Source organism: Gastrolobium bilobum, unplaced genomic scaffold (genome assembly GCF_033153095.1).
Source record: "Gastrolobium bilobum isolate Gb01-03AN ecotype WA unplaced genomic scaffold, APGP_CSIRO_Gbil_v1 utg20955, whole genome shotgun sequence".
Lineage (NCBI taxonomy): Eukaryota > Viridiplantae > Streptophyta > Magnoliopsida > Fabales > Fabaceae > Gastrolobium > Gastrolobium bilobum.
The window spans coordinates 18,797-147,403 of NW_026896977.1; the positions used below are offsets into that span (position 1 = coordinate 18,797).

Here is a 128,607-nt window from a genome sequence, read left to right on the forward strand (position 1 = left end):
ATCATTTATCATTTCAAAAACAATGCAATGCAGCAGATAATCATGCCATGTGTGTCAATACTGATCTACTGGCCAGAGACAGTGCAGGTATACGTCTATCACCTACACACCGTGCAAGTACCACTTGCATTCACCCCGGTACACCATCTTGTATGGCGCTACATACTCAGGCTTCCCGTCAAGATGAAACAACACATGCATATTAAAAGCCATTACATGTAAAGTTCAATCAACATATCAAATATCCAAAAGCATGTACACAGCATGCATAAACCATACCCCCATGGGACATGGTGGAACCACAACATGGCTAAACCGAGGACACGAAAACTTACCTTGCAAGCTAACTCCAAAAGCCAAGAGTCCACAGCTCAAAGTCCAAACACAGCAGATTCACAATCTGTTATGGACCAATACTATATCAATAATAATGCAACACAAGCATATAACTTAAAGACAACGCCTTTCCTTACGTTTTACGTCTTAAGGCTCCATACCAAGCCATAAGTCCTTAATCACTTAATTCTGACTTAGTTCATTAATTACAGAAGTTCAACTTCATCAATCTAGGGTCCACAAACCCCCCAATTGCCTACTGTACACACAACACAGCTACTGTTCTACGAAATCTCAGAATATCCGGATATTCCTCGGGACCATATCCGGATATGCAATATCCGGATATCTCATTGGACGTATCCGGATATGCAATATCCGGATATCCAGAATCCCAGATCTGGATATCTATTATCCGGATACACAAAACCCATATCCGGATATTCATCGGGCACATATCCGGATATTTCACGACAGAATGCAGAAAATGCATTACGTGAAGATATCCTTCCAAGGTTGGGTTTTTACCGATTTAAAGCACCTAAACATGCATTTCTAGGTGTGTTCAACATTACCCCATAACAAGTTATCATCTTTAAGCCTTAACATGCATCAAGCTTTCATTTTTAAGTTCAAAGACTCAAGACCAAAGGTGACAAGGCTTACCAAAGCTCAAAACAGAGGTTGGAGGTGCTCTTGGAGCTCACCATCAGCTCCCAAAGTGCTGACTTCAAAGGTGTACGAAAATACCACCCAAGCAAGGATCTTTCTTCACAAAGGAAGCTCCTTGAAGCCTCACAAGCCAAGAAAAACACTCAACAACAAGAATGCCACCAAACCAGAAAACAACTCAGCTCCCGCAGCCACCATAACTCAGAAAAGGTGCTCACCTTTCACTCACAAAGATGATTCCCACTCACCCAAGGTGTTTTAGTGAAGAAAAAGGAGAAGAAAGGCTACAAGGGAGGTTACTCAAAGGTGGAGAAGGCCAAGGCAGCAGCCACCAGCTCCAAACTCACGTAGAGAATGTGATATGGCCTAGGGTTTAGTGCCCACTAAGGCTTATATAGCCCAAGCCACTTAAACACACAGTATTAACTTTAATTTCTACGTTTAGCATTTTAATCCCAAATTTGGATTCTGAAACTAGACATTTTTCTAAGAATTATCATATTTTTCTTATAATTTTCTGAGCACTTTTCCGGTACGCGCTTTTACCAGCCAATACCGGTTTCCAGCACCAGTTCTCATTATCTGGACTTGAAACTCGTTTTACAAGTCCTACATATTATTCTAGTAATTATCATGCACCTACATTAATTTTCCGGGATACTTTTTCGGCACGCATTTATACCGACTAGCAGAACCGGTATCTGCACTTTTCTTCCGAAAAGAGACTTTCAGCATTATTACTCACTTACTATAATTATTAAAGCCTCATAATAATTATTAGGGTCAATTATGGAATCATTTCCTAATTTTGCATAATTAATTAATTAAATACCTTAATTAACGGTGCGGGTTCTTACAGATGACGATGAAAATATCGCAATGGAAGATCGTCTTTTTGCCGAGAATGTTATCTATGTATAAAAGGCCTCAGCATACGAACTCAATCATCATCTTTTTTACCTCAAAGAGTGTGATCATGTACATCTTTGAGCTTCCTAGCCTTACGGGGTATCAACTGATCCCTGCCGAACTGTCGTATGCATCTGTCGGGATGGCAATACTCAACAGTGTGAAAACAGATAATCGAAGTCCTCGCCATCCACAAATACCACTCATGATCAGATGCATGTAAGAACTGGTAACCTCCATACGATTGCCAAACCACCTACACACAAAAATAACCACATAGGTAGTACTTTTTTTTACTATATGTAACAACTTTTTCAAATTTTAAAATTATATAACATACATCATCCCTACACAGTGAGTCAAATATGTATCGATAATATAGCTGCGCGTAGTGCCACTCCGGCGGAGTAGGATGAGGAATAAGGGGAGCAATGGGTTGGAATTTGATTCATGCCCAGATCTAAAGCAGAGCATGACACCAACCTAGGTCACCTTTGCCCGGGTCTGTACACTCGCATATCTGTCTAAACAAATGTGCTAGAATCGCAGACCCCCCAACTATGACTGCCAATCTCCTCAAAGCCACCACAGAGCAATGGAATGTATGCAAAGTGCTACCCCCTGATTTGTCGGTCAGGAGCTATGTTCCTAATATACATGCTCGGGATCCACAGCAACCGGATCCCAATGTGCATATAGTCTATCAAAATATTCAAGCTGTAGATTGCCACCTTTGAGCTCAGTGACCTCACGAGAAAAATGACCAAAAACCTGTTCACAGGCGGCCGCCCAATCCAACGAGGTAGAACTGGTAACAACTTGCCTATTAGTAGGCAATCTCAATATAGCTGCCACATACTGCAAGGTGATAGTCATCTCGCCTTGCGTCATGTGAAAAGTATGTGTCTTTGGTTTCCACCTCTTAACCATATCACTGCAAATGGCGACGTCAATCTAGAATACATAAGACAATTATCAATTCAGTTGCTCAAGAATACACTAATTTACAACGACTATAATCACTAAAAATCAAAATATATTACATTATAAAATACATAGTTGAAGATGCCGCATGCGTGCGACATGTATGAATCCCGCCTGAATAAGGTAGTCTGCGACCACATCTAGGATGTATGTATTTTTTTAAGTTTTGCTAAAAGTAAGTAGGAATCTATGGATAGATGCTGAAGTTGTGAATATAAGTATATTGCGTATTGAATATTTCTTGGATGGCGGGTTTCAGGTATACAAATAGTCCAATAAATAGATGTTATGCTATCTGTATTTTACTGAAATGGTAGCTGTAATGTTTTAGTGGTAAGTTGGATGCTATGCAATTATGAGATTGTATAGTGTAGAATCCTAAAAAAATAAGTTATGTAAGACTTTTATATTCTGAACATAAAATTTAAAGAGAACTATTGTGATACTTTTATAAGTCTTTATTCAACTTAATTAAGTGTGCGTCTATACCTTATAAGTGTAACATTTCGTGTGTGGAAATGGGGTGTTACAAGTTTCTTGTCACTGATGCATTCCAAATCACCTTTCAAGCCTTTTCTTAGCTTCAAGCGTAATTTAGCTCATCATTTTAGATGATGAACAGTAGCAGGGAAGAAGCTTTATGGAGGAGAAATAATAGATTCAAGGCTCCAATAGAGAAACTAGATAGGAGGTTATGTTCGCAAGGTCCAAGGCTTGAAGTTTTGTGAAGAAACCTAGCTATAAAAGTGAGTGTTTGATGAACTAGTGAGCTTGGCATGCAACCATAGAAGGTCTCAACCACAAGAGAAGAAAAGAGGAAGGCATGAAGTAGAAGAAGAAAGAAAAAGTATGACCGACTTGCAAGAAAAGAAATGCTTAAGTATCTTAACATGTAAGCTTGTCATCTTTGACTTTTCAAACTTTACCTTGATTTCTATTGGCTATCATTTTATTCACTTTTGACTCATTCTTTCTCTATTTTAAAGGTGCTGGTCGATTGAAGAAAAACAACATACTAACCGCCTTTGGCTATTGAAATATCATAAAGTTGTTAAAACATTGACTTTCAACCAATTTGACCTATAAAGCTTATGATTGGCTAACAACTTAACCATACTTTGACCTAAATAATCAACAATTATAATCATAATTAATATAATCTAAGATCACATTTAACCCATCATTTTCTCCAAACTCTCCAATTATATCATCAAAATCAAGTTTAGGCCAAGTTTTTCCTATTTGCAAAATGGTCCCTAGACTTTACCATATTTATACTTTGACCCACAAACTTTTATAATAATTACATTTGAGTCTTAATTGACTTGTTTGGCGTGAATTGTACCCTTGTTCATGTTATCATGCTAATTACATGATTAACTTGTCATAATTCTCCTTTTTTGCAGAATTGTTGTAGCGATTAACTAAATACAATGTAGCAGGTTCTATTATTTAACTCGATTTCTAGTAAACTTGTTTAATTTCTTGTTTTCATGACTTGATATTTCATTATCATTTGATCATTACTTGTTATAACTTGTTACAATTTCTTTGAACACTTACTTGATCTCTTAAACACTTGCTTGATTTTCTTATTTACATAACCTGGTAGTGTGGGTTGTTATATCCCAGGAACTATCTTATTGCCTATATCTAAATACGTATAATCACGATTTGGGTTGAATTGCAACTCACTGAAATTGTGAATATACGTATTTAGATAAAGGCAAGAAGATAGCTCATAAGTTTACCCATTTAATTTGATCGAGCAATTCTTATTGATTACTAGTGTTCAGCCTATCACCTTGTTCATTTGGACAAAAATGTAAACATTAAGTTGTTATTGAAGAGTATTGAAGTTACCTATGTTTTTAACCTATAATATTAATATATATATATATATATATAAGTCAATAAATAATAATTATTGATATTAAATATGCCAATTACATATAATTAATGTTGATATTGAATACATATATATGTTGGTGGCGAAGCTTTTCTTAAATGTAATACAAATTTCCAAAAGAAAAAAGTGTAATAAAAAAAAGAAAAAGAAAAGGATTACCACTCTATCTTTTTAAAATTACAAACTCAGTCCTAGAAGTCTAAATATTATATATGTTCCTTTTACTGCTCAACTTGTAACTGTATTACTCGCCCTGTATTATTTAAAATAAAAGTTTGTAATTTTAAGAAAGGTATAACATTATTTTCAAAAAAATATAAAAAAAAAAGTGAAATGAACCCGAAAGTGCAATACAGTAAAATTGGATAGCAAACAACCAATATTTTTTATTAAAGTGATATTTACAATAATTACTTACTATTAATATTCACAACAATTGGACTCCGCACATTATGGATCCCATCTGACCATATCAGTGAAGAGGTAAGCACATTTTCACTTGGTAATTTATCACTGGATATGGTGACCACAAAGGACTTCTTTTCATTCAGTGATTTGAAAAACAAAACCTCTGGTGCCACCGTGATGTTGATTTGCGGATTTTGTAAGATAGTTGCCCTATAATTTGAGTTTTCTAACCCAACATTTGTGACTGTTCTATTAAATCTAATATTAAAAGTCACATTCAGCTGAACATCGATTGCAAAAGCAGGATAATTGAGATTTCTTACCAAGGATCTATCTGCAACTCCAAAGCATGTGCTATTTTCACCAGATATCTGCTTAATTTTCTTATTATCATAACCCAAGTTGCAAAGGCATTTGTATATAATCCTCTTTTTCAATGTCATAGATAAGTCCAGGATTAACAGCTCGAACAGGGTTGACATGCCCAGAACCATAAGCATACTCACCAGTATGATCCTCAGGACTCTTCATAGGTTGAGCTGAAGTCATTATAGCAGATTTAATTGCTGCTGGTGACCAATCTAAGTGAAAGGTTTTCAAATATGTAGCTATTCCAGCAACATGTGGGCAAGACATGGATGTTCCAGACAATATGTTAAATGGGACAGGATCCGTTTACAAACTTTTTTTGCAATTACACTAAGTAGGACCGGTCGTACACTGTGTGATTAATGTAGGACCGGTCCTACTTAGTGTAGTTTGTAAGAGTTTATAAACAAAAAAGTTTGTAAATATAACCTGCCCCAAGTTAAATTTCACTGATCTTTTATCATGAGTACTAAGTGAGGGTGGAGCAATTGGTGAATACGCAGCCAAGATATCTAAGCCAAGATATCTACTCCTGGGGCACTAATATCTGGTTTCAAAATTTCTGGAACTATTTTATTTGGCCCACGTGAAGAAAACATAGCCACAACAGGGGCACTATGATCTTCAATTGTCTCACTCTTAAGTATTTTAGCTTGTGGATCTTTTGTTGAATTTGTGTAGGATTCCACAAGAGCATAGTCATGGGAATACAATGTCAATGAAGGTAATATAGTAACATCAGGTGTATAATATTCATATCCAGTATCTACCCTTGAGATTACACCAATAGCCCCATTGTCATAAGCTAAATACCCTCCTCGAAAATTTTCACCACATAAAACAATCTTTCCTTTCACTAAATGACTATCTAAACATAAGCAGTCACTGGCAAATTCTTTCGGGCACTTTTCTGAATCCCCATTTTGCATTGCAATAGGAAATGTTGTTCCATTTGATGTGAAAGTGTTTATTGATTTTCCGACTAGTGTTTTTCCATTCCCAAGAACTACCTTATCAATGAATTGACGATCTATGGTACTAGATGCAACAGTTAGTATCCAAGGTGCTACACTACTTGTTGTGCTTGGATCAAGGCCATGATTTCCTGCAGCATTCACCGTAAGTATCCCTTTTCCCATAGCATGAAAAGAACCAATTGCAATTGCATCTTCAACAAAGTTGATTGCATAATTCGTTCCCAGTGAAATTGAAATGATGTCAACTCCATCTGCTATAGCATCATCAAAAGCAGCCAAGATATTGGCTTCATTGCAACCTTTACTACATACTTTATACATAGCAACTCTTGCTGATGGAACTCCCCCTCTTGCAGTACCTTGTGCAAATCCATAAAAGTTTGCATTATAAATTTTGTTCCCAGCTGCTATTGATGTTATATGGGTTCCATGGCCATCATTGTCTCTTGCAGATTCTTCTACATAAAACCTTGCTCCAATAGTCTTCTTGTTGCAAGTGAAGTTCTTGCCACCTGCACAAGTACCCTTCCACTTTTTGGGAACAGGACCAAAACCATGATCATTGAAACTGTCAGATTCTGGCCAAATGCCAGTGTCAAGAAATCCAATTACGGCATCACCCTCAGAAGTTTGTCTTCTTTGGACTGATTGAGGAAATCCCATAAAATCCCAAGATCTTGTTGTTTGGGTTTGAAGAGTTTTGCTTGGAAAAACTGAGATTACACCTTTCATCTGAGTTAGCTTTTCCCTTTGTTGATTAGTGAGCATGGCAGCAAACCCATTGAAACTTCTCTTGTAACTGTGAATTATGGAATTTGTTGCGTTATAGCCACCAATAACTTGTTTCATCAAGCTAAAGTGGTGAGAGGTTGGAGAATATGGTCTCTTAGGAAGTGAACCCATATACACAACATGAAGTTTTAGATTTTCATCGGCAACCTCACCCAACACGGAGAACATAATTGCCAAAATGAAAGAGACACAAGAGACAATAAAAATAAGTTTGGCCATTGTTTAAGGTTTATCAAACCAAAAGAGGGAACAATGCATTACTTACAGGACTACTTAGATTCTATTTAGTGGTAGTCAATAATATTAAACATTTTATTCTTATTCAACTTCATATTTAATGATAGTCAATAATATTAAATGGAAAAAGTGTTTCTCCTTTTAAAATGAACTTGTGTTATTTCACTCTCACAAAGAGGTGAGACCCACACTTTTATACTTTTTTGTCCATTCTCTTTTTCACTTTATTTATCTCTTTCTCTCACTTAAAATAACACAATTTTATGTCCTTAAAAATGATATACACTTTTTCCATATTAAATATATCATTTACAGATATTTAATGATGATATTAAATAGGTCATTTAATTATAATTAATGAAAATATTGAACAGGAAATTTAATAATATTTAATGATGATATTAAAGGCTATTCAACGATAGTTAATGAGAATATTGAATATTGATGTTATGAAATAAAAAAAATCTTACCAAGCTTATTTTACTTCCAAATATTAATTACACCTTATTCATATACACTTTATTTTTTTTTTAATTTATTGACTGGCTCAATGAAAATCAACAACTTGTGAATCATGCTAAGGTGGGTAATCAGAAGTTGGAGAATATGTTCTTTTAGGAAGGGAGTTTATACACAATATTTACTTCTACATTTTCGTTAATTAGCTAGCAACCTCACATGACACGGAGAATAAGCGATGGAGAATGAAAGAAACGCATAAGAAAATAAAAATATGTTTGGTTATTGTTCATGTTTGTCAAATAAAAAGAGAGAATAATACATTACTTATATGACTACTCATTTTCTATTTTCAATTTTATATAAGGGGAATGTTATATTTACAAACTTTTTGTTTACAAATTCTTATAAACTACACTAAGTATGACCGGTCATACTTCAATCAAGAGTGAGTGTATGACCAGTCATATTTAGTGTAATTTGTAAAAAAAAAATTTGTAAATGGATCCTTCCCCTTTATATAAACATTACACTTTTTCATTAATTTTGTGTGTTTTCCTTAAAAAAAAGATTTCATTCCTATTTTTAATTTCCTATTTATTTAGCAATAGTGGTTCAAAACAATGAATATTTTATTCTTATTTAACCTCATATTTAATGATACTTAATAATATTAAATATATCGTTGAAAGATAATTAATGACCATATTAAATAGGTCATTTCATTTTAATTAGTGGTATCAAATAGGTAAATTTATAGATAATTAATGACGTACGTTTTATTCTTTTGTCTTAATTTTTTTATATGAACTTGGATTTTTTTTGTTGGTAAAGCTCCCTTTGGATCCCTTACAAAAAAAAACACATTTTCCACTTTCGTCCCTTACAAAAAAAAAGTCAACTTTTGATCTCTTTATAATTTCAGTTCTTTGAAAATGTGATCCCTCAAAAATTCAATGAATATCCAATTTAATCCCTAAAAAAGGACTAATATGAGTTTTTTTTGTAAGGGATGAATGTGGAGACCGTATTTTTTATTAGGGACCCAAAAGGTCTTTACTCTTTTTTTTTTTTTTTAAAAAACATATTAAACTAGGTTTTAAAAGGTATCAAATTGATCCTCGCGAGAATGAGACTGATGATCTTAATTATTATTAAAAGATGAAGTGAATGTCTACGCTAAAAAAATAAAAGTAACATTAATTATATATTTTAGGGGACCAAATGAAACATTTACTCGTTATATTGATATCTAATTGGAAAGTTTTTAACACCTTTTCAAATATGTAGTGAAATTTTTTAAAATATTACTCGTTGAAAAAGTTATTTAAATCATGAAATAAAAGAAAATCATACATGCTTATTTTACTTGCAAATATTAATTACACATTATTCATATACAATTTTTTTTTAAAATTTCTTAACCGGTTCATTGAAAATCAAAAACTTTTTGAATAGTGCTATGGTTGTGAGAGGTTGGAGAATACGACCTTTAAGAAAGGGAGTCTATACATAATAATAAATTTTTTATTTTCATTAGCAACCTCACATGACATGGAGAATGAAAGAGACACATGAGACATAAAAGACTTTAAGAATTCAGTTGGCCATTGTTGACGTTTGTCAAATAAAAAAGAGAGAATGATACAATAATCATAAGACTACTCATTTTCTATTTTTCTATTTTATGTAAACATTATACGTTTTCATTAAATTTGAGTTTTTCCCTTTAAATAAATAATGAGTTCATTCCTATTTTTAATTTCCTATTATTATTAAAAATAGTGGTTCATAACAATGATTATTTTATTCGTATTCAACTTCGTTTTTTTTTTTGGTAAATAATTCAACTTCGTATATAATGATACTTAATCATATTAAATATATCATTAAAAGGTAATTAATGATGATATTAAATAGGTCATTTAATTATAATTAATGGTATTGAATAGGTAATTTGATGATAACTAGTGACTTACGTTTCATTCTTTTGTCATTTTTATATGAAATTGGGGTTTTTTATTTTTTTTATTTTTTTACTATACCAACTTGGGTTTTAAAATGTATCAAATTGATCATCAAGAGAATGACATAGATGATCTTAATTATTATTAATATAATTAAATGACCAAGTGAATGTCTGTGCTAAAGGATAAATATGATATTAAAGTATTTTAGGAGACCAAGTTAAACATTTACTCGTTATATTAATATCTAAGGGATAGGTTATTCTACCTATCATTTTTTTCTGCCTACCTTTGTCTACCACTCTCTAATACCGTTAGATCAGAATTTTAAGAAGAGAGAGAAAGATAAATGTTATTTAAGATTTTGATATAACGGTATTGGAGAGTGATAGGCAAAAGTAGACAGAAAAAATGGTAGATAGAATAATCTATCACAATATCTAATTCAAAAGTTTGTAAAACATTTTAAAATTTGAGTGAAAAAAATTTAGAATGTTTATGTTATTGAAAAAGTTACGTAAGTTATGAAATCAACAACAAAAAAACAGTGTTTTAAAATTCGGCTCGATTATTGACTCGGTCGAGGTATTGGGTCATTGGTTCAATTGGTGAGTCACTTATCCAACTGGTTAACTCAGATCTGTTGGGAGTTGCTCCTCCTTCAATGCTTGGCGCAAGTCCCAAGAGGTTGGAACTCTCAATTTTTGGTGCAAGGCTCAAGGGTCAAATCCTTTGAGTGGTTCAATGTCTAGAATTATCTCCCTCCTCTATATAAACTTATAGTGTGTGAGGTTTAGAGATATGATGAGATGAGATGAAAAATACCTCTAGAGAGAAGTTTGAGTGACACCTCTCTAGGGAAGTTTGATTACCACCATTGTAGGTGACGTTTGATTGTACCTCTAGTGAAAGACTAGGGATGTTTGATTGTTGTAACTCATTATTCTTATAGTGAAAGTCTGATTCTGGACTAATGTCTCGTGGGTTTTTACTTCTTCACATTGGAGAAGGTTTTTTCACATTAAACAAATTGACTGTGTTCTTCTCCATCTCTCTCCTCTTGCATTTTTTTGTTTCGCTTCCGCAATTGACTTGAGGGTCCGACTTGACCCAAAAGTGGTATTAGAGCCCGAGTTTGACGAGTTTTGAAGGAGACAAGATGGAGACCAGTGACATAACACATAACGGAGATATGTTCAAGATGACCGCAGACAATTTTACTTATTGGAGACCGATGATGGAAGATCATCTCTACTGCAAAGATTTACATGAGCCTATTATCCTTTAAGAGAGACCGGCAAGCAAAACCGATAAGGAGTGGAAGATCCTGAGTGGTAAGGCGGTAGCTACAATCAGGAAATACATAGACAAAAGCCTCTTTGAGCACGTGTCCGAGTTCACGAACGCGTACGAATTATGGAACAAATTGGAGTACATGATTCAGAAGAAGACTCCCAGGAACAAAGCACACCTGGTTCAACGACTTGTGAAGTTGGAATACAAAGACGACATGAGCATGATTGAACACCTCAACACCTACAAAGGGATTGTGAATCAGCTGTCAAAAGTCGAGATGAAAATTGATGGCGAGATGCAGGCTTTGCTGCTGTTGAGCTCGTTGCTAGAAAGCTGGGATACTCTGGTGGTGACTTTGAGTAATTCGGCTCCAGAAGGAAAATTGAAGATGGATGACGTGACAGACAGCCTCCTGAATGAGGAGTCCAGGAGAAGGGAACGAGGTGTAGCCAACACATCTGAGGCAAACGTGACCGAGAATAGAGGAAGGTCTGACGCCCGGGGTCGTAGCAAGAGCCGGGGTCATGACAGACGAGAAAAGTCCTAAGGCCAGTCTAGGCCAAAATATGAGATGAAGTGCTTATATTGTGGGAAGCCCGGTCACAAGAAGACGAACTGCATGACTCTGTAGAATGACGAGAAGAATGGCTATGTAAAGCCGGATCAAATTATTCCCAAGAAGAAGGAAGACAAGAGCACCACTGCGGTGGCTACCAACTCGAATGCCGAGATATTTCTCCTCGGCGAAGACAATTACTTGAATGTTGCATATAATGACTGCACATGGATTGTTGAATCCGGTGCCTCCTTCCACGTTGCTCCACACAAAGGATTTTTCTCTTCTTACCGAGGTGGTGATTTTGGAGTCGTGAAGATGGGAAATCAAGTGACTAGCAAGATTGTTGGTGTCGGTGTTGTAACTCTGACCACGGATGTCGGATGCCGACTTGTGTTGAAAGATGTAAGGCATGTTCCTGACATGCGACTGAACCTAATCTCGGTAGGTAAGCTTGACGATGTCGGGTTAATGAACTACTTCGGTAGTGGTAGATGGAAGCTGGCCAAGGGAAACTTGGTTGTTTCCCGAGGTAAGAAGGAAGGATCCTTGTATGTGATGCAAGGAAATAGAAATGGTGGAGAAGCCAATTCTGTTTGAGATGGATACAGCTTGGAGCTGTGGCACAAGCGCCTCGGCCACATGAGCGTGAAAGGGCTCCAAATTCTGAACAAGAAAGGATTATTGACCGGGTTGAAAGGCCAAGCTTGGAGAGTTGCACGCACTACCTAGCTTGAAAGCAACACCGGGTTTCATTTGTGAAACCGGACCAACCCAGAAGATGCAGGTATATTCTTGACATCGTCCATACTGATGTTTGCTCTATGTCGGAGAGATCCCTTGGAGGAGCTCAATATTTTGTTTCTTTTATTGATGATCATTCTCGCAAAGTGTGGGTATATTTGTTGAAATCTAAAGACCAGGTACTCCAATCCTTTAAAGAGTTTCATGCTATGGTTGAAAGGGAGACTGACAAGAAATTAAAGGTGGTCCGATCTGACAATGGTGGTGAGTACCGCGGCCCATTTGATGTTTACTGTAGAGCCGTCGGGATCCGACTTGAGAAAAATGCCCCCAAGACTCCGCAACTGAATGAACTTGCTGAAAGAATGAACCGGACAATTGAAGAGAATGTCCGAAGTTTGTTGTCCAATGCCGGATTGCCAAAATCTTTCTGGGGAGAAGTCGTCAGAACTGCTGTTGACTTGATCAACCTCTCACCATCACGACCACTTGAAGGAGAAATTCCAGAACAAGTCTGGACAGGTCGAAAAGCGGCCTATGATCAATTGAAGGTATTTGGATGCCGAGCTTTCGTGCAAAGACAAAGGAATGTATTTATCTCGGTTCACCAAAATTCGAGTTTGGTTTTCGACTTTGGGATCCAATCGACAAGAAGATAGTGAGACGTCAAAATGTGATTTTTCATGAAGATGAGACCATTCATGACATCTCGAAGCCCAAAGTTCAGGTTACTGTCAGACGTGAAGAACCCATCCCTCTTGTCCGAGCTGAGGCAGGGGGAGAAAATATAGAGAATGAAGAAAATGATGACCAACAACAAGCTGATGATGACCAAGATACTGAGGTTCGAGTTGATGATGAGATCCGGGATGAGAATGATGAACCGGGTTCTCAAGCTGAATAACAGCTGAGATATCTAACTCGAGAAAGAAGACCCTCCACAAGATACCCACCTGATGAATACACTATTTTTGCTAAGACGGTGAGCCTCAGAGTTATGATGAGGCAATGACAAGCTCAGATAAGGAAGAATGGGAAAAGGAAATGCAAGACGAGATAAAGTCTTTGCACGAAAATCAAACTTATGAGCTAACCAAGTTACCTAAAGGAAGACGAGCTCTGAAAAATAAATGGGTCTACAAAATTAAGAATGAAGAGAACGACCAGAAGCCGAGAAACAAAGCCAGAATTGTGATGAAAGGCTGCAATCAAAAGAAGGGAGTAGACTTTGAGGAGATCTTTTCTCCTGTTGTGAAAATGACTTTGGTCCGAATCGTGTTAGCCATAACGGCTTCGATGGACCTTGAAGTAGAACAAATGGACGTGAAGACGACATTTCTTCACGGTGATATTTAGAAGGAGAGATATATGAAGCAACCTGAAGGGTTTCAAGCTCCAGGACAAGAAGAGTTAGTATGTTATTTGAAGAAGAGCCTCTATGGCTTAAAGCAAGCACCTCGGTAGTGGTACAAAAAATTTGAATACTTCATGACTGAGCATAAGTTTGTGAAGACTGAGGCAGACCACTGCGTAATTGTGAAGAGGTATGAGGCCAAAGATTTTCTGATTTTGTTGTTATATGTTAACGACATGCTTATTGTAGGGAGAGACAAATCGAGGATAGCCACCCTGAAGAAGGCGTTGAGCTCATCCTTCACAATGAAGGACCTTAGCCCTGCAAAGCAGATTCTCGGAATCAAGATTATCCGAGATAGACAAAAGAAGCTACTATGACTGAGTCAAGAGAAGTATATTGAGAAAATTCTAAAGATATTCAGCATAGACAAAGCCAAAACAGTGGGCATCCCTTTATCCGGACACATAAAGCTGAGTCAGAAGCAATGTCCGAGATCTGATGAAGATAAAGATGAGATGTTGAAGATCCATACCAATCCGCTGTCGGAAGCTTGATGTATGCAATGGTTTGCACTAGACCCGACTTGGCATATACTGTTGGAATGGTGAGCCGGTATCTATCGAACCCCGGCAAAGAGTACTGGGAAGCAGTGAAATGGATCTTCAAGAACCTTCGAGGTACGACCAACTTATGCCTCCGATTTGGAGAAGGTAAAGTTGAGTTACAAGGCTACTCAGATGCTGATTTAGGGGGAGGTTCCGACTCGAGGAAGTCGAGACTGGATATCTGATGACCTTTGCAGGAGGAGCTATCTCCTGGCAATCAAAATTGTAGAAGTATGTGGCACTTTCGACAACTGAGGTCGAGTACATAGCCGCAACTGAGGCTTGCAAAGAAATGTTATGGATGAAGAAGCTTCTCTCTGAATTAGGCCATTATCAAGACAAGTACGAGGTGAAGTGTGACAATCAAAGCACAATTTATCTTGCGAAGAACTCGACCTATCACTCCCGCACTAAGCACATTGACGTGAGGTATCACTGGATCAGGGATGTGGTGGAGGATGGACAACTCGAACTTGGCAAAGTGCACACCGACCTAAATTGGTCTGATATGATGACAAAACCAGTACCAACAAGAAAATTCGAAGACTGCTGTGAAGGTGTCAGACTGATGTTGATCCCGACGCATTGAAGTTGAAAGGGGGAGATTTGTTGGGAGTTGTTCCTCCTTCAATGCTTGGCTCAAGTCCCAAGAGGTTGGAACTCTCCATTTTTGGTGCAAGGCTCAAAGGTCACATCCTTTGAGTGGTTCAATGTCTAGAATCATCTACCTCCTTTACATAAGCTTATAGTGTGTGAGGTTTAGAGATATGATGAGATGAAATGAAAAATACCTCTAGAGAGAAGTTTGAGTGACACCATTGTAGGTGACGTTTGATTGTACCTCTAGTGAAAGACTGGGGATGTTTGATTGTTGTAACCCATTATTCTTATAGTGAAAGTTTGATTCTGGACTAATGTCCTGTGGGTTTTTACTTCTTCACATTGGAGAAGGTTTTCCCACGTTAAACAAATTGACCGTGTTCTTCTCCATCTCTCTCCTCTTGCATTTTTCTGTTTCGCTTCCGCTATTGACTTGAGGGTCCGACTTGACCCAACAAGATCTACATATTAAAAAAATATAAATATATTACATATATTAAAAATTCACAAAAAATCAAATTCTTAATCAAAAGTTCAAAATATTTAACATAACTCAACCAATTTAATGAAACTTATAAGCCAATAATAGTATAATACACAATCTGATAAAAATTACATGCCCATGGCATTAAAGTTATATCAAATTCAGGCCCTCCTCCTAGTCCTTCTCCACCAATCTCATCCAAACTTTGACCAATATTGCTTTCGTTTTGGTTTGCAATGGTCATGTCTTATACATCGTCATCATCATCCTCGTCTAAATTTAATTAATCTACAATAACATCACATTTTATATAAGTTAGTAAGTAATATGAAGTGATCACATCATCAAATTAAACAATAATAGTCATAAATTTGATAAAGAAACATACCAATATCATCTACAATTGGTTAAATGACATTATTGCTTATGTTTTCACGTATAGATATTACCTCTACATTTGTTAATGATGGTGGTGACTCCTCAAAAATCTGACTAGAATAATCCTCCATTGTTTCTATAACAACCCTTGTTATTTTGTTGAGTAAATGAATGGATTGGCATGAAAATTAGTGTGATACAATTCATGTAAAGTAAATAAAATTAGACCCAAATGAGATTATTCATGAAGTTTAGGGGTCAAAGTATAAATATGTGAAAGTGTTGCAAATAGGCAAAATATTGGCTTAAGCGTAACTTTGATAGCTTAATTAAATTCTCTATGTAATTTTAATGTCTTGGATTAATCTAATTATGTATAGATTAAATTATAAAAATAAGTCAAAATTTAGTTAAATATAAGTCAAAACTATGCTAGATTACATGGAAAGTAAAAGTATGTAAGCAAATTGAACTTGTTGACCAATCTAGTGTTATTTTCACTACATAAGTTGAATGTATTCTTTCTTTTGGTTTTGTATGCAGCTGAATATATATATATAATATATATATATATATATATATATATATATATATATATATATATATATATATATATATATATATGGACCAATCATATTTAAATTAAAAGGTTGACAAGTCAAAGTTGAAAGAAAATTTAGTAAATTACTAATTAAGTTAATTTGTTGAATTGTTTTCATGTGTAGTTGATTTTCTCCTTCTTTGGTGTGTTGTGCGCATGCTTTCTCTCTTTGTATATGATGTGGGCTGAATTCAAGTGAATAAAATGGACCAATAAGAATTCATTAAAAGTGTTGAAAAGTCAAAAATTGTATGTTATGTTAGTAAAGTAACTTTGTGATATTTTTAACAACCAAAGTCAATTCTTCTCCTCTCCAAATGGGTGCAGCTGAATACTCAAAGGAAATAGGTGGATTAATTGTATTGGTTATTATGTTGACAAAGTGACAAGCTTGTAGAAAAATCTAGAAAGTTAACTAAGTTAAGTTAACGTAGAAATATTTGTACCAACATAGGCGGTTATCTCTTCTCCTTGGTGTCCCACACATGCTTTCATTTTCTTCTTGTCTTCTTCATGCTTTCCTTGGCTGAACATGTCTCTTGGAAAATAACAAGGCCCATAGCTCACAAACTAAACACTTTTAGGTTAAGATTTCTACATGAAACTATCACAACCAGATCGCGATGTGATGGAAAAAGATATTAAAAGATTAAAAACAATGGAGTCGCCACCAAGATTTATTTAGAAAAATATTAGAAAAACCTTTTATTAAAGAAAGTTGGTCATTGAAAGCGGAAATGGGTTCGAGAGACGATTACGAGTAAGGAAAGTATTAGCACCCTATATCGTCCGTTAAAAAAATGATTACCTTATATCAAGTGTGCAAATTATTAATAAAAAATTTAAATATTTGTTTCACCTCAAAGAATTAAATAACATTGATTCAAGAAAAGAAAACTAATTTTGAAAATTTATTTTTGGGCTTCACGGGAAGGGTCCCGCTCCGACATATCCCTTGGTGCAATAGGGAACTCAAAGTTACGTCGTTCTATAGAAAATATTTGTGTGTTCATTGATTTTAATTTTGGAAATAATTTATTTGGAAGTTTCAGATTTGAAGGTTTCGAATGATCAAGCTATAGTAGCTAAAATAATCTGAAATGATAATTTCGGGATCAACAAGCTGTCTCAACTCAGCTAATCATTTTAAAATAGATTTGATGTAATTATTTTCAATTATTGTAAATTTTGTGATAAATTTAAATGAATTTTAGATCACTAAACCGTCACGGCTAAAATGAATCTAAACAAAATATGTGAGATTAATAAGCTGTCGCAGCTCAATTAATCCTTTTAAAGGAATTATTTTAATGTTATTACGTATTTTTATTAAATTTATGTTAGATTTGAACGAGTTTTTGATCATCAAGTTGTCATAACAAAAATGACCTCAACATTTGCAAGGTCGACAAGCCGTCACGACTCAGTCGCCTCTTATTAATAGTATTATAATCAATATTTTATGTAAAACAGGTTTTGAGTCATCAGACTATCACAATCAAAATGGCTCTAAATATTAGGGGGTCAACAAGTTGTCATAACTCATAATTAACAGCCCTTGGCTGCATTTTGGTCACTTGGGGGCTCATCCTTAACCTCCATATGGTACCTATTTAACGTGGGACTATAGTACATACATGATATAAGCCATACCAAGGCATTATCCAATTTATCTATCAATGGATTTCATTACCAAAGGCTCCATGCCAATGGGTCTACAATTTACATCAACATACATATTCCATCATAAACAACATATAAAACATGATTACATGGGGTGAGATAACAATCTCAATAAACCAAGGGTCCTTGGAGATCACTCCACTCATAAGTTCACTCACTGTGCATATATAATATCAACAATATAATATATCATCCATTATCCTACACAGGATATCCAATGACATTTAAGCCTATTATATACACAGATATATTATCCACTGGGTACTTCCAAGAGCATTCCTTACAAGGCCAATCTCTTAGGTATTCTACCACTTGGCAACCCTTATAAGGCCATTCCAGGGGAAGCCCCACACAATCATGCATTTCCACTGGCCAAAGAATTGTATAACATAGCACACTTTAATATAATATCATTATCCTACGCGGCATTTATACCCGTTTTTACTTACGTTTTGACATGTATGACTTTAATAAAAACATACACACGTGTGTTTCTACATTTTTAGTCTCATTTTTTATAACAGTGGGTGTGGGGATTAACATTTACACCGGTAATGAAAGTAAGAATCCATCTACTGTCATGTTAGAGAGACAAAAAAGATACAAAATAATTAATTAAGTCTCACCCAATGCCTTAAGGTTTTAGGTTGAAGTGGTTCTTATCATTAGGGGTGTGCAAAAAAAATGGTTCACTTGCCCTGCTCTTGATCGACCTTGACCTGACCCGTAAATATCTATTTTTTTAACTAGGTTTAAATACTGACCCACTTTTATTTGGGTCAGTTTTAGAGCTGATTTGTTTTAATAATGACACGTTGACCCAAAATTTGACCCACACCCATTATGTGAAAAAAAAGAAAATCACAATTACGATAAAAGAAAAGTTTTAACGTAAAACAATTACGTCAAAAAAATTTACGAAAAATAATTCCATCAAAATTTTTGACGAAAAATATTTTCATCAAAAATTGTGACTAAAAACATTTATGTAAAAAAATTTGACGAAATTTTTTTTTTGTCAACTTTTTTTACGGAATCTAAATTTCGTCAAAATATTTCACAAAAAAATATATTCATAAAAAATTTCGATGAAACACATTTCCATCGAAATTTTTTGACGAAAAAAAGTTTCATCAAAATTCTTTACAGAATTCAAATTTTGGCGAAAGTTTTTGACAGAAACATTTTCGTTAAACTTTTTGACAAAAAAAAAAATTTCGTCAAAATTTTTAGCGAAACACATTTTCATCGCAAATTTTTGACTAAATATTTTCGTCAAGTTTTTTGATAAAAAATATTTCCATCAAAATTTTCAACGGAACACATTTCTGTCAAAAATTGTCGTAAAATTTTTCGACAAAAAATATTTCCATAAAAAAATTAGATGGGAAAAATATTCTGTCAAAATTCTTTAGAGAATCTAAATTTCGTCGAAAGTTTCGAATAAAACATTTTCCTCAAAACAGTTTTCGTCGAAATTTTTGTCATAACACATTCCCATCGAAATTTTGAACGAAAAACATTCCGTCAAAATTTTTGTCAGAATTCTTTTTTCGTTTAAAACATTTGATGGAGGAAATAATTTTCGTCAAAACTTTTGACGGAAACTAAATTTCGTCGAAAATTTCGATAGAAAATTTACTTTTGTAAAAAATTTCATTAGAGAAAAAATTTCGTCGCTTTTCGTCAAAAAGTATTCTGACGAAAAAATTATTTTGTGACGAAATTTTTGTGGTTTGCTACGTAGAAATTTCATCGAAAATATGATCTTTTTTAGTATTGTTAAAATTAGTGATTTGTCATCTTAAGAAGGGAAGAGCGTTCTCTCATCCTTTACTTTTCCTTAATTTTCACTAATTTTGTTTCACATGTGCAGGGGCTTAAAATTATATTCCTTTATTTATTCAACAAATATCAAATTTATTATAAAAATTATATATTTTAAAACAAATAAATAATTAAATTACATGAGTTTAAAAAAAATCAATTACTATAAAAAAAATTAAATTAAAAACATGTTTTTAAACCAAGTCAAAAACGGGTCAGGTCAGATTTGACCCACTTCAGAAGCCAAGTCAGACCTACTTCAGAAACCAAGTCAGGTTAGATCTAATCCGGTTCTGAACTAGTTCATAAAAATCCAAACCAAGTCAGATCTGACTTGGATCAAATTAAAGCGGGTCGGGTCAAAATACCTGACCTATAAAAACCAAGTTGGGTCAAGTCGGCACAAAAGCCTGACCCGACCTTACCCACATGCACACCCTTACTTATCATGGTATCAAAGCTAGAGTGACTAGAAGGTCATGAATTCGATCACCACCACCCTCACTTTAAGATGGAATTAGGAAAAACACAAGGTAAACCAAAAAGTATACCTATATATGCAACACATGGTAGACTAAAAAATGAGTCTGTATCATATCTACGCTTCAAGTCAAAGGGATCTTGCGTGAAGGGAGTGTGTTAGAGATAAAAGATATAAAATAATTTATTAAGTCTCGTTACCCAATGCCTTAAGGTTTTGGGTTGAAGTTATTTTTATCATCTAACGGTGGAAAAATGGTATGTGGTGGTAAGAATGTAAAATAACGACACAGTCTTTTGTTAATTTCACCAAAAAAGAAGAAAATTTAAGTTGTAAAGGAGGGGCTTTTACCAAGCTTGCTGCTACGTACATTTGACAAATATGTGGCATGAATATGATCACTTTGTTGTAACCCAGCTGACAAACGCTCAAGTGAGATTTTTTTCCCCCAATTAATTAAGGACTTGACTATTGTTTTTAAAACCATGTGGGGTCTAATTTTTGTTGACCTAAGTAAACCCCTTGAATTAAGTATATACACCTCACACTCACTTGTTATATAGAGTTGGATTTTAATCGAATATGTAAGAGCAAATAAATTTTGAGAGTAGATGAGTACATTCAACATTTTAAAATATAACGTAAATTACCTGAATAAGTTACTGAAGGTGAGAGGATAAGGACTAAGGTTTTGTGTTTTTATATGGAATACTTTTTGGATGAACACCATTTATGATTTTGACGTCTTTATGATCAGTACCTAATAAATTTTGGATGGAGTATTTCATGAGATTTCGATGTCTATAAAAAGGATATTGTTTATCATGAGATTTCGATGTCTTTTGCATACAAAAGGGACATTATTTATCTGGAGTGATGACAGTCTCTGTCCTTATGCACAATTGGTATTAGTATTGGATGAGTAATTCCTTTCATGTTTTCAGCATTTTTGCAATCTTATTTAATAATATTTCCATCTTTTGATCATAAAAGGGATATTGTTTATCTTGAAAAAAGGTCCTTATTAATCTTTTCTCAAGTGATAATTTTTTTGGTGTTGAAGTTACATTTTATTTTGAGTAAATTATAACCTTTGTGTTATTTATTTCAAATTATGTATCGCTTGATGCAGGATTATTGATTTATAAATTTCTCCTAGACTTTGTGTTTGTTCATACTCTAGTATCTGTAAGATTATATTCTTTGCAGGGACAGAGAATTTAATGTAAGAGTTTTTTGTGGCAAATTAATGCCAATTCCTTGGGTCGAACATGAGGCTGGTATTCTGAGTCTCCTTAACAAATGTATGGTGAATTTCTGTCAATGAAGACATATTTTAAAGTTTTATGCTAATAAACTAACTGTGTGGTAATATCATTTCTCTGAAACTCTCAATCTGAGCAAAACAATGTTGTTCAATATCATGCTATGCTTGTTTGACCTTTCACTACTCTTTGTGCATAAATTGGATGACTTTAATGTATTCTGCATGTATATCCCTGTTAGTTTTTCATCTCTTGCCAATGCCACTGTCCCAATTAGGAAATACGCATTTCCCAATTCAAGTCCCAAAGTTGTCCTCAAATCAAAACTTTGAAATAAAAAGTTCAGAGTGTAAGGGGGTCTCCAGTTCAAGCTCAAGATCACATCATGGCAAGCGAAGAGAGAAGCGCTCAACCAGAGCCTCATTGTTCTTGAGGAACTTGTTCATGGCATAAATAAAGAATTTATGCCGCAGGCTACTACGCTAGCTCTTAAATTAAGTATTGTTATGAATTGGAAAAAGACAAACAAACCATCAATGCTCCAGCCTTGTTACTCTAGCTTATGAATCATGTGGAAAATATGTTAATGCACACATATGGACAAGGCTTCTGTGTCAATGACATTATCATAGTTGATGAAGTACCTAACTCAGTAGTTGAGTATTTTGACAGTTTTTTCATTTTATTAAAGACAAAACCAGAATGCCACAAATATATGACTTTCACCGTCCCCGAGCATCAAAGTTAAACATATAGTCGTACACATAATAAGTGTTAAACATGGCAACAGTTTCGAAATATTTGTAGTTCATCAAATAAATAACAGAAGGCATGAAAAATATATATGATAATTTGCATCACAAAGATAAAATGTAAGTGAACCAATAACACTAGTAATTCATACAACACAAAATTAAATCAATTTCGAAATTGCGAAAGCAATGTACATGTCTAAGAAAAATCAAATAAACTTTTAAACCTAAAATGATTTTAACCTACGGAGCTGTCCTGGCAAGGAGAGGGGATTACAATTATCTTGTTTACTCAGCAACATGATTTCTCTGATAACCAGAGCCTTGTCCTGATCGAATTGCTGATCTTGGCGACTAGGTTTCAACCCATCCATGAACTGGAGAAGCTTTGTCTTGTTCAACCTTAGGATATCAACAACACCCTTGGGCTTCTCTGAATTCAACACGAACAACTTGAACACATGGAAAGCTTTCAACTGTGTAGTACTCTTGCTTTCTCTCAAAGCATTCATCAGAAGCTTCAAGTTCTCAAAATCACTCACGTAACGCACCATCACACAGCGGTTCTTACCCTCCAATAACATATTTCCCAACAGCATTAGGGCATGAGATTTCGTGAGTTGATTGCTTGACTCAAGTAGCTTTGAATTGAAACCCTCAAAGAACCATTCATAGTTTCTGTTCAAAAAATCAGCAGCAAGTGATTTATGCCTTGTTAACAGAAAACCCAATGTGTCAGCCACGTGCCCTGCGAAGGTATAGTTTTGCAATGGCACGTATTCTAGAAACTTCTTCATGTAGTATTGGGAATCTAACACATGCTTTGTCGCTATTTGGCTCCGTAGCACACACTCCCTCAACATAATCCCATATAACAAAGCCAGGTGGCTGTTATCATCGACGAGATCAAACATGTTGTCGATTAAGAAATCTGGTAGGTCTAAGTTTTCTTCTATGTATTCGGTAGCAAAGATACGAGAGCTGAAAGGAAGGTGTTGTCCCATTAGGTTTACGACGATTTGGCTTGCGATTATCTGCGATTCCCACTCCAAGGATGCGAAGCACTTGAGTAGGAGACGAAACGGGTTGGTGGCGCTGCGCTTGTCTTTGAAGAACTCAAGGGCTGTTTTGGAACACACTTTGGAATCAGGTTCCGCCTCGGAATCGCCATGTAGAACAAAGTGAAGTTCTTGGAGGAGTTTGGAGATCTTTTGGTGATTGAGATCTTTGAGATTGTTTGAGATGTGAAAAGACAATAGATGATCATGGACTCGATGAACAAGATCAGTGGGAACAACTTGATGGTGATGATGATGATGGCGGTGGTGTTGATGGCTTTGTAGGCTGCAGGGATGGAGGAGGTTCTTGAATGGCTTCATTTTGGAAGTCAGAAAGTGTTTCAACGAGAGAGATCTAGGGTTTTCTGACTGTATGACTAGCGGGGTATATATATATTAGGGTAACAAACAATTCGTGTTTATCTCTTCAAGTCCTTTTAAATATCTCTTCTGATCTCTATCTTTTTTTTTTGGTAAAACAATCTCTGTTAAGTCAATCAGTTACGATAATGTATATATTTTTAAGGGAAAAACATTTATTCTAATCTTATGTCATTTTAGATTCTAACCGTTGATTTCCGTCAATCAACGGTTATAATTTATTGAATCAAAATTATTAATTAATTAATTAATAATAAATTTGGCCCATTATGTTTGACCCAATAAATTATAATCGTTAATAGACGGAAATCAACGGTTAGGATCTAAAATGACATATGGTTATATCCTTTAAAAGGATTGAAGTTTTTCTCTATTTTTAAATATTTTATTTTTTCTTTTGCCATAATCCTAATCATATATTTCAAACCGTAGGTCAAGTGAATTATAAACATAATTTCAAAAAATTTCAAAATTTTCAATTAAATTAAATTAATTGTTCACGAGATAATTTTATGGGATATTTATCTTTTAACCTAATTCCAAATTTCAAGCCGTAATTGTTAAAACCGTTATTGAAATGGGATATAAGATAATATAAACTAATTCCAAATTTCAACCCGTAATTGTTAAAATCGTTATTGAAATGGGATATAAGATAATATATGCATGTATTTTTATATTTATTTTTTTAGATACATGTATTTTTATATTTTATCAAACCGTTATACGGGAAGTTGAGATTTTCTTCATCTTACCGAAGAATGTGGACTACGATCCGAAGTTGCAGAAGCTTTCCGAAAGGTTCTATCTCATCGTCGATAGCATCTATCTATACCATCATACAATTCCAAAATCTTTTGTCAAAAAATAAAAATAAAAATTCAAAATGTCTTGAAGGATAGATAAGATTAGGATTAATCACAAAAGTAAGTTCAACTTGTCCCTACATCTTGTAATCCCATTAATGCTGATTTGGTTTGATTGTATGCTAGAGCTATTCTCCCGTATATGATCTCTATGGTTAAACATTGTTTGTTAGATAAAAAATGGGGTTTGAAATTTGAATTTGGATTTACGGATGAAAATTTTATTTTTTCTGTAGTTACGGATGACATTATTATTTTCACGGTTTTGTGTTTCATATCTCTACAACTATATCTATTTCCCTGTTTCTGTTTTTTGTTTTCTTAACTCAAAATCAATTATATATGTTTGCTCTTTCTCTATGAGGTAGTATCTGTGTTTGAGATAAATTTACATCTTTAAATTTTGTTCTATTTTCCTACACATGCCTGAGAAGATTACCGGACCAAAACAAATTGTCAATAGACATTACACCTACAACGGTGTGTAAAATTGATAGCAAATCTGAACAAAAAGCATCTTGAAAGGTCGAGTAATATTATTAGAAGCATCTTTTCCTCTAGCAAGCTTGATAATGGAGAAACCTGACTACTCTATACATGATTGTATAAATGGGGGTAGCGTTTGTTTACTAAATACTAATCCATGTGGCTACATGATTGTGTGCGTCAGTGTTTATTTAGACGTACTGCGTTTTTTTTTTCATTTGTTCCCTGAAATCATATAAATGTTTAAACAGTCCTGGCATTCTTTTTCTTCCAATTTGGTGGGAACCCAATTTTGCCATTATACTAGATTGTATAGATTAATATTAGCCATCTATTCTACTCAACCTCTGCAGCTGGTACACTCTTGTGACGTGAATACGCTTTTTTTTTTTTTACACTCTAAACCTTAGGAGGACATGATGGATTCAATCATGATAAGATAAGAAAAAAAAAAAATGAATATAAGGAATTATTGATGAACGAAATGGGATCCCACTAGACCTTTATATAACTCTCAATTTCTAAAATTACGCGCGTTATAATCATCATGACGATTTTATTAAAGAATATTTGTTGCATTATTTCACAAGGACAAGACTAGGACTATGTTATTTACTAGACTAAACCACAACTACGATACCAACTAAGACATGATACAAACCTGAGTTCAGGGTTTGGTAAAAACGAGCCAACCCGTCGTAATCCGTCAAAAATAAGTCGGATTGAGTTGGTAAATATGAGCTGCCAACTTGAGCCAACCCGACCCGAGCCAACTCGGAAAAAACTAGCCAACCCGCGGGTTAAACGGACCAGCTCGCGGGTTGATTTTTTAAAAAAAAAATATACAAAATGTAATATACAAAAATGGATCAAACCCACACATGTTGTAATTGTCTTTCTTCCTACTCTAAACCTAAGTCCCTAATCTTCTCACATCCGTGCCATTTTTATATTGTTAGCCTGTGATAACTCTGTTTGGTTCAAATATCTTACCCACTTGGTAGCAAGTGGTTCTGATTGTTTCTTGATGTTGGTGCAAATTTGTTGTGAAGAAAATTCGAAACTAGAATATTTTGCTTTTATTTCTCATTTTGTAACCCTTTGTTTAAGCTGATGGAAGTCACATAGCTGATGCATTCATACTATAGGTTCATTTAAATAGGCTGAAAATGAGTCAACCCGCGATCAATTTTCGAGCCAACCTGCGAGCTATTTTTTCAAGCCAACCCACGAGCCAACCTTAACCCGACTCGAGTCGGGTTGGGTTGGGTTTTCTGCCTCATTTTTTTTTCGAGCCAACCCTAACCCGGCTCATTTTTTTCGGGTTGCATGCGGATTGGGCTGGGTCGAGCCGGGTTGGCCCGTTTTGCAAACCCTACCTAAGTCATGACCATCACACAGGTTAAATCTAATCTTACCACCAGCTAGCCCGACAAACCTAATTTTCATCCAAAAACATTTAGATTTATCAAAATTTACAATTAACATACTTGTAAAAATAATGGAGCAATTCTAAAAATAATAACCTATTAGGCTTCTAAACAAATTAAAATATTGTCCGCATTAACAATGTGTCGAGCTCACTAATGATAACCAAACTAACTCATATGATTAAATCAAGGAAAAAGTGTTTATCCTTTTAAATGACACAACTCTCTCACAAAGAGGTGGGATCCACACCTTTATTTTTTTGTCAACTCTCTCTCCTCCTTTATCTATCTCTTTCTCTCTCTTAAAATGACACAACTTTACATCCTTTAAAATGATACACACTTTTCCCTTAAATCAAAGAGCTGGAATCAGAAATTAATTATGTAACTTTACTTACAAAAACACGAAATTGCGATCGAGGTGAGTTATAATGAATTGCAACTCAACGAATAAATAATATAAGCTATAATAAACGTACATAATAATATATATAAAAAATATCAAAACAATCAAATTTCTCTCTTTAATTATTATTTTCTAGCCGATCAACTCACTAACATCAATTAATTGATTTATTCTCGACATATTTCTATTTGATAATTAAGTATATATTCATCAATGAACTTTATATTTTTCATTTGTCCAATCCGACAAACAAAGTACATTTAACAACTGATTATTAAGAGGTGGGAAGTTGTACTTGATGAATTTAATAAACTTGCTAATAAAAACTATACCCAAAAGCAATCATGTGTCATCCACGTATTGGAAAGGATTCAGACGAACACTAAAGCAGCAGCAGTGTGATTACATAAACTTTTCACATTGACAAAACCTCTCTGGAAGATTGACAGAATACGACCTCTCTCATACCTCGTCAACCTTAAAGACTGTTTGATCAACGTTATATGTACGCACATGGTGGCCTGTAGCTAGATGCTCATTGTGCTTCAGCAGTTCAACTACATTTTTGTAATGACGATGCGCAGATTGAAGTTGTAAAACAGCTGCTTGACCCCTAGTAACAAAATAATGAACCAATCTGCTGTATATGTGCTTAACCATAGCAGTTATTGGTATATTTCTTACCCTTTTAACACCCTATTTACAGATTTTGCCAAGTTAGTTGTCATATGCCCATATCTTCGTCCTTCCACATCTTATGCATGCGTCTATTTTTTCTTAGGGATGACATCAATCCACTCTACAACCTGAGGACTAGTTTCACGGAATCGTGCAAAACCTCTTTCAAAATCCACCATTGACGGGGTATAACCTGAACAAAATGATAAATATATAAATTTGAAGTATTTAATGCATAAAAAAATGGAGTTAGAATTGATTAATCATGCCTAAATTATTTAACGTCCTCTTCAACCTCTCATTCCTGAACTTTTGATTAAAATTGCTAGCAATATGACAAAGGAAAAACACGTGAAATGCATTCGGTGGCTACCAATTATGGTTATTCTCCACAGAGATATTATGCTACAATGTCGATCCAAAATGAGGCATATATTTGACATTTGCGTAACACGAGCACAAATATTCACAAAAAAATAGTCTCAGGCTTCCAAGGTCTCACCTTCAACAATGGCAAACGCAAGTGGTAAACATTCATCATTTCCATCTCGAGTTGTGGCAACCAACAATTTTCCTTTGTACTTGCCATATAAATTAGTGCCATCAATTTGTATCACTGGTTTGGAAAAATTGAAAGCCTCGCAATACTATCTAAAAGTCTAGAAGATACGTTGAAATAAGCATTTTCCAGGAACTAGGCCAGGCTTCATATAATAATCATTTGTTTGTATATGATAAAAAAAACTTGATGAAAAGCGAAGCATATATTCACACCACCTGGGCAAAAATGCATATGATTCCTCCCAATCACCATACATAATTGCAATTGCTTTCTGCTTCGCCTACCATGCCTTTCTATACGAAACTTTGAATCCATAGTTTGAGGTGATCCTTTCTTGAACTAGTGCAATTGAGACTGACGGTTCTTCCTTTATCATCCCTAGCAATGAAATTGTGACGTACACATTAAGACTAACATAAATAGCATTAACATGATTTATCATCGCATAATAACCTAAAAATGTACCTAGGATGAGCTCCGCAATGACATCAGCATCAAGTTGTCTATGACCTTGAGAAATATGGTCATTCAAACAATTGTTATCTCCACCCCATCTTGCAACCTTCCAATTTTCACCAAACACTGGTTTTATTACCCTAACCCTCCACGGGCAACCCTTATCATGCGTGCAACATTTCATGCTTAACTTTGTAGGCGTGCTCTCAATTACAATTGCATCTTGATGTTCCCTCATGATGTTGATCTTCAATTCCATTTGAACCTCCTTTTTGGTTGCAAATTCTTGGTTCACAAATAACTTGTCACCCAATTGTCATGGACCCTTTATTGATCCCGAAACCGAACCATCAGTACATGATTCTTGTTCACTCCGATAACTCCAATCAATATGTGTGTAATGTGAAATTCCTTCCCAAAAAGGAATAGCAGCATCATCACCTGCATCTACGAATGTGTAACTATATTGTTTACACTCCCTAAATCACATACGAGTTAAATACTAAAATACCTCCATGATGTTCTGCTAATTATGCGAAGCCCATGTCATTAAGTTGCGGGATTTGAAACTCCACCGGATCATGATATACTGGGATTTGAGATGCGAGCCTATCACAATCGTCATCTCCTTCTAAAGCACTAGCATCCTCGGCCAGAAAATGTTCTTCCATTGCGATATTTTCATCATCATCGTCATAATAGTAGTTATGCATAACCCAAGTTGGGTCATTTTCATTTCCCTCAGAAATGTTAACAACTGGAGCAGTATGAGCTGCAGATGTTGATGCATGACGTGAATAATTTAAAGCAACTGACCTCATAAGTAAAACAACATCCTCTACTGCGGCAATGTCCATATACAACTCCAAAAAATCTTTCCTTGACTAATTGAAAAATTCTTCCATTATCATCTCGACGTCTTCATCATCCTCCACGTGCAAACTAATATATTGTTCAGATTGCCAAAACCTTGTGGTGACCTGAGTGATAGATTGGTTACCTTGAAGAGTTAACTTTTGATGAATTCTCTGATGCAGTTCATCAATTGTTAAGTTATGTTTGATACATGTTGGCCTTTTTCACCTTCAAAAAATACACATCATCGGCCTTCCACCTTCCTACCATTGTAATATAACACAACACGAACAGAATCAGAATGTGAACTCATTTTTAAATAGAATAACAAATAAAATAAAAGACTATGAATAAGCTAATAATTTTGTATGTAAAAGTAAGAATTGATGGTGGAGAAGAGTTGTGAAGAGTGTGTAGAGTGATAAGGGTTTAAATATATATATTTGTATCATTCACGCCCCAGATGGGCATCAATATTTGATGTATCACGCCCAAATTGGGCATCACAGGTCACGCCCCATTTAGGCATGACCCATGTGGAGGTGACGCCCAATTTGGGTGTGACATTCTGCAATATATGCGTAAATAATTTCAAAACAGCAATAAATTCGTAATTTTTTATTTAAATTGCAAGAATTAATTTTTTTGCCCTGAAAGATCTACTCCATCTTCTTCTTTATCTTCATTTCCTTGATAATGTCTGGGATGTTGAGGCTATTGGAGAAATGCCTAGTTGGATAATCAATGACATAAGGGTACGAATCAGCACAGGCCGTGGGTATTGGGTAGTTATTATTGCCATTATCAACAAGCAAATCGCCAAAAACAAAATATGCTCGAGCCTCAGCTTCTGGAACAACAATGCTCAAAATGATCAAGATAAGCAAACATCAAAATATAGAAGAAATAAAAACTCTGTTGTTTTCGTCCATGGGATAGTGTCTCCAAAGGTACGCAAGAAATGGAAAATATTTATCCTTTACTTAGGATCCTCCTGAGAACAAAGTAATGGGTTAGGGTTGCCTTTAAACAGAACAAGTTTGAACCTTTTCGAGGTTTTGGTACCTAGGTTGGTGGAAAAAATGGATCTTTTTGAGAGGAATATGGTGTTGGTGTTGGGTTTTGTTTTAGAATGAATTTTTGCTATGAAATGGAATGTTGGGTTTTGGATTTAGGTTCATTGCATCCAACCATTGTCATCGAATGCCGATACCAGTTGCAATCAGTTTTGGATTTAGCTCTATATTTTTTATCATGCTTGAAAGTGGGTTTCATAAAGTTAGTTTTGTAAAATAATCTCACATTCTCATCAATATTTGACAATCAATCAAACATAGAATTAGTAATCTTGAGTCAATATTCCCCGTAATATTTTAGTCTATCAAACAACTTTTTGTAATATTCTCGAAAAATTCATTTTCTACCATATTCCTTGGCAAAAAAAAAAATTCTCATAACTGCAATACAATCTCTCACTAAGGTCAATAAATTTTCTAGCTAATGGGAATTGAAGCTTCCAATTTTATTGTTGCATGTTCTCAACTAATTTATGAGTCAAGAATTTTCTGCAGCAGTCTCTTAGAAGAGCATAATTACATCCTTAAAGAGGGCATTTTGGCACCATTCCACGAAGCAACTTCACCTCCACATGTTGTTTCATGCATGAAAACCAATACCAGTGTTGACACCCATCAATTGAAAATATTTGATTCATACCAGTATCCTCCAAACATATGACAAGGGTTTCATTCATATTCTTAAATTTGCATCTTTTGAGCTTAAATGCAAACTTGATCATGACTTGGACTATAATGTGTAAATTTTCATTGAAGCAGATTCTCCTCATTAATTGACATAGTAATACAATATTTTTAGCATTCTCCAATATCCATATATATATATATATTATATATATATATATATATATATATATATATATATATATATAAGGTTAAATGAATAATCAGTCATTGAATATAGCATTTGGTCCAGTCACACAAAAAGCTGCGTTGTTTTGTGTTAGAGGAAAAAAATAGAATCGTTCTCGTTCTCGTTCTCTTACTGTTTCCCTTTCACCCATATGTTTTCCATCCTCCTTGTCAAGACTTCGTAGACGGTGAGCAGGTCATCCTTGCCAGAACTTTGTGTTTCTCAGTTCTTATTTTGATTCCTAATTTGTCTTGTATTTTAGTTCGTTTTTTATTCTTTTGACTTTGTTTTATCTAGGGTTTTTTTCCAATTATTTTTACCTTACATTTACGGACAAAGATTTTCCCTTTTCCATATGGTAAGCTTTCCTCTTAATGGTTTTAATTTTATTTATTTGTGTTCTTTGTGACAAGTTATCCCTGCTAACTTTGTTTTCTCTATTTTTTTCAGCTGTTCTTATTTTTTACTAATGAAATGAGGTTGCTCTTTTTCATTTAAACAATTTTTCTCTTTGAGGTACTGGTACTTTCAATTGGGGAAAGCTCGAATTCTATTTATGGGATTCATATAACTATAAATTACTAAGTTTGAGTATTATGGAATCATCAATATTATCTTCTAGTTTATCTTGGATTCCATTATTGTTATCTTTGGAAAGGGGCATGGTTTCCTCTTCTTGTGATTGTACCATGTCTAAATCTAGAATTTTAATGTATTACACTTGCTTGGTTAGTAATTATAGAATGCTTGTTTTGTCTGAATCCTCATGTTTACTGGGATTTAGAAATTTGTCTCAAGGGGACCGAGAAATAAATCGTTTTAATAATTACTATAGGTTGTATTTTGCAAGGTTGTAAATATAGGTTTAGATAAATCAAATAAAATGTTTTATTTTTAGGCATCCTTGACCATCTAGTAGATGGCTTGTGCGGGATCAATATGTCCATTTAACTGGAAGGACTATTCTATTTCTCTATTTTGGTTGCTTTATAGCTTGTAGCAACACGTTCTTCATCCAACACTGGTGAATGTAATGGTTTGCTTTGTTAATTTATCGTGCTATTTTTTTTTTGCAGCTTGGAAGCTTTTGTGAAGTGACAAATGGTGAATGAAATTGAGGATAAAGGTGTTGGGTTTTGTGCTTCCTCATGCAACCTACAAAACATTAAATATTGTGGAGATTTTCTTCTTATTATAGATGCAGGAATTGTGAAAATTGGATTTGAAACCTGGGAATAGGGGTTGTATTATGTTTAGACTTTAATTTATCCATGTTAAATATGTCCAAATTCGAATCAAATTCCATTGAAGTGTAATAGAATCTTACGCATATTTTTTTACCACTTCATTGCTTATATCTCATCTATCCTCTTGTCATCATTATCTTCCGGTGAAAGTAGGATGCAGAACCCAAAAAGCAAAGAAAAATAAAAGAAAGGTTACAAAAATAGAACTTTATTTATTTATTTATTTTAATGAAGTCACAAAAAACACATGTTTTACTGCTACTGCATATTATCATCTGTGTGCATTTGAGCTAGAATTCAGCCTCCTAATAAATCGTCCTTGCCACAACACAAACAAGGTAGATATGATACCTCAAGCATGACAAACATAACGAAGCCATACTTTATTTGCTTAGAAGAAAACAAATAATTTATCTTCTTGATTGTAATTTCCATCTTTTTCACCTTCCTTGTTTCGTGTTTTTAAGTTGGATAAAAGCTTAATATGAAATTTGTTGTGATACAATGTCAAATTTGATAATGATAAGGACAAGATTTTCTGATGTAGGATTATATAGTTTATTGAGCTATACATGAATATAGACAAAACAACATGTTTTTAAAAAAATTTAAAGAGCAATATAATTAGGAAAGAATCTCAAGAAAATATATTGATAATGATAAAAAAAAATCCAGAACATGCGTTAACACTTGCCCAAACACTCCAACATTGACATAAAAGGACAATATCAGCCATGGAATAACAACTTGAAAAACGAAAAAAAAAGAACTCCTTCCAATATGCACAGAAAAAATAAAACTTACAATAATCATTCAGCCACAAGCCATTTATAACTTGCAGTCCATCATAACTTGCTCTAACCAAACTTGAACAATGATTGCTTTTAACTGAATTAAGCACCCTAATTCTGATTAAAAAGACAGACCTTACTAGATTAGCAAAAATGTGAGTCATAGAAAGATCCTCACAAAGATACATAAACCTCAAAAACACTATAAAAAACACTAGATACTAAGTCTTCAATTCTTCTTTGCTTAATGAGATTTGAGCTTTAATCCTTTTAAATTTCTAGGCAATGTACAACACAACTAACGCCTCTAACAAGATTGGCCTACAAGCACAATACAAAACCTCCAGCAAAAAAAAATATTATATTTAAAAATAAATAAATAATTAATTAATTAATTAAATGAATCAGTGCTTACCAAAATGAAACCATGAAAATATGAACAATAATTGTTACTCCTTTTGCTTATCTTTTGCAATATCCATCTGCAAATAAAACTTACAAACTTTTCATCACGGTTAAAGAGTCAAACACAAACATAATTAGTAATTACATACCTTTTGCTTTGGACAACCAGTTTTATAGTGACCTTTTCCTTGACAATAACTGCAAGTTCTTTGTTGTTTTGTCGACATTTCTAAACTTGATTTTATATGTGAAGCAACCCTTGGACGCCCCTTAGCTCTTATTACATGGGTGGGATCACGCACATCACTAATGAGTGAAACTTGAGAAACAATACTAGGAATTTGTGAAGGAACAATTTGGGGAGTTGGTTCGTCATCAGTTCTGTTTCTCTTTATTTCCACTTGTCGTTGCAGAAATTCAGTAATCATAGTGTCAAGCATTCTAATCTCTAAAATAGAATCTGAGGCTTCAGAAATAGCAATGTTGACTTTGGAGTGAACCGACCACAAAGACAATGCACTAACTTCATTAGTAGTTGTTTCTGCATGAAAACCTACAAGATTATCAGCCTTATAGCTTGCATTCATTGTCCATCTAGACATAATATATTTTTCAGGTAAGTTCATTATTTGTTTCTTCTTCATGATGTATAAAATATGTTTGCACAAAATTCCCATAGTCTCAAATTTTCCACACGAACAATGAGCTGTGAATATTTCAGTCAAATGGTAGTCGACAATTGCACACCACTTTTTATCAACTTCAGGAGACCCTACCCGATACTTGATCACATTTTTGTGTGTTGAAATCTTTTCATGAAAGTAATCACGTATAGCAGCCTTCCACTCTCTTTTAAAAATCTCAAATAATTTTCTTGTGTAACGCTCTCCAGCCATTGCTTCAATTAGATGATTAGTCTCCAAAATTGCTTTTGTATTTCTAGTTTTGAAATCCTCTTCTTCTTCTATATCCCTCCTAGACTTGATTGTTTTGTCGTATTGAGTAACAAAGTCATTTAACATTGTGTTAGAGTTGACTATCCATCAAAAAATGCATTAATGCTCTCACTTCGGCCACTTGTGGTTATTCCAGCAAAAAAAGTATATTTCAAGTATGCCTTTGCCCAGTGATGACGTGAATCGTACAAGTTAGCAAACCAACTACCTGCTTTAATATCATATTTAGTCCTCAATGATTTCCACTTGCCTTCAAACTCATCAATGTCTCGACTTTTATACCACTCACGGAAGTCAATATCAAAACTATCTTTAAATTGTGCACATAATGCTTGACTATGCTCCATAATATGTTTTTTGATGTGCCATGCACGAAAATGGTGTCGTGCTTTTGGAAATATATTTGCAATTGCTTTTCCCATAGCTTTGTCTTGATCAGTGATAATAGCAGTAGGAGACTTGTCAAACATACATCTGAAACTGTTCAAATAGCCATGTAAATATTGCCTCTGTTTCATGCTCTAACAAAGCGACAGTAGATAAAATTGACTGTCCATGGTGATTAACACCCACAAAAGAGGCAAAAGGAAACTTGAACTTGTTCGTTTTATAAGTCACGTCAAACACAAGGACTTCGCCAAATTGAGCATATGCAGCTCTCGACCTACCATCCGCCCAAAAAACACTTCTTAGTGTACCATCCTCTACCAAATGCATATCAAAATAAAAAGATCCATCAAGAGCGGACTTCCTTTGAAAGTGCTTGATGATGCCTTGACATTCTCGTCCTACATTATTCTTTCTTTGTTCTAATATAATATGGATGACATGAACAGGAGTAATATTAACTTCTTTGTTCATGGCATTCACCACCTCTTTGAAATTTTTGACGACGTTAAACCCTCCTCAAAAAGCTTAGAAACAAGTGATTTAGTGAAATTTGAGCGTAGTAAATCACTATGAGAATGAAACTTCCTCACCTTTGAAGGAGTCAACATCAACGGATGATTATGCGCATCATTAAACTTCTCCACGATCCATAATTCATCCACTAACTTTTCTTGTAACATCGCTGAACAATTTGTCCTTGAATCCCTTCGCCTTTTGACATTTTCAACATCAACTCTTTTATGGTTTTGTTTCTTGACACCTTGCTTTGAGCACACATAATTCCACCTATATATTTCTTGCGTTTTGAACTTTCTGCTAGTGTATTGCTTACGTATTCCAAATCCCTTACATTGTGCATAGTCATTATTGAAACCATAAGCTTCTTCTGCTGTCTTAAAGACTCTCCCTAAAATTGGGGCCTCACTCAACCCACTGTCATCATCTCCAACAATTTCATGTACATTATCTTCACCACATTCACCATTTTCATCGTCAAAGATTTTACACTGTTCATCTTCTCTGAATTCATCATTGTCTTTCTCCAAATCAACAACGTCATCAGCATATACTAAGCTTCCACTTATGTCAATGTCTTCAATAGTTGTTATGTGGGAGTGATCCATTACATAGATGTGAAAAAAACTGAACAATATTCTGTACAATATTTACACCATTAAAGTTAGATACAACAATAAAATTAGATATATGCGCTGCACGATTAAAAAAAATGGTATGACTAATAAACAAGTAAGAACCAATGGAATTATAACTTGGATGAATAAAAAAAATGCAAGCAAATACTATATCTTCTTGCATGTAACTTTTTTTTGTGGTACTTTTATGGGTCAAATGCTTGAATTTTAAGTGAAATTCTATTAGTGATTATGCAATGTTAACCAAAATCCCAATTTCAACTAATCCTAAAAAGGAGTTTCTGGGTCAACGTAATCATAGCTCTAGTCATGGCAGCTTAGTTTATAGTTGCAACTTAGTTATGCTCTCATTTTGTTGTTAAACTTATCAGGTCAAGGAAGCATGTTAATTATTATCTAAAAGAGAAAATACAAAGCTAAACGACAATAGGGAATAATTGAAAATCGATAAAGCTAGTGACCTTACAACTGTGAAAAGTAAAAAAGTTGGTGTCAATAGTTGATAGAAGCTTATAGATCATAGTATTGGTGAACACTGATAGAGACCTAACAATAAAAAAAGATGACGGTCAAGAGAAAATAGGAAAGTATCGGTACCTCAAAGAGAAAAGTTATCCAATTGGAAAATAGCAACCTCATTTCATTAGTAAAAAGTAAGAACAACTGAAAAAAAAAACAAAGTTAACAGGGATAACTTGTCACAAAGAACACAAATAAATTAAAATTAAAATTAAAATTAGGAACACTACCACTCAGAGGAAAGCTTTCCATATGGAAAAGGGAAAACCTTTGTCAGTAAATGTAAGGTAAAATAACTAGAAGAAAAAATAGAGATAAAACAAAGTCAAAGAGAATAACTTGTCAGAGAAAAAACAAAAAGAAAATACAACACAAATTAGGAATCAAAATGAGAACTGAGAAAAACAAAATTTTGACAAGAATAACCTGAAGCCCTGTTGGCTTCTTTCTCACCGTCTTCAAAGTCTTGACAATGAGGATGGAAAGCATATGGGTGAAAGGGAAACAGTAAGTGAACGAGAACAATTCTATTTTTTTCCCTCCAACACAAAACGATGCAGTTTTTTGTGTGACTGGACCAAATGCTATGATCAGTGATTGAATATTCATTTAACCCATATATATATATATATATATATATATATATATATATATATATATAGATCACTACAAGAAATGCGGCGTTGCGCCACATTTTTTTAGCGACATTAAACGAAATCAAGTGTAATGTACCAAAATACCCCAACTTTTACTGGGTTGTTTAAAAATATAGCAAAATTATTTTAAAAACCATTAATAATTAGTCAAAATCAGAAGAAGAAAAAAAAACAAATGCTTTACTCATCAGAAAAACCCAAGCTTTAGCTTCGTACCTCTCAGCTGAAACTTTTGTTTGCTTTAGGCCTTCAAATCCTCCAATCCTTCAACTCTTTAGGATCATAACTTCTTCAAATCCTTCTTCCTCGTTCTGTTCTGTAGATTCGACGCACCCTAGGGCATGAAGCTTTTTCTCCATAGCAAGTTTGATTTCCAAAAATGCCAAACTCTCTAGCGGTGATTCTTCTATCTTAATATTTTTGTGTCTCTAGTAACTTTGTGAATGTGTTAATCTTTGTGTTGCGATTTAAGGTTGTTGCATGTCACTTATTTGATTAAATATCTCTGTTTGAGTCTAATATATAATTAGTGCATGTAACATGTTTGATTAATGTCTCTGTGTGAGTAACATATGTGTTGAATCATGTTTTGGTATTTGATTTATTTTTAACCTTTGAGTAGGGTTATGCTGTTGTTTTGAAATTCCTTGATATTAGAGTTATTGGATTCGATTAGCACAGCATGCAATGATTCACTTACCAAAAGATGATTATGGGGGTGATCATTCTTTTTGGTTAAATCATAAATTGCTTGAAAGACATTATTTAATGGTGCACTATGTATTGCTGATGGAACATAAAGATGATTATGGGGCGATCATTCCTTTTGGTACTGGAATTTGGAGTATATATATAATTCTTTCCATTTTAATATTCAATAACTCTTATGAATGACTAAAACAAAAACTTGACGTGATATAAAATGATTTGGAAAATTTTCAAAAGAAGTCACGTTAGCAAATAATATAACATGGTAGTATAAAGTTGTAGCGAGCATTTTAATATAGTGCATATAAATTATCTGTATTTAGGTGGAGCTTATTTTAATATAGCGCATGTAAATAAACTGTATTTAGGTTAAAGTTACCAACTTAAATCTAAAATAATCAGAACTAGTTATAATTTAAATTTTAAAATTATAACCGGTTAAAATTAATTTAAGAAAAAGTCAATAATATTGTATATTGCTTTGTTAAGAAGTTATATTAAAGATAAAGTCTAAATCCAAGCTCAGTTTACTACGCTAGCCTCTAAGGCACATTGAAGAGGTTACAATTACAATCATACATCTTTAAAGTCTTTAAAGTGAGACAAATGTCAGCTTATTATACTGAATCTCACCCTCTTCCCTGCATACGTGTTTCATGCACTAGATGAGAATACTTGCATCACACTTAATGGGGCCACAAGGACATAAATCATTATGGTTCACTCTCACTAATTATTGTAGAATTTCTCCACCTATAAATGCCTCTTAGAATCCTCTTAGAACCATATTAAAATGCTCACTACAACTATATACCACAAGGACAGATAATTTACTTTTAAATGTAAATTATTGTTTAAATATAATGTTTTAAACAATCTTAAAATGTTCTTATACTCCCCAAAACATAAAACGCTCAGCTTAAATTTCTATAGTGCTTTATAATTTATTACCTCCACCTATATACTACCATGTTTAAATAACATGATTGTATATAGTTGTAGCGATCATTTTAATATGGTGCATATAAATTATCTGTATTTAGGTGGAGCTTATTTTAAGGGGAAAGTGTGTATCATTTTAAAGGACATAAAGTTGTGTCATTTTAAGTGAGAGAAAGAGATAAATCATGGGAGAGAGAGTGGAGGGAAATTTTTTTAAAAGTGTGGATCCCACCTCTTTGTGAGAGTGAAAAGATGTAAGGTGTGTCATTTAAAATGACACACCTTTTTCCCTTATTTTAATATAGCGCATGTAAATAAACTGTATTTAGGTTAAAGTTATCCAACTTAAATTTAAAATAATCAGAACTAGTTATAATTTAAAATTTTAAATGCAATTGGGCATTTAGTAATAAAAAAATAGTAAACTGTTAGATTAAATTTTAAAGATTATTTAATAAATTTAAAATTAATTTTTAGTCATTAAAAAACATTACTCCTAAAACATATTATAACTTCCCTCCTATTTTTTTTTGTCACTGTCATTTGTTGGAATTGATTTGGTTCATTATGGATGATGACAATTGTTCTTTCTTGTATCCAAAAAAAAATAAAAAATTTGTTCTTGTGACGTCAAAACCTTTGTTCACATGCTTAATAAGTTTTGGGGGATCCTCTGCTTTTTCAAAAGGAGAGGATGAATTTACTTAAATTTCATTGCATTTGTAGGTTGAAGTTCTTCCCTTGGAATATGATATTCCTACTTGTATATAATATGGATATGATATTCCTACTTTCCTCCTTATTTGTGCCCTGTTGTTTGTGTCGAGCAACACTCTTTTCCTATCATTTGTCCTTATTTGAATTATTGAAGCTTCAATTGAGGTTTAACCTTGCAAATAGATAGTGAGATAAGTAACAGTATTGCGTAATTTCAGATATTTAACCAAGAGTTTAATTTTGACCATAAATTAGTACCACAAAAGGTTTCTCACTTGCAGCACAGGTTCTTAAATAATAGGCACCATGTGGTTCATTGATAATTTAAAACTCTTTACACCACTAGTAGATCAAAATTAAATCCTTTTAACAAATAATTGGTTTTTTGTTTGCTTATTATTATATAAGGCAATGAGTTATGGATATGGACTACTTTGCGTTAAAGAATGTTATGATATGATATTGATGTGTATATTTTGTATAACGCAGGGTTTTCTAGTAAAAGCCCTCGCTTTCCTTTGAAGCTTGATGAGAAAAATACCTATGATGCTAGTACAAGGTATAATTATGTTCCTTTCCTCTTTCAAGTGCTTCATGTACTATATGGTTGTTTGTTAGCATGCCGTTGAATACGTATTTTTGTCCATTTTGTATTGTTAAAGGCCTGACTTGTCTGTAATTCTTTACTGGACAAGTAAGTGTATCTGTATAGAGGTGAATTAGGTTATAAAGCAGTGCATCGTGAAACACTACCGTAGCATTCAGTTGATAGACTATGGCATGTGGCTCAGAGAGTTATATCGCAGCTTGTGACTCTAGCTACTATTGATGCAGATATACTGGTTTGTTGTGTCTTGACATTGTTATTTTACTTTCGTCAAGTCATAAAGTGGGATTTATATTGAGCTTGTAAGAACCTGCACCGTCAATTAAGGAATTTAATTAATAAATTATGAGAAAATAGGAAATGATTCCATAATTGACACTAATAATTATTATGAGGCTTTAATAATTATAGTAAGTGAGTAATAATGCTGAAAATCTCTTTTCGGAAGAAAAGTGCAGATACCGGTTCTGCTAGTCAGTATAAATGCGCACCGAAAAAGTATCCCGGAAAATTAATGTAAGTGCATGATAATTACTAGAATGATATGTAGGACTTGTAAAACGAGTTTCAAGTCCAAATAATGAGAAATGGTGCTAGAAACCGGTACTGGCTTTGAAAAGCGCGTACCAGAAAGGTGCTCAGAAAATTATAAGAAAAATATGACAATTCTTGGAAAAATATGTAGTTTCAGATTCCAAAGTTTGGGATTAAAATGCTAAGCGTCGCAATTAAAGTTAATACTGTGTGTTAATTGAGTAAGTGGCTATAAATACCCTTGTTAAGGGCACAAAACCCTAGGTTTTTTTGTTGCTACGTGAATGCTGGAGTGGCTGGTCAGTTGCTACTGTTCCATTGAGCTTTCTTCACCATTTTGGAGATCAAGTGTCACTTTTGCTTGGTTTCTTCACCTCCAAACACTTGAGCCTTGTGTGAGTGGCCTTTGTGAGTGTGTAGAGAGTTTTGGTTCTGAGTTGAGGGACTGTTTGAAGTCAGTTTGTGGGCTGAGTGGCCTTGTGTGAGGGTGAGAGCTTCCTACTTGGCTTGTGAAGCTTCAAGAAGCTTCTTTGTGAAGAAAGGACCAACCTTTGTGTTGCATTTTCGTACACCTTATTTCCAGAACCTGTAGAGGCAGTGTGGTGAGCTTCATGAGCCATTGATCCTCTGTTTTGAGCTTTGGTGAGTTGTACCTACCTTGAGCTTGTGTTTTAATGGGTTAAAGGTGTGATCTTTGCATGTTTAATGGGTTAATCAAGTAACCAACTGGGGTGTGGACCTTAATCAGTATAAAGATGCATGCTTTAACGTAATTAAGTGTTCAAAATGGAACCTTGGAAGGATATCTTCACGAAATGCATTTTCTGCATTCTGTCGTGAAATATCTGGATATGTGCCCGAGGAATATCCGGATATGTGATATCCGGATATGGGTTTTGAGTATCCGGATATTAGATATGCGGATATGGGATTCTGGATATCCGGATATTGCATATCCGGATATGTCCATTGAGATATCCGGATATTGAATATCCGGATATGGTCCCGAGAAATATCCGGATATTCTGAGATTTCGTAGAACAGTAGTTGTGTTGTGTGTATAATAGGCTATTGGGGGTTTGTGGACCCTAGATTGATGAAGTTGAACTCCTGTAATGAATGAACTAAGTCAGAATCATAGTGATTAAGGGCTTATGGCTTGGTATGGAGCCTTAAGACGTAAAACGTAAGGAAAGGCGTTGTCTTTAAGTTATATGCTTGTGTTGCATTATTATTAATATAGTATTGGTCCATAATAGATTGTGAATCTGCTGTGTTTGGACTTTGAGCTGTGGACTCTTGGCTTTGGGAGTTAGCTTGCAAGGTAAGCTTTCGTGTCCTCGATTTAGCCATGTTGTGGTTCCACCATGTCCCATGGGGGTATGGTTGTATGCATGATGTGTTACATGCTTTGAATATTTGAAATGCTGTTGAGCTTTATGTGTAATGGCTTTTAATATGCATGTGTTGTTTTATCTTGACGGTAAACCTGAGTATGTGGCGTCATACGAGATGGTGATCCGGGGTGAATGCAAGTAACGTCTTGTACTAGTGTGGGTATTTAGCGTATGTAAATCCTGCATTTCTCTGGCCAGTAGAATAGAATTGACACACATGACATGATTATCTGCTGCATTGCACTATTTTAGAATTGATGATGATAACTGCTTTTAAACTTATATTGCACATGTAAGTGAGCTTGGGGTGGAAGATCCTTGAGGACCCCTTGTCTTACTGAGATTTCTTGTTTAGAGATCTCACCCCACGTTTGGGGAATGCTTATTTCAGGTTCCGGTAGTTTGGTGACTGATGCCTCTGGCGGCAGGAGGCCAGAGCTTAGTTGATGATATTATGTTGTTTGCTGCCATGACTGGATATGGATGTTGTTTATGTTTTCCGCTATTTATGTTTATGTTGTTATTGAGACTGGTGTTGGGCGTGTTGCCTTATTTGAGTGAGCATGGGGATTGTCCATGACACTTTATGTTAGTGCTTTTGATTTGGAGTTGTATAAACTGTTAGATGGTCCGGTCTATGTTGTTGTAGTTCCGTGACTAGAGCCACACTTTATTTATCTATGTTATGAGGTATTTTCAGATAGCTGTTTTATTGCAATTACCTACAGGCGATGTTTTATTAATTGATTAATAAGCAAGTTGGTAATGATAATGACATCATAATTGAAAAGAAAAAGATATTCCGCATTTTTAATTAAGCGCTGCTTAATACGATAATATGATAACATTACCGGATATATACGGGGTGTTACAGGATTTATATTGAGCTGCTTCTATTAGCAGGTGTATATAAATTGCCCTGGTGGAAGCACATATTCAGTGTTGGCAATTTATGATTGTATGTCTTGGGTAAGATTTATATTTCTAAAGGAAGAATTTGTTTACATTATTGATATTGTGTTCTTTTAATAAAATTAAGATGACAAGCCTGAATATGCATATGTTCAAGCAATTCTTTATGGTCCGAAACTCTGAGTTTTCCATTCAACACTTTAATTGGGGTTTGTGAACTCAATCGATGCTGATGGTGCCTTCACTTTAATTGCTTGTCCTTGTTTGCTTCAGTTTAACATGTTTTCTACATGACCTATCTCGCAAGATGGCCTGATTATTTGAATCTGTTGGAAGACTTCAGTGACAATATGTGAGACATGCTTGCGTTTGATTTTTTTAATCTTTAGTTTCTGAAACATTCCCCTGTCCTCTTTACATGATCTTATTTGAATTTTCTTTTCATAGTAGTTTTCTGGTAAATAATGTATTATGTACTATAAGTGCAAGGAACTGTGAAAGCAATGATTCTTACTAAGTCAGTTAGCTAATTTTGCATAACTGTTTAGTACTTAACACAGTTACTGATTTGTTTGATTGAATTCTGTTTTGTTGAATTCATTTATTTTTTAAATTGCAGGATGTTGCTGTCAAGTTTAATCATATCAACTTGGTGATGTTATAGTTCTCTTCCAATATAACTAATGAATATTCATCTTCTTTTTCTTTTGGTGTAACACTTTCAAGTTTGAAATAGAGTTCAATACTTGAACTAGTAAGCTATTTGTGGGTGCATCTTGATTCATGGGACAAAAAATTGTGCTTAAATTTTTAAAGTAATCTTCATTTACATCTAAGAATAGAGTTATTATTTAATAGACTACTGTTAATAGTTTGCACCTTTTGGTTGTCATCAAATGCAATTTTGTACCCTTCTTTTGGTGATACTTGATCCAATAATTGAGCATCAATTTGTTATCGTGCTATATTATGGTCATTTTTTAAATAAAAAAAAATTAATTTAGCCACGGTTTAACCGTGCCAAAGTTAGTTATAATCGTAGCTAAATCACTACTACCACACTCAAACAGAATGTGGCAAAACTAACCAACAAGTGTGGCAGAAATATTGCAACGCCATTATTAGCCACATTCATGCAAAGTGTGGTTTTTTTAGTTAGCCACGTTTTTTGTTTAGTTTAGCCACATTTGTTAATGTGGCTAATTTCAGATTTTTTTGTAGTGGATAGAGGTAGGATCTTTTGACACCTCATCTGAGAGGCGTTATATCAAAAAAGATCAACGACTCTGATTTGTAAACATATGATACCATTGATCTTTTTTGATTTAACGGCTCTCAAATAAGATGTCAAACTCCAAATTTAACACTGATATCAAAGGATCATGTCTCATATATATATATATATATATATATATATATAAAACTTAGTAGATTCACTTTCATTGAAAATTACATTTTTAATTCTGAAAAAAGTATTTTAATTACTTGTTTTTTCTAAAAGTTAAATCCAAACATTTATTTAACGCGAATTTTTTTATTTTTTTGAATAAAAAAATTAAGGAGAACAAAACGTTGTAAGTGACTAAAATAAAAATTCAGTGTGTCATACCAAAAAAAAAAAAATCAGTGTGTTTTTTTTTCTTCTAGAAAAACTATTTAAAAAAAAATTCTGTTGAGTAAATTTATGCATTTAGATAAGAACTTAAAAAAAAACAGCATTTAAAAAAATTAGAACGGTACCTTTTTTATAATTTAGGATTTCTTATTTCTATTAAGTTAGAAGCTACAAGTTAAATATTATTTTTAAAAATTTTATTTTATTACAAGTTTACAACCCCATTGTAACCACTCCACCCCATTATCACCGCTATATTCATATATTAATTTACTATAACTATATATAAAAAACACTTATTAATTATAACATCTAAAAAACTTTTTGTATTTTTTATATATTTTATTTATGGGTTTGGTATTTGTCAATTAAATGATAAGTTATGTTATTTTAGGAGAGAGATAGACACAAAAAATAAAAATCATGAAGGAGAAATTGCGTGGTTTTTTTTTTAATTTAATTTTAAATAAAAAATATTATTTTATGTCTATCTCTTTCTTAAAATGACATAACTTTATATCATTTAAAATAACAAATATTGTTATCAAAAAAAAAAAATAACAAATATTTTTCCTTTTATATAAATATAAAATAGCTTTACTTTTTTAAAGAATTATTTAAAAAAAATCATAAAATAATTTTATTTTTTTAAAATGGCCATCCAAAGAAGGCCTAAATCAAACTATAAAAATAAGAAGTAATTGTTGTTATTTTGTTAACGGAAGTTACGTGAGTGACAACATGGACTTAACCGAAGACTTGCAGTGCTCGTTAACGGAGCAACGCCGAGAGCTCGCGGCGGCGGAATCCATGGAATCCGACCTCGACTTCGCCTTCCGTCTCCAGATGGAGGAAGCCCTCGCCGCCTCCCAGGAAGGCCACCCCTCTTCTTCCTCCGCCGCCGCTGCCGTCGTCGAAGAAGAGCCCGTCGTTTTGAAAGCCACCACTCTCCAATTCGAGGAGCTGACGAGGTTGGAGCGCGAAATCAAGGACCGCGAGCAGAGCGAGATCGAGATGCGCAAGATTAGGGAGGATCTCAGCCGTCGGATTCACGACCAGAAGGTGGCGAACGAGATTCTCAGGATCCCCGAGGCCGATTGGGAGCAATGGGGCGATAATTTCGAGAAGCCGTTCGGCGAGGGTTGTTCATCCGGTTCGAAGAAGGGTGTGATCGACGAGGGTTCGGTTTTTAGGGTTTACTTCAAGGGTTTAGTGAGCGATGAGAGTTTGAAGGGTGAGAAGCTCGTGTTGGCTGGGATTGGTGTTGCAATTTGTGACCCTAGTGATAATTTGATACTCGAGATTTCGAAGCCACTGGTTGGTAATGGAACCAACAAGGTTGCTGCAGAGGCTAAGGCTTTGATTGAAGCCTTTAATGCTGCAATTTTTTTGGACTTGAAACGTGTTACATATTGTTGTGATTCTTATCCCCTGTTTCAATTTGTGAGTCCCTTTTTTCTATGGCTTATTGAGAAGAATTTTACTATTTTTTGTTTTTATTTTATTTTTTAATATCTTGTTTTTGCTGATTAGCTAAATGGGAAATGGCCTGCGAAACGGAGGAAGATTGCTATACTTGTTAATCAGGTGAATTTGCTTCAAAGAAATTTTACTCATTGCAGTCCAAGGCTTTTGGCTAGAAATGATGTTAAGTTTGCATTTAAGCTTGCAAAAGATGCAATTGTTTCTCAGTCCACAAAGCCTGTGGAATCTGGCTGTAGTAGAAAGAATCTGAATGAAACTTGTGTCATATGTTTGGAGGATACTGATATGAATCAAATGTTCTCAGTTGATGGCTGTAAACACCGTTATTGCTTTTCTTGCATGAAACAACATGTCGAGGTGAAGTTGCTTCAAGGAATGGTGCCAAAATGCCCTCATGAAGGATGCAATCATGAGCTTCTAGTTGACAGCTGCAGGAAATTCTTGACTCATAGATTTGTTGAGACCATGCAGCAACGAAAATTGGAAGCTTCAATTCCTGCTACTGAGAAAATTTATTGTCCTTATCCGAGATGCTCTGCTTTAATGTCGAAAACTGAGGTTTTAGAGTACTCCAATAATCTTATTGGTCACTCTGAACAATCAGGACCCAAGAAATGCATAAAATGTCATGGTCTTTTCTGTTTCAGCTGCAAGGTCCCTTGGCATAGTGGTATGACATGTTCTACTTACAAAAGGTTGAATCCTAATCCTCCTGCGGAAGATGTGAAGCTGAAGTTTCTGGCAACAACAAGTCTATGGCGGCAGTGCTTGAAGTGTAACCATATGATTGAACTTGCTGAAGGTTGTTATCACATGACTTGCAGGTACTCTAATAATATTTGCTTAGTTTTAAACCATGTCTCAATCATCCTCCTAGAATCTTTGTCTCTCATTTTTTTCCAAGCAATTAAAAAGTCAATGAGCATACATAATTCTCAATAGACATAATTGTTAACTAGTGCAGCAATGAGTCATGTGGAATTTTTAGTTTACTAACTGAAGTTAAAAAGAACATAAGAATACTGAAATATTAAAGGTTTTTATAGAACTAACATTTAATATGATAATGTTCAGAAAAATCTTGTCTTGAAATTTATGCATTGCGAGCCCAATGGAGCTTGGTATTATTACATGATGAAAGTTGAAGTAGAAAGTTTTATTAGACGACAAAAATGATTCTCACTGCCAGCCCCAGAAGAGTTGACACGAACTAATGTTCTTAGTTCTTAATATTCTATTCAAGTAGTTTAATATTCGTAATATTCTCCATGTGAGGAGTGTAAGTCATCAGTGTTGAATCACAACATCTTTGATGGGAAGCAACGATATGTTAGCCCATTTTACTTTCACTTCTGGTCCATGTTATCATTGTATAATGTTTACTTGTAATTTCAGATGTGGGTACGAATTTTGCTATAACTGCGGAGCTGAGTGGAAGAACAAAAAAGCAACATGTTCTTGCCCACTTTGGGCCGAGGACAATATTTGGTTACAGGATCGTGAGAGGGAGTGGGAAGAAGATGATGATGATGACGACGACTATTATGACTCTGATTCTGATGAATTTTATTAAGTAGCTGGCCGATCCGGTCCGTTTTACATCTAGTAGATATTAGGAAAATGTGACTGTCTTTTGTTTTCTTTCTCCTGATTTTCCCGGTGATTTCTCTCTCTTTCTCCCAAAACCCAGTACAGAGTAGCTGGATGTACCCTAAGTTCGGATTTTTTGAGGAACATATTGAGAGAGAATTGGATTTGGTTAGAAAATGTGTCCTTGGTAAACAAGGATCGATTTTTTAACAAGGTACCAAATGTATCTTCAAATATTCAATATAATTTTATGAGATCTAGTTTCATTCAATTAAGGGATTGTAGCCAATTGAAAGGATCTTGTGATCAATCCATGGATCATTTCGATTCGACTAGGAATGAAGATTCGAAATATCACACATTGATCAATCAAAAAGGATTCTTTAACAACTAAAAGAATCCTCTTTCTAAAATCTAATGCATTTTTAAAAGAAATTTGTTTTTCTTTTCTCCACTTATCCTTTTGTTTTACTTTGGATTACAGTAACGAGTAAAGACTTTAATCCAGTGTACCGTGCTCACAGCTCTACTTTTCTAACTTCTTGTTTGCCATGATGTTAACTCTTAGGATTATATGATCATATGATGAAGTAATTCAAATGACAGTACTTTTGAAATCTAGTTAGAACTTGTTTGGATTAGTTTATTACATGTAAAAAAAAAATGTTAGGGTATATTTGTTTAAACTTGCAAAAAAATAAAAACACTTTTGTGATTTTTTTTAAGGAAAAAAATGTTTGTCTTTTTAAAGAATACTAGTGTATTACCCGTGTAACGTACGGAGGGAAAAAAAATTGATTTGTTTGTCTCGTAAAAACTAACGCAACATATATAAGTATATTGTTGCATTTTACATTGTCATGTGGTCATTCAAAAATTATGAAGTGTGACTCAACTTTTGTAAGTATTTTTCGGAGATGATCAGAACATTTAACAGCATTTCTGTATGATATATCTGTAATAGAGTAAATCATAATAAACATAATAACATAACATGTGAACAAAAAATATTTAAATGATGTGCTTGACTTGAAGGTAATAAGAAAGATGCCGAACCTACATTTGTGATCCTTCATCATCTTAGAAATCAATAAGTAATAATCTACAAATGAAAGTATGAAAAAAAAACACATAAATATGTGAGTACAAATAAAAAGTGTTATAACAATACATCAATATATTGATGACCATGGAATACTGTTTGTTCAAAAATAGCAGTTAATAATATATCATGTGTGCATGAAATACTATTCCTGCATGAGAGAAAAAAGTAGCAGTTAAAAAAATCAAACGGCAACGTAGATAAGTAAAAAAGCACTCCATTGTCATTTTTTTTTTGTCTTTACCTGTACCAAGCAGCGATGTTATCTCCTTGTAGACAGAAGGAAATTTATTAATTAATCTTTGAAATACTTCCTTGTAAACTATATTAAGGGTACTATTTATAACACAACCGTTTTCATTAAGTATCAATATCTTCAATCTATGCTTGCTCTTTACTCTAGACAGTGCCACATATAATTGCCCATGAGTGAAGACAGGCTTAGGGAGATAAATTGCAACATGAGAAAGAGATTGTCCTTGGCTCTTATTGATAGTCATGGCAAATGAAACAATCAGGGGGAATTAATTGTCTTCTTTGGAAATTTATAGGAAATGTGTGACTTGATGGGCTCATCGTCATTCTAGGGATTAACACAATTTCACCTATATTGCTTCCTGTAAGAACAATTGCCTCAACAACATGATTCTCCAATTTTGTAATGAGCAGCCTTGTGCCATTGCATAAACCTCTGGACTAATCAATATTTCTCAAAAGCATTACTGAAACTTTAACCTTCAAGGTTAATTTATGATCAGGAATCCCCGAACACGATAATGTATTTAAGATCTCAGGTGTGAATTCATCATCCTCAACGGAGGAAGCCACATCTTGCTTTAGAATTTTATCTGAACTCAAAAATGTCCTTTCTTCACCAGGAATCATAGACATCAGGTGCTCGTTCAACATAGCAACATCGGACAATTTAGGAGTTAGAATAACACGTTCTTTGAAAAATGTTGGGTCTAAAATATTATCCAAGAGATTCGGATAAACAAAATTAACCATATCTGAAAGGGGATCTTCTGATTCTGTAATCAATAATTCATCTGGAATTCTTATCATAGATTCTCCGTCTTCATCATCTCCAAGATCATCATCTCCAACTTTAAGTAGCCACTCCGAAAATTCTTTTATTTCCTTCACATCATGAGTGGTATTTGCAGATGTTGAAAGACGCATGTTCTTGGTCAAAGTTAATAAATGACAATGGGACCATAGATGAGAAGAATTTATGGTTGCATTTACTATCTCCTGTCTGCTGCCATGAGGAATGACAAGTAATATTTGCCGAAAGTCACCTCCTAGAACAACAATTTTTCCACCAAATGGCATATCAACGCAGCTCGTGTCAGAAAATCTAAGAACATCTCTAAGTGTTCTATCCAGAGTCTCAAAACAAAATCTATGCACCATTGATGCTTCATCCCAAATGATTAACTTCGTTTTTTACAGCAACTCTGCTATAGGAGTATTTGGCTTTATATTACACGTTGAATCTTCATTTATCTGAATAGGAATACGAAATCTAGAATGTGTTGTTCGTCCTCCAGGAAGCAGAAGGGAAGCAATTCCGCTAGAAGCAACATTAAGTACTATTTCAGCTTTTGATCTAACAGATGCTGAAAGAGTATTCCAAATAAATGTTTTTCCTGTACCACCAAATCCGTATAGGAAGAATAACCCTCATTTACCTGCTGTAACTGCTGAGATGATTTTGTCATAAACAACTCTCTGCTCATCAGTGAGGGAATTCAATAGTCTTTCATGCTCTTCTCCCAATGAAAATCTTTCATACATTAATTCATCAACCACTAATCGATTCTGCATATCAAGCAACGATTCACTGGTGACCATGCCCATTAACGTTACACATCAGCTCCGTCAATGACGCCGTGTGTTTTGGATAAACAGAAGGACTAACGTGGGACCTATTTGTGTTTGTTGGGACTTTTCAGCTAATTTATTTTTGTTAGGGATCTAAATGGGTACCGAGTTTATTGTCAGGGACCAAATAGACCAATTTGGGTATTTACTCTTCATTTCATTAGGCGAGGAGCAAGATTTTACTTTGTTTTACTTTATTTTTTAAGAATGTATGGTAATTTATAAGTGTTTTATTTTTCTGCAATTATGCCAAAAAGATTTATTTGCTACATACACATATTTATCAGGATTCGTTGGCAAATTCTAATAAAAATATGTATGTGGCAGATAAAATATTTCTACCGCAAAAGGAAAAATACTTTTGTCAATTTATAATAAGAAAGGTTACAACCTATTTTCGTTTATAACCTCTTACAACCATATATTAACTGTTGATTTCTGTCAATCCACAGTTCTCATTTATTGCGAATTAATAATTAATTAATGAGTTTAATTTGCAAAAATAATAACCGTTGATTGACGAAAATCAACGGTTAAGATATGAGATATGATTGTAAGAGGTTGTAAATGAAAATAGGTTGTAAATGAAAATAGGTTGTAACTATAACCTTCCTTTATAATTAGAGTTTAATACATAAAAGTAAGAGTGAGGATATTCTAACTACCAAAAACTCTCATTACTAACTTACTACCCATCACATCACCATTGGATCAGAAAGAATGTTAAAAAGTTTTTGAAGAGAGATAAAATATTAGTCTAATGGTGATTAAATAGATAATAAGTTGATAGTGAAAAATTTTGGTAGTTAGAATATCTCTCCTCTAAAAGTAAATGGTTCCATTATATTTCATTAATTACTTTATCTCTTTTCTCGTTAATGGAATCCACTTAATTTGATATGAACGGGGGGATTTACACTTAAAGCAAAAAAACATTCCTTTATAATAATTATTCCATTCATGTGTCGGTTGTTATAATTTGAGTTGTTTGAAAAAAAAAATACAATTTGCAACTTAACAGAAAAAATGCGTAAAAAATTTGTATTCATTGATAAATGAGCAATCTCAATTGAAAAATAAAAGGAATGGATTCACTTATCACCAAAAAAATTTACCACTCTTACAATCAATTTAATCACTATTGATTTCTGTCAATCTAAGGGTTATAATTTATTCAGAATCAATAATATTTATTATATCACACTTATTAATTAATTATTAATTTCTAATAATTAGATTGACAATGTCATAATAAGAATGTTATAATAACAATTAATTTTGAATAATCTTCACCCTCTTAATTATTTGCATCAAAATTATCCATCATCTCACGTGCTCATTCTAGAGAGAAAATGACAATGTCATAATAACAAGTATGGGACCACTGACTTTAACATAAGGAAAGAAATATATATGGGTTCATTTAATCTCATGTTACATGAGAAATGATTTCTCATATTGTAGACACACATGTGATGGGCCCAATTATTTATAGAAAAAAAAAAAGAATGTCACGGTTTTCGATGGATCTACAAGAGATAAAACTATCTTATGTTGCATAACAATAATTTTTTCCAATATATATATATATATATATATATATATATATATATATATATATAATGGGTCAGGATCATTTTACACTAGTGTAAGTTACACTCTTAATCTTATTCGTTGATCTCATTTATTTCTAAGGCTCAAATTTTTTAGTAACGTGAGCTATTGGATACAAATGGATCAATGGTTAAGATTGAGTGTAAGGCTTCTAACTCTTACACTGGTATAAGAATATCCTGCCCCTATATATATATATATATATGAGATAGAATTCTTTGACAACGGTGTTAAATTTGAAGTTTTTCACCTCATCTAAGAGCCTAACGATCAAGAAAGATCAATGGTATCACATGCTTACAAATCAGAGTCGTTGATCTTTTTTTATCTAACAACTCTTAGATGAAGTGTCATTTTTCAAATTTGACACTGGTATCAAAAGATCTTACCCTCTCTCTTTATATATATATATATATATATATATATATATATATATATATATATATATATAGAGAGGTAGGATCTTTTGACACCTCATCTGAGGGCTGTTAGATAAAAAAAGATCAATGGTGTCACTTGCTTACAAATTAGAGTCGTTGATCTTTTTTGATCTAACGGCTCTCAGATGAGGTGTCAAATTTAAAAATTTGACACCTCATCTTATAGCCGTTAGATCAAAAAAGATCAATGATGTCACATGCTTACAAATCAGAGTCGTGGATCTTTTTTGATCTAACGACTCTCAGATGTCAAATTTCAAATTTAATACTGGTGTCAAAGGATCCTACCTCTATGTATATATATATATATATATATATATATATATATATATATATATAATCATTGACGCAATCAGAAGTGTCGGCAGTTGCTGTGCACTCAAACTTGCACTGTTGAAACAGTTCCGGTTTATAGTTAATTTATATCTATCTCTGTATTACTATGGATCCAAATGATGGTGATGATATCTGGGAAATACATCTGTTTTACTATCATGTTTAAATCTTTCTCTTCTAAGCTCTCTTTCAAATCATCTCAGCCATCTTCTTCTTCCATCCATAAAGATCAAGTTAAAAATCAAACAAAAAATATTTTTAAAGAAGAAATCTCCTTTGAAGATATTAATCAAGATCTGGATAACTGGGAAATTCCCAGAATTCCAACTAATGAACTGTACAAACCCGAAGGAAACTTCTTTCGGAAATCTGATTATATCATCAGAACAGTTGAAAGAAATATCCCTTTAAATAAGGAATTTGAAGAATTTCAACTCCTTTCAAAATCATCTATACAAACTCATAAACAAAGTTATAACTATCTGCACATCGGATGTGTCCAAGTGGCTATTAAACCTCTTGGAATTGAAGGTCTAAATGCTTCTGTTCTTCTATGTCTTCGTGATACAAGGCATAACAAATTTACAGATTCTATACTTGGAACTGTTGAAACAAGCCTAAGCAATGGACCAATCTTTTTCAATTGTTATCCTGATCGTATGGTTAGTCTTCAAGATAAAAATATCTTGGATGTCTTAACTTTGAACATTGAGACAAGTGGTCTGGACATGAAATCCGGATCTATTCCAGCAACTTTGCTTTTTAGGATTCAATATAAAGTATTGAATTCTTCCATCTCTAGGGTTCTTAAACCCAAGAAAACTGGGGAAACTACTTTGTTCCTTACTGACATGTCTAGAGCAAATGTCACTGTTCCCAAAACCATCCGTTGGACTGACATAGTCCTACCAGATAAATGGAGACTTGAGAAGGCAACACCTGCTCAACCTAGAGATACTCCAAACTTTAGAGAAATCAAGCGGTTCCCAAGTGGTGCTGTTGAAATAGTCTTCGATAGAAGAAACTCTTTCAGTTCTGCAAGTTCTTCCAAGGAGATCTTTCTCTACAATCTCTGAACCTAGTAGATTCAATCTCCATCTCCAAGGTTTGGACACTTCTTCTTCTATTCCTAAACCTTCATATACCCAAAAAGAAGAAGAAAATGAACAAAGTATCATCCAATCCCCAAAATCTATTCAATCTCCAACCTATTCCTCTATGCATAATTCTTATGATGTTATATAAGTTCATTATAGATAAGGAAACCCTTAGGAAAGACTTTAATTCTGAGGAACGGTCTCCTCAAAAAGAATGGTTTTTCCAAAATTATAAGGGAATTAAAAGACAACTAATTCAAGAAGAATTTTATAACTTTCTTGACAAGGTAGAGTTAAATATTCCTTTCTTTGATTGGTTTCAAGCTTATTCTGTCCAACAGGACATTGATTATCCATTCAAGACTCCTCAATCTGCTAATGTCATCACTGATTGGCACCTGAAAGAAGGAGAGATTATCAAGTCCAAATTTCCTCCCACAACTTCTTTCTATCTCCCAAAAGTTTGTGATAACAAAAGTAGGTCTGTTCTTGCTTCACCTTTTAAATTAAAAGATGAAAATGAACAAGTCTCTCCAATGGATTTTAAAAATCTTATTGAGCAATCTAATTACACCAACAAATATCTTCAAGTTTTGGGTGAAAAACTCATCAAAACTATTGAACCTTCATCCTCTGCATCTTCTTCTAAAAACTTAGAAAAACCTTTGTTCAAACCTTTCAAAATGAATGATCAACTTAGAAAAGAGTTTGCAAAGTTAAAACCTGCTCAATCTCAGTCTCAGGATGAATTTCTTAAAAAAATTGATGAGAAGTTAAGTACATTAACCATTCCTGATACCCCACAACATTCTGATCAAGAGACTCAACAGTCTCATAAACATAACACTCGGTCAAAAACTATCAATACTCTGAATCATTATGATGAATCTCCTGAGTCAGATAACAAATCTGAAATTAAAATTAATCCTATAACTGGTATTAATAATTGGAGAAACCCTTCCAAACTTTATTACCAAAAAGCAACTGCTCCTGATCTTCTACTTGAAGAAAAGAATACAAGTTTCAAAAGTTTTAATGGTAACAACGTCTATGAATGGAACATAGATGGTCAATCAGAGTATAACATACTCAATATAATGCACCATATGACTATGGTTGCAACTGCCTATCAAACTTCTCATAATTGTTCTGAAGCAATTATAGTCAATATTATTGTCTCTGGCTTCTCTGGTCAACTCAAAGGTTGGTGGGATAATTATCTTTCTGAAGATGAAAAAAATTCTGTTCTTAATGCCATTAAAGTTGATCCTGATGGCATTCCTATAGTCTCTGATGGAAAAACTATTCCAGATGCTGTTAATCAATTAATCTTCACCATTATCCAACATTTCATTGGTGATCCATCCTTATGGAAAGATCGTTCTGCTGAACTCCTATCCAATCTTAAATGTAGAACCTTAGGTGACTTTCGCTGGTATAAAGATACCTTCCTAACTAGGGTTTACACTCGTGATGATAGTCAACAACCTTTCTGGAAAGAAAAATTCTTAGCTGGTCCTTGTCTTTATCTTCCCAATCCTCAGGCTTTCAAAATTGTTGAAACTGATGCCTCAGACATAGGTTATGGTGGCATTCTTAAACAGAGAGTCTCAGACAAAGAACATATCATTGCATACACTTCAAAGCATTGGAATTCAGCACAACAAAAATATTCCACTGTCAAAAAAGAAGTTTTAGCAATTGTTTTATGCATTTCAAAATTTCAATCTGATTTACTAAATCAAAAGTTTTTAATCCGTGTTGATTGCAAATCTGCAAAGGACATTTTACAAAAAGATGTAAAGAATTTAGCATCTAAACAAATTTTTGCTAGATGGCAAGCAATCTTAAGTGTTTTTGATTTTGAAATTGAATATCTCAAAGGCACCTCAAACTCTCTCCCTGATTATCTCACTCGTGAATTTCTGCAGGGAAGGTAAACAGTGTCCTGAAATGCCGAAATCGGTAAAATCAACCTCTTCTAAAGAGAGGAAAGGAAAGCTAATCCTTGCTGGGTTAGGGAAGTGTGAGAGAGGGAACCTCGAGTTTATAACTCACTCAACTATCCAGATTCTGAAAGTAATTACTCCATCAGAATATGGAAACCCAAATAAAGTTACTAAATTTTCCCAACCTATAAATATATATATATATATATATAAGAAAATATTACTCTCATTTTACATAAGATAGTTATCTCATTTTCTCTCACTTCGAAAATCGCACACCCTTTTTTTTCGCTTTTTAATGGTGGGTCCCACTTGTATTCTCTCTATAGCATGAGAGAACTAATTCCATATAACATGAGACTAATATTTCCCATATATATATATGGTAAAATGATTTTTGCAGCCGCTGCATCTGCAGCTAGCCAGGATCCGCGTCCGGATCCTTGTTTTTTTTTTTTAAAACGCCGTGGGGCCACTTTTCTGTGTCAGCTGTAGAGAGTGTTATCTACGGCAGCTGCAGAAATGATAAGCCTTATATATATGTATATATATATATATATGGGGTTTGTGTTTGTCATTTAACATGACACAATAAACTTTCTACACACATAATATTTTGTGGGGTCCACACTTTTTGAAGAAAAAAGAAAAAAGAAATTATGGCATATAAAATAAATCTCTATAACATTACACAATCACTTTTCTTACAACATAATATTTATAAAATATTATATATATATATATATATATAAATATATATATATCCCTAAATATATTTTTTTGAGAAAAGAAACATTGCAATAGGTTGTGTCACATGTGGCTCGCTGTCCTCACCTGTCAAAAGGTTTATAACACTGTCCGCGTTTACTTTTCTTGCGTTACGTGGGTATAGGTGCGATCTATGGCCACCAACCGAATAAGAAACTTTTAACCTACCTAATAAAACAAAAAGTAACCACCAAAATAATAATAATAGCGAAAAGCATACTGAAGATAAAGTTATCTCAAATGAGCTCAAAATGATATTGTTTTGAAATTAAAAATTAAAAAATTATAAGGATAAAGACTAATATAATCCTATAATATATTAGAATTACAAAAACAATATTCATCTCCATCCTAAAACAACGTTGTTTTAAGCTCATCGGAGATAACCTATCTCCATTACCTGAATAAATCCTTTATCCATAATAATAATAATAAAAAAAACAAAAACTACTTGTGTGAAAAAAACGTAAATATTCATTCCCTTGTAACTAATAAAACGTTTTATATGGATTATTGATAATTAAGTAACCATGAACAAAAGATAAATCACCTCGGAGATGGATGGTAACAAATTATTAATTTTTGACACCTAAACCTAAAATGTATAGCAATTAGCAAGTATAAATTTAATTTCAATTCTACTTTTTTTAAGCAATAGAATTAGTTTATAATATTAAATGTTATGTTTCGAATTGTCAAAAAATTAAGGCATAAAAAGTTATTTGTAAATTAATTCTAATTTTATAATTTAAATGTATTATATAGAATTTAAACAAAATTGTTTAACAATAATAAAAACAATATGAAAATAATAAATTTTGTAATATGACAGTCAATATTTTTTATTACAAGAATTCTTATAAAAAATATATATATAAATTAAAAAAAGAAGTGTAAGCAATTTTTTACATTGAAATATTAAATTTAAGAACATGGTTTACTCGCAATTAAGTGATAGTAATAGAAAGTTAAAGCAATAAGTATAAATAAAAAATATCAAGATATAATATTTAAATTTTTATTATATGTTTTACTTTTAAGAAATAAAACTATTTAAATATTATCTAAATATCAAAGTTCTACTATTATTTAAAATATTTATGTATTTATTTTATATAAAAGAAAAATTTTAAGATTATAAAAAATACTGATGCAATAATAATTTTGTAATATAATTATAACATTTTCTAAATCACTTTTATCTTGAGGTAAATTATATGAAATTTACTTTTATAAAGAGAAAGGGGCTTCAATTTTAAATTTTAGAATTGTTAATTTTTAATGTATAGGATAAAAATTAAGAATGACTTTTTACTATTTTTCTTTTCAATTTTATAGAATTGGTTTATAGCATTACCATTTCAATCCAAATATAATTCTAAAAAGAATTATAATTAAAAGTTCAAACTCCATTCCTCAATTTTAGATGCCAAAAGACTTTACATAAAATGAAATAAATAATAAATATATAAAAATTGATAACAACTTCAGAGAAGGATTTTTCTAAAATCTAGTTTGTCACTCATGTTTGGTACATAGTATAGGATAAGGTCTGATAGTATAAGATTTGATTAAATTTTAATACTATCTATCATTTGGTATGATATTGTATAAGATAATATCCTCCGGTGTTTGGTAATTTACTATATAATATTATTGAATAAAGAATTTATATAATTCTTCTAAATATGTCATATGGTATTAATTTTTATAAAAATCTATTGATCAGTCATGTGTCCAAAAAATATATTAGCTTTTATAAAAATAAAAATTTCCAACATTTTAAAAATTAATACATTAAAAAATTAATTTTTATTTTAATATATTAATATTAGAATGATATATTAATTCTTGAGAATTATACTTGTAAGCAATATTAATAAATTAACCCCCTATCAGGCTTAATCTCACCCTCTTAGGTCTGACTAAGTTATACATCATTTTGATGTATTAAGAGGTTCTACTGTATAAGATTACACTATACGATATTCACATCAACCAATTAAAATATTATAACATATAATATAAACTTATACTATCAAGTCTTATACACCACACCAAATCGCGGGATTATAAATTTGTAGCTTTTGCCAATTCACAAATGTCAGCATAGATCAATAGGCTAGTCCTAGTTATGTTTTCATTCTGAGAGACACAATTTATTAGTTGTACCTAAATGATGTACATAATACATCTCAAAGGCAACGAATTTTTTTTTTCAATTGTACCACAATATTAGTTGGTTAAATTCTCACCTGTTCATGTTTTGGTTTCGTTTTTTTTTTTTTGGTAAATGGTTTCGTTTTTAAAATATACGGATTAATGTTTCTCATTTGTATAAGATAATTTTATCTCTTATACATATAAAAGTAGATGAAACTAATATTGTCAAAATCGAGTTTCAAGAGAAAATAGTAGAAACATAAATCGTAGAAATAACACGAAATGTAAAGTTTCTATTACTTAAGGTCAAGAAACAAAATTATATATATATATATATATATATATATATATATATATATATATTATATGGGAAAAATATGTGTCATTTTAAAGGATGTGAAGTTGTGTCATTTTAAGAGAGAAAAATAAATAGATAAAGGAGGAAAGAGAGTTGACAAAAAAAATAAAGACGTGAGTCTCACCTCTTTGTGATAGTGAAAGGATATGAGTTATGTCATTTAAAAGGATAAACATTTTTTCCATATTAGTGATTAAAAACACATTAATGGGCTAGGATGTGAACACGTAGACACACGCGCGCGATTTTTTTTCTCTGTGCTAGGGTTTTTTTACAATTTGCTTTTATTCTATGGAGATCGCTGATGGAGATCAAGGATCTAATCAGGAGGATGATAGTTTGAAGATCGTGAGAGGTAGGAGCTTGCTAGAAGAGGAGAACTCTTCCCCGACGGGGAAGAAACTGAAAGGGGAAACACCGGATGACACTACAATGGATGAGGAGATGCATGAGGATCTCGCTGAGGTTGTTGTGGGTCAAAGCCCTAAACTCGGGTCCACAGAGGAGAAGATGATGGACGCAATTGGGAACCCTCGTGTGAAAGTTGTATCCTATAAGGATAAGCTTCTGCGCTTGAACGGGATCAGAGGCCTACCAGATGAGGAGGATGATAATTGGGTCTCGTTACAGAAGAAGGAAGATGAGGAAGCCTTACTGTTGGAAGGCATGGGACAGGCTGGGGAAGATGATCCCCTGTGCCCGAGACTTATTCTCTCAGCTGAAGAGCATAAAAGGGATTGTGAGCAGTGGCGTAAGGCTCTGATCATCAAGTTGTTGGGGAAGCGAATTAGCACGCGGTTCCTGTTGACCAGGTTGAGGAAGAGTTGGAATCTGGTAAGTTCTTTCGAAGCTATTGATCTCGATAATGGCTTCCTGTTACTGAGATTTCAGGAGGATGGTGATTACCGTCATGTTTTGGAAGAAGGGCCCTGGATTGTTAATGACCACTATGTGGTTGTCCAAAGGTGGAGGCCCTTCTTCGATCCGTATGATGAAAGTGTCACGAAATTGGCAGTTTGGATCAGAGTTCCAGGACTCCCAATTGGATTGTACAAGCTTCGCACCTTGTGGCGCATTGGGAATTTTTTTGGCCGTACTCTCAAAGTTGATAGGAACTCTCTTAGAAAGAGCGAATTGGGGGAGGATCTTATTACTGAGCGGGCCAGATTCGCTAGAATCTGTGTTGAAGTGGACCTGAGGAAGAGCTTTCTATCTAAGTTTGTGGTAGGAAGCAAGGTTTATCCGGTTGGATACGAAGGGTTGCACCTTATATGTTTCAAGTGTGGTATGTATGGTCATAGAAAGGACCAGTGTCCTGCTGACCAGGTGGCATGTCCCCATCAGATGGATGGCAACTCAGATCAGGAGAAGGCTTTGGCTGGTGACCATACAATAGAACAAAAGGAGGTAAAAATGGAAGAAACTTTTGGGAGCTGGATGGTTGTCCAGAGACAGCCTAAAAGTAGGAAGTTGAAGGCTATTCCAGTCCCTTCAGGAAAGGTGGTGCAGGTTCAGAATCCTACTCTTGTTGATCCTGGGTCTAAGGATTTGGCTAATTCTCATATGGTAGGGGGTGAGAGTAGTGGTTTGGAGGATCAGAAGGAGGCTGCTCTTGTAAGTATGGAGGCTGACGGTATTGGAGGAGATGTGGGTAGTGGAATTCCCCTTCTTAGTCCTGCGAAAGAGCTGGCTGGCAAGACTACTATGAAAGGGGTTAGTGTGGAATCTTCTGTCCTTAGTCCTCAGAAGAAAGGCAGAACCCTTGAGGCTGGAACTAAGAAGAATGTGCTTAAAGAAGGTAAAGGTAGAACTAAACCTGGGATCAAGTAAGCTTCTAAGAAGAATGGGATTGAAAATGTTCCCCCTGTCCCTGTGGCTGATGGGTTGTGCAAAGGTACAGCTAGGAGTAAGCTTAAGAACGTGGCTGACTTGGAGGTTTCCAATACATTGGGTTTTTCTAGCTCTAACAGTGTTAAAAAGGACCCTGGTGGTGGTTGCTGTGGTGAGTATGATTCCAGAACATCTGTTCCAGGTTCAAGAACTGTGGAGAGCTTCACTAATTTGGTGGGTGGCTCACCTTCCCACTAGGTAAATAGATAGCCTTTGGGGCTGTTTGTTTTCTTTTTGTACAGATTCTATTTTTTACATTCATGTCTGTCTTGTCTTGGAATTGCAGGGGGGTAGGTAAGTCTAGCTTTCCTATCCTTATTAGGGATTTAAAATTTAGATTTAAAGTTAGTATTATGGCTTTACTGGAGACCTGTGTGGGGGTTTTGAAAGGAGATGATATTATCAGGAAGTGTGGGTGGCTGGAATTGGAGGATATCAGTTATGACATGACTGATCCTTGGTTGGTGCTGGGAGATTTTAATGCCATCCTTCATGCTTCTGAGAAGATTGGGAGTCAGGAGCTTTGTTGGAAGGGTATGGATGAGTTTAATCAGTGTCTGATTAATTGCAATGTCAGTGATATGGGGTTCAAAGGCCCTGATTTTACTTGGAAAAGGGGTAGACTCCATGAGAGGCTGGATAGAGCCTGTTCCAGTGAGGCTTGGAACATTGCTTGGCCTAATAGGTTTGTGTCCCATCTTCCTTTCTACAACTCGGATCACAGGCCTATCCTCTTATATGATGAGAGAATCTCTGTTCCTAGGGAACACATTAGAAGTTTTAAATTCATGGCAGCTTGGTTAACTGACTCTAGATTTGGGGATTTGGTTAGGAGTTGTTGGGAGAATGGGGATTGGCTGACTGCTAGGAGGAAATTTGAGGTTGATGCTACTTTTTGGCACCATAATGTCTTCAAGGAGGTTTTTAAACAGAAAAATAGACTTTATTCTCGGCTGAATGGTCTGGACTCTTACAAGTATGGGAGGTATGATCATAATACTGAACTGCTACAGAAGGATCTATGGAGGGAACTTCAGTCTATTCTGGTTAAGGAAGAACTCATATGGTTTCAAAGATCTCGTAACCATTGGCTGAAATTTGGTGACAAAAATACCAGATTTTTCCATGCATCAACAGTAGCTAGGAGAAGGCATAACAGAATTGTGACTCTGAAAGATGAGGGTGGTAACTGGATAGCTGATTCTGAGAGTCTGGTCCAGTTGGCTGTTTCTTTCTATCAAGGTCTCTTCACCAGTGAGGGTGTGAGGGAAGATATTTTCCCTATTCAGAAGATGTTTCCTAGGTTGGCTGAGCATGATATGAGGAGGCTGGCTTTCATAAAAAGGATTGTTTTATGATGGGAAAATTTAAAGCCCCTGGCCCTGATGGTTTGAGTGCCATTTTTTTCCAGAATCAGTGGAACACTGTTGGTGACTCTGTTTGCAGACTGGTGGTGGATGTTTTCAATAATCCAGAGTTGGTTAGGGATATAAATGACACCTTGATTTGTTTAATCCCTAAGAAGGAAAGTCCTGAGAGTATAAGAGATTTTAGACCCATTAGCTTGTGTAATGTGGTTTATAAAATCATAACTAAAATCATTGCTGGGAGATTGAAGGATCTGCTTCCAAGAATTGTCTCCCCTAATCAGTGTAGTTTTATTAAAGGTAGACAAGGATGTGATAATGTCATCATAGTTCAGGAGGTTATTCACTCTATGAGATTGAAGAAGGGTAGCCAAGGGTGGATGATGATAAAGGTAGATCTAGAGAAGGCATATGACAGGCTGGATTGGAGCTTTATCCAGGAGACTTTGGAGGACATAGGTCTGCCTAAACCCCTAGCTCTCCTGATTTATAAGTGCATATCTACATCTTCCATGAGGCTACTCTGGAATGGGGTGGTTACAAAGGAAATTTTTCCTGAGAGAGGCATCAGGCAGGGGGATCCTATTTACCCCATTCTGTTTGTTCTTTGCATGGAGAAACTGTCCCAACTTATCCAGGTGGTAGTTGACTCTAGGGCCTGGAAGCCTATTTCCTTAAGGAAGAAAGCACCTCCTATCTCTAATTTGCTGTTTGCTGATGATATTATTCTTTGTGCTGAAGCCAGTATAGAGCAAGCTCAGGTTATCAATCAGGTTTTGAGGACTTTTGCAGATGCTTCAGGTCAGAAGGTGAGCAAGGATAAGACTAGAGTTTTTTTCTCAAAAAATGTTTGTTTCAGCAAAGCTAATGAAATCAGTGAGATGTTGGGGATGGGGATCACCTCGGATCTAGGGAAATACCTTGGCATACCCCTCCATCATAAGAGAACTACCAGGGGAACTTTCAGGAATATCCTTGACAGATTGCAGGATAGACTTTCCAGGTGGAATCTGACTTCCCTCTCTTTGGCTGGCAGGTCTGTTTTAGCTAAATCAGTGTTGGAAGGAATGCCTGCTTACTCTATGCAATCCTCTGTGTTACCGTTGGGGGTGTGCAATGAGATTGAGAAGATAACCAGGAATTTCATTTGGGGATCTTCTCAAAGCCAGAGGAAGGTTCATCTGGTGAACTGGAATAGGGTGTGTAGACCAAAGAAAGATGGGGGGTTAGGCTTCAGGGATCAGAAGCTCATTAATAGAGCCTACTCCATGAAACTGGGTTTTGATATCCTTTCTAACAAGGATAGCTTGTGGGTTAAGGTGCTTCGTAATAAGTATAAGGTGGAGGATTCTTTTAAGCCAATTCTCTATAAAGGCAGCTGTGTTTCCAACACATGGAGAGGCATTCAGAAAGTTTGGGATCATGTATTGGAGGGGTCTAGGATTATCATTGGGTCTGGCTCAAACACCTCCTTTTGGTATGACAGGTGGGTGCCCAATATTGGTAGGCTGGTAGACTGGTCATTATCAAATATTCCTGATGCTATGAAGAATTTGAAAGTTTCTGACTGTGTCCAGAGGGGTAGTTGGATGTGGGACAGGTTCATCTCTTTCCTTAGCAAAGACATTCTAATGGCTATTGAGAAAATTAGGCCTTCCTCCTTTTGTGAGGAGATGGATAGGTTAATTTGGAGTCCCTCTAATTCTGGTGCCTTTTCGGTTAAATCTGCTTATAATTTGCTTACTGTTCCGAGTGTGAGCTCTATTTCTTTGCAGTGGGATACTATATGGAAATGGGAAGGCCCCCAAAGGATCAAATTCTTCCTATGGTTGGTAGCTGGGAATAAGTTACTAACAAATGCTGAAAGATTCCGCAGGCACTTTTCATCCTTGGAAGCTTGATCTTGTTGCTAATGGGAACACTGCCAATGGTATGGTGAGTTGGTGTCCTCCCTGGCCTGGTTGGATTAAATTGAATACTGATGGGGCGTTTTCTGAGAAATTGGCATCTGCTTCTTGTGGTGGGGTAGCCAGGGATGAATTTGGCAACTGGATTTCAGGTTTCTACAAGAGACTATACCCTGAATCGGCGTTGATGGCAGAACTCTGGGGTATCCTGATTGGCCTAGATTGGGCTTGGGGGCATGGTTATAAACAAATTATGATTGACAGTGACTCCTTGGTGGCTGTTTTACTAGTGAAAGAAGGTTGTGTGCAGACTCATCCTTGCCACGAGATGGTTTCCAGAATCAGAGATATGATTGACAAAGAGTGGAGGGTTGAGATTGGCCATGTGTATAGGGAGAGCAACCAAGTGGCTGATTGGCTGGCTTCTAGTGGTAGGCAGTACGTTTGGGATACTCAATGGTATGATAGTTGCCCTGTGGGCTGTGCTCAGTTGGTGTTAGATGATAGGAAGGGCACTATGTTGCCCAGGAACTTTGCTGTGTAATTCTCTTTTCTTTCCTATATATACAAAAAAAAAACATTTTTTCCATATTATATATATATAATATCATATAAGTCATTACTCAAAATTTAATGAACAACTTCATATTTAAAAGGTATAAGTCCAAAAACACAAAAAGAGTTTAACAAGACTTATAACCAAGTTTCATAACATCAAAAGAATAAAGTTTAACAATTTTTTTTTTTGAATACAAAGTTTAACAATTCTTAAATGGAAATACAGTGGCCTCGTGTGAAGGTTTTTTTTTTCCAAATAGTTAAGAAGAGATATTGTGCATTTGATTTAGGAAAAATGGAAATAAGTTTTTTTTATTAAAAAAAATAAAACCAGGTCACGAATTAAAAGTTGACCTGGTTCATTTTTTTTGTTTAAGTAAAAATGTAAAAACTTGTATTTCTATTGTTTTTACACATAGTTTTTGGGATTTATGAATATTATGTTACATGATGAAGCTTACATCATGCTACACTCACAATGCAAGTGGGCCCCACAAAAAATAAGAAAATGGTGGGGCCCACTTGCATTGTGAGTGTAACATGATGTAAGTTTAATCATGTAACATAATATTCATAAATCCCATAGTTTTTAGGCAGTTTTTGCTTATGGGTTAAAAGTTGATCCGTTTCTTTTTTTGTTTAAATAAAAAATATAAAAATTTGTGTTCTTATGATTTTTACATATAGTTTTTATCAGTTTTTACTAAATAGAGTTTCTACTTATGTTTTAATAATAAAAACATAAATTTTTACCTCTTTACACAAATTTTAACAATGGGTGCAACTTATATATTTTATTTTTATCTTTTTTTTTAAATGGGAGCCACGTATTTTTATATATGTATAGAATAAAATTATCTCATACAGGTGAAACATTAATTCCATCAAACATTAACTAATAAATTTTCGAAAGAATCTACAATCCTTGAGGTACGAAAACTCTACACGTGGCTAAACATTCACCGTCCACCCTTGCCAACCAACCGTCACTCTCACTCTACCGAGTCCTCACTACTGTCCCTCACTCCTCTTCCCAAAAGTGAAACCTTTCCACTTTTTCAGTTTCTCCCATCCTCCAAAACCTTATAACAACATATAATAGAAACTTTTAGGAACAAATAATAACTCTTATTTATTCTACCAGTAAGTTTTTTTTTTAAAAATTAAATGCTCGTTACTCACTTATGATTAAGCTATTAACTAACAGAATAATATCTTTATTATTTTATACACATATAAAAATATATAGTATCCATATTTTTATATATACGTAAAAAATAAAATTATCTTTTATAAGATGAAAATTTTTAATCTCACTAATTAATTATATAAGTGAGCTTTTTTTTCTTCTTCTTCCCTTTTTTTTCATTCAATTTTTTAAATGATTATGGCATAGCCAATAACGGTTGAGAAAAAGCTAGACTTTTCGCTTGCGCAATGTCGCACTCCAGCCAAATTCAGAAACACCAAAAGGCACTGTTATTTTTCTCACTCACTACCTTTTCTTTTTCTCATTGCCACTAACCAACCAACCACGTGCTACTCAATAAAAAAATAATAACAATAACACTAAATTTGCATCCGTTGTTTTCCCTTTTCAAGTTTCAACCCCCAAAAAAATCTTTCTACCACAATCTACACTTCTCTGTTTCAATCATTGTTCTTTTTTCTTTCTTTTTTTCTGTTACCCTTTATTGTTAAGAATGTGGGTATTTTGTTTGAGTTGGGGAAAATTGTGAGAGAAAGTGCATCATGAATTCCAGGGAGTGGGTGAAGTTGAAGGTGTGTGTGAGGGAGTTCATGATTGGGGTGGCGGAGATAACGGTGGCGTTGGGGAAAGGGTGCAGGGACATAGTGAAGCAGAGCTTGGTGAACGAAGATTCCTATTTTGTTAGGAAATTGGGAAGGGATTCTTACGTTGTGAAGAGATTAAGAGGACCCTGTGCTAAGTTGTTGAAGAAATTGAGTTTCTTCAACGAGTACTTGCCCGAGGATAAGGACCCTCTTCACGCTTGGTCCATCATCTTCTTCGTTTCCTTACTTGCCTTCTTAGGTTAACTGAACTGAACTTCAACACCATATGTCTTTTTTGTGTGTGTGTGTGTGTGTGTGTGTGTGTGTGTGTGTGTGTGTGTGTGGGGTGTGTGTAGAATTTAAACAACAACAAAGACAATTCCAGTGTAGGAATTGTTTGATCAATGGAGTCTCACTCTCATTGTTTAAATCAGGATATGAATCTTATTATTTATTTTTTGTTATGCTGGATGGAAGATTGGAATAAAACCTTGTACTGTAGCTTTAGGTGTTTGATTTGATCTTTCTTTGAAGTTGATGATATGTGTGTAATGTTTATCTTGTTCAAAATCTGGATGACATGACATGCTTGGTTTATTTGCAGCTTTATTTGTAAATTTTGAGCATGATCTGTCGTCTACTCTGCCGGTGAAGCAAGTGTTTGTACATCCCCCTAGTGCTAAACGCATAGTGCTTCCCGATGGAAGATATATGGCATATAAGGAGCAAGGTGTTTCAGCTGACAAAGCTAGATTTTCAGTGATTGCTCCTCATGCTTTTCTTTCCTCTAGGCTTGCAGGTTGGTTTTGAGTGTTAACTTTTATGTTTTGCTTGTTTGCTTTAAGTTAAATTTTTATGCCCACCTATGGTTGAGACATTTTTAAAATTAGGAATTCCTGGAGTTAAAGCTTCACTGCTGGAAGATTTCGGGATTCACTTGCTGACATATGATCTTCCTGGTTTTGGGGAGAGTGATCCTCATCCCAAACGGAACCTAGAATCCTCTGCGGCAGATATGTCATTTTTAGCAGATGCTCTTGGTGTGAACAAGTTTTGGGTTGTTGGTTACTCAAGTGGAAGCATGCATGCTTGGGCTGCACTTAGATACATTCCTGATAGAGTTGCAGGTATTAGTAGGTCTTTTGTTTGTCCTGTACTTTTACATTTTTATTTCCCTACAACTTTTGATTCTACTCTACTTAAGGAAATTTGGATCTTTTATTGTCACTGTCTCGTTCATTCACTTTTTAAGTAACAACTATCTTGTACTTAGACTTTAATGTACTCTATTACATTTTTACTTAGGCCTTTCCTTCTTTTCCTTCATCCAAAACACTTTAATAAATTGTTTGAAGTGACCTAGAGTAAGTTTTGCATCTTTTAGCAATGAAAGTACTGCCTTTCTAAATATTATATTACGTAATATATGTGTCAGATCAATAGAACTCATGGCATGCGTTATGAAATTGATCTGTCAAGTATTAACTCTCAGGTGCAGCCATGTTTGCTCCCATGGTGAACCCATATGATCCTATCATGACAAGGGAAGAGAGACGAAGAACTTGGAACAAATGGACACGAAAAAGAAAATTTATGTACTTCTTAGCTCGCAGGTTTCCTAGATTTCTTGCTTTCTTCTATCAGCAAAGCTTCTTGTCAGGAAAGCATGGTCAGATTGATAGGTGGCTGTCTTTATCTCTGGGAAAGAGGGTAAGAGAAGCTTTGCTTATCTCTTTTTGTCTTTAAATCGACGTGTCTAATATTTGATATCCATATATAACTTCAAGTGTTCTGCAGTTCCACTGATGTTCGCTTTATGTCTGTCACTTATATCCCAGTAAGATGGATTAAGCATTAGAGGTGCAACTGATTGCTGATAAGAATATATGGAAGATAGAGGCCCTTGTATGATTGCTGAAGAAAATTCTTGGCATGTTCAAATATGATTCAGTTCTGCTCTGGCATTACTCAAACATCAAAATTTAAAGCTTATATTATTATTGAACTTTGTTGAAATTGATAGTGATAAGACATTTTAAACATGCATTGAAATCAGAGCCCAAGCACACTAATCTAGCTAATTATGTGTAATGTAAAATTTGTGTTTCCAAAAGTAGTTTCAGTGGGCTTATGCTATCCCAAGTTTTGAGATTTTACTTGTACATCCCCTCATGCAAGATCTCAATACCCCTTTTAGGATAAAGCGCTGATGGAAGATCCAATCTATGAGGAATTCTGGCAAAGGGATGTGGAAGAATCAATCAGGCAAGGAAATACAAAATCCTTTGTGGAGGAAGCTGCTTTGCAGGTCTCAAATTGGGGTTTCAGCCTTTCAGACCTCAAGTTGCAGAAGAGAAGACCGAGTAGTAATGTGCTCAGTTGGCTTAAGTCAATGTTCACTGAAACTGAGGATTATATGGGCTTTCTTGGCCCAATACATATATGGCATGTGAGTGCATCTATGTGTTTTGATCCCTCGACTAGGGGGTTCATTTGCATAAATCATTTAATAATGTTTAATCAGAATCTTCTGCATGCATTCATCATCTAATCCAACCAGTTTATACCCAAAACATTTATCGGCAATGTCACAATATGCAGATATTGAACATATTAGATAATTTATGATACACGTGTAATAGATTATGTTAAATAAAAAAAAAAAGTTTTCATTATGTTTTCACTTATGTTTCACTTCTGCTGTTGTCTTGCTGTACCTGGTGTTTTTGCAATATGCTGAATTGTGCTAGAAAGAGTGTAAGGTTGCATTTTTCATTATGAAATTGTGAAGCAGACACCTGAAATGTATCATGTATGATTATTCCTTCTGTTAGATGTGCCCTTGAAGTGGATAAGTAAATTTAATGTCTTTACACGTTTCCTGTGTAATCATCAAGAGACTTACATTTCAATTAAATGAAAAAGAAAACTATATTTTTCGGCATGCTCTAATTCTATTTTCGCCAATATATGACTTCTATTTTTGGTTGAAAGTATGACTTATTAGTGGAATGTTAACAGGGAATGGATGATAAAGTGGTTCCCCCATCAATGACTGATTTTGTACACCGCGTATTACCTGGAGCTGCAGTACATAAACTCCCATATGAAGGACATTTCACCTATATTTGCTTTTGTGATGAATGCCACAGACAGATATTTACTACACTTTTCGGAACTCCACAAGGCCCACTCAGCATTACTTTAGAAGTATATCAAACTACCCTAGAAGCCAATGTTGAACAGCAAGAAGTAGTAGACAATGGTGATTATGCCACAAACTAGAAGTACACATAACAGGATTAATTTGTCTTTTCTTTTCCATTTTTTCTGTCGGAACATCACAATTTTATGATGTATATACCATATAGTTTTGCTTCATCTCCAATGGAGCAGTATAGGAAAGAAAATAAAATCAGGTTTCTTCCTCTTCGTTTGGGCTGTTGACCTGATCAAAATATAGTTGGAGTCCTGCATTAAGGAATAGCTCCCACGACCCCATTCCGTTCCCCTTCATAACTGAAATACAAAACTTGATTCTGGCAGTGGTCAGATATGACACAACAATTTGAGATCATTCGAATTTCGAACTGTGTGATTTGAAAAAATGATTTGATGCTTATATTTTTGTTCTTATAATTGATCAGAGCTATTGTGCAGCTGATATTTGGTCAAAATTGCAACTGAAACCGTATATGAATTATGCTTTTTATGCACTTTTCTATAAACTCTTGCAGTCAAATCTCCTTGAGAAGCATTAGTTATTTTTTTAATTATTTTTTGTAAGATGAAATATGAAGAGAAGATAACGGGTTGTTCTTCCTAAATTCCACATGAATATTTGAAGGTGTTAACTAGTAAAGTCTTTTGTAGTTCTTTCATGCGTTGGAGCTATAAAGTGATCAGTGTAGATGTTTGGGTGTTCTTCCTAAATTCCACATGAATATAGGGTGTGAGCATTGTGTAGATGTTTGGCATCAATATAATTACTGCTTGTGTAGAGCTCTCCTATATTAAAAACCGTCTTTGAGCAAAGCACAACACATCAACAATGGCCGGATTCTCCAATGAATTAACTTGGTTGAGAACGACATTGGTGTTGACAACAAGAAAGGTGGAAGCGAAAGTGCTCAAGCAAGCACCAGAAAATCTCAAAGCAACCTTTTAATTAAGACAATTGACTTGGTGTTTTGTTTTTTATTTTTTGGCCAAACCATTGTTCTGTGACAAGTTGAAGGGTCAATGCGCATGATTGATTTCATCGGTAGCTGTCAATGGATATATTTGGCGATCATGGTTGCTACATTCCATTAATTTCCAATCTCCAACCCTCATCACTTCCATTAATTTTCTACACAAGTAAGACAATACTCGGATTTTTTTGGGATATATTAATGATAAACATAATTTAAGAAGTGTGAATATTTGGACCACATATTGGCAAGTTACACCCATTGCAATTTTTTTGAGATTTGGAGAAATTAATTGTTAAGCATATATATTATATGCAATTTGTAGAGTTGCACAATGTATTTCATATATTTAGATAAATTAATGAAAAGCATGCCTATGCATTTCGCAGAGAAATTATTATATTTTGACACATCAAATTATATCTTATTACTTATACATGTTGTAATAATTTGTTTTTTAAATTTAAATATAGGAAAATACTAATATTGTGTTGTAGAAGACTAATATCTCATATCATAGATACAAAATATGTGAGACTCACTCTTTTAAAAAAATAAAAAATAAATAATAAAAATAAATAATAAATAACTAGGCTACACATATTTTGTGTATAATCTTGTAATATGAGACTAATATTTTCTTTAAATATATGCACTTTAAATAGGTAAATTGTTTTTCAACAATATTTTTTTTTCCCTGATAAACAAATAAAGAAGCCACCTTCGTTCGTCGAGTGTGCCCTTTACTGGGTCTCCACTTTTACAGCAGCCTCTGGAAAGCGCTTGCGTGCTCCGCGACTATTTCTCATTCGTTGCGCTCAATCTCTTCCAAACGCAAAGCTCCTTAGTCCTTTATTTATAACCGTCGTTACTTGAATGTCGGCACCGCAGAGATTTATCTGCAATCTCTCCCTCACTCTCCCTCGTCGTTCTTCGTCTTTCTCTACCTTCAAATCCAGAACCTTCCTTTTCCTTCCCTTCACTCACCCTTACTGGACCCTACCTCCTTCTTCCACTCTCCTCACCTCTTCCTCACCAATGCCTCTCAATCCGGTATTCGTTTTCTGCACTCTTCATTTCTATACTCCTCGGTTGCTTTCGATTTTCGCGTTCTTTTTTGTTGTTGTTGAATTTATGTACAAATGATCGTAGTTCGGAACTGAAATTTGTGTGTGTGTCTGTGTGTGTGCTTATTAGCGATACTTGGTTTTAATCTTCGATCGGTGCTTAGTTTCGAAGTTGAAAACGCGCCTAATGTTTAATTGATTGATTATTTTTGCTGAATTCAGCGAAGTGGCGGGAACAGAAGACAAATATGGAAAGAAAAACCAACAACTGAAGGGAAGTTATCTGCTATGGGAGATACAGTTGCAACTGATGCTGAAACTGTTACTAACAGACTTTCTGGAATGCATATTGCTGAAAGCAGTGGGCAAACCGAGGTCCAGCATGCTAACAAGGGTGCTGTGCAAGGTTCAATGGCTATATGGAAACCTAAATCTTATGGAACTGCAAGTGGAGTCAATGCAGCTGAAGTTGAAAACACACCGTTGGTTGGTGCAGATGTGGCTTCAACTAAAAGCAGTAGTGCTGGTTTGAGTAAGTTATTTCGCGGTAATCAGTTAGAGAATTTCACTGTTGACAACTCCACGTACTCACTTGCACAAATAAGAGCAACTTTCTACCCCAAATTTGAAAATGAAAAGTCGGATCAAGAGGTACATTCTTTTTATAATACTTTTTTTCTGTTTTGGTTTCCTGATTGAGCTTGTATTTTTTAAATGTGTCATGGAAATATTTGAGGAGTTTTCCTAGTTTCTATGTTTTTTCTTTGTAATATGTGTCTAAATTTTAGCATTCTGGGATGGTTATAGACAAATAAACACACATTTTTTGGAAGCTTCTGTGGTGGGTTTAGGCTTATGAGATGATGAATTAAACAACTCCAGAAAGGAACTCTGTTCAAAGTCAGCTAAAATAGCCCTCCAAATCTTGCACATTTCCTTGCACCGTAAGTTTTCATCGGAAATTCTCTCATGGATGAAGGAATCACAGTTTTTAAGCCTAGACTCTATGAGAATGATCCCAGCAGCCGCGCGTTCTGTTGTTATGCATGGCTCTTACTTCATAGATACAATATTAAAGAGTAAATTTATTTTAACTGGCTGTATCTGAATCAGGTTTTTACGTCCTTCTTTTTTCCTTGGAAAACTTTTACAACTGATAATTGTATTCTTCTGGTTAATGAGATCATTTCCTCCTTTCTGCAATTACCTATGTATGTATAGTTTTATGTCGTTACTTATCTGTATTCTGTATACCTGTAGATCAGGTCAAGGATGATTGAGATGGTATCAAAAGGTTTGGCTACCTTAGAGGTATGTAGATTTTACTTAATCTTACATAAAGTTTTGTATTTTTTTTTTTTTTTGGTCAATAGACTGCTAGTTGGATGAACTTTGATTTGATTGATTTTAAGTGGTGGACTTAATTTTGTTGACTTGCATGTGCAGGTTTCGCTTAAACACTCTGGTTCTCTTTTTATGTATGCGGGTCATGAGGGTGGAGCTTATGCAAAAAACAGTTTTGGAAATATGTATGTTCATGGCAGATTATGTCTTCCTTTATATTTTCGTTTTATTTGGCTTATGCTTGATGTTTTCTTTGTTTTTTTATTGTGAATAATGGTCATGCAGTAATTCATCAAACGGTGAAACCTTATTGCTTGAAATTTTCTTATGCATACATAAATGGTTTGCTTGGAGTATGATTGTTGTGGTGCTCCATTTCTCCAAATACATTTTATTTTATTATCCTGTTTTATGTAGCTAATCTTTGTTATTTATAGATTATACTATTTTTGTGTGTGCAGATATACTGCTGTTGGTGTATTTGTTCTTGGACGGATGTTTCGAGAGGCTTGGGGAACTGAAGCTTCAAAAAAACAGGCTGAATTTAATAATTTTCTTGAGGTAAAATGATAAATAAAGAATAAAAAAGGATAAAATTTAATAGCATCTCTAGGATTCTGTGGTAGTGTTAGCAAAAGCATCTCCAAAAATGGGATCAATTTCAGGGCATGAAATTAGAAAATGTAGTGCAGGATTTTTTTTCCAGTTTTAAATTTTGTTTAAGTATGTTCTAATAAAACTTTTTTAGACTTGCGTAATATATTTAGTTAAAGATTGTCATGTTTTCTTTCCCAAACATTTGGTCATGTAGACCTTTTATTTTATCTGTGAAATTCAGGGTGTGTGTCCTTGTTTAATTTGTAGTGGTTTGAGGAGAATTCTTTAAAAGTAAAAATATAGATACCTTAATTTGAATATTTATTATCAATTGCTAATCTTTATAGGCTGAAATTTCTCCCGCTTTCTCCCTTTTGCTTTGGGTTGTCTTTCCAATCACTTCCAGGATTGGTGATCAAAATCTATAAATTATTAGCTTGTGAATAATGTGACAGTCTTTCAACATGTGGTTTATGTTGTTTTGGTTTTCTTCTTTTCTTGTTTTTGGAACTAGGCATACTTGCATTTTGTATACCATTTTGACTGATGTCTTTCTCCCCCTTCTATCATGCATTTTTCAGTTCGTGTGGCTGTTAATTATATTCACTGTGTAACTATAAGGTGATACTAGTTTAGGATTCTGTTGCTACATTTATTTCACTTCTATCTTAGTTCATGCTCAAGCTCAAGAAATCAACATTATTATTATCTTCTCTTTCAGAATAACCGTATGAGCTTATCAATGGAACTAGTAACTGCTGTTCTTGGAGACCATGGACAGCGTCCCCAAGAAGATTATGGTAAAATTCTTTTACTTTATTGGTTCAATAAAATTCTTGGCGTTTTGAACAATATTGGGTTTTTTACTTCATTTGAAAAACTAGGTACAAATTGAAAAATAGAATTCAAACAATTATTTACAAAAGGGGGAATTTTACTTTGTCTCAACAAAATCAGCCCAAATATTATGTATAAAGTTTAAATAAAGGTCAAATTATCTGCTTGCGGTATGTTAGATTTCAGATTGTGAATTGTAAGGAATATTATACAGATGTATATGTTGAGCTGTATGGTTATAGCTATGTTTACAGACTTTTCATATGTAGTGTGTGTGTTTTAATTATAGTCTACGTCTGTCTTATGTCTTTTAGTAACTGCTTCATCTTTCTGATCCACAATCTTTACTATTAGTGTAATTGTAAGGAAAATTATACAGATGTATTTGCTGAGGTGTATGGTTATAGCTATGTTTACGGATTTTTCATATGTAGTGTTTAGGTGTGTGTGTGTGTTTTAAATATAGTCTGTCCTATATCTTTTATTAACTGCTTCATCTTCCTGATCCACAATCTTTACTAATAGTGTAATTGAAAGCACCATGATTCATAGTTCTTTCTTGGACCAGGAGTTGAAAAGGGAATGAATTTTTTACGTGAGTGTCTAAGTTAATTCTAACATGGAAATAGTCTGCTCAAACAATGTTTCCAACATCTGATATTTCTGTTCAATGATTTATTTCATATGGAGTTTTGCATAACATTCTTTCGGATCATATATTCATTGGTTTTTCTTGTTCTGAGCAGTGGTAGTTACCGCAGTTACTGAACTGGGCAATGGAAAGCCAAAGTTCTATTCAACTCCTGAGATAATTGCTTTCTGCAGAAAATGGCGGCTTCCAACAAATCATGTGTGGTTGTTTTCAACAAGGTGAACATTATGGATTTTTTTGGTTTGATTAAAAAAAATAAATAGAGGATCTTTGTTACTCAACATATTTTAAATGACTTAAATATGATATTTCTTTTAAATCTGGTTTCTTTAAAGAATGCTGATATACCTAAATGAGGGGAGTTGCATCAGAAGTACTGGATCTTTTCTACTTATGTTGCTGTACCAAACTGTCGTTCAAAATGAATACCTTTTGTTTTTGAATTTGTAATTTTATGTGATTAAAATACGATGAATTGATATTCTATTTAGAAAGTTCTTAGAGTTTCGTGACATCAGCTTATCTTTATATAATGGTAAAACTTTTTGACTGGGAGCACTGTTTGGTTCAATTGTTGGGTTGGTCTAGCCATAAGTACCTTAGACTTACTGTTATAAGGAATTTTAGTACACAAGTTTCTTATGGTTCTTTTTATTGGTTGGTTTTCCTGTTTTAATAGTTATATTCTTAGTAGATTTTGAACAACCATATAATACATTCTGTTTTGCTAATTTTAATATTTGAATAAAAAGTGTTTATTCTTTTTCATTTTTATTTCAAGTCATACATTTTGACTTGGATTTTTATCATTAATATAATCTGCTTGATGTCATCAAGAACATAAGGAAATTTTGGTTCCACTTTTATGTCTTTATATAAATGTAGAAAGTCTGCCTCTTCCTTCTTTGCTGCATATGATGCCTTATGTGAGGAGGGTACTGCAACGCCTGTATGCAAGGCTCTTGATGAAATTGCAGACATATCTGTACCAGGTATCGATTTTAAGCTTGGCATGATTCATTTAACTTGACTTTGCATGTCATGCCTCATACATGAATGTGTTCTATCTAAAGAAATGGTATTTGGTCGAAAGCCATTTGAAATGATGGCTTAGAGAAGAATATGCGGGTGCAATGGAGAAACATTGAAAGCCCTTAAAAGAAACGTAGCGATATGATGCATTTACGTGCATTCTTGATGCCATAAATCTGGCTTTGCTAACTACTTACCATCTTTATCATTGGTTTTTCCCCAACACGGGCTGCTGAACCACCACTTACAATGCAAACACTACCCTGGTAGTTTTATGCCTGTCCTCAAAACCATACTATATACCAGTGTTTAAAACTCGGACTGGTCATCGACTCGGTCGAGGTACTGGGTCATTGGTTCAACCGGATTTACTGTTCACATATTAAAAAAATATAAACATATTACTTATATTAAAAATTCACATAAGAAAACTATCAATGAGCTTCAAAAAATAAATTGGTTCTCAATAATAGCAAGTATTATATACTTCTAGATTTCTAGCTCTAGACCATATCCTAACATTATTTTAAAATTGCAATGGAAGCTAAATGCACCTTTTGTGCCTTAACATAACACAGATAAACTAATCATGATAACAAATGGTAGGCATGAAATATACACAAAGAAGAAAGTGTCCACCGTTGAGATTAGACCATTAGCGTTTATCCCCACTTAATTTTTTGAGATCATTATAAGATGCAAGTAAATTACATAAACGAACTACACTAATCCAAAATACCTTCTTATTTTCACCTTACTTTTTAATCTTATTTACCACAAAATATGAGCCTGATTTAATTCAAGAGTACTCAACAACTAAAAAAAAAAGATTTATCAAAAAAAAAGAAAGAGGGTCAACCGGTCTAACCCGAGTCGCCGAGTCTTGGCCGGGTCAACCGGTCCAAACCTAGTTGACTGCAGAACCGGTCCAAATGACCGCTCGGACCGAGGAACCCACCGGGTCATCGAGCCCCAGGTCGACCCGGCCGGTTTTTAAAACAATGCTATATACCTTTTATTCTTACTCCCACTTTTACTTCCGTCGTAGAAAAGCAATATCTTTCTGAAGTGGCGCTTTGTGAGTAGTGATTATATTTGCTGCTTTAATCTTTAAAGGAATTTCTGAACCTACTTTTATGTGCTTTTTTAAGTTTTAATGTTATGTAATCTTTTGAAATGAAGTAGGTTTATAGTTTTTGTTTTCTTCTTGTTTCAATTTCATTCTACATGTTATGTTAATCTTAATATTGAATTTTTTTCTATTGCTAGCCTCATTTAACTACTCAATTCTCTTTGCGTGAGCTATTCGTCAAATTCACTGCATATTTACATATATTTTCATAACTGCAGGTTCAAAAGACCATGTAAAAGCCCAAGGTGAAATTTTAGAGGGTCTTGTGGCTCGTCTTGTGAGTCATGAGAGTTCAAACCATATAGAGAAAATTTTGAAAGAATTTCCTCCTCCACTCGCTGATGGAGGTATGCTTATTGATTCTCTAAATATCGTGTCCCAGCTACTGTGTCATTTTCTCAGTTGAATGCCTTGTTATTCCCTGCTGTTTATTTATCAATATATTCTTTTTAATGCTATGTCATCTATGCATCTATGCTTCATAGTTGAGGAAAGACAATTAGATACGCCACAGCTTAGGATCACAAATCAAATATTTCATCTGTGACTGAAAATCAGGTTATAATAAAAGTAAAATTGGTCCTTTTTCTGATGTAATAATTGCTTACCCCTCCACCCTGTACAAGCATACTTTCTTGACACTCCTAAATATTAGTCAAAGTACATATGCAAGTATAAATAATGTGCATTTTTTCCTTTCTCCTTCAGTTGCCCTTGATTTTGGACCAAGTCTAAGGGAAATTTGTGCAGCAAATAGATCTGATGAAAAACAGGTAAAGGGTAAACTGCAGTACCTCAATCAGAAGTCATACTATTGCAAGTCTTGCAGTGGATATGGATCCTCTCAGTGTTGCTTATAACACCATCTTGTCAATCTAGGAGAGTTGAATACTTGGAGACAACAGTGGAACCTTATCTTGAAGGAATGTGGGTTTCCCACTCCCTCTGTCCTGGGTGTTTCGTGTGTCTCTCCACTAAATTGACAAGGTTACTTAGGAACAAAGATGAGAGGATCCAAATCCAGATAGATTTTAAAGTAATTAAGTATTATGACATGGAATGTTTCTGCAGCAAATAAAAGCACTTCTCGAGAGTGTTGGTAGTTCTTTTTGTCCTGACTACTCAGATTGGTTTGGGACTGATGCGGCTGATTTTCATTCAAGAAATGCGGACAGATCTGTTCTTTCAAAGTTTTTACAAACCCATCCTGCAGATTATTCAACTAAAAAGTTGCAGGTCAGTCTAGACTTTCTCATATCCTAACCTTACACATCGAAATATGTAAATTTCAGCAAACTCTATGTACTAAATTTTGTGTATGTGCAAGTTTGTATATCCTGGCTTTTGTAAATTGCCAAATTACATAGTTCTCATCTTCCTTTAATGAATTTTTTTATCAATTCTTAACAAGTGTTGGCATTTTCATTTAATTTTTCCTTGCAGTTTATGCTTCCACCTTTTTTTCTAACAAATGCTTTATTGCCTTCCGTTTGGTTCATAGTCATAGCTTTGATTCGAACTTGAATCAGGAAATGGTTCGGTTGATGAGGGAAAAACGTTACCCTGCTGCATTCAAATGTTATCATAACTTCCACAAAGCCGATGTCATATCAAGTGACAATCTTTTCTACAAAATGGTCATTCATGTACACAGTGATTCTGCTTTTCGGCGATACCAAAAAGAAATGAGGTCTACCTTTCAATATGATTTTCTTCCTGAATAATCAGCTTGTTTGATTTTCTGAAAAGTTCTTTTAGAACCTTCTCAATTTTTTTACGTCATACATTTCTTTGATATCTTTTGGGTTACAAAATGTTTGGCACTTTCAGGCTTAAACCCGGATTATGGCCACTATATCGAGGTAAATACTTTATTTTCTTTTCATTTTTCTAATATCCAATTCATTTATATAAAATTTGTAAGCTAATGTTTCTGGCTCACTTTTGGGACACTGTTGATTATGTTGTTATCTATTTTTAGTGGTCCTTGCTATTGTTTTGAGGTTAGTAGTTGCATTTGAGAGATGTATATGGTTGTATTCAAAATGTATATGTGACAACTCTAACCTATTCACGGATTATGTAGCATGAATTTCAAAATTGAAGTTGCTTACTGAATGGAAAAATATTTTTTGACAGTTAAAATTCTAAGGCACTAAGCAAGTTTCATTCATCCAAAAGATTTTTGGGGTGAATCACAAAAAAAGAAGAATTCTTCATAAAAATACTTCTAAATTAGTTACAGTCAACCTCTTGTTTGGTTAATGATGATCGAAGAGTGGTTCATGAGTAACTGTTAACCAATTTTCTTAGTAGACACGTGCATTGTTAATTGCTCGAAGCTGGATATATATTACCAATAACTCTTTCTTCTTCGTTTTTTTGGTAATTTTCCCCTTTCTGGGGAGACGGGACAAACGGTGGATGAATTTGAGCTTGAGTAAACTGAGTTAGAGGGGCTAGTCATGTGCTTTGATACTCGAGTCCTGGGTTTTGACTAGTCTTAGTTTATTGGATTTACTCTGAAATTCGTGATGTGCAAATCAAACGAATGCACTGATAATATGATCTTCCAAGCTTCAATGGAAAAGTAGGAATATGAATTATTAATACTGTGGATAATTTTCGTAAGCATAAGCATATTATACCTTAAAATGCTTAATTTGAAAAAACACTTTTAAATTTAGATGCAAACTTAAATTCTGAGGAATTTTGGGGACATGGAGCACGTGTCGTACTTCACTATCAACTACTACTAAGGTTAATGCTTATGGTATTTAAGCTTGTGAATCAAAAAACTATATAAAATGTTTATACATGACCAAATGAAGCACAGTTATGTTGATATATGCAAAACATATTTATGCTGTTTGTTATTCTTATTGATTTATACAAGTTTCTGATACCTTAATGTGTTTTCCAGGATTTTTTGTTGATATCAATTTATTCAAGCCAAACAAGGAGAAAGCCGCTGAAATTTCTAAAAACAACAGTATAAATGCTAGTGATGGCACTGACTCTGAGATAGATGACTTTGCTGATGAAGATGCAAATTTAATGGTCAAATTGAAATTTCTTACATACAAGGTATACATCCAAGTTTGAAATCTCTTAGAAATCGTATCAATCAAATGATATTAATTATGTATTTGTATGGTGATATGATGCCTGTAGTACATATCTCCTGTTTGTGACTACTTTTTGAGATAATACCGACTTTGTTCTTTTCTGTAGTTTAAATTAATCAAGTGGCAGTAATGTAGTTTGTGTGCTTTTTGTTAAGTGCGTTATATTTTATGTAATCTAATAATTTTACAATAATGATGCCCTCAGGTTTGGGACTTAAAAGAGAAACCAAAAAGTGCTAATGTGTTATATGTAGGAGCTCTTGGTGGCACCATGTGTTAATGTGCTCAAAATACCAGCCTAAGAAAAGTCTCTCAGGAAGGGTCCACTTTATGCATTAATATTATGCATCCGTGTTCTTTCTTGAAGCATCTTCCTTGCTTTTTAATAATATCTGCATGCCCTGATTTTGAATCATTTCTATCATTAAGTGCCTTTTGTTTTTCAATAATTTTTTAGAATTGTTTTGAAATTATGTTGTAGATGTTCTTCTCATTTGTTTGTGTTATTACTAGGACTGACCCTTCAGTCAGTAATTTTGTCAAATATTGGAGACTAACTTCTTTATTCTTATTCTTATTTTGGATCTCTGTCCCAGTTGCGAACCTTTCTCATTCGAAATGGCTTGCCAATTCTGTTTAAAGAAGGTCCAGGTGCTTACAAGGCTTATTATCTGAGGTAAGATATGCTTGGCTTGCACTTGATACCTGAACTAGTTCCTGGAGGGTGAGGTATATGTTATAGTTTGCCTTGCTATATTTTCACAAAAATTTCAACAATGGATAATTGGCTAACTGCTCATAATATTTCCATATACAATTTCCAGTTACAATTTCACGGTTATGGTTTGAGAATGATGTGAATGTGTTAACATTTAGGCAGTTTATTCGTTAACAAAGTTGTGCTGCATGAATGTGTTCGCTATGGGACTGTTCTATTAGGTCTAGGGCAGTTTGTTAAGCGTGAGTAGTTGCTTCATAAGGAAATAAAGACTTTTTGGTAGAAAAGCATCTCGAATTTTGAACTTTCCATAACCTTAGTACCTTACCAAATGTACATTAATGATATTGGAAGTCTAATTCTTGATTTGATTTAGTCTTTGTTTCTGCTACACAATAAAGTAGCTTTATGATCCACCACTCCCAAAATACCTAATTAAAACAATTTATAAAAAATCATAAAAACAAAGCCTTCATTAATCTTAAATCTATAGTATATTCCACCCTCCATTTACAGCTATCTTCCTGTTGATCTATCAGCATGACAATTATGCTAATCTTGTTCGTAACTCCTAGGGCACAATTCAGTATTTAGCTGCATAACATGTTCTTGATGTTGCAATATAGTAAATGGGAATTTTGAGATATTACTTGTTGTAATGTCAGTCATACTGTTGCAAAAGATGTAAAAGTTGAAATATTTTTATGCTTGTCATCCAAGATTATAATCTGAATTCTGAACTACTTTTTTGTTCCTTCTTCCTTTTTTTTTTTTAACATCACAGACAAATGAAAATATGGGGAACCTCTCCACGAAAGCAGAGAGAACTTAGCAAGATGCTCGATGAATGGTAGTTACTGAATCATTCTTCTGGATGGCCCCTAACTAATTTTGATCTTCTAAAGAGTCCCTTTTCTCTCTTTCTCTCTGCCTGTTTGTTTTCTATTATCTTTTCCCTGCCATGGTTGATGCAGTTGATTAAGATATTTCCCCTGCTTATAGGGCTGTGTATATAAGAAGGAAGTGTGGAAATAAGCAACTGTCATCATCAACATATCTTAGTGAAGCAGAACCTTTCCTTGAACAGTATGCAAAACGTAGTTCTCAGAACCAAGCTCTAATAGGTTCTGCCGGTAGTTTAGTTAGGACAGAAGATTTCTTGGCCATTGTTGAGGGAGGCCAGGATGAAGAAGGTGATCTTGTGGCAGAGCAGGAGCTAGCACCACCAGGGCCTAATATCTCAGTCAAAGACACTGTTCCAAAAGATGAAGGGTTGATTGTATTCTTTCCCGGTAATTCTTTTACTATGCTTGTAGGCATTGTAGATTTATATTTGCTTGGTCATCATCTTCAAAACCATTGTAGTTCAAGAGACCTTCAGTCAAGTAATTAGAAGAATAAGAAACTTTTAAATGTGAACATTTAGAATAGCTCCCCACTTATACTACGGTAGGTATTACACAATAAAATATGCCTGCAAGTTGGATTGGCTGCTTTTCTGTTTCATGAACTCTTACTGTGCATCTGAAACAATTTCCAGTTAGTGTTCGATAAAATTAATATGTGGCTATGGGACACATAAGAAGTAATGAATTGTCCATGAATCTAATGATTCTTCCTGCCCTTGTCCCTTCAAAAACAAGGTTTTGGAGTTAACTTGCAGTTCCAAGCTTATAGGTTCTTGTGTTTGAGTAATCAATCAAAATAAAAGCAAGAAAATGTATGATGTTAACTGAAGTTATAAGTCAAAGGGCTGTGAATTTTAAGTTTCAAGAGTTTCAAAGAAACTTCAAATATTGCTTTTTGGGTTATGTTGTTTGAATGAGGTTTTAAGTGTTGGTTTTGCTTTAATCTTTTTGCTAATTGCTTTTGGGTGCAATTTAGGCATAATTGATTCTGATGTTGTTGATGTGATAACTAACACATTTTCCTTTAGTGTAGTTATGCAGCTTAGCGTTTTGTTTTTTTGTCTAAGACTCACCTTCAAGAGATTTCCCACTTCTTCCAGGAATACCCGGTTGTGCTAAGTCTGCCCTTTGCAAAGAATTGCTAAATGCCCAAGGAGGACTAGGAGATGATCGACCAGTTCATAGTCTCATGGGGGATCTGATTAAAGGTAAAAAAAAATTTCTGAGAGTGGTGCTTCTTAATTTGCAAAGGTTCCCCAACGTCATTCAGATCCATATTATTATCCCATTGTTCCATTGTTCATATCTATAAAAGTTGTAAATGATCACCGGAATTGTCATATGTTAATTTTGACAGTCAAGCTGTATTACTTTAAATTGGTTTTTGTAATGCCTATAATTCTTGAATGAATATAAATGTTTATCAGGTCAATTCTACTCAGATAACTAATATGTAGTTGTGTGGAGAATCAACAGGGAAATATTGGCAGAAAGTGGCTGAAGAACGCAGAAAGAAACCAAATTCTATAATGCTTGCTGACAAGAATGCCCCAAATGAAGAAGTTTGGAGACTGGTTAGTACTCTAACTAATTTCATGATGGGTTACTGAATATATTTCTTCCCTTGGTAATAATGTTAACATTTTTAATTGTTAATACCTGATTTCTCTTCCGTGGAAAGTTATCAATTTCATGTGATGGAGCAAATTAAAACTATAATTATGGTTGACATATGTTAGAGAAGTATATAAACCATTGATGGGTTTTCACTTAATAGCTTAAGCTTTTGGGTCGGATTTGTTCTTTACATGGTATCAGAGTCTCGTGCCCCAGGTTCGATCATCACTGCCCCCCACATTTTCTTCTGCAATTTTCTTAGCACAGGTAGGTGGACCTATCCATTGTCCATCTTTCAAGTTCAGTGGGCTCTCATGTGAGGGGGGCCTATTAGAGAAATATAAAATCATTAATGTAGCCTCACCCATCTGCTTAAGCTTTTGGGTTGAATTAGTTCTTTACAACATAAAAACCAAAGAAAAGTATTTTACTAGTTTTGAATTCATTTTTTCAATTTACTAAAATTTTATGCCAGGTGTTATTTTGAGCTCCTCTCCTCTCGGGTCGGATGCCAGGATAGTGGAGTGACATCACATGACGGACTCTTGTGTAATGCTTATATATGAGAGTTAGACTAGAAAAGAGAAATTACAATGCATAGTAGTAGCCAATCCTACATATTGATGTGGAGCAACCGACCCCAATAATGCTATAGTGGGGTAGTGGATAGCCAGAATATTAGTGTGGGTTTTTGTCTAAACACTGTAGATAATTAATACTACGCACATAAATGCTCAAAAATAAAAAATTATTCAAAATTAAAGACATGTTCACCATAGTCTAAACACAAGAAAGAAGTGCAGCAGTAGAACAAAGAAAAAAAGTCACAGCAACCAAAATTAAAATAGAACAGAGCATAGACGTGCAAAGTGTTCATAGACAAGGGTGAGTAATACACATCTGTGAAGAGGAAACAAGAATGAGTCAACAAGTGAGGTTGGTAGAATACCACTGGGTTGCTGGAAAAGAGCTGGGTTCGACTGGAAAAAATAGTGGGCTGCCACATGTATGGAGTATTTTGTGTGAAGCTCAAAACAGAGGGGGTTTTTGACTGAAATTTGTCAAGTGGGATGGGCTTCAAATCCTAAAAGGCTTTCTGATGCCAAAAAAAATAGGGAATCATGAAATTCTCCCAGAGAAATTGGTGGGAAACCATAGAAAATAGGGGCAAAGTTGGGTTTTTGCATCCCGGTTTGAGTAGTGGCTGTGATGGCTGCAACAACAAAACAGTATGCGATGCATTGGCCATAGTAGGGAGTTTCTGCCATGTGCTGTGGTGGTTCGATGGCAGCCTGAAAAGCCGTGATTGACTTCTATGACAAAGCACAATTGCATCATGTTATTACACGTTTCATTAAGTAGCCTCCACTTGAAATTTAGAAAGAAGATCTGATAGGGCAATATGTCTAAAACAATACACGTTTCTCTATATATATTAGTGCGGCATTAATTACAATGATTTAATCCTAATCTACATAATCTCAACTTATTCGATACTATTTACGTGATATTCTACCATGAATGCCTATGATATTTGATAACCTAACATACTCTGACACTCCTTAAACTAGTGCGTGTATATCATATGTCCTAAGCTTGTCACATATATAGCTGTCTCGAGGACCTCTAAGAAACTCCCATGAAAATATTTGCAAGTTGATCATTGTAGTTTTCAAATGCTATCTTAATCTCTCTAGATTCAATTTTCTCTCAAATAAAGTGACGAACAATCTCATCAATATGCTTAGTACTTTCATGAAAGGTGGAATTTGCCTGATTGTCACTTGTTAGTTTCATTGGTTGTGGTTTGCAAATGATCACTTCTTTGTGCAGCTTTTTTAATCAAAAGAGTGAACAAGTTGTGGTTCTCAACTTCTCATTACTCGTATTTAGCTTTTGCACTTGATCCGGAAAACACAGTTTGCTCTTGCTTGCTTTTCCACGAAATCAAGTTTCCTCCGGAAAGAACATGGTAGCCTTAAGTGAAAAATCAATCTGACTTGTTCAGTCAACATCTATATAACAACATGTCCCAATATACCCTTTATCTTTATATAGGAAGCCTCTTTTTTGGTGCTCGTTTAATGTATCAACATCATCTCTATGAGAGTCACATGTAGAGTCTAGAAATTGGCTTACCACGTTCACAACAAATGAGATATATGATCTCGTTACTGTGAGAAAATTTTAGTATCCCTAGCAACAACCTTTGATAACTACTATGATTTGACAATGGCTCCTGATACAACCCAAAACCTACAAGTATATTCTAAATGCAAGCGTAGGAGACCTGTGGCACTTGCTAAGTTAGCTCAATGATTAGTTAGGAGAATAATTATGTTAGGAGAATATTTCTCCAGGTTGTTACAAGAGAAGTTTGTTACGGAGGTGGATAAACAACTATGGGAGAGTGAAAGGTGGGGGGATTGGGACTAGGACTGGGTTGGAACGTGGGAGAAATCAGGGCTTCTCACATTGTTTGGACTATCTTTACTTCCTTTTCTGTATTTCAATTTTCTATCATTTCTTTTCTGCTTTGAAGTTGTAATTTAGTTTATTTTCCAATTTATGAACATCAAAATATATTGTGCTTTGGGTGTATGTTCTTTAGGAGAGAATTAATACAAGTTGTTATTGAATTTATCTCAAATTCTACTTTTATTGATCTCTGATACACATCGACTCCCGTTGTCTTGCTAGAAGTTTGAAATTGGATCCAAAGGTGTATCAATGGATTTACCCCCTAGCATGGTAGTTTCTTCCAATATGTCTAAAGCATACTTTCTCTAGAAGATGGCGATGCCATGTCTAGATCGTGTGACTTCAATACTTAAGAAATATCAAAGCTTGCCGACATCCTTAGTCTGAAAATGTTTGAATAATTGTTTCAGTTGTTGAATGCCAGCAATGACGTTGTCTTCATGTAAACAACAATATAGATGCATTCATTAGGAGGTTGATGTTGATAGGAAATAGAATGATTGGCTTCACTATGATTTTTTCCCAAATTCTTGAACAACTGCACTAAAGCATCTAAAATAGGTCCAAGGTGGTTGTTTCAAGCCATACAGCGATTTGCAAAGCTTGCATACCAACCTATACTCCTCCTGAGCAACAAAGCTAGACAGTTGCTCCATGTAAACTCTCTCTTTAAATCACCATGGACGAAAACATTCTTGATCTCCATTTGATAGAGGGGCCGATGAAGAATAGTGGCTCGGGCTAGGAAAAGTCTATAAAGGTCAGTTTAAGAATTGAATAGAAAGTGTCATTTTAAGAACCAAAGATTTGAGTTTAACCTTTGGCAACCAAACATGTCTTCAACCTATCAACAAAGCCATTTGGACTTGCTTTAGCAGTAAATACTCAGTGACATCAAAGAACAGGTTTTCCAGCAGGTGTAGGAACAATATCTCATATGCCTTCAAACTTTAAAGTGCAAGGTAGACATATCATCAATCATTGTTTGGAGCTAATTTGGATGGAATAGGACTTCACATGTGGTTTTAGGAACGAAAACAAAAGAAAGATTAGAAGCAAAGGTAAAATGGGGTGAAGAAAGATGATTATAACTGTAAAGAACCAATTCAACCCAAAAGCTTAAGCTATTGGGTGAGGTTATATTAATGATTTTATATATCTCAACACGCCCCCTCACACGAGAGTCCACTGGGCTTGAAGGGTGGACAATGCACAGGCCCACCTACCTGTGCGAAGAAAGAAATTCCACTAGAAAGAAAGTGGGGGGCGGTGAGGATCGAACCCGGTACACCGAGGCTCTGATACCATGTAAAGAACCAATTCAACCCAAAAGCTTAAGCTATTGGGTGAGGTTATATTAATGATTTTATATATCTCAACAATAACTATGAAAACCATAAAGTTGATGAGGATTATGAGGAGGTAATTGATCTTTTCTAAGAGCAATAGGTTGACTTGTAACATTCTCTAGGACAGAGCTGGCACCATTTGGTGGCCTAGGTTGATGTTGATAGGTTATGAGAGTACAAGATGGATAGGGGACAAGTGGGACTAGAATCAGTGGTAGAAGTCAAAGGAGGATAATATCAACTTAAGAGACTTTTGCCGATGAAGGATAAGGTTGCTGATCGAAAAAAGTTACGTTAGCAGACATAATGTATCGTCTAAGATCGGGAGAGAAACAACGATACCCTTCTTGAAGACGGAAGTATCCAAGGAAAATGCACTTTAAATCTTTCGTTGTCAGCTTGTCTTTTGAGAAAGATTGTGAACAAAATTGGTACAACCAAAAACATGAGGTACAAGATAAACAAGAGCATCACGAAATAATATATTATGAGAAATTCGATCATCTAACATAGAGGGAGGCATCCGATTTATTAGATAACATCAAACCGCACCCCCCAAAAAAAAAGTGAAACGGAACATTAAGATGCAGGAATAGTAATGTGTGTGTGCGTGCGCACATGTGCGTTTGTTCTGATAGAAAGTTTTAGGGGAGGGGAGTTTGTACCATTCCAAGGTCAGGGCTTAAAGTGGTGCTTACAAAGTTATAGTAATAATTTGAGAGAATTTATTTTTTGGTTTGTTAATCTAGTCTAGAATCATTCTTTCCTGGCTATCAACTTTGTAATTTTGTATCATCTACTTACTAAAATTGCTATACAGTAACCAAATTCCACTTGTCAAATATGCAGATAGAAGACATGTGTCACAGAACCAGGGCATCTGCTGTCCCAGTTGTGCCTGAATCTGAAGGTTATGTTTGTTGCAATCCTGACATTGTTTGTATTGACTAAGTCTGTTTTTAACGTTTTTGTTTTATAATCTAAGGACTGTTGTGTCTTTCATCACAACATAAACGCAATTCGAAAGCATTTGCATGCCCTTTTTGCTTGATATGCTCTAGTCCTTATCAAATTGACGGAACAGAGTATTTATATTGCTTAAAAATGTCAATAAAGAAAAACAATGCTAGTGATTTTGCTTGGTTACAATAAAAAGTGACAGCTGTGGCATGCTATGTTTCTTGGTAATAAGAACTTATTTGTAGCTTCATTTTCATCTTAATATATTTCTCTTTGTATTTTATTGTGCAGGAACTGATTCAAATCCATTTTCTCTTGATGCATTAGCTGTTTTCATGTTTCGTGTGCTTCAACGAGTAAATCATCCGGTATATATTGTTTTATTTTTCTGTAGATATGATCTTTGATCTTTTTGAAAGATTTATTACCTTTCACTAACTTTATTTGAATCTTCAAATTTCTCTAGGGAAATCTTGACAAGGCATCTCCAAATGCTGGCTATGTGTTGCTAATGTTTTATCACCTTTATGATGGCAAGGTATGATGCTTCTTTTATTGCTACTCCATTTTGTTTATATTTTAATATTTTCTGATTCTGCCAATGCTTTTCAGAGCCGTAAAGAGTTTGAGGGTGAATTGATTGACCGTTTTGGGTCGCTTGTCAAGATGCCATTGTTGAAATCTGATAGGTACTTTCAGGATATCACCGGTGTGGGTACTTTTATTATTTTTTGTTTTTATCACTTAATGTTCTGAGAGTAATTTAACAGCCTGGTTGTATTCATTGTTTCCCAATCTTTCTGTCATTTTCTTTATTTACTTTTGGTATGCTAAGTGTTGAGATATATAAAACCATTAATGTAACCTCACCCAACAGCTTAAGCTTTTGGGTTGAATTGGTTCTTTACATGGTATCAGAGCCTCGGTGTACCGGGTTCGAACTTCACCGCCCCCCACTTTCTTTCAAGTGGAATTTCTTTGTTCGCACAGGTAGGTGTGCCTGTGCGTTGTCCACCTTTCAAGCCCAGTGGGCTCTCGTGTGAGGGGGCGTGTTGAGATATATAAAACCATTAATGTAACCTCACCCAACAGCTTAAGCTTTTGGGTTGAATTGGTTATTTACACTAAGTAAAAGTAACTGACAAAATTTACTCCTCCTAGATTCAAATACTGCTTCCCACCAGGAAATCTTGATTTAAGAGATAGGTTTAGTTTAGGTTAAAAAAATGTTGACATTGTTAAAAAGTGTTTAGATTGAATTTCAAGCCCAGTGGGCTCTCGTGTGAGGGGGCGTGTTGAGATATATAAAACCATTAATGTAACCTCACCCAACAGCTTAAGCTTTTGGGTTGAATTGGTTCTTTACACTAAGTAAAAGTAACTGACAAAATTTACTCCTCCTAGATTCAAATACTGCTTCCCACCAGGAAATCTTGATTTAAGAGATAGGTTTAGTTTAGGTTAAAAAAATGTTGACATTGTTAAAAAGTGTTTAGATTGAATTTCACAGTAAGATGATAAATATGACGAGAGTGAAATGTGTTCTTAAATTGGCTGGGGAACAATATAAATATGATTACTAAATGCAATCTACCAGTAGTGTTAAAGGACCAAATCTCATAAAGAAAGCTTTTAGGTCAAGGCTCATGATTGGGTTTATATCCCTAACACAGTAATATGACCCATTATGCAAGATAAGTTTGGGCTTGAAGCATTGACAATGCATAGTTCTATTATACCTTATGCTGAAATTCAACATGTAATCAGAAGAATGGGGTGGCATTGATTGAACTCAACTATCTATCCTCTCACTAATGCTATTTATTTTGTTGTGCTTTTTCTAATGTGCAGGAACCCCCTTCCCGAGGCAGTGCAGTGCATTTTGGAGGAAGGAATTGATTTATATAAGCTTCACTCTAAAAGACATGGAAGGTCAGTTTTATGAAATTTCTCTTGCATACTGTGAAATTTACTACACTATATTTTCTGTTTTCAGATTGTGTTAAAGTATGTCGTGGACTTAGTGACTGCTACAACAAAAAACCCAGCAATAGGATTTGTGAACTTTTTTTCCATCTCTATTATGTAGATATTAGGATGTAATTTGGATTAAAATGCATATATTGTCACACCATATACTTCACCCTTGCCTGATACTAAATGATTAAAACATGTATAAATCAAAGTAGTCTGGCATTAAGAGTAAAGAGAAAACCTGATTTGCCTACAGTTTGAAGACAGCAAAATGTCACCAAATAGAACTTAAGTATTTACAGTGTAGGACCCTAGCTGCATATCAGCCAGTACTTTAGAAATTTTTAGTACCTCACTCTTCAAGTTCTGACAATTGTATTTCAAGCTGCAGAAAATATTCTCCTTGTTTGTTTTAAGTCAAAAGTGCAGTCTCATATCTTCAATTCAATTGTTGGTTCAACTTCGTTTTGAATTGTTGTCTAGAGGTTTCCTCTGTCGACTCTGAGCAGGTCCAATACCTGAGGCCGTATATGTTCACCCATGTATTTCCCCAAAAAGCATTGTCGTACAATGCACAAGAATTTTCTATCCTACGGTGTTTATATAGTTGTAATTAAAGTATGAGTGATATGTGATATCTGTTATGCTGGATGACAACATGTCATGGCTTCTAGTTTATTTTAGCACCTTTGTCTTTGAGGAGTTGACAATGTTAAATTGGTTATTGTTGTGATAGATTAGAGTCTACGAAGGGATCCTACTCAAAGGAATGGATAAAATGGGAGAAACAATTACGGGATATTCTTTGTGGAAATGATGAGTACTTCAATTCAATTCAGGTTAGTACAACTAGCATTTTTTATTTTTTATTTTTTTGCTATAGTCGCTCTGAGTTCTTTTTCTCCACTGTTATCAACTGTTGTTCATTTATGGTGTAGATAACATTGGTTTTGACTAGGCAGTGCTTGTGATTGTTTTTAAAATCCACAATTATGCTCTAAACTGCTATTATTTGCGTTCAAATCATATGCAGGTTCCATTTGAGTTTGCTGTCAAGCACGTTTTGGAACAATTGAGAAACATTGCTAAGGGGGATTACACACCACCGGATACTGAAAAGAGGAAATTTGGCTCCATTGTTTTTGCTGCCCTCAATCTGCCAGTTACAGAAATTCAAGGTGTCCTTAATAATGTAAGGGAAAATTCTACTCTTCTGGTTGCATTTTGTTCTCTATACTCAATATGTTAATTGAAAAACTAACTTGTTCTTGCTCAGCATTATTGAATAATTTTAACTATAGAGGCCCTGCATGGCAAGGCAAAACATATTTAAAGTTGAGGAGGGTAAAGAATCATTTTTTTTTGGTGGTTTTTTTGTGGGGGGGGGGGGGAGAAGCTATTAAAGTGTGCTATATATTCTCTTGTAATAGCTATAAGCCTGTAACCGGTTTATATCTATCAAACCCATCTTATCACATCCAGTGTGCCAAGAGACTTAACCAACTGTGAGCAATTTTGTTATCTAAAAGTTGGCTTGAGTTCTGCAATGAAGGTAGCAGGATGGCAGCTATGAGAATGCTTCTTAATTAGACCATTTGTTTCTCTTCAATCTTGAGGGGGAGATATTAGCCTTCATTTCCCCCCCCCCCCCCTTCTTCTTGTCCCTTTCTTTTTTACTTTTATTTATTTATATATACATATATTTTTATTTTATTTTATTTTATTTTTTATTTTTTTATTTTATTTGTCTATTTTTATTTATTTATTTATTTATTTTTTTGCTTTTTTACTTTTTTTCAACCGTTTTGTATCTTTCATGTGGTTACCACCGAATCCCAATTAATTTGGGATAAAGGTGTTGTTGATGTTGTTACTCTTGCATCTGGAAGAGGATTTTGTTAGTTGTCCCATTTGAAAGATGCCATGTGGAAATTACCCATGCACATGAGGCATCCATGAAGGAGACTATGGGCGGTTCCTATCTCTTCCCCTTGGCTTTCCTTGTCTGTACCTACATCAGTTGTCTTTTTATTCCCATTTGTGTGTCCAAATTTCTTTTCATATCCAAGTGTGTTTATCTAGGATTAAGGAAACAGAATCTGATGCAATAATGTGTATGTAGTTGGCCGAGACTAATCCCAAGATTGGCTCATTCCTGGAAGACAAGCATTTGGGGAATCTTAATCGAGCTCATTTGACTCTTGCTCACAAGAGAAGTCATGGCATCAAAGCTGTAGCTGATTATGGTATCTTTCTGCATAAAAGGGTACCAGTGGAGTTGACAGCACTGCTCTTCTCAGATAAAATGGCTGCATTTGAAGCTTGTCCCGGCTCAGTGGAAGATGAGAAGATAGTTTCAAAAAATGCGTGGCCTCATGTTACCCTATGGACTGGTGAAGGGGTTTCGGCCAAAGAGGCCAACTTGTTACCACAGTTGCTTGCAGAGGGGAAAGCAAATCGGATTGACTTCGATCCACCCATCAATATATATGGCACAATTGAGTTTTATTGAGTTCTTTTTGCTACTCATCTTCCTAAAAATATAACTAACTCAAAAGAAAAAGATCATTTTTTTTTTTTTAATATTTACAACATCATATGCTTTGCTCGTGCTGAGTAGACTTACATCCAATATTTAAATAAGATGATGGAGAAATTTTTGTAGCGGCTAGCATTTTCTCCTGAAATTATGTTTATATAGGCTGTTTAGAAACCCAAGTATGATTTCTGGAATCTTATAGCTGAACTTTTACAATATGAGGTCTTTGTTTGATGGTTATTTTTTTTTTTTTTTTTGCCATTTTACTTGTCGTTGCTAGTTTTTGTTGTATTTTTCTTTTTCTTTTACTGAACCATCGTGAAGTTAATGTAAACAGTTTTTTTTTTCGGCTTTGTATTCTAAACATGTCAATAAAGCATTAATTGATGCTCCGGGTATTTGACGGTGAAATTCTCGTGAGAAATTAAAATTTTGGCACATCTCGCATAAGACTGAGTTCTTCGACCAAATAAGGTCGATGAATTGTCGTGGACATAAGTGCACGGCATGTTAGCCCTGCTTTTCTAATCTATTTTTTCTAGCATTGCGTAGTCAAAATCATGTTATCTTTTACAACAATTATCTTTTATAAAATTGAAGTTTTTATTTTGTTGAAGTGTGATTTGCTTTTGATCACACTCATCTTTGTTTGACGTCTTTTTTCTTCCTTTGAAAGTATAACATGATTTACCCATGATGACAATGGAATTTATTTTTTTTAGTTACAAATAATTGATATGTGGCTACAACCACAATAACCACGCATTTCGATAAATGAGTTAAAAAAAAGTTTGCAAAATATTACGCTAGTTTGAAAGAAGGGTTTCAGCTAGTGAGACCGGAACTAACAATAGCATTTAGATAACCTCCTTTGATATTGCCTATATGGATTCCATTCCCTTACTATCAGTGTATACAGGCCACACTATAGATATTTCAGCGCTCGCTCCAAGCTAAAAAACTAAGACAACAACGTAGCAGACCTTTTAGCCATTCAGAATGGTTTGCAAATTTAAAATTTATCCTCACCAAGGAGGGAATAATCTTTCTCAGTAGCTAAAAAGTCAGATTCGTTAGTGCATTAAGTTTTCATTACAAGTCAGCACAGGGGATGGATGAGTCAATGCTAGACCTCTTCAGGAAATGAGACCTGATGCGTGATTATGTGACTGCTAGGACATGGTTGTTTTCATTTGTCATGACTTCCGAAAAGTAGAACTTGTTTTCATGTGCTGATTGTGCTCTACCATTTTTTGTGATAAGTTTTTCGGGATGGAGAAGTGGAAGAATTGAATAAAAGCATCTTCATGGACATTGTGTTTGAAGTTTATTTATTCTCATATCACAGGAGAAGAATTTCTTCTCGTGCCGAGATAACAAATATGTGAGTCTCATTGAAAAAAAAATTCTCTTTACTCTTTTAAATGGGACCCACATAATTGTTGTGAACATAAGAAGAAATTCTTGAGAAATCTTTAACCCTTATTTAAAACTTATCCAAATAAAGAATCCTTGTAGATTGTTTTGTATCATATGTATTTGACAATTGTGGTTATGAGCTTTCCTGAACAAGCTATTGTGTAGTCTGCTAGTAAAAATTGCTTTCCATCATTGATACTAGAAAGATTTCTACTAAGCATCCTAATGTGGTAAATTGTGATAGCCATGGTACAGAAAATAGTGGACATTGAACATTGTGAATCTGTAGCCACCAAAGTGAGAATAAGATATATAAAAGGAAGAAAATACATTGAGATAGAAATTGGTAAATCATATTAATATTATTTCTCTCGGTTATTATACTATCAGCTTTTGTATATCTATTTATGAATAGGGGAGTATATATATCTTATATTGATGATACAGTACATAAATCAACCACAGCAGTTTTTGAGAGTATCATACTACAGACATTGAAAGAACTTTCCTCGGGCATGTCTCCATCAGTTCCCATAAATGTAGGAGTGCTGAAGATTTTGCTGTCAGGTGTTTGATATTATATGCTCATGCAGGCTCCCTAATTTTATTGAAGGAGAAAGAGTTGTGTAACTTAGCTTTCAGAATTGAAATTAATGAATTAAAATCTTTGTCTGGGTTATATACATGTTGAATCCTGATTGTTTGATGCTATATATTTAAATTATGAGAAACATATTTTATACTCTATCGATTCAGATGCTATGTATTTAAACTACTTGTTGGTTACTTGGTTATGTAAGTGTGCTGCAATGTGCCTAGTGTGCTGTTACAGGATGCATTTGAAGTTACTTCTTGTTTTATTTGTTGGAATTTGAAATAATGGATTTGAGGAGAGTAGGCTTGTTACAGCCTTACAGGAAGAAATCACGCATGATTTTTGTCAAAACGGTTGGGCCGTGTCTCGAATGTGTTAGTTGCTGACAAGTTCAAAGTTGGAAGATTTGGTTTCAAATTAATGTCATGGCAACTGATAATGTCAGTGTGAGCTGTGTTAGCCAAGAGTATGAAAGTCGTTCGTTGTTCTATGGTTTCTTTCTAATGCTTTAAACTACTAGTGAAAAGAATAATATATTGTGCGGAAATAACATAGTTTTATATCTACTATCAAGACTGAACTTCAGCAACTTTTTTAGTTGCAAATAATTTAAATGTGGCTACAACAACAACAATGCATTTTGATAAGTGAATCAAATAATGCTTACACTAAAGCTACTTGGGCTTATAAAAACCTGATTAAAATATCATGCTTTTTTGACAGAAGGATTTTTACTGTTATTGAGGCAGCTAACAGTAACATTAGACGAATACTTACCCTTCTTTGATATTTGAATCATTGCTTGTATGTGCTACCGTTCCCTTACTGTCAGTGTATGCAGGACAAACAGTGGCAAATTGACAGAACCGACATTTCCATCGCTCCTCTTCTGGAGCACAAGTGGCTTCTTGTTCTCCAAGCCAAAACTCAATACAACAACGCATTTGATTCTTTAACCACTCAGGATCATATGCAAATTTATCTTCACCAAGCAGCGAATGATCTTTCTGATACTCATATCTGACATGAAGTAAACACAATCATGTCCTCAAAAAATCAAACTTTAAAGTTTATATAAGAATAGGGTGTGTGAAATGGATCCAAAACTTACAATTCCACACTAAAAATCCTGAGCTTACCTCAATAAAAGCTGATTGTGAGCAGGGGCCAGCATCCTACACGTATTGTTGTAATATTTCACGACATCATCAAGAGTCTGCATTTGCAAATAATGAAAATAGAAAAGAAAAATCTGTAAAAGGCATGCTTCAATTATAAATCAACTGAATCTTTTTCAGCAGAATATTGTGATATTGTAAAAAATTATACACTTAACAGTGAATAAATATAAATCCTGCATGGAAACTTTGAGATGCATTTCCCTAGAGGAAACACCATGCTCTAGTTGTCCCCAGTAAGGTAATTTAAATTTATTTAATATTTAGTTTATGAATGAATATACACCTAATCTTGTGCAAACACAGAATCACATAACCATCTAACTTATCATAATTCATAAACCAAAAAAGAATACAATGACAATGACCAAGAGAACATTATGAACTTAACAACTCAATCTCCTATACTTACAGATGCAGAAAATCCAGAGTCCGCACTTATCACTTTCAGATCTTCAGATAGATTTTGTTGAGCATTTAAGCCAAAATAAGTAAAAAACTTTTTCCAAGGGAAATCATCAGCAACTAAATTGTCCCACAAATATTTGTAACACATCAATTGAAGCCTGCCAAAAGTAAGAGGACAAGATGATTCAATCAAATGCATTAGCTTGCAATTCCACATCCAACAGAATGAAATAAATGGGAAGAATAAACATACCTTCCATTTCTTCGTTGTGGTTCAGCAGGAAGTGTATCTCGAGCACGAGTCTTTGTGTCAATTAGTATTGGATTATGATCATTTTCTGTTAACGGCATCTGAATTTCATCAATTACTCCGACTATCCATATATCTTCTGTAAAGCCTATTCTGATATCAGAATTAAGAACAGTTCATCATGATCAAAATTCCTCCAAATCCTACCAATAAAGACATAAGTAGATTTAAAGTAAATTCTATCATTTATCTAAAATCTAACATGTTACCTATAACGTCAAAAGCTTAATTCACCCAATGGTAGTAGATTTGTCCATTTAATGGGTTGATACAAATAAAAATTGGAGCATAATACAAGAAGAACCCAAAACAATTTCAATAGAACCTAAAACAAGTTTTCTACTGTATAAAATATTTCTAATTGATTCTCAAAGTAATGCATAATTCAATGCCTCTTCCATCGCTCATAAATATGCCATGGGCGCACCTTATAAGAATTATTATAAAAGGTTCAATCCAACCCAATATAAATTGTATGTTCTCTTTCCTTTGAGATCCAAAGAACTTATAGTCAATAAGAATAACATTATGTGCTGCAGTGTTAGAACTACACATTCACAACCTGATTTATAATGTTATCAAAACCTATTTAACTTATGAGAACCTGAGGATTGCCTCATAAAATGTCATTAACTTACATTGGCAGTTCACGAGTTAATCCTTCAAAAAGTAATTGATTCACACCATTTATGAAATTAAGAAATTTCAGGGCCCAATAATCTTCTTGCGATTTGACCTTCACTTCCACCCGTTTTATAACCTGCACATTAACACAATCAGTGCTGATCGATCCAAATTAAAGTTAAAAAACCTGACCAAATAGAACATAGAAAGGTTCAAATAATCATAAAATTTTTCAATCTGATATGAAGAAAACAAATAAAAGATGAACTATGATCATCTAATCAATAACAAAAAACTTCTGCAAGTAAGCTATTTTATACTGTCACTTTAAGAGATGTCATTTCCATGTAGTGATTTAGTGTTGTTATGGAATTTTACAATAAAAAATGTCTAAACTTTCAAAATTTCATGTGGTCAAAGCAGGAGAATTGAGGTTTGAAGATTTTCACACACACCTGGATAAATGGCTACATTGCTATAAATACCAATAGCATCAAGTACAATTATATCTTAATAGCACAGTTGACCTACAAATTTTTGTCTAATAGGTACCTAAAATATGCTTAATTAAACAGAAAAGGCAGGTTTGCATCAGAGAACGTAGCTCATTGCCAAATGTTAGATCTCAGTATAACCTCTCAATCAAATCTCATCTTTTGAGCCAAACCATTAGAAGGTGCACTTGAGGTTTAAAAGCTGGCAATTAAAACACAGTTACACCAATGGATGGTGATAGCACATTCATGAGAATGGTAACAGATTGCAATAACTATAAAACCTTGGACAACACTTTAACAGATTGCAAGTAGATAGTACCTCTTCTTCAAGTTTCGCATGCCGAGCAATGCCAGCTTTCATAACTTGATTGGTCTTTCGCCCTCCAAGAAGGAGAGAAAATTCCATTTGTTTTGGGCACCATTCCTATCACAACATTTAATAATCAGGGCTAAGCTTGTGCCTATTTCCAAAATAAAGACAAAATCACGTAAGGCATCAATAACTATCTAAAAGTACTACACATGAATGCAAAAAAGCTGACATCAAGTAAGACTCCACATGACATTATACACAAGAACAATTGGTACTCGTAGGTAAATGAATCCAATTAAGAAAAAAAAAATCTAGTTTGAAGCTTAGGCTTTTAGCTGAAATCACATAATTGGTTTTATATCTAAGGTGAAGTAACAATCATATAAGTGAGTCAAATGAAGAAGAAACCATGGCTTTCCTAAATCATAATATTAAGTACTTTATGTCAAACACCATGAACACCCTCTAACAACCTAATAAAAAAAAATTGAAAATTGAAAAAATAAATATGGATACCGTAGATGTAAGATCAGTTACGGACAAGCCCCGTTTTCTTCTGAAGCGATGTAGAAAGGAATCTGGAACAGTGGTTTTCTTGTGTGGGGTAACCAATTTGGGTGAATCTTCGATATCAGGGTGGTGAGTGTGAGAGTCATTGCCACCCAATAACTTTCTTTTGGATAGAACCGTGATTGACTTGATGGACAACACATTTGTTTGAAAATGTGGGGAAGAGAGTTGTGATTGTGTTGATGATGAAAAAGGAAAAGAAGAGAGAGAAGAAGAACGAGTGGAAGCTAAAGCGAAAGCAGCTTCAATGAGAGACATTTCTTCGTCAGTGACAATCTCGATGGGAATATTAAGGTTGGGATACGAGGATGAAGATGAAGATAAAGATGAAGATGTTTCGCCCATGTTACTGTTGGATTCACTTATCCAACAACCTCGTCCTCGTCTCCCGTTAAAATTGACCGTTGGAATGCCCACATTACCACACACATGGAGAGAGAGAGAGAGAGGTTCAACCTTGCAAGAAATAAACTTGTTCGGGGAGGTACAACCTAACAAGCAATAAACTTCTTCGATACTCCTCTTGCTCCATAAGCCACCTCTTCATTTTTGTAATAATACATTCAATAAAGTTATGGGTTTAATTAAAGTTTCTATTTTTTTCCAAAAAAAAATTTCCAGTTAAGTTTATGTAAAAGTAAGTGAATTTTACTATTTTTTTTTCTTTAACGTGAGATCCATTTATTTTTATACGAGTGTAAAAGAAAAAAAATTTATTACATAAACATTTTATCGTAAAGTTATATCATACAACTAATTTTTATTTTTTTCTGATTTTAAAAATTTTATGCTATAAAAAATGAGAAAAATGTTTGTCATTTTAAGAAAGAGAAAGACACAAGAAAATATTTTTTATTTAAAATTTAAATTAAAAAAAAATCACCCACTTTCTCTCCCATGTTTTCATTCTTTGTGTCTATCTCTTTCTTAAAATAACATAACTTATGTCATTTAAAATGACAAACATCAAACCCATAAAAAATAAAATAAAATTCTCAAAATATCATATATTTTTCCTAAATTCAAAATGGATTATAGGAAAAATATTTTTCCCTTTTTAATATTAATAATTAAAATATTTTTAAGAGTAAGATTTAATTTTATTTGTTGAAGTATTAATGGAATTAGTGTTTAGGAGATAATTTTATGGGAAATACTACTCTCATTTTTTTTATTTTTTTTTTGTAAATTACTACTCTCTCTCATTTTACATGAAGTAGTCTCATGTTCTCTCACTTCAAAAATATCACCCCCTCTTTTTTTCTTTTTCTTTTTGCCTTTTAATAATGGGTCCCACCTAATTTCTCTGTATAACATGAGATAACTACTCTCATGTAAAATGAGAGTAAAATCTTCTTAATTTTATCTCCTACATATACATAAAAGTATGTAGGGCTCACGTGAGAAGAAGAGAAAGAGAAAAAAACATATGAACTCCATATCTTTTATATGTATATAGGAGATAATATTATCTCATATAATATAAAAAACATTAATCTCAGTATTAAATGTCTTTAACCTAATATTTGTTATATAAATTAGTTTACATTCTCCTTTACCTGCAATATTTTATAACATTTGATTAAAATCAAAGTTATTAATTCAATTTTGATCTAATGATACTCGTAAACTTAAACTTGATTGTAATTTGTGAGTGGGGTTAGCGAAATATTTTCTAAATAAAAAATTAGTTAGAATTTATTAAATTTTCAAAAAAAATATTTAAATAAATTAAGTGATATGGACTATTTATTTATTTAAGAGTAAATAATAATGCTAACTTATTTTAACAAATTATGAAAACAAATCTGACTTATAATAAACTTCAAAATTAACTCTACATATATAAATGCCACTCAAACAAAAGAAACAAGAAAGAGAAATAGTGAATTAGTTTTGTTATTTTTCCCAATAATTTTAACTCCAAACTTATTTAATTTTTTTAGAAAAGAAGAGACAAATGTATTTCTGAATACCTGCCTGCTTTCCTATTCTTTTTCTAATCCATTTTCTATTTATTTATTTTTAAGTATAAAGCTTTCGTGTATAAATTGAGGGTAGGAAATAGGAATATTATTTATGTTAGTAGATTTTACTCTCCAATCTACTTACATTAAATAAGATTATGCAATAAAACTTAAAGATGATGATACATAGGGTACCACAGATTTATTGTCCTATTGTTATTGGGCTAAAGCATCATTTTAAAATTTTTGAGCAAAAGAATTACTCAGTTAAAGTTGATTAGATAAGTTTTTCCAAAGTAATGCAGTCAAATATGTCACATATTCTGACGGGACTAGTCCCGTCGCTGACACTGACGGGACTCGTGCCACGTCAGCGCCACGTAGACAGTCTCATTATCGTAAAACTTCGGAAGGTCATAACTTGTGACTCGGGTATCCAAATCAGATGATTTTTTTTTTGATTTCACATAAATTTTCGAGATCTACGCAATGACATCTAATTTGACACATTTTATCTCCCACAAACATAGTTTGAAGATCTTCTGAATTTAAACGCATGATTGTGGTACAATTATTATCAATTCAAATTATATTTGTGAGAGATAAAATATGTTAAATGAGATTTCATTGCGTAGATCTCGAAAAGTTATGTGAAATCAAAAAAAAATCATCTGATTTGGATACCCGAGTCACAAGTTATGACCTTCCGAAGTTTTACGATAATGAAACTGTCTACGTGGCGCTGACGTGGCACGAGTCCCGTCAGTGTCAGCGACGGGACTAGTCCCGTCAGCATATGTGACATGTTTGACTGCATTACTTTGAAAAAATTTATCCAATCAACTTTAACTGGACAATTCTTTTGCTTAAAAATTTTAAAATGGTGCTTTTTCCATTGTTATTGTCACAGTAAAGCCTATCCCAAAAGAATAGAGAAAAATGCCGCAAAAGGAAAGAAAAAGATGTTAAACATTAGAAAAATTCAATCAGACTTTGTCTCTGTGTCGTGGATCGGAAGTTTCTCAAAAAAAAACCTCAAACTTGTCTACACATTATAACGCCAGCAAACCCCCCCATAATTCTACATGGACGACACGTATATCTCTATATTCTCTTCACCTTCCCTTCATAAACCACCCCTTCATGTTCATAACTCAAACCCCATTTTGTAATGCCATCAAACAAAGCTATGGGAAACAAAACCACCCTTTTGCTCTTTCTCCTTATTCTTTGCCATGAAGTGGCCATAACAATAGGCTTCCTTGAAGATGAAGATTGGAGGATAGAGTTGGAAAATAGAGAAGAGAGGCCTTCAAGTTCATCATCAGATCATATGTTTTTGATGCAGAACTCCAAGAGTGTGGTCAAGACTGATGCAGGGGAGATGCGAGTATTGAAAAGCCAAGGTGGTAGGATTTTGGATAGACGCATGCACATTGGCTTCATCACTATGGAACCAAGGTCCTTGTTCGTTCCTCAGTACCTCGACTCCAATTTGATCATATTCCTTCTTAGAGGTAATGTAAAGAATCAATTCAACTCAAAATCTGTTGAGCGAGAGCCTTTTTAATATTATTCTCCGATACACCCAAGAACAAGATACAAGCTTAATTTTTTGTTTACCTTGTAATGGATCGAACTATTCTCTAACAAATTCCTCACTTTTCATGGTAAATAGTAGTAACATACATGCTTGTCTTTTCTTTTGAAAGCAAAAATTAATAGGGAAAAAGACAAAAGAAACAACCCCACTTGAGTGATCTAACTATATATTGGAAAATTTGATAAGGGTTTAATTTTGATGCAAGATTGGTGTGATAATATGATCCAAACATATATCTTTAAATTACATATTATCAAAGATGTGTGACTATCATAGGAGTCTAATTATTTTAATGAAGTATGTGTAATGATAAGTCTAAAAAGCTTTAGATTGAAAGTGCATCAAATTATAACTCATAAGAGTCAACTTGGAAATTTGTTGCAGGGGAAGCAAAGTTGGGATTCATATACAAAGATGAACTAGCGGAAAGGCATTTGAAGATAGGGGATGTATATGTAATTCCAGCAGGTACTGCATTCTATTTGGTGAATATAGGGAAAGGTCAGAGACTTCAAATCATTTGCAGCATTGACACCTCAGAGAGCATTGGAGTAGATAACTTCCAGGTACATACATCCATATAATTTCACATCTTCCACTTTATTATTCTTTGTTATCATTTTGAAATCGTGCTATCTTGTGACTAAGGTTTGACATTCTTCAAATTTTTCATGGATCATGCAGGCCTTCTATATTGGAGGAGGAGCCAATCCACAATCAGTGCTTTATGGATTCGAGCCTGTGATCCTTGAAACTGCATTTAACGTGAGCTAATATAGTAATATTACAACATCATTTTTCATTATGCAATAGGCTAATAATAGCAGTAGATACTTGAAGTGAAGAACCAACCCTCTAAACACTAAACACAGAAACACTTAACAAAATTTCTTTTATTAATTATCAATAATAGGAATCAAGAAAGGAGCTAAGGAAAATCTTCAACACGAAACTAGATGGGCCAATTGTGTTTGTGGATGAGTCTCTTGCCCCAAGCCTATGGACAAAATTCCTTGACCTGAAGAAGGAAGACAAAGTGCAACAACTAAAGAAAATGGTGCAAGACCAAGAAGAAACTAGTGAAGAAGAAGAAGAGAAGCAAACAAGTTGGTCATGGAGGAAGCTCTTGGAAACTGTATTAGGAAACGAGAACAAGAAGATAGAGAACAAGGGCAATGCTGATTCCCCTGACTCTTACAACATCTATGACAGAAAACCAGATTTCAAAAACGCTTATGGTAGGAGCATTGCACTTCATGGAGGCGATTATTCTCCACTGAAAACAGCTGACATTGGCGTTTATCATGTTAATCTCACAGCGGTATGCAAACAATAAGGCCTTCAATATTTAGGTGTAAAAAACCATGCAAATTGTTTGTCATTCTTCTTCTTTTTTCATGCAATTTTTTTTTTTTTTCTTTGGCAGGGTTCTATGATGGCACCCCATGTGAATCCGAGAGCAACAGAATATGGCATAGTTCTAAGAGGTTCTGGAACAATTCAGATAGTGTTTCCAAACGGAAGCAATGCAATGAACACTGAAATCAAAGAAGGGGATGTGTTCTTTGTACCGAGATACTTCCCTTTCTGTCAAATAGCATCAAGAAGTGGACCCTTAGAGTTCTTTGGTTTCACCACTTCTGCAAGGAAGAACAAGCCACAGTTTCTGGCTGGTACTATGTCCCTTCTTAGGACTATGATGGGGCCTGAGCTTGCGGCTGCGTTTGGTGTGAGTGAGGACACTCTGAGGCGCGTGGTTGATGCTCAGCATGAGGGTGTGATACTTCCCTCTGCATGGGCTGCACCTGGAGATGCAGTGAAGAAGGAGGAGGAGGAGGAGGACCCTTTGGAGTTGAAGGAAGAGAAGGTGCAGATGATGCAGCCAAAGGCTATCAAAAGCTTTGCCAATGATATGGTTATGAATGTTCTTTAGTAAGATCATTTAATTTGGAATAGACTTATTTGGTAGTGCTAGTGCCTAGGGGAATTTTGTTTTTGTTTTTGTTTTTGTTTTTTTTCCTTTGGTTGAGATGTGTTTATGTTCTCTAGTTGTCTTGAGTTTGTGAATAAAAGCTACTTTCTTCGTCCATTGAATTCATTCATATCCGATTTCTGGCTTTGAGATATATTACTTATATATCAAAGTTTTATTTTATATATAATATAAGACCATCTCAATCTTATACATATCTGCAAAGGAACATTTGGTGTACAGAAAAATGATGTGATAAATTTTAATGTGTACATGGCAACTATAAGAAGAGAAAGCAAAATAGCTGGCATCCTCTACTGAATACTAAGTAATGGTCAACTTTGAATCGGTGGTGGGGTTCTAAGAATAATAATATTTTGGCTCTTCCTTTTGTAATTGTATCAGTGTGTGGCATGTATCTAGAAATCACACGTGGCATGTTAAGTCTGGTCTACAGTTTACTTCTAGGTTTCAGTATAAGTTCATGGATTCAAAACTTTTTTTTCTGCTAAAGAATTGCCATTGCATTTGAAGTTATTCAAGCCATGGCTACTTAGAAACTTTTGTGAACTATCTGATAGTCTTACATTTAAGCTCTGTATGAAATTATTTCCTGAACGAAGAAATATATAGTCTTTTAAATTTTAAGGAGAAGCTAAACATGGTCTTTACATCATAGAGTAATATCTGGTTTATGCGTTGAGTAGTAGTCGAATAGTACTAGTTGAATAGTACTAGTTGCATCTTGTTCAGTGAAACCAATTGTTTTTTACAGGCGTTGGACATCTCAGATTAGTGATTGTTTTTGGGTTGGGCCTGAGATTAGGCAAGAAGAGTTCTGCTCTGTTCTGACCAGAATTTTGTTAATAACCACTCTAATATAAATTCAATGAAGCAACAACTGGTACCATAGAGAAGTGGCCATAAACTGGATAGTCTTGATCAATTTGAAAGATCATTTGATGCAGTGGAAATAACTGAATTTGGGAAAGACAACGGAATTCATAATTGCCTCAATTTTTTTTTAAAAATTGTCTAAATATTCAAAAATTAAGACCACTTTAATGTCCCTTTAAAAGTTTTTTTTTTTTTTCTCTTCGTAGACTTTTTACATATTGTCAACTGAAAAGTAGGATTTAAAAAGTTGTAGTAAATTGGTAGTGAAAAAAATAGGATAATAAGAATATATTATCTCTATATTAAAATACTTTATAAGAAACAAATCAAATGTCACCACATAAACATTTCATAACACATGACTGAAACAGCAACAGAAATTTTCATTTCTATTCTAATATTACATAAGTGAGTCTCACTTCCTGGGAAATATTTACTATGCTCCAGGACCACCTAATAATTTGGTGCTCCCTCTCACAACATTAATTTTTTCTTTTTCATTTTACCCCTGCTATTTTTTTTCTTTTACAATTTTACCCTTCCATTTACACTAAGAGACCACCTAAAAAATGGTGGTCCCGGACCACAATAAATTCTCTCCACTTTGTGGCTGATTTCCTTCATCTTTTTTTTTTTTACTTTTCTTTTGTGAGCTTCGAAAGCTTTTTACTTCCCTGCCTACCCCAATTTGGCAATTGAAGGTATATCATCAGAAACGCGGAAGCGCATCGTACCGATGCGATGAAGAATGAATAACACCGCTTTGATTACCTGAGATGAAGCAGCGAGCGTGACAGTTTCTCACGTTCTGTTCTCCTCCTCAAGCCTCACGATCTGTAGCAACGCACCACGAACGGTCGCAATTCCGCTCTACGGTTGATCTTCCAGGCTATGACTCAAGGGGGATCAGGTGGTCGTGTGGGCAACCGTCCAGATGATAACGTCTGCCTCTTTGTGTTTCTGATGTCTGTAACCCTAGGAGGCAAAGGGAGAAAAGTGTGCTTATATACCTGCCTAATTCAAAACTAACCCTAAGCTTCATGGGTTAGAATTAGTCTTTGGGCTTACTCTCACTGAAGCTATTGGCTTAAGTGAAAAGAGCGTACTTAAACCCAACAATCTCTCACTTGCTCTTTTGGACATAAACACAAACTTGAGTTCATAAACCCAAGACAATGTAGCCCATAAGCCATTATACAACCCATCCCTTGTCTCAAGCTAGCCTGAGGATCTACCATCTGTCATTCATCAAGGCTCCTGATAATCTTTGAAAGATTATCTAATTCGGTGCTACTCCACTAAAAGCCCGAACGTGAACTCCAAGATTAATGACCTTTATAAGATGAATATGCATCACCCCTTTGTAAAATGTCTAAATTGATTAACAAGTTTTCTGTAACTCAATCAATTATTTATTTCCTTAGTCCCACATTGGTTGTATGTGCAACTAATGTGGAGTTTATAAGGCCTTGGACACTCCCACCCTTTGAGCTAGCTTTTGGGGTGGTGTATCACAAGGTTCTTTACATGGTATCAGAGCTTGATCCTCACCGCCTCCTACTTTAAAGTGAAATTAAAATAAAAAAGCACAAAAGGTACACCAAAAATTGGGCCTGTGCATTGTCCACCCTTCAAGCACAATGAGCTCTCGTGTGAGGGGGCGTGTTGAGATATATAGTTCCACATTGGTTGTATGTGCAACTAATGTGGGGTTTATAAGGTCTTGGGCACTCCCACCCTTTGAGCTAGCTTTTGGGGTGGTGTATCACAAGGTTCTTTACAACTACTTCTAAGTAAATTGGAGTTTGTTTTCAATTGGATGATTGTGGATGCAACCTTTGATTCATGAGCAAGGGTTCTGGGACATAGAAAAGAGGAAGCCTATTGAGAAAAAGAGAAGGAACAGTGACCATTTTGTCACGCTTGACAAAAAAATTTACCAAACTGCCACGCCAACAGTAAGTTTTGCTAAAATGTCACGCGACATATTTCGTTACACTTGTGTAGCGAAATATGTTTGCAAGTAATTCGCTACAAAGTGTAGCGAAATATGCCACGTCAAAATGCACAGAACCAAAAATGTCACGTGTCAAGTAGGCAGAATTCAAGCATAATGCGCTACACAGTGTAGCGAATTTCTGCCTGCTTGACACGTGTCATTTTTTGCTGACTGTGCATTCTGACATGTCATATTTTGCTACATTGTGTAGCGAATTACTTGCAAACATATTTCGCTATACAGTGTAGCGAAATATGCCGCGTGACATTTTGGCAAAATTTACTGTTGACGTAGCAGTTTGGTAAATTTTTTTGACAAGTGTGACAAAATGATCACTTTTCCAAAAGAGAACATTCGAGTTAAATGCACCTTCAGTTCGAAACCTTGTGGTACATATACATTCCATTTAGAAGCATATGTGTTGGAATTTAGGATGAGCAGACAGTGCACGTGCTTTTTTTTCTTTTCTGCCTCTATTATGCAGCCTTATGGAGACCTGATGCTTAGAACGTGCATTGAAGATTTTTTTGCCGAAAAAATAAAGTTATTATAATATTGGGTAAAGGAATTCTCTAGTCAATGGAGATAAAGTTATCTCCAGTGAACTTAAAAAGACGTCGTTTTGGAGCAAAAATCAAGGTATTTTGTAATTATAATATATTGCAGGGTTATGTTAGTCTTTTGATTATAATTTTTTAATCTTATAACCCAAAACGACATCGTCTTAAGCTCACTGGAGATGACTTTATCTCCGGTAACTGAAGAAATATGTTTTCCTATAATATTATTGATAGAGAAGTTTCTTATATTATTTATTTATACATAAAAACAAATAGAAGTAAGCGGACGTTTGGTAGAGGAGAAATTTTTTTTTATTCGGGAATCACGATTTCCAAGAATATGATGAGAATATGAGTTTTCTGATAATGTTAACAAAAAATTATTTGATAAACTAAAATATTCCTGGAAATACTGGGTTAATTTTCTTAATTCTATGTTTAGTTCTATTAAATTTTTCCTTGTCATAAAAATCTTAAAATACCATCTTTGGATAGTATTCCTGGAGGGTATTTTTAAAAAAAATTACACACAAAATAATATCCCGAGAAATATATATATATATATATAAGTATATGAAACTCATACTTTTTTTTTTGTGCACATAAATCTTATATATTTTTATATATATTGAAGATAAATTTATCTCCTACAATATGATAAATAATAAACCCAATTTTCAATTTTGTTATAACTTTCCCAATAACTTAACTACGGATGAATTTATTATACCTTTAACAGTCTCGTGAGAATATTTTGAGCTTTGAAGTGGGAACAATGCTAGAGTTCATTTTTTTATCTTGTGCTTAATTTTACTTTATCAAAAGAATAGCGTAGTTTGATTTAAAAGTTTTATATATGTTATGTTGTAGGACATTTGTAGTGTTATGTTACTCTAATACATTTGATGTGGGTCTCACTCAAAAAGAAAAAAAAGGCAGGTCTCATTTTTCATGTGAGAGTAACATGACACTAAGAATGTCATGCAACAAGATATGTATAAAACCCTTGATTTAAACTCTGAATCACTTTATTATATGTTGTGAAATGTCATACAACCATATCTCCCAAAATTTATTGGGAGTAGGGGTGGCAATTCGTGTTCATGGGTCGGGTTCGGGTCGACCTGTGTCTGACATGAACACGAATAGACTCAACCCGAACACGACACGATTAACAAATCGTGTTATAAAATTCAACCCGTACACGACCCATGTATAAAGGGTTGACACGATACAACCCGAATTTGAGGGCAATTTGTATTTTACACGGCACGACCCGACCCGACACGACTCGACACGACCCGACCCGACACGACTAAACAGAAAGTGATATTAATTCAAATCATATTAAAACTGTTCAATCTAATTCAAATCAAAATAACTTACTACATTGAACTCCATCAATCCAACATCAAAACATAATTAAATGCAACCTACAACAAATGTCTCATTGTTACAGCAACTTCTTCCACCAAAATACAAATTAAGATCACAAATTCAAGATCATTTAACTGATTAAAAATTTGAAATATAAAAGTCATTATGCAACTGAGTAATTTTGAGCGCCATGATCAGCTATTGAATGTAGATTCATGTCCATGATATCTTCTGTCAATTCTTCCAAAGCTATTGCTGAGTGCTCTATAAAAATAAAAATCAAATGAGTTAATTAAAATCCTTAAAATAAACAGTTAATGAACAAGTGATTGATAATGTATATTACCTTGCTCTCCATATAACCAATCTCTAGTGCAAATCAATGCTTCAACTATGTCAGGTTTGAGTGAACTTTGGTATTGATCAAGTACTCTTCCTCCAACACTAAAAGCACTTTCCGAAGCAACACTAGAAATAGGTATCCCAAAAATATCTCTTGCCATTGCAGCAACTTCTGGATACCTAAATTGATTAGCCTTCCAATATGATAACACATCCAAGCTAATATTTCTTCTGTCAATCCTTGGATCCTCTAAATATAATTCAAGCTGAGTCTTTTGTGGCACAACCACTTCATGAAAAGTATCAAATTCCTAACAATATTATAAAATAAATAATATCAATAAATATACAAAAGAATATAAACAATTACAAGACAAATAATTATGTTAACTTACACTCAAAACATCTCTAGATGTAGTAGAAATTGAGGTTTCATCAATTGTCTCACTCCCACCATCTCCAGCCCTACTTGTTGAAGAAATAGATGAATAGTTTCTGATTCCATCATGTGCATACTCATTAAACAAGGAAACCAATTTGTCTTTCACCTTTGTTGATTCGTTCATCCCATCATCACCATACAACTTATTGTAGCACCATTCAACAAAACTCATCTTATATCTAGGATCCAAAATGACAGCTATGGCTAAAATCATACTAAATTCAGACCAATATTTGTCAAATTTAGTGAACATCTTTTCAGCCATATTCACAATATAAGCATCATCACTTTTCAATCCTTTTTGTAATGTCAGATGTGCAGTAAAAACATAAGGAAAGTAAAGATCTGCAGTTGGATGCTTGGTTTTAGAGAAGATGCAAGTAATATCATAAAATACATGCAAGAACTCATTGATCTTTTCTATCTTGTCCCATTCATCTCTAGATGGACAATATTTGTAGTTGGAATCACTTAACTCAAGGTGCATGAAGGCACGTTTATAGAAGAGTGCACTATCAAGCATGAGAAAAGTAGAATTCCATCTTGTTGGAACATCTTGCCTGCAACCTCTTCTAGATGCAAGAGAACTTTGAGCAACACACTGCAAAAATTTTTGTTTCCTTGCTTGTGACCCCTTCACATACTTAACACTTTCCCTAACTTTCACAATAGATGCATCAACCTCTTTCAATCCTTCTTGAACTATCAAATTTAATATGTGAGCACAACATCTCACATGAAAAAACTCACCATTGCATAAAATTCCACCTCCAATCAACAGTTGATCTCTCAAAAATTGAACACAAACATCATTTGCAGAAGCATTATCCAATGTAATTGAAAAAAATTTCCCATCTAACCCCCAATCCTTCAAAAAGGTGTGAATTTTTTCAGCCAATGAGATTCCAGTATGTGGAGGTGGCATAAACCCAAAATTTAGAACTCTTTTATGCAGATGCCAACTCTTGTCAACAAAATGTGCAGTCAAACATATAAATCCATCAGTGTTTAAAGAAGTCCATAAATCAGATGTTAAACTAACTCTACTGGTATTCTCCTTTAACATATTCAAGCATCTATATTTCTCTCTTTTATGCAACTTAACACTATCAGCCTTCACTGTGTTTCTAGTTATAATATTCAAATCTGCACGCAAATATAGAAGAAGAGCTCTAATGCCTTGCCATTCAGTAAATTGAAATGGCAAATCATGCATAATAATGGCAGCTATCAATAACTCCCTAAATTTCTCATGGTCAAATTTAGGCTCTAAACTGAAGGAGCTATTTTGAGTTGAAAGCATCATCTGCCCAACATCTCTAGTATCTCTTCTCACACATCCATCCAAATGTCGCTTTAAATTACCAGTGCCATATTTACTATCAGCCATGTATAATTGATCACAATACTTACATTTGGCTTGAATTTTACATCCATCCTTATTTATTGGAATGCGCTCGAAGTGTTGCCAAACCTTGGATACTAACTTTCTCGGTTTCTTTGTTGGCACCTTTGTGCCTGCTGACCCAGCTGTATTATCACTCTCAACATTTGCATCTTGAACATCAACCTCGTGATCCATCATATTCTCTCCACTGCTGTTGTGTGATTCAAAGTCCATCTACATGTAAAAAAGAGAAGTTAGAATATCTATTATATAAATGAGAAAGCAAAATTCAGAATTTACATATATTATATATGGATCACAAACTTAAAAAGTTTCATGCACAAACTATTCCAATGCAGTTCCAAAGACTAGTGTAAGCAATAGCAACTTTAAATCCCGTGTGTCTCAAAAAACCAAATCAGGGAGGGAGAAAAAATGCACAAACACAAGCCACAAAGAGGAACAATAGAGACGAGAGTGATGAGCTGGAGAAAAAAAATCTTGTGTGTGCCTCTGATACAAATACAATCTCAAGAAGAGAGCATCATGGATCTAAGAAAAATACAAAAAAATCTTTAGAAAGAAAGTAACTTCTGAATATTCTCTTACATCCTCTCAATACACATATCCTATTTATACAAATTTCACATAACTCCTATTTAACTATCTACAGCCAATGATATCTGATATTTGATTTCTGTTACAACTCTAACTAACTAACAAAACTTCTAACAGAGTTGCTGTTCTTACAAGGCCTTCAACTCCTAGTCCGTAGCAATTGCCTTCCCCTCCAAAGCGACCATGTCCTCAAGGTCAAGGAGAAAAAAAGATGCTGAAAAACGTTGATGTATTGTACTTGGATGAATTGAATGGTGTCCAGAATGTTCTTGGTGATTTGGAAAGTGATTGGTTTCCCCATCTGCAGTCTCTCTTTATACAACACAATGATGAAATCAAATGCATAGTCATGAATTCAAGTCAACATGCTCTTGATGCTTTCCCCAACTTGGAGTCATTGTCGCTCGATAATCTAAGCAATTTGGAATATATTTGCCTAGGTCCTGTAACTGAGATATCTTTCTTAAAAATAAGAGTTATCAAAGTACACAAGTGCGATGGAATGATATGTCTCTTCTCAAATTCAATGATCAAAGGACTTCCTCATCTTGCTGATATAGAAGTTTCAGAGTGCAAGCTCATGGAGGCAATTGTGGTTGTAGAAGGTATAGAGAATCCTCACCTAGAATTTCCTGAACTACACTCCCTAAACTTACAAGGACTCCCCACATTAACCATGACCTGGTTGGACAACAGATATAACTAATAATAATAATCCGCGCATGCATAAAACAACAAAAAAGGGGGAAACAAATTAGCAGAGGACCTTGTCTACCACACGGTAAATCACAACTTCAGGATGAAGCTAGATATGGTCAATCTGAATCAAAGAAGAATCATACAAAGCTAAATTTTTTTTCTCACCCTTTGATTCATTTCTACTTTTTCTGAATTGGGTAATCAAAAAGAAGGTAAGAGAAGAAAGAGTTAAAAAAAAAAACTGACCACTATGCGCAATGGACGATACGGTCAACCTTGAGAGCAAACAAAAGAGTGAAGGAGAAGAGCAAGGTATGAGCTGTCAGAGCTTGGAGGGATTTGGCCACTCTTCGTTGTCATACAACTTCCAGTCGCGGGTTTCTAAGGAACAGAGACGAGATCGACCCCTGGAGGCGAGAGCAAAGAGACGAGACGGGCAGAGAGAGGCGAGAGAGAGAGAGTTGCGCTGTTAAATGGAAATTGGAAACCCTAAAGGGCTAAGGCGTTTATTTTTTCCTTTTATACCACGAAATAATTAGTATAATAAGTAATAACTTTAAATTGAACCAGATTTTTCACGGGTCAAATGGGTTCACGGGTTGACCCGTGACCCGACACGATTTTTTTCGTGTCACTATTTTCCAACCCTAACACGACCCATTTACTAAACGGGTTGACCCATACACGAAATTTTCGTGTCGGGTCCGGGTCGGGTTCGCGGGTCGTGTCACAAATTGCCACCCCTAATTGGGAGGAGGTCATATCTAATGGTAAAAGTTCAAAAATTTCATCATGATTTTGTTTTGAATCACTTATGATCAGACCAACACAATATGGGCTGGCTAAAGTGTATCGGACCAAATCACATACGGTTAAAGCTAGAAGTCTTTGAGTTGGGTTATCTATTTTCTGGGCTGGGAGTTGTTGATGATGATGGGGGACTTTGGTTCTCCTTTAGCGCGATGATCCTGACTGGGGGTACCTGCAATGACACTTCGACGCTCAAATCAGTATCAATGTCAACTGTTATATGTATTCTTAGTGAATTAGATGATAATATATGGACTTGTATCCTCTGTTTATATAGTAGTTTTGATGTCGCCTTAGGAAGGCGGTAAGGCCTTTGATTGGTTGTTCAAGGGCTGCAAGTTCAGCTGGTGCTTCCATAGTCTTATCTCTTTATGTCAGGCTATCTTGGTAGAGTGGTAGCAAGATGGTGCTGTCCTCTGCTTAGTTGTTCAATGGCGCGGTGGACCTTTATTAGTTCCTGTGATCGCTTCCTTGTCCCTGAAGTTATGTTAAAGGTCGGTTTATGCGCGATGGTGACATCGCGCTTAGTTATGCGCATTGGAAGCCATCGCGCTTCATTCTGGGCCTTGTGGGTTTGGGCTTCGTTCTCTGTATTTGGGCCTTTGATGGGCCTAACATATTTTATCTAGATACACTTATATTTCTATTTTTTTAATTATTTATTCCTTGTAATTTTTACCATCCAAACCCATCATTAACTCTAATAGAAACTAAACTATTCCGCCTCTTTTTTTTTGTAAAGTTCTACCTATTTTATCCTTTTTTATAAAAAGAAAATGTACTTGTGAAAAAAAAGAAAAAAAATATATTGAGAACTTATAATACTTGTAGAAAAGACTAAAAAAAATAGAAGAAAAAACTAAATATGCTTAAATAAAAAAAATAAACTAAGATCAAAATAAAATTGATGAAAAAATAAAAGGAAAATAAAAGCAAATATGTTAGAAACTAACAACAGTAACAAAAAAACTAAAATAAAATCAAAATAGTCTAAAAAAGAAAATAAATTGAAGATAAAAAAGAAATATAAGAAAAAATAAGATTAAATATCTCTAAATAAAAAATAAACTAAGATCAAATAAAAATTGAAAACAAAAATAGAAGCAAAATAAGATCTCATATGTTGGAAACTTACAACAGTAGCAAAAAAACTAAAAGTAAAAAAATTCAAAATAGTCTAAAAAATAAAATAAACTAAAGATAAAAATAGAAATATAAGAAAAATTAAGATTAAATATGTCTAAATAAAAAAGGAAAAAATAGATAGGGGACAAAAAAATAACACAAAATATATTGAAAATTTACAACACTGATTTCTTTTGTATCTTATTTTTTCTTTTAATTTTTAATAGTGATGAGAAAGAATAAAAGTAGAAAAAAGTATAAGGAAAAAATTAAAATATATTTGAATCAAAAAGAAGAAAATAATTTGAGGACAAAAAAGAAAAAAAATATATAAGAAAAAACAAAACCAAACATGTTGAAAAGTTTGAGCTCAATTAGATTTTCTCCTATTCATAATTTTATCCTTTTTAATTTAGACTTTTTTTTATTTTTTTCTTGCCACTATTGTAAGTTTTCAATATATTTGGTCCTATTTTTCTTTTATTGTTTTTTCAATTTTATATTGATCTTAGTTTATTTTTTCTTTCTCTTTTTTTTGGTGGATTATTTTTTTCTTTTTACTTCAACATATTTAATTTTTTTATTTTATTTTTTTTTTTACTTTTATTCTTTTCTATAAGTATTATAAGTTTTTAATATATTTGGTCTTTTTTCTTTTTTTTTATCTTAGATTTATTTTCTTTTTATAAAAAGGGTAAAATAGGCAGGATAATTTTGTTTCTAATAAAGTTAATGATGGCTTTAGATGGAAAAAAAATCATAAGGGGATAAATGACTAAAAAAAAAAACATAAGTGATTCAAACCAAAATCATATGGAAACTTTTGAACTTTTCTCTATTTATAATTAACAAATAAAGTTTGATTATTAAATCAAAGAATAAACATATACCTTCTTTTACGCCAACTATCCAAAAAGAAGAAAAAAATTAAGTACAAAAATATTAAATATGATTCATATTTCATATTCAGATGATGACTTATGTTCCCGAAACATAAAGAAAGTTGTTGCAAGCTTCATATTAGCAATACTGGTCAATGGAACTTTTCCTATATTCGTCAATATCTCAATGATCAAGCTGTTGCAAGGATCCAAGCTGCTCTCATTCCTAGCGCATCGGATGGAAATGACCGCATTATTTGGAGAAATCAAAAGGTTGGCTGTTCTTTAGTTAAAACCGCGTATTATAACATGCTTGGTTTCCCTCTCATGCCGTTGAAAAATTCTTGGACTACCATATGGAAATGGCATGGGCCTCAGCATGTTAAATCTTGTATGTGGATCATAATGCATGGACGCCTTCTTACTAAAGACCGCACATCTAGATGGAGTGGGGAATCTGGTCATTGTAAAATGTGTCCTGGTGAGTTGGAAACAAATCTCCATGTTCTAAGAGATTGTAAGCATGTTATAAGTGTTTGGAATTCTCTGGTTTCAACTAATCGGCAAAACTTATTCTACAGCTTGGATCTTAGATATTGGGTTGAAAATAATATCTCAAAAGCTTGGAATCAAAGTAATTCAGATGATTGGCGTGATGTCTTTTTTATCTCTTGCTGGTTCATTTGGGGATGGAGGAACAAAAGTGTCCATGATACTAACTTCAAGCATCTAACCCATGGAACGCACATAATTGCTATGTATATAGAAGAGGTGCGTAACTGCATGGGTAGGAAGGCTATGGCTACTACTAGCATTCATCCAATTCGTATGAGTTTATGGAAACCTCCAAGGCTAAATTGGGTGAAGATTAATATTGATGGGGCAGTTGAAAGGAATACTAAGGTGGCTGCTTGTGGTGGGATTATCAGATCTGATGATGGCTCTTGGTTGGGAGGCTTTGAGTATCATATTGATGCTTGCACTCCTTTAATGGCGGAGCTTTGGGGAACTCTAAAAGGTCTGGAATTGGTTTCCCAACTGGGATTTAAGAAGATGGAACTAGAAGGAGATGCTTCTGAAGTATTCTCTTTGCTTGCTGATTGCAATGCAACTTGTCAGCCTCGTATAGTGGCTAAGATACAAGCACTCATCGGTCAGGATTGGGAGGTAACACTTTTTCATATTCCAAGAGAAGCTAATTCCTGTGCAGATTGGTTAGCCAAGTCTGCTCTTCACAAAGATACTGGATTCTGGAGTCATAGAGTTATGCCGTTTCACCTTGCTCAGTTATTTGATCATGATCTTCAGGGAATTTCCTCTTGTAGGGATATAGACCCTGGATAGTTGTTTTTTGTTTCTGGTTGTTTTTTTTTTTTTTTTGGGGCTTCGCCCCTTAATGTTATCAACAACAAAAAAAGTTAACAAAGTCTTGGTACTGATATGATTTATTTATTTTTTATTTCTTTGATAGTTTGGACTTGAGCCCTATTATTTTGTTTGTAATTTGATTACAATAACAAGTGGGATGAGGAAAATATAATACGAATAAGAGGAAATTTATGTCTCCACTTTTCTTTCCCTCCTATCTTAGTGGGTGTATTGAATTTGGATTTTAAAAGATTTTAATGGATTAATTTTGGACAAAAAAATTTATTGGTATTCAATTATGATTTTAAAGGATTGAAAAAAAGTCATGTGATATTCGATTAAGATTTTAAAAAATTATCTTAGAGTCAGTTCAAATTCGTTGGTATTCAATCAGGATTTTAAACAAAGGAAAAACAACCTTGTGGTATTTAAAAATCTGACGATTTTAATGAATTTTCTATTGGTGTGGATTTCGTGAGACTTTTTAGTTAGAAATATAAATAGAATGTTGTGGAACCAATGCACTCTACGAAAAGAATATAAAGGTTCAACGATTTTGATGATAACAAACAAGCATGGAAAGAAACCATCAAAAAGAAGTATAAACAAGATCAAAACTCAAGCTTTAAGAGAAGTCTCTAAAGTCCAAGCAATCTCCAAGTAACATAGTATAGGACTTAGGATCATTTGAAAAGGGTAATTGATTTCTTACGTGAACGAAGCTCAAAGTATTTTTCAAATACATGCATTAAATCATTGTTTGACATTCAAATACATTCCTAGCATGAGAATATAGTTTTTCAATGTTCATAAAATGTTTAAACAATATTTGAAACTGATTTGAATCAAGAGAAAATCATTTTAGGGTGAAATCCAACCTTTCAACAGGTTGGTAATCGATTACCAAACAATGGTAATCGATTACCTACTGTGCATAAGACAAAATAACGGCTATAAAACGGCTAGTTTGCTAAAATGAGTGTGAAAAAGGCCATGGGGCCCTCTATAAATAGAGAATATTGTTCCCCTTGATGGGACACACTTCTTGATCATTAATTCTCATTCTATTTGCATTATTCTTGTCTTCTTGATCATAAATTCTCTTTGAGCTTTATTCTTGTGAGAGTGTCAACAACCATTGTTATTTGTACTTTGAGAGTACTTAGTCATTGTTAAACACCTTCCTTTGATTTCTTGAATAGTTAGGGAAGTGAACCCTATGCACTTGAAAGGTTACCAAATTTCTAAGAAAATTTGGAGTGAAAAATTATAAGGCATCAAGAGCCCAAAGTCTTGAAAGGTTGTAGTGGTTTGTCAAGCACCCTCAAGCTTGATAGTTAGTGAAAAGAATTGATCGAGCGGCTTCAGTCTGGACGTAGGTCACGGTGGTGGTGACCGAACCAGGATACATCTAGTTTGCAATTTCTCTAACCTTAATCTCTTTATTTAAGTATTAAAATTACATTTTAGATTGTCTTTATATATTCGCTTGCTTACTTTGTTGATCACTACACTTGCTCTTACACTTAGATTTTTTCTTATTAAATCACTTTATTAAAGAAATAGTCTTTAAAATATCAAAGGAGACACTTTGCGAAAAGATTTTGTAAAACTCAATTCACCCCCCCCCCTCTTGAGTATTGAAGTCACTTGTCCAACAAGTGGTATCATAGTTTAACTCTTGTGTAAAGAGCTTAACCGCTTCAGAGAAGGGATTGCTTCTTTGAACCATGATATACCCCTTGAGGGATCTTCTAGTACTAGACCTCCATTTTTCAATGACGTCGATTATTCTTATTGGAAGAGTCGGATGAAAATATTTCTTCAATCTAATGATTTAAGAGTATGGAACATAGTTGAAAAAAGGTATACACCACCTACTATAAAAAATGAGAAAAATGAAGATGTTCATAAAGAAACAACAAACCAACAAGATTCTATTATAATCATCTCAAAAATAGCAGATTTTTTTAGAGCTTTTGGAAGTTTAAAAATATTTTTTCAAGCTATGGTCGCGATTTTTCTTGGCACAAAAAGGTGTGATTTTTGTATTAAAAATAACATAAAACAATGGGAAAATAACAAGAGAACTAAAACACTCAAACCAATCAACGAAACAATATCAATTTAAAGAAAGATTGAAACTTTCATAATATAAATCCTATATTTTGTAACTGCATTCATGAATGAAATTTCTTCGCTATAGAAAACGATTTCAAACAATTTTTTTGTCAATAGATAACTAAAGACTTGTTTTTCAAAAGCCCCAAAGCAATTTAAGGTTTCAATGTATCGATTGAAAATAATTTGAAAATTTTTCTAAATTTTCATGTAATAAACTTAGAAATTCATATTCGATATTTTCTTAGAATACTCAATGAAAACATGCATATAATATATGATTAGAAAACTCTCATCATGTAGAACAAAAAATCCAAAGTTTCAAAGATCAATTGCAAAAAATTTCAAACAAAATTTTATCATGAATTTTAGGTTCTATAGCAATTTTAGAATTATTTTAATAAATAAAAAAAATTGGATCTTATGATCATATATGCATAGCTCTGATACCAAATGAAGAAGATAATTTTCAACCCATTGGTCAAACCCAAGAGCAAAAATGAGAAAATATTAATGCGTGGAGACTAATATAGCTTTTTTTGTTTTTGGTAAAACAAGATTAGTATAGCTTTAGATATGTGGAGTTGTTAGCTTAGTAATTTTGAATGTTTGTTAGAAATTATACGATGTTTTACTGATTGAGAAATTATATTATTGAAAAAATTATATTATGTTTTACTTTTTTTATTAATATAATTGCATTTCTTTGTTATTTTTTTATTGAATTTAGTAATTTTAAATGTTTGTTAAAAATTTATATGATTTTTTTTAAAATCTTATAAATTCATATCCTTTCAAATCTTATAAATTCTAATAAAATACTTTAAAATCCAATTTTATGAAATTTTGATTGTGAAAAAAACTTTCAAAAAAATCTTTTAAAATTTCTTCAATTTTAAATAATCTTTTAAAATTCATAAGATTTTTTTATGTTAAAAAATTCTTTTAAAACCCTAATCCTAATAAAAAAAACACCAATAATTCTGTATGACTCAAAATTACAGATTTACAGAATCAGAGTATTTGTACTGTAATCTTTTTGCCATAAATGCTTGGTGGATAGGACGAGAGACACGTCAAACAAATTCTCCAAAAACAAGACCACCCTTTTACCTCGTTTAGTTTTTTTTTCTCTTCTCTGTCCATTCATTTCTCAATAACAAACCAAAATGCAGTCCATGTTAAACCTGCGCGCTACCCATGGTGTTCCTCTCTGTCTTTCAGGGATAACCAACCCTCTTGCTTTTTCCAAAGAGTAACTAACACTTGAAAACACACCCTCCCTGATCTCTATGATCCCACTTGTTTAATTTGCTTTCTCTTTCTCTCTCTAATTTATGTGCTTGGTTGGTGGTGTAGGATGGCAGATCATGACCGAAGAAGAAAGGCCATGATGAGGAGACAAAGATCACAAGCAAGAGAGAGTGATGATGTGCATGCAAATCAAGAAACGGGTATACAGAGAAACTTTGAAAGGGAATTTTTTGAGATCAAAGATGGAGATCTAGATGATGACACCTTGCATAGTCAAATGGGTCTAACAGCAAAAGCTGCATAAAACCCTCTTCACACTCTATTTATATATTTCAAGATTTGTATTGTTTTTGTTTTGTAAGTACTATATCGATCTCTTCCAAGTTGGTTCCTATTTGTGTTCTGTTCACAACTTTTATTTTGTTTAACTCTCTGAAATTGTGGTTCCCTTTTATTATTCCTGCCTCCTATGAACAAATTCTCCTAGTATTGCATATATATATATATTTTGACCTCAATACTGTGATGTAAGATTTGTCCAATTTGTATTGATTGAGCTGAAATTGTTCATGTAGAGTATAGCCATTCAAATTTGAGCCATAGAGTGAGTCCTTATTCCTTAATAGGTCTCACAAACGGCTCAAATCTGAAGTGGGTAACTTATGTATTTGAAAGCTAAGTTTTCAGGCTATGTTCTTTCTATTTTCTCAAGAGAATATTGATAAAGCTGAGCAGTGAAGAATATAAAAAGCAAACGATAAGCTTGATTCTACTCATTCTACTATTTATATGTTATTTAGCATTTTTATTTATCAGCTTATATACGTAATTTGCATTGGGATGAGGTTTTTTAATTATTAGTAGAAAGATAATGATATAATTGTTTTAAGAAGTTGTTTTTTAAAGAATTAGTCAATCTGGGGAGAGGGGTATAAGTATCGTAATTCTTGGACTCGTACCCGAACTCTGAATTAGTCTCATAGGTGGCTCAAAGAGCCAAACCCGTGGGGATAGGAAGGGTTCTGATTTGCCTCAAAGAAGTAATTAGAATCAGTTTTAAAAAAAAAAAAAAAAAAGTTGTTTTTTAAAGAAAAATTGCTTTTAAATATATTTACTTTTTTAAAAAATTATCTCATTATCTCAATTTATACTTTTTCAATTAATTGTTTCTTTTTGGGAGAATTATAATTTATAAATTATAGTCTCACTCAAATGAAAAGTTTTTTTTATTTCTTTCTACTTTTACTTAAACCATGATTTAAACTCCAAAATGATATTCAAATACCTTACGACGATAAACTTGCTAGGTAACATATTGTGAATTTAACTTGGTTTCTACATCCCATCGTGGAGGAGGAGGCTTGGAAACCAAAACCCAAATGTGCTATGAGGTAAAGGAGACGAACGTCTAAAGATTAGGTTTAGTTAGCTAGCGATAATTATTGGTTGATGTGGTAAGAATTTTATTTCTCTTAACAATAGGCTTGGAGTTTGAATCTCAAAATAGCAAAACAAAATGGTATTGGGAAAGTCGTCATAACTTGATTCAACGGTGCTTAGAATTGGATTAATCTATTTTTTTTAAATATATATATATACATATATTAGACTCAATGACGGAGCAAAAAAAAAAAAAAAAATCTCAGCTAGTGCCAAAACACCGAGTCAGGTAAAATCCAGCCAGTGCCAAGTTGTATTAGTTTTAAAAACCCAACAAATATTAAGCATGCACCGTAATTTTTTAAGAAAATTTATACTATTTTTAAAAATCAGCTGCTGCCACTAATTAGACTTAATCAGGGAGAACAAACCAAAAAAAAAATTATATGTTTAAGTTTAGCTTATTTGTTTAAATGAGTTAAATTTAAAATTTGGATTAACTTATTTAAAAGTAAGGCGCTTGAGCTCAACTTGTTTTGCTATTTTATAAATGGGATTAGTGTGTCTTTTTAAAGGACATATAATTGTGTCATTTTAGTCAAAACTACTATATTTTACAGTGAGAGAAACAGAAATCATAATAGGAGAAAGTGAGGGACATTTTTTTAAAATTTAAATATTAAATCAATAATAATAATTTTAACTAAAATAGTTGTCCTTTAAAAGGAAAAATATTTTTTCCTTTATAATTTGATTATTTTGTATTAAATATTTTCAGAAAGTATTTTCAAGTTTGTTAATTTAATATTTAGTATATATTTTTACACTATAAGATAAAAAAGAAGAAGAAAAAAAACAGAGTAAAAAATATTGAACACAAAAATTAGGTGATTATAATTCTAAAAAAAACATAGTGTACTAAGGAATCAAAATATATAAATTATTATTAACTATATTTTTATCTAAAATTAATATTTTTTATTATATGCATATACACTCGTATTAATTTTTTACGAGCTTTTAATATTAAGTTTATAAAATTTGAATTTGATTCATTTATGTAATTAAAGCTAAAATTAAATTTAAACTTATTTATTTAATAAAACAAAAAAAAATATTTAATTAGTCAATTCTAGTAATTTACTAATAACAGAACTCATTTCGATCCTTAGGTGAGCACCAGAACATAAAACACCCAAAGCAAAAGGTTACTATCTTCTGATTGAGAATGACAAAGATAGATAACGACAAATTAAATGTGATTTCATATGTGGCCCCATGGAAACGCAGTAGGATGGGAACAAAACAACGCCAACGAGGTTGCTTTTAAAATTAAATTACTTATCTTGTTTGTACATAAATGCCTAAATAATCATGAAATCCTCCTGATATATTTTTAATCCAAAACAGTTAAAACTCTGATCAAATCTTAATCAAATATTATTTTCTTTGAAATAAGTAATTCAATAAACATATAATTCCAGAAAAAAAACATAAAATAAAATCCCTATATGGAAATATTTTGTCAAAGTCTAATAAATATTAGTTTTAAGCAAATAAACTAATAAATGAAAAATTGAAAAAAAAAATATCTTAAATAAAATAAAATTCCTGACTAATGCAACTATCTTAAAATTTATCCCAAAAAACAAAATTGGGTGATTTTAACCCGTTACACACACATGTATATAAACGAAAAGAATTCCTTATAATAAAAATAATAAAATTCATAAATAACATAATAATCTCAATTAGCATGTTTATTTCAAATCTTCATATTTGATATTCCGAAACTTAACCCTTCTATATAACTAAGCAATTACAGAGGAAGAGGTGAATTTTTTAAAAAAAAGAGAAGAGGGGAATAATTTTTGCATATTGTTTTCACATTTTCTTATATTTGTAAAGAAAATTATTCTAGTGCTTGAAAAATAAAGTGACACACGGATAGTACAATAGAAATGGTGTATAAATATCATTGTTCAAAGGAAATCATACATTAATATATGAGGAGAATCACTTAATATTATTGCACAACACATGTTGACATGGGTTTAACTTAGGTAAAACGTAAGAATTTAAACATTATGCATAATTTAGTCATAAAATTTTAAATGTAGAAAACAAAAACTATAAAATGTTTTATAAAATATATTTCGAAACAAATTATAACAATACAAAAACATTATTGTGTTATACAAAATTGATTAATTTAAATTTATAAATCTAATGATTTATCGTCTTCATAAAAATTGTTTTCAAAATTAATATGATATCATGTAAGTCAATCTAAAAAGTAACTCAAACTCGACTCCAAAATACTCCAGGTCTAACTTTTAAAACCCAAACCTAGCCCAACAACTTTGAGCCTAAGAGGATTACTAGATCCAATAAGCTATTAATACATATTATCTAGGGAGTGCTATCTAATGTGTTCAGCTAATTATTATCAAAATATTTGTTATTTACAAACATGCAATTACACATTAATTTCCCGGCTTGACTCTAGGATTTAACATAGCCAAAGGGAAATTAATTCGATTCTCGAGAGTCGTAATTCCTGAAAAGAATGGAAAGACTTAAACCCAAAACCGAATTAATGGGATCCATTAGGATTTCAGCTACCAGTTGATAATTATATATTATTTTCCTTATTTGAAAGAGTATGAATAGCAATTTGCTAATTCTATATAGCCACAAGAAGGATTTCATTTGAGCTCAAATTAAATTCCATATATGTGTAATATACGAGATGTATAAAGTAAATGATCTATGCTGGAAAAACAGAACAACTAAGGACTGAGAAGAGAACTATCTCGCCAGACTTTGAACTATTGTGGATTAAGAGCTAGCTGTGTATCCCTCATGGGATATAGTATCTCAATACGTGGATGCTCAAAGAAGCAACGATATAAACCAAATCTCAAGAAGAGTCACCGATAGTGCAGTCGCACGAGAGGATGCGAAAGGGGGATGTGTGTAAGGCAATGGTGGCTCTAAAATCCAGTAGAATAACAACTCACAAAAATGCAAGATATCAAGTGCCTCCTCTATTGGAGAGAAAGAGTTTATATAGATGGGAAAATATTCTCTAGTAATGAGAGAGAAAGAGGATGAGCCAAAACCATTAGTCAATGTCTTCACTATTATAGTAAGATTGCCTCACCATCGTTGGTGTACGATAATGAGCTGCGCACGGAGAAGGGAATTCCCTGCAACAAGGACCATGTATTCACCTATGGAATGCTAATTAATTAAGCCTTTAGACTATTCTCTAGCGAGCCCGTTTAACATGCTCTCGAAGCTTCTGCCCGTATTCTAAAAGTAGGAAAAAAATTGGATTGAGATGGAATTTAGAAAAAAGAAAATTATATAAATGGAAGAAAACTTTCCTTTTTTAGTAAAGGACCATGGAATAGTATTATGATCCTGGAACACATTAGAAAAATCTCCGGTTAGCATACTGAACCTATGTGGGTCGGCCAGAAAATACTCATTCACAACTTAGAAGGTGCCAGTTTCAACCCTTCCAATACCACCAATTTTATACTAATCTTATCAAAGGCCTTTTGGACTCATTGACTAGGCGCCTCAAGGAGCAAAATATTTTCAGAAATTTCTTAGTATTCAAGATTCAATACATCACATCAGCTATTAAATTGGAAAAGAGCAGCTCAACTAGTTTTATCTATTCCACCTATCCCTTTATGGTTAATCTCACAATATAAGTTTTATTTTTTCCTATTTTTATTGAAGGGAACCTAGTCCGGTTAACACCGAAGACATGCTCCTCAAGGAGGGTGGGACCCTGGTATCAGTCAAGGATGGTGGATCCTACAGTCATAATATTGTCACCATTGGGACAGAAGGAATCTTTTCAAGGTTGTAACCAACGTTCTCCGGATAGGATCAAACTTCCTTGACAATTTCATCATACCTAGCCTTGGAGTACTTTGGCGTTGCTGCATCCATCTGTTAAAAAACATTAACCACATATAAACTTTTGAAACAACAAAGTTAATAACAAAGTCAAACGAGAATAACAAAAAACCAATAATACCTTGCTGCAACCTATCTGCACCGATACGACACGCGACACGTGACACGACACGACACTCCGACACGTCAATTCTAAAAAATTATGGATTTCGACACGTTGGGACACGTTTTAATATTAAATAATATTTTTAATTTATATAGTGTATATTTCATTTAATATTTAATAATTTAACAAAAAAATGAAACTAAATTAATAATACTCATCAACACGTTATAAAGATGGAAGCTTTAATAAAAAAAATAAGAACTGGGGTGAGAGAGGGATATAATATCAGATAGAGAGATCAAATCATATTAGAGAGAGATCAGAGAGAAGAAGATACAACAAGAGCGTGATAGGAATTGACAACAATGATGTTGAGATGATCTCTTATCTACTTAAGGGGAAAAAAGACAAAAAGATAAAATTGATATGATCAGATGGAAGCTTTATTAATATATTTTAACTTTTAAAAAAAAATTAAAAAAAAAAAAATTTACGAAAATGCCATTTGACCGTGTCGGACACGGTCAAATTCGCGTGTCGGAATGGTCAACGTGTCGGAAAAAGTCAACCGCGTGTCCGACACCGTGTCGAAGCGTGTCGGAGCGTGTCGCCGTGTCGGAGCGTGTCGAACCCGACTCTTCCTGTTTTTACAAGTGTTCGTGCTTCCTTGGCTGCAACAACATGCATACTTGAAAGAAATCTTGCTCATCTCGGCAACCTTTTATCCGGTGGCGGATCCGAGTTAAATTTTAACAAATTATATTTTTATATATAAGGTTTTAATGTTTCTAAAGTGAATGTAAATAAATTATCTATATTTGTTCTTAAAATAATGTCGTTTTTAGTTGAAAAAATAAAAAATTATAATAAAAAAGACTATTATAACCCTGAAACAAATTATAATTACAAAAATACCTTGATTTCCATCTCAAAACGTCGTCGTTTTGGACTCAATGTAGATAAGTTATCTACATTGACGGTAGAAAAAGCGAACCCTATATATAATTATATAATTAATTATAATTTAGTCCAGATTAAAATTATAATTTAGCCCGAGCTACAATTTGTAAGTTGGCTCTATGTAAAACTTTAATATTTTTGGTGAAAAATTTGAGTAAGTTATATTTGGTTATGTGCCTAATTTTCACTTGTATAAAATAAATAAATTATTTTTACTAAAATTAAAAAATATTTAATAAAATTATAACTCTTCTTAGTGCTACTTGCTCAGGTGTTCTGTATTTAATATAATTTAAATATATTATGATATAAACTAACTAAAATTTAAAAAAAAAATACAAATGTAATTTTTTGACCTGGACTCAAATTGAAGTCCGGCTCTGTGCCACTGCTCTTATGGTGCCACACCTAGATAAAGAAATTTCAAGTCAAAGAACACTAACAAATAAGTCAAATATTACAATGGCTTGGCTATTTAAAATGTCAATTTTTTTTAATAATGTGTCATAGGTGATAATATAAAAAAAAAATTATACTTAAATTCATTAAATTTAAACTCTCGTAAACCTGAATACTACTAACAAATAAGCATAATTGCCGTATGTAACCAGTTTTGTTATATCACGTGAGAACCATTATTCATTTTTTTGAGTATTTCTATTTAAAAATCAAATCCATTTATGTACCAAAAAATAAAATAAAATTCATTTGAAGCTTTATTCTAACAATGCCTTGCACGACAATTTAT

General features: G+C 33.9%; 10 protein-coding genes and 2 pseudogenes across 14 annotated transcripts; 5 read left to right on the forward strand and 7 right to left on the reverse strand.

Annotated features, from left to right (window-relative positions):
- Positions 1-2,565: 2,565 nt before the first annotated feature.
- Positions 2,566-7,575, reverse strand: LOC133303164 (subtilisin-like protease SBT4.3; annotated as a pseudogene).
- A 15,300-nt stretch (positions 7,576-22,875) lies between these two features.
- On the reverse strand, positions 22,876-24,027 carry LOC133303165 (putative MO25-like protein At4g17270). The gene has a single exon (XM_061503043.1). It carries the CDS (start codon positions 24,025-24,027, stop codon positions 22,876-22,878), a length of 1,152 nt encoding a protein of 383 aa, XP_061359027.1.
- A 10,215-nt stretch (positions 24,028-34,242) lies between these two features.
- LOC133303166 (protein FAR1-RELATED SEQUENCE 7-like) lies at positions 34,243-35,220 on the reverse strand. Its single transcript, XM_061503044.1, has 2 exons — positions 34,348-35,220; positions 34,243-34,275 (listed from the first exon to the last, which is right to left on the reverse strand). The coding sequence occupies exons 1-2, from the start codon at positions 35,218-35,220 to the stop codon at positions 34,243-34,245; spliced, it is 906 nt and encodes a 301-aa protein (XP_061359028.1).
- An 800-nt stretch (positions 35,221-36,020) lies between these two features.
- On the reverse strand, positions 36,021-36,668 carry LOC133303167 (protein FAR1-RELATED SEQUENCE 5-like). The gene has a single exon (XM_061503045.1). The coding sequence runs from the start codon at positions 36,666-36,668 to the stop codon at positions 36,021-36,023; it is 648 nt and encodes a 215-aa protein (XP_061359029.1).
- Positions 36,669-46,039: 9,371 nt separating this feature from the next.
- Positions 46,040-48,642, forward strand: LOC133303177 (E3 ubiquitin-protein ligase RSL1). The gene is made up of 3 exons (XM_061503052.1): positions 46,040-46,748; positions 46,839-47,614; positions 48,186-48,642. Exons 1-3 carry the CDS (start codon positions 46,047-46,049, stop codon positions 48,361-48,363), a joined length of 1,656 nt encoding a protein of 551 aa, XP_061359036.1. The 5' UTR covers positions 46,040-46,046; the 3' UTR covers positions 48,364-48,642.
- Positions 48,643-50,178: 1,536 nt separating this feature from the next.
- Positions 50,179-51,345, reverse strand: LOC133303169 (uncharacterized; annotated as a pseudogene).
- Positions 51,346-62,337: 10,992 nt separating this feature from the next.
- Positions 62,338-63,342, forward strand: LOC133303170 (uncharacterized). Its single transcript, XM_061503046.1, has one exon. It carries the CDS (start codon positions 62,338-62,340, stop codon positions 63,340-63,342), a length of 1,005 nt encoding a protein of 334 aa, XP_061359030.1.
- Positions 63,343-67,443: 4,101 nt separating this feature from the next.
- Positions 67,444-71,179, forward strand: LOC133303179 (uncharacterized). Its single transcript, XM_061503057.1, has 6 exons — positions 67,444-67,869; positions 68,215-68,409; positions 68,501-68,737; positions 69,103-69,320; positions 69,808-70,059; positions 70,632-71,179. The coding sequence occupies exons 1-6, from the start codon at positions 67,569-67,571 to the stop codon at positions 70,893-70,895; spliced, it is 1,467 nt and encodes a 488-aa protein (XP_061359041.1). The 5' UTR covers positions 67,444-67,568; the 3' UTR covers positions 70,896-71,179.
- Positions 71,180-72,561: 1,382 nt separating this feature from the next.
- On the forward strand, positions 72,562-94,445 carry LOC133303178 (tRNA ligase 1). 5 transcript variants are annotated; one of them, XM_061503053.1, is made up of 27 exons: positions 72,562-72,856; positions 73,093-73,521; positions 74,131-74,181; positions 74,317-74,399; positions 74,676-74,775; positions 75,533-75,611; positions 76,395-76,518; positions 77,186-77,292; positions 78,683-78,811; positions 79,173-79,237; positions 79,536-79,700; positions 79,994-80,154; positions 80,295-80,326; positions 81,388-81,551; positions 82,189-82,268; positions 83,095-83,160; positions 83,313-83,602; positions 84,319-84,426; positions 84,695-84,792; positions 89,515-89,575; positions 89,917-89,993; positions 90,092-90,163; positions 90,238-90,340; positions 91,477-91,557; positions 92,341-92,438; positions 92,633-92,791; positions 93,722-94,445. In XM_061503053.1, exons 1-27 carry the CDS (start codon positions 72,680-72,682, stop codon positions 94,109-94,111), a joined length of 3,549 nt encoding a protein of 1,182 aa, XP_061359037.1. In that variant the 5' UTR covers positions 72,562-72,679; the 3' UTR covers positions 94,112-94,445. The 5 variants fall into 5 exon arrangements, 4 of the variants coding, with proteins under 4 accessions (XP_061359037.1, XP_061359038.1, XP_061359040.1 ...); XM_061503054.1 differs by having other exon boundaries at positions 90,238-90,314; positions 92,336-92,438; positions 93,722-94,444; XR_009750432.1 differs by lacking the exon at positions 93,722-94,445 and having other exon boundaries at positions 92,336-92,438; positions 92,633-92,663.
- A 2,310-nt stretch (positions 94,446-96,755) lies between these two features.
- On the reverse strand, positions 96,756-100,496 carry LOC133303185 (exonuclease V, chloroplastic-like). The gene is made up of 7 exons (XM_061503063.1): positions 99,999-100,496; positions 99,489-99,593; positions 98,687-98,808; positions 97,992-98,141; positions 97,743-97,896; positions 97,292-97,368; positions 96,756-97,172 (listed from the first exon to the last, which is right to left on the reverse strand). Exons 1-7 carry the CDS (start codon positions 100,395-100,397, stop codon positions 96,926-96,928), a joined length of 1,254 nt encoding a protein of 417 aa, XP_061359047.1. The 5' UTR covers positions 100,398-100,496; the 3' UTR covers positions 96,756-96,925.
- A 2,704-nt stretch (positions 100,497-103,200) lies between these two features.
- On the forward strand, positions 103,201-105,555 carry LOC133303171 (vicilin-like seed storage protein At2g28490). The gene is made up of 5 exons (XM_061503047.1): positions 103,201-103,536; positions 104,007-104,188; positions 104,307-104,387; positions 104,536-104,943; positions 105,049-105,555. The coding sequence occupies exons 1-5, from the start codon at positions 103,209-103,211 to the stop codon at positions 105,553-105,555; spliced, it is 1,506 nt and encodes a 501-aa protein (XP_061359031.1). The 5' UTR covers positions 103,201-103,208.
- Positions 105,556-110,590: 5,035 nt separating this feature from the next.
- Positions 110,591-113,401, reverse strand: LOC133303172 (zinc finger BED domain-containing protein RICESLEEPER 2-like). The gene is made up of 4 exons (XM_061503048.1): positions 113,381-113,401; positions 111,165-112,832; positions 110,774-111,080; positions 110,591-110,691 (listed from the first exon to the last, which is right to left on the reverse strand). Exons 1-4 carry the CDS (start codon positions 113,399-113,401, stop codon positions 110,591-110,593), a joined length of 2,097 nt encoding a protein of 698 aa, XP_061359032.1.
- Between the last annotated feature and the right edge of the window lie 15,206 nt (positions 113,402-128,607).

Coding starts and splice junctions, on each gene's coding strand:
- LOC133303165 (XM_061503043.1), bottom strand. CDS start 24,027: ATGAAGCCATTCAAGAACCTCCTCCATCCCTGCAGCCTACAAAGCCAT.
- LOC133303166 (XM_061503044.1), bottom strand. CDS start 35,220: ATGTTAAATGACTTTGTTACTCAATACGACAAAACAATCAAGTCTAGG. Junction 34,276..34,347: donor CTGGTTGTCCAAAGCAAAAG/GTATGTAATTAC, acceptor TTTTATTTGCAG/ATGGATATTGCAAAAGATAA.
- LOC133303167 (XM_061503045.1), bottom strand. CDS start 36,668: ATGGATCACTCCCACATAACAACTATTGAAGACATTGACATAAGTGGA.
- LOC133303177 (XM_061503052.1), top strand. CDS start 46,047: ATGGACTTAACCGAAGACTTGCAGTGCTCGTTAACGGAGCAACGCCGA. Junction 46,749..46,838: donor CTTATCCCCTGTTTCAATTT/GTGAGTCCCTTT, acceptor TTTGCTGATTAG/CTAAATGGGAAATGGCCTGC. Junction 47,615..48,185: donor TGTTATCACATGACTTGCAG/GTACTCTAATAA, acceptor TTGTAATTTCAG/ATGTGGGTACGAATTTTGCT.
- LOC133303170 (XM_061503046.1), top strand. CDS start 62,338: ATGGCTTTACTGGAGACCTGTGTGGGGGTTTTGAAAGGAGATGATATT.
- LOC133303179 (XM_061503057.1), top strand. CDS start 67,569: ATGAATTCCAGGGAGTGGGTGAAGTTGAAGGTGTGTGTGAGGGAGTTC. Junction 67,870..68,214: donor TTCCTTACTTGCCTTCTTAG/GTTAACTGAACT, acceptor GTTTATTTGCAG/CTTTATTTGTAAATTTTGAG. Junction 70,060..70,631: donor GCCCAATACATATATGGCAT/GTGAGTGCATCT, acceptor GAATGTTAACAG/GGAATGGATGATAAAGTGGT.
- LOC133303178 (XM_061503053.1), top strand. CDS start 72,680: ATGTCGGCACCGCAGAGATTTATCTGCAATCTCTCCCTCACTCTCCCT. Junction 74,400..74,675: donor AAAAACAGTTTTGGAAATAT/GTATGTTCATGG, acceptor TTGTGTGTGCAG/ATATACTGCTGTTGGTGTAT. Junction 81,552..82,188: donor TGAAATTTCTTACATACAAG/GTATACATCCAA, acceptor TCTCTGTCCCAG/TTGCGAACCTTTCTCATTCG.
- LOC133303185 (XM_061503063.1), bottom strand. CDS start 100,397: ATGGGCGAAACATCTTCATCTTTATCTTCATCTTCATCCTCGTATCCC. Junction 97,897..97,991: donor CCACAACGAAGAAATGGAAG/GTATGTTTATTC, acceptor TACTTTTGGCAG/GCTTCAATTGATGTGTTACA. Junction 97,173..97,291: donor CACAATCAGCTTTTATTGAG/GTAAGCTCAGGA, acceptor ACTTCATGTCAG/ATATGAGTATCAGAAAGATC.
- LOC133303171 (XM_061503047.1), top strand. CDS start 103,209: ATGGGAAACAAAACCACCCTTTTGCTCTTTCTCCTTATTCTTTGCCAT. Junction 104,189..104,306: donor TTGGAGTAGATAACTTCCAG/GTACATACATCC, acceptor TGGATCATGCAG/GCCTTCTATATTGGAGGAGG. Junction 104,944..105,048: donor ATCATGTTAATCTCACAGCG/GTATGCAAACAA, acceptor TTTCTTTGGCAG/GGTTCTATGATGGCACCCCA.
- LOC133303172 (XM_061503048.1), bottom strand. CDS start 113,401: ATGGTCGCTTTGGAGGGGAAG. Junction 111,081..111,164: donor CATCTAGAGATGTTTTGAGT/GTAAGTTAACAT, acceptor TAATATTGTTAG/GAATTTGATACTTTTCATGA. Junction 110,692..110,773: donor TTGGTTATATGGAGAGCAAG/GTAATATACATT, acceptor TTATTTTTATAG/AGCACTCAGCAATAGCTTTG.